At 49.0% G+C, this 112,431-nt stretch overlaps 4 protein-coding genes across 7 annotated transcripts; 2 read left to right on the plus strand and 2 right to left on the minus strand.

Annotated features, from left to right (window-relative positions):
- The first annotated feature begins 13,683 nt into the window (after positions 1-13,683).
- Positions 13,684-24,745, plus strand: ARMC12 (armadillo repeat containing 12). The gene is made up of 6 exons (XM_006115724.3): positions 13,684-13,938; positions 17,878-18,026; positions 19,441-19,575; positions 19,827-20,000; positions 23,637-23,708; positions 24,331-24,745. The coding sequence occupies exons 1-6, from the start codon at positions 13,800-13,802 to the stop codon at positions 24,664-24,666; spliced, it is 1,005 nt and encodes a 334-aa protein (XP_006115786.2). The 5' UTR covers positions 13,684-13,799; the 3' UTR covers positions 24,667-24,745.
- Positions 24,746-30,498: 5,753 nt separating this feature from the next.
- On the minus strand, positions 30,499-33,665 carry CLPS (colipase). Its single transcript, XM_006115672.4, has 3 exons — positions 33,127-33,665; positions 31,283-31,405; positions 30,499-30,703 (listed from the first exon to the last, which is right to left on the minus strand). Exons 1-3 carry the CDS (start codon positions 33,196-33,198, stop codon positions 30,572-30,574), a joined length of 327 nt encoding a protein of 108 aa, XP_006115734.1. The 5' UTR covers positions 33,199-33,665; the 3' UTR covers positions 30,499-30,571.
- Positions 33,666-38,880: 5,215 nt separating this feature from the next.
- Positions 38,881-57,296, plus strand: LHFPL5 (LHFPL tetraspan subfamily member 5). The gene is made up of 4 exons (XM_006115674.4): positions 38,881-39,650; positions 52,503-52,739; positions 56,885-56,918; positions 57,156-57,296. The coding sequence occupies exons 1-3, from the start codon at positions 39,239-39,241 to the stop codon at positions 56,899-56,901; spliced, it is 666 nt and encodes a 221-aa protein (XP_006115736.1). The 5' UTR covers positions 38,881-39,238; the 3' UTR covers positions 56,902-56,918; positions 57,156-57,296.
- A 1,451-nt stretch (positions 57,297-58,747) lies between these two features.
- SRPK1 (SRSF protein kinase 1) lies at positions 58,748-104,691 on the minus strand. 4 transcript variants are annotated; one of them, XM_075910476.1, is made up of 17 exons: positions 104,305-104,690; positions 104,006-104,066; positions 84,537-84,655; positions 79,871-79,979; positions 79,384-79,471; positions 78,686-78,773; positions 77,628-77,734; positions 76,786-76,951; positions 75,565-75,590; positions 74,563-74,776; positions 73,021-73,449; positions 71,229-71,329; positions 69,672-69,779; positions 67,281-67,350; positions 62,775-62,867; positions 62,309-62,401; positions 58,748-61,264 (listed from the first exon to the last, which is right to left on the minus strand). In XM_075910476.1, exons 1-17 carry the CDS (start codon positions 104,636-104,638, stop codon positions 61,080-61,082), a joined length of 2,391 nt encoding a protein of 796 aa, XP_075766591.1. In that variant the 5' UTR covers positions 104,639-104,690; the 3' UTR covers positions 58,748-61,079. The 4 variants fall into 4 exon arrangements, with proteins under 4 accessions (XP_075766591.1, XP_075766593.1, XP_075766592.1 ...); XM_075910478.1 differs by lacking the exon at positions 62,309-62,401; XM_075910477.1 differs by lacking the exon at positions 62,775-62,867 and having other exon boundaries at positions 104,305-104,689.
- Positions 104,692-112,431: the final 7,740 nt, after the last annotated feature.

Consider the following 112,431-nt stretch of genomic DNA (forward strand, 5'->3'; position numbering starts at 1 on the left):
AAGCCCTCGCACCCCCCACGCAGACAGCTGGCCTGTGCAGCCAGACCCTGCAGGGAGAGGACGAGGAAGGAGCGCAAGAGCTGCAAGTCAGGGAAGGAACGTGACCCAGATGCGCAACGTGTGTTAACCCCTGTTATTTTTGACGGACTAGGAGGGAGAACTTTTTCTGGGGAAAAGTCAGTCGGGGGCTGCACACAAGTGAGAAGCAAAAAAGAAGCGACCAAGACAAATCCTCGCTGATGTGGCTCTAACCGAGAAGGAGACAGACACTCCCCCCCGCCCCCCATTCCTCTTGCACACACCAGAGCCTAGTGAGGTCCAGGCTAGTAGATTTTAGGTGCTTCAGTCCCACAGGATGTGGAGGACTAAAACCAAGGGAACCTGGGTCCTTTGCTCTAACCACTGGGCTAGACAACACTGCCTGCCACAAAGTCACACTGAGGCACATAATGGGGACACAATCATCTCTGTCCCAATCCCCAAGCATCGTAAGGCCAGGGCCACTCAGAGGCCCACAGCGAGGCCGGAAACAGAGACACCTGGAGAACTCAGATCTTCATTTTGCAGAGAAATCCATTTTCTTGAGCAGCTCCATCTGACACCAGCTGCTCCACACACACACTCCCCCTCACCCCTCCTCCCGCTCAAGGCCGGCTGCTGTACTTGCTGTACTATCCCATGGCCCTGGCTAGGACTCGGTGTCCACAGGAATGTGCCAGCAATGGGGAATGAGCTTCCCCTGCAGAGCTGCAGGATGAGTGGCTGGCAGCTTCCACCCTGTAGATTTTCCTAGGGTGGGAAGGGGGGAGATGTTCACGGATGCCAGCAGCCTCTCCAGAGCCACGGTGCATGAGACCCCTGCTCTTGGCATGCACGGCCCAACTCGTGTCAAGGGAGTCTAGGCTCAGTAGGAACCAGTAGCCATGGCTAGGCTTTTGTAAGTTAATTAATGTGTTCTAGATCACATTAGCCTCCTGTGCTACCAACCCCATAATGGCTTCCAGATGCAGCAAGCAGGCCCTAGATGAGAAACCAATTGTTAATGGCCCCACGCCCTGGCTCACCTGGTCTATGACAGACCCTAGTCCAAGCATGGGCACCACTGCCCCTTCTCCCCTCCCCAAATGCCAATCCCAAAGAGGGTCTGGTGCTTTTTAGGAGGCCAAGATTCTGCAGCCCAGCCAGGCTTTGCACAGCACTTAAAGCCGAATGGCCATATTTTAGAGTGCGGTATCGTCTCAATAGCCAATTGCTTCTATTTGGGGAGCCTCTGAAAACCTCGTGACGGTTTCCACGAGAGCAGAATGCAGCTGGCCATTTACATGAGCTTCCTGTGCCCCCAGAGAGCGTCGATTGCAAACCCGCAGGGAAGCCTTGTGCACTTACCCCGTCAGCTGGGTCACACGCACCACCAGTCCCTAAGACTGCAGTGATGAGCTCTCCAGCTCCAGCCCCTGATCAGTTCTCCAGAGTGGCAGAGCAGTACTCATCAATGCAGCAGGGATCAATCCCAGGACAGTCAGCACCAAAAGCCTCCCACCCCGCCATGGCTGGCACCATTACTGTAGCCGTTAGTAAGCAGCAGGCTGTTCCACTCCCATACCCCAAGTGTGGCTAGGAGTCGGGACGCGAAGGTTCTAGTGGAAGAGCGGGGCAGGACCAGTCATTTGACCTTGGGCGACTCCTTATACCTCAGGTTCCCCATCAATTAACAGGACAGACACTGACTCCTCGTGCAAGGGGACTCACGGTTCTCAGATGGGGGATGCGCTGCAGGTGCAAAGGGTTACAGTTGTCATCGCAGGGAGCTGCCGTACGGCACATGGAGAGTGAGGGAGTTGGGAACAGTGGAGTTCTGCTACACACACACACACACACACACACACACACACACACACACACACACACACACACACACACACACACACACACACACACACACACACACACACACACACAAAAGCAGGCAAAGAAGGCGGACTAGGAGAGGCACGCTCGGAGCCAGTTGATAGCATGGGCTATAAATCTGGTTCCGAAGAGGTAGCACACAGCTCATCTCCCCCAGGCACTCTCTGGAAATAAGGCTTCTGGTCTCTGACTCCATCTCTGCTACAGATGCCCACGTAACCTCCTCAGGCAACTCACTTCACCCCCTGACCCTGTCCTGTCACGTTGCCTGTTTCTTATGGCTCATCTTGAGTACAGCCACATCCACATCCACACCCACACGTGGCTTGTTCCAGTTTTGCTTATCCCACTTGGATTTAGATCATCCACACATGGAGCTTCCCCAGAATAGCTGCTGCTCTTTAGATGCACACCCTACCTTCATCCAAATTAACTTTCCCGTGTAGGCAAGTGCTCATAAATGGGTTTGGGATTCTAGGACAGAGAAGCACAGAGAATTACTACTTTTTGGCTTTAAAGCCAGGTCTACTCTCAGAAATTAGGCTGACCCAGCTATGTTGCTCAGGTGCATGAATAATCTATAATCCTGAGCAACATAGTTAAATTAACCTAACCCTTGGTGTAGCTAGTGCTAGGTTAGTGGGGAAATTCTTCCTTCAGCATAACTACTGCCTCTCAGGGGGGTGAATTAACTACAGCCAAGGGAGAACCCGCACCAGGACGCTTAAAATGCCTCAAAGGCAGCCCTAGGGGACATTGCAGCGTGAGAGAGCCACACAAGTGAAGCCCTTTGAATATAGGGGAAAGGAGATAAGAGGGAGAGATCTGACCCACCCGTATCCTCCACCCCAGTATTCTGGTTTTGATCTGAAGTCCCAAAGGAGCCTACTTTCCCGACTAGACGGAGCCAAAAATCTCTTCCAAGCTATTAACCTGCAGTCAATGGAGGATTCCTTAAAAAACTTCACCAGATCTCTACCATATGTCCATGCCAGTCTCTCACAAAGCACGTGCAAGCTTTTGTGTCCTTGAACCAAGTGCTAGGAGACCAAATCCAAGGCAGCTGTGGACCAAAGAGCCATTCAACAGCTCCCCAATAGTCACCACAGAACTAGTCATGGTGGAAGGTGCTAAATAGCATTTATAGTGCAAGACTGAGCTGTTTTGTTATTTAGTTTCAATTGGTAGTTAAGTGGGGAGTGGGGGTGGCAGAAAGTGCTTTAATTAGCCATGGAGTTTGGTTTAAAAATGTCTAAATGTCCTTTAGCAGGCCCATTCTCATAGAAAATAGAATCCTAGGACTGAAAGAGACCTCAGGAGTCGTCAAGTCCAGCCCCCTGCCCGAAGCCGGACCAATCCCAACTCAATCAACCCGGCCAGGGCTTTGTCAAACCGAGACTTAAAAATCTCTAGGGATGGAGATTCCACCACCTCCCTAGGGAACCCATCCCAGTGCTTCCCCACCCTCCTAGGGAAATAGTTTTTCCTAATATCCAACCTGGACCTCTCCCACTGTAACTTGAGCCCATTGCTCCTTGTTCTGCATCTGTCACTACTGAGAATAGCCCCTTTCCATCCTCTTTGGAACCTCCCTTCAGGCAGTTGCAGGCTGCTATCAAATCCCCCCTCACTCTTCGCTTCTGCAGACTAAATAGACCCAAATCCCTCAGCCTCTCCGCGTAGGTCATGAGCTTCAACCCCCTAATCGTTTTGGTTGCCCTCCGCTGGACCCTGTCCAATGCGTCCACATCCTTTCTATAGTCGGGGGCCCAGAATGGGACATAATACTCCAGATGTGGCCTCACCAGAGCCGAATAAAGGGGAATAACAACTTCTCTAGATCTGCTGGCAATGTTCCTCCTAATGCATCTTAATATGCCATTTGCCTTCTTGGCTACAAGGGCACACTGTTGACTCCTATCCAGTTTCTCATCCACTGTAATCCCTAGGTCCTTTTCTGCAGAACTGCTACTTACTTCAGCAGAACCAGCCTGTAACTATGCTTGGGATTCTTCCGTCCCAAGTGCAGGACTCTGCACTTGTCCTTGTTGAACCTCATCAGATTTCTTTTGGCCCAATCCTCTAATTTGTCTAGCTCAGTTTGGACCCTATCTCTGCCCTCCAGCGTATCTACCTCTCCCCCTAGCTTAGTGTCATCCACAAACTTTCTGAGGGTGCAATCCATCCCCTCATCCAGGTCATTAATAAAGATGTTGAACAAAACTAGTCCTAGAACTGATCCTTGGGGCACTCCGCTTAAAACCGACCGCCAACCTGACATCGAGCCATTGATCACTACCCGTTGGGCCCGACAATCTGAACAGCTTTCTATCCACCTTACAGTCCATTTATCTAATCCATACTCCCTTAACTTATTGGCAAGAATACTGTGGGAGACCGTATCAAAAGCTTTGCTAAAATCAAGGTATATCACATCCACTGACTACCCCATGTTCACAGAGCCAGTTACCTCATCATAGAAGCTAATCAGGTTAGTCAGGTACAACTTGCCCTTGGTAAATCCATGCTGACTTTTCCTGATCACTTTCCCCTCTTCCAAGTGCTTCAAAATGGATTCCTTTCAATGGAATCCCCTCCATGATTTTTCTGGTGACTGAGTTGAGGCTGACTGGTCTGTAGTTCCCTGATTTGTCTTTCTTCCCTTTTTAGAAGATGGGCACTACGTTTGCCTTTTTCTAATCTGGGACCTCTCCCAATCTCCACAAGTTTTCATATAATGGCCAAAGGCTCCTCAATGACATTTGCCAACTCCCTCAGTACTCTCGGATGCATTAAATCCGGACCCATGGATTTGTGTATGTCTAGCTTTTCTAAATAGTTCTTAACGAGTTCTTTCTCCACCAAGGTCTTCCCTTCTCCTTCCCATACTGTGTTGCCTAGTGCAGCAGTCTGGGAGCTGACCTTGTCTGAGAAGACAGAGACAAAGAAAGCATTGAGTACTTCAGCTTTTCCCATATCATCTGTCACTAGTTTACCTCCCTCATCCAGTAAGGGCCCCACACCCTCTCTGATCACCCTCTTATTGCTAACATGCCTGTAGAAACCTTTCTTGTAACCCTTCACATTCCCTGCTAGCTGTAATTCCAAATGTGCTTTCACCTTCCTGATTACTCCCCTGCATTCTCAAGCAATAGATTTATACTCCTCCCTAGTCATCTGTCCAAGTTTCCACTTCTTATAAGCTTCCTTTTTGTGTTTAAGCTCACCAAGGATTTCACTACTAAGCCAGTCTGGTCACCTACCACATTTGCTTTTCTTACTGCGCATCGGGATGATTTATTTCTGTGCCTTCAATGAGACTTCTTTAAAATAGGGCCAGCTCTCCTGGACTCCTTTCCCCCTCATGTTAGCATCCCAGGGGATCCTGCCCATCAGTTCCCTGAGGGAGTCGGAGTCTGCTTTTCTGAAGTCCAGGGTGTGTATTTTGCTGCTCTTCTTTCTTTCTTTGGTCAGGATCCTGAAATCGACCATCTCATGATCAGTACTGCCCAGGTTCCCACGCACATCTACTTCCCCTACTAGTTCCTGCCTGTTTGTGAGCAGCACAATTCTAGATTCCTTTGTATCATCAATAAACATTTCCCAGGAATACACAATGATCACATTGCTTGCACGTCACCGTCTTCCCAGACAAATCACAGAATCGTAGCCGTGAAGGGCTGGAAAGGACCTCAAAAATATATTGGTTCCAGCCCCTTGTGCTGTGGCAGGACCAAGTAAACTAGACCATCCTGATGGGTGTTTGCCCAACTTATTTTTAAAAGCTTCCAATGATGGGGTTTCCCTGACCTGCCTTGGCAACCAATTCCAGGGCTTAACTACCCTTTTAGTTAGAAAACTTTTCCTAATAGCTAACCCAAGTCTAGTTTGCTGCAGATTACGCCAATTACTTCTTGTCTAACCTTCAGTGGACATGGAAAACGACTGATCACCATTCTCTTCATAACATATTGGAAGACTTATCAGGTTTCCTCTCCATCTTCACTTCTCCAGACTAAGCATGCCCAGTTTTTTAAACTTTTCCCCATAGGTCAGGTTTTCCAAATCTTCTAATCATGCTTGTTTCTCTCCTCTAGACTCTTTCTAATTTCCTCACATCTTTCCTAACTTGTGGTGCTCAGAACTGGACACAGTACTCCCACTGGGGCCTCACCTGGACTAAGTACATCAGGACAGTACAGGCAGTCCCCAGGTTACGTACAAGATGTGGACTGTAGGTTTGTTCTTAAGTTGAATTTGTACGTAAGTCGGAACTGGCGTCCAGATTCAGCCGCTGCTGAAACTGACCAGCGGCTGACTACAGGAAGCCCGAGGCAGAGTTGCTCTGCCCCGGGCTTCCTGGAATCAGCTGCTGATCAGTTTCAAAGGCGGCTGATTCTGGAGGCCTGGGACAGAGCAGCTGGGGTGCTGCTGGGTTGGTCCAGTAGCGCCGCATCTCGGCACTGTGGGACCAACCCGGCAGCGCCCCAGCTGCTCTACCCCAGGCGTCGGCGAGAAAAGCCTGGTCTGCTGGGGGAGGGGGGGCGTACTAGCTGCGCCCCCCCCTGCAGATCAGGGAGACGCGGGAAGTAGGACCGCCGAGATGCGCCGTGGTCCCGCCGCCTGTGTCCTCCGCGGCTTTGCTCCACGTCTCCCTGGTCTGCTGGGCCCCCCCCCCCAGCAGACCAGGGAGACGCGGAGTGGCTTTTCTCGCCGCGGAGAACGCGGGCAGCGGGACCGCGGTGCGTCTGGGCGGTCCCACCGCCCGTGTCCTCCACGGCGAGAATAGCCCCGTTCGTATGTAGGGATCCGACGTAAGTCGGATCCACATAACCCGGGGACTGCCTGTAATCTCATGGGCCTTACATACAACACTCCTGCTAATGTTCTCATATTAGCGTGCATCACATTGACAACTCATATGCAGCTTGTGCTCCACTATCGCCCACAGAGCCTTTTCAACCGTACTGTGCCCTCCTAGGCTATGTCTACACTGGCAGATTCTTGCGCAAGAACATCTTGCGCAAGGGTTCTTGTGCAAGAAGTCTTGCGCAAGAAAATGTCCACACTGCCATGTGCGAGCTGTGCTTTTGCACAAGAGCATCCATGGCCGTGTGGACGCTCTCTTGCGCAAGAAAGCTCTGGTGGCCATTTTAACCATCGGGCTTTCTTGCGCAAGAAACCCCTGCTGAGCATCCACACTGCCCTCTTGCGCAAGAGCCCCTACACAAGAGGGCTTACACCTGTTAAAAAAGAGCATCGCTCTTGCGCAAGGAGCCCCCTCTGACCACGCCGGACTGTAAATCTTCTTCCACAAGAGAGGGTGGGCAGTGTGGACGCTCTTCCGTTTTTGCGCAAGAACCCACCAATGTAGACATAGCCTGTGTCATTTATTCCCCATAGTGGAGTTGTGCATTTGAAGTTTCCTTCCTAAGGGACGTACTTTGCACTTGTCTTTATGGAATTTGATCTGATTTAATTCAGACCAATTCTCCTGTTTGTCAAGATTGTTTTGAATTCTACTCACGTCCTCAGAGAGCTTGCAGCCCTTCCTACTGTGGTGTCATCTAAGGATACTCGCCACTCCATTATTCAAGTCATGAATGAAAATATTGAATAGTCTCAGGACTTACCCCTGTGGGACCTTACAAGATATGCCCTCCCAGCTTGACAGCAAGCCATTGAGAACCATTCTTGACGTACCATCTTTCGATCCTTTGTGCACCCACATTATAGTAATTGGATGCTGTTCCTCAAAGATCTGCCCCTTGTTCACTGTTGGATGTGAAACAGGAATTAATACAGTGAAATGCCATGGTCTGCTATATGGGAGGTCAGACTAGATGTTCATCACGATGCCTTCCAGCCTGATAATCTACGAATCCATAAGGTACATTAGTCATTCTGGAAACGAGGGTGTATGTGGAGCAAGTGGAATTTAGTGGTACCCAGCTCACACATGTGCTGCGAAGTCAATGGGCCCAATTCTCCACTCATTCCTGTTTGTCTTAGCCCAGAGTAAACTATGGAGTATTAACTTCAGTGGAGCCATTCCTAATTTACATCAGGGGGAGCGAGGAGGGAATCCGTCCAGGTGGAGTTACTCCTGATTTACACCAAGTGAGTGAGGAGGGAATCAGACCCAATGGAATTACTCCTCCTAGAATCCTAGAACTGGAATGGACCTCGAGGGGTCATGGAACCTAGCCCCTGCCCTCGCTAGGTTGAGTGAGCAGGGAATCAGGTTCAATCTGCAGCATTTGGGAACACAGAAGAATTGTGACGAATACTGGGCAGTGAGGTGGGGACAACATGGGACTGAAGAACCAGGAGTCCTGGGTTCTAATCAACTCTGACCTTGACTCGCCCTGTGACCTTAGCTGGGTCACTTAGCCCAAAGTTTTTTCCAAAGCAGCTGTCTCAGTGTCTGGATGCTCCGCCTTGTTTTCAGAGAGACTAAGCTGCTCACAACCTCATCTGGTCACTGCTCTGGAGCCAGAGCCAGCTTGTGAGAGACCCTGTCTGAGGAAAAGGTGCAACCAGATCCACAGGGATTTTCCCAGCCTGAAATTAGCTCTCAATCATTGGTTCCTGTCTGCATCTAGCCAGGCCGTCCCCTCCCTTTGCTCTGCCCAGGCCTTGGAGGGAAGCAAGGGGCTGGGGGAGAGAAGGCCACAGCCACAGGCGCTGGGCAATAGGGAATTTCCACCACAGGAGAAGGGAAAAAAACACCCTCCTCCTCCTCCATCACCTAATAAACCCCATGCTGCTTACTGCTCAGCTCTCCCCCTCTCCCCTCCCCTCAAATAAAACAGAGCCCCTGGCTGGCAGCAGGCGTTTGCCGAGGGCGCCATCAGCCGTTCAAAGGGGGGAGGCGAGCACAGCCTTAAAGAGTTAAAAAAGGTGAAGGCCACAAGGCCAACAGGAAGGGGGGGGAGAGAGTGAGAGAGTGAGAACAGAACATCCTGTACCCTCTGCATTAAAAACAGCCCGCGAGGGGGAGGGGAAGGAAGACAGAGACAGAGTGAGAAGTCTTCAGGGAGCAGCTCAGCGGAAGGAGCGCGAGGCCTCGGCGTCTGTGTTTTCAGAAGCAAAAACAGCTAGGTGGCAAGGCAGCCTGCGGGAGGGCCGGCAGTGGGCACCCTGGCCCCTTCCGTGCCCGCTGGCTGCAGCCGTCCTTGGAGCCGGGTGTGTCGCTGCTCAAGGGTGTGCTGGCCAAGGCGGACGGGTGGGTGGGCAGGGGCAGGCCTAATCCTGTCAGAGTCACACCACGCCACTGGCTGGTCGCCTCCAGGCGTCATGTCTGCAACTCGGGACACCCGGGGCTGAAGTCATCACCCTGAGAAAGCTCCTGCCGGCACGGAACGTCCATCTGCCTAGAAACACAGGCCGGCGCGAGCATCCATCCTGACGCTCCGCTCCCTGCACGCCTCCCCCTCAGGCTCCTGCTCCTGCCATAGAGAAGGGGCCGTGCCCAGGACTAAATGCAAACCCCTTGGGCTTCACTTTCCTCAGGCAGCTCTTGTCCTGCCCCTCCCCTGGCGCACACAGGTGCCTGGCCCTCACCCCACAGCACTGTGCCCGGCCCTAGAGTGCTAGCATAACAGAGCTAAGAAAAGAGGCCCTCTGCATGGGACAGAACTCCCGCGCTACCCCTGCCTCCTCACCTGCTGCTTCCCACACCAAGCCTAGCACATCCCTTTTTGCACAAGCTCCGGCTGTGCCTAGGGCTGCCAGGTGTCAGGTATTCAGTCTGTTTTTTGCACCCTCTGTCTGGTAAAAAATTTCAGAAAATACCAGACATGTGCAACGTTCAGTATTTTCTGTTTTTCCGGCTGGGCACCGGACGCAAGCCTGGCTGGGAGGCGGGGCGCGATCGGCGCTGGGAGCCCTCAGCTGATTGTGTCCGAGGAGGAGTGATGCCCTGGGGAGGAGGAGAAGCCCTGTCCCTGCTCCTGAGCTCTGTTCCAGCGCATTGTGGTGCCGTAGTCCCGGAGAGACGCCCGCAGGTGCTTTGTGGTTGCGTTTAGGCGCCTTCCATGGGCGCTCAGCCAAAACTGACTGGGGTGGAATTTCTGCTTCTTCCCACTGGGATACACAAAGACCTGGCTATGGGGGAGTCACCTTCCTACCCTTGGTCGCTCCTGCCCCCGCCATTGTGTTACCCCGGGGTCTGCCTCTGGGTAGCAGGCGGCTGCTTTGCAGAGCAGGCTCTGCTGCTTCCCCCTTTGTGGAGCAGACACACAGGATGTGTGTTTGATGTGGGTTTTTTTTTTTTTTTTGCTGGACAAATTTTTAGCCCGCGTGTTCGATATTTTTGGCAAGCCTAGCCGTGCCCCTGTGGCAGACTGGACACTCAAGCCCCTGCAGGCTGAGTGTGACTCACTGAGGTCCCTGTCCCAGCACTGTGCTCTGCCAGGCTGTGTCCTCCCCACGGCCTGCATGTCTACCCTCCCTCCCCCCCCGGTACCTCCTGTTCCGAGAATTCCCCTGCACCTCACTCGCCATGGTCCGTCCTGCACTTGGTACGGCTCAGGCATCTGGTTTTCCATTTAAATCCGTATTTACCAGCAGCCTCACCAGTAAATATAGGTCCCAGCGGGAGAGTCCTGAATGTGTTTGGCACAGGGCCAGATCGCTCAGCCCCCCCCACCGGCCCATATTCCCACAGGCGAACGCCCCCATCAAGCGCACACAGGACACTCGCTCAGCGCTGCACAGCCGGACAGCAGTGTGGGAGTCCCCGCTGCCGCAGCTCCAGGATGATCCCCAGGAGAGGCTGCAGAGCAGGGCCTGTGTGGCACCCAGCTGGGCTGGTCACATTCCAGCTGGCCGCAAGGTGCAAGGATCAGCCCTAATGTGCCGGCTCTCTTCCCCCGCCACTGAAATGCAGCCACTTCTAGAGCCGGACGGAACGGCTGTTTGACAGGCCTCTACCATGTTACCTAAGAGTATGGGACAAGCAGTGTAGAATCCTGCACCCAGGTCTAAGCAGAGCTGGAGTTTGCTCAGGGCACAGAGCAGCCGGGGGTCAAGTCTGGCATGTGACCTGAAGGAGGGGAGCCCTGCAGCACAGAACCCTGGGCCATGAGTTCAGGGCAGGGCGGAGCGACATAGCACCTTGTGGGTGTGACGCTGGTTCTGTGCCTGGGAGGGGTGTGTTTGGAAACACTCAGAGTGCGGGCAGGAAGAGGTGGGTTGGTGGGAGAGCTGTGCATGCTGCAGCCAGGGGGCTTGGAGGGAGCACGAGAGGGGGTCTCCCTCCGGCCCACCTGCTTGGTCCAACATATGTGAAAAGGGTGATCCCTTGGAGGCTACATGCTGGGGAGGCGGGTGGAAACCCTTCAGCCATCTCTAGGACTTTACTGCCCTCTACTGGTGCATACTGGATCTACCTCAAGGCATCCAGCGGCAAGAGCCAGCTGGAGCCCTTGGCTGTGTCTAGACTGGCAAGTTTTTCCGCAAAAATCAGCTGCTTTTGCGGAAAAACTTGCCAGCTGTGTACACTGGCCGCTTGAATTTCCGCAAGAACACTGACTTCCTACTGTAAGAAATCAGTGCTTCTTGCAGAAATACTGTGCTGCTCCCGTTCGGGCAAAAGCCCTCTTGCGCAAATCATTTGCGCAAGAGGGCCAGTGTAGACAGCACAGTGCTGTTTTGCGCAAAAAAGCCCCGATGGCTAAAATGGCGATCGGGGCTTCTTTGCGCAAAAGCGCGTCTAGTCCGTGCCAATCTAGACGCTCTTTTCCGCAAATGCTTTTAACGGAAAACTTTTTCCACAAATGCTTTTAACGGAAATCATGCCAGTCTAGATGTAGCCCTTGGGTTCAAGGAATGTGTCCTGGATGCTCACAATCCTGCGCCCACTTCAGGGCGATGGAGATGGGGCAGTAGCACATTCACACTCTTATTATGCAGGTGCTGGCTGCTAGTGACTACATCACCCTTTGAACGATACTGATACCTTTCTCCAGCATGGTGTCAAGTGTTAAGAGGGGTTGCCGTGTTAGTCTGAAACTGCAGCAGCGCTGTTTTTGTGCTGTTGGTTATGTTTTATGTAGTGGATGTTAGCTGATTTTTTTTTCTTTTTCCTAGTATTTTTTTTCTTCTCTTTTTTCCCCCACCCCTCCCCCCGCTTTTGTTTTCTTCATGTCCCTTCTTCCCTTTTATCTTTACACCTGCTAGAGGCAGCGGCACCACAGAGATCTCCCTGGACTCATTTGCTTCACTTAAGTTGCTCGGGTTGTCACGATGGGCATGGCCTCTCTGGAGATGGGGGGACCCTGTGACAGAAAGGTTCTACTGTTTTGGGGAGTTCTTCTTTTAGTTATCTATTCATCAATCTCCCTGGACACACAATTGCAGATCTAAAGGGAGCCATCCTGCAGCAAAAAAACTTCAAGACCAGACTTCAAAGAGAAACTGCTGAGCTACAGTTCATCTTCAAGTTTGACACAATCAGCTCAGGATTAAATGAAGACTGTGAATGGCTAGCTAGCTACAAAAGCAGCTTCTCCTCTCTTGGAATTCACACCTCCAGATCAGCTGCTAGAAGTGGGCCTCATCCTCCTTGATTGGATCCACCTCATCATCTCTAGCCTGATTCTGGTCTGCCTATTTATACCTGCCTCTGGAAATTTCCACTACATGCATCTGACGAAGTGGGTCTTTGCCCACGAAAGCTTATGCTCCTACACTTCAGTTAGTCTATAAGGTGCCACAGGACTCCTCGCCGCTTTCTCCAGTGCGGTGCTGTTCATCCACCCACCGCAAAGGCGGGCAGTAGCACAATCCCATTTTACAGAGGCATGGTGTGCTGCAATGACTCACCCAAGGTCACTCGGCAGGCCAGCAACAGGAATAGACCCAGCTTCCCAGAGTGCTCTAGACAACACCTGCCCCCTTACATAGGTCATGGCTTGGCCTCACAAGGAGACAGTCCATAGAGCCTTACACTTCTGCCCCCAAGCACTTCTGGCATCCTGCCAGGGGGGCTAGGAAGTCACACATGGACCAGAGCACCAGGCACTTTAATAGACACCAGCACTTGCCTTCCACCCACAAAGCAAAACCCCTCGAACAACCCCCTACAGCAGCAAACCCAGCACACAGCACACCATTTCAATCGCATGCACCTGTGATGGAGGGGACGGCCACTCAGCAGTCTGCAGCTGGATTCTGGGCTCGGCTACACTCACAACAGAGTGTAACTGCAAAGTCTGGATCCCGACTCAGCTGCAGACCTGAACTTACCCAGAATCTAGGTGTTTGGGTCTGAGACAGCTGAGCAGAGAGCCCCTGCCTGCTACAAACAGCAGACAGGTTCAGACGCCAAGGAGAGGAGGAATAATTTAATCCCGGTAAAGGGAGGTATCGCGAAGAGCAATGGGACCAACTGGTCGGACATCAGAACACCTCCTGGGAGCGAGACCTGGCTGTGGAATAGCCTCTCAAAGGAAGAGGTGGGAGCTATGTTTAAAACTAGACTTGGCCAATTCCTAGTCATTGTACATTCCCAGCACTTGTGTGTGGATTTCAAAGCACTTTCCCAGGGAAGGGGAATATCACGGTTCCCATTTTACACATGGGGAGGGTGGGGGGGGGGGGAGTGATTTGCCTAAGCTGAGCCAGTTGGGAACAAACCCCAGGAGTTGTTCTTCCCATGGCTCCTCTAGCCAATAAAAGACACCCTCCCCTCCCGCTGCAGTGCCACAAATGCCACGATGGATCCGGTGACATCACAAACCATGTGATGAGCAGCTGAGTATTTCCAGCTGGGGGCCTGTCTGGAGTCACTGTTCTGGATTCCTGGGAGTTCCGGTTCTAGAGCATCACTTGCTCCCCCCTCAGCGGGTTCTCGGTGTCTCCCTCTGATACCGCCAGGCAGGAAGATGGAGTACTTAGAAATGTGCACCCGTAAAAACATGCTCAGCGTGGCCACAGGAGCCGGGGCCCTCTACCTGCTCTACAAGACCGTCCGAGCTGGAATGAATAGCCCCCCCTTCAGCCAGGAGCCTGTCAGCATAGCCAGTGAGTAGGGAGCAGTTCTCAAGTATCTAAAAGGGTGTCATAAGGAGGAGGGAGAAAAATTGTTCTGCTTGGCCTCTGAGGACAGAACAAGAAGCAATGGGCTTAAACTGCAGCAAAGGAGGTTTAGGTTGGACATTAGGAAAAACTTCCTGCCTGTCAGGGTGGTGAAACACTGGAATCAATTGCCTAGGGGAGTTGTGGAATCTCCATCACTGGAGATATTTAAGAGCAGGTTAGACAGACACCTGTCAGGGATGATCTAGAGGGTGCTTGGTCCTACCATGAGGGCAGGGGATGGACTCGATGACCTCTCGAGGTCTCTTCCAGTTCTAGTGTGCTAGGATCCTATGATTCTATGTCACTGCTCCACCCCCAGCACCTCACTCCCTGCAAACTGGGTGCTGGCAGCAGCTTCCCTCTGCCCCAGGTGGGGACTTATAGCCAGCCCCATGGGGAGCAGCCTGGGGCAGCCCATGCCCTACAGGTTACCCTGGGAGCAGCACTTCCGGGAGAGAAGGGGAGACAGATCTCACCTTCTCTCCACAAGGTGGAGGGTGCTGCCTGGGAGCAGCACTCAGGGTCCCAACAAGGGAAGGCTGGGCCAGGTCTCTGCATGGGGAGAGTCTCTGGTGGGTGCTACAGTGGCACTCATCCCATGACCTCAGTATTGGTGCACAAGACAAAACTCACTCTGCTCACAGAGGGAAAATCTTAGAGGGAACACTGGTCAAATTCACTGCCGTGAAAAACATGTCGCAGCGTGTGAAATCCAGTCTCTCTCCGTGGAAGCTGGTCTTTCTGTGCTTTTACCCTGCCCTATGCAGATATCCTGGTGGGCTGAGGTGGGTGGCCCAGTGTTTCTCAAATCGGGGGGGTTCTGCCCCAAAAGGGAGTGGCAGGGGTGTGACAAGAATATTTCTGGGGGGCACCCTTATATCCGTGCTGTCTTCAGAGGTGGGTGCCCAGAGAGTGACCAAGGGCCCAGCTCTGAAGGCAGTAGAGCTGAAGGAAGAGAGGGAATACCAGCCCATGCTTCCGGCCAGCAGCTGCCTCTCTCTAGCTGCCTAGCTCAGAGGGCAGCACCTCTGCCAGCAGCAGCACAGAAGTAAGGGTGACAGTCCCACAAACATCCCACAATAACCCTGCAACCCTCCCACAATCCCTTTTTGGATCAGGACCCTACAATTACAACTCTGTGATGTTTCTGAAACCATGAAATGTACCATTTTAAAATCCTAGGGGTGTGAAATTGACCACAATGAACCATGAATGTGGTAGGGCTCTCGTGATGGACAATCAGCATTGGTACTGAAGGCCAGTGCAGTGGGAGTGCTGGTTGGAGCAGTCTGGGCTACAGACTACAGTAATTCCTCGCTTAACATGTGCCCGCTTAACACGTTTTCGCGATAGCACGATTTTTTTTTAGGGAACGTTTTTCGAACAACACAACTGTCCCCGTAATAACACGATTTCCCCAACCACCCAGCCGGTCGCGAGGAGGGGTTTCCGGGGAATAGCGCAGCGAGTAGCAACCCTCCGCTGCTTTGCAAGGAGGCAGAGGAAGCCCCGTGCAGCTGCCGGCGACCAGCCAGCTGGGGAAACCCAGCCACCAGCTGCAAGCCCCCTCCCGTGTCCTCCTCTTTCCTTCCGCAGAGCTAAACACCTCCCCTCCCTGCTATAACCCAGTCCCCTTTCTCCCCCAACCTTATGTCCCAGTCCCAGCTGCTAACAAGTGCAGGCTGAAGCCGCGCGCGCAAACGCAACCCCCACCTTTTCCCTTATTTTCAATGAGAAAATTGACCCCGCATAACACGCTTTCACTTAGCACGATCATTTTCTGAAACATATCAACCGTGTTCAGTGAGGAATGACTGTATTTGCTGTCTCACCTCTCTGTGGCGATTGTCCTTGTTTGTATATATTGCCTAATTTGGAGTGAGGCCTCATTAAAGGTCAACGCCCAATTCTCTCTCTCTCTCTTCCCTGAAAGTGCCATTCCATTCCTGCCAGTAGCTCACTCTCTCCTTTGTGGATGCCCTGGGTGGCTGATCCAATATTGCTCGCCTAGGCGACTTGTGGCTTCACTCGGGAGGTGCGCCGTCCCCGTGCGCCCACCAACATCTTAATTGCTCATGCCCCCTCCCTGTTCCTTGAGGTGACCCTCCCTGCACCCCCCACCCCCATGGGTACCAGTCACCTCTGACTGCCCATCTACAGCAGCCTCACTGGAATATCTCCAGCAGGATTACGTAGCCCAAAGCCAACCTGCTCCTGTAGCGGTCAGGCCAGTCTGCAGAACTGGCAGCTATGTCCCCTTGCCGAGGGCAGAGCCAGTATCTGTCCAGGCTTTACCAGCTGCTGCTTTAGGTTCTCCCCACCCTACCCTAATGATAAAGCTCTGCAGTAGGCCACGCCGTGCCATTGCTCTCCATCTCCCTTTCACCTGTGCATGCTCCGCCCCCCTCCCGGCCGGGTACCCAGAGTGACACAGCCGCTTAGAACATCACCACTAGAGGAGAGGCAGTGGGCACAGGAACTCAGTCTGGGGAGTTGGGCACAAACCTGGGTCAGGGCCAGCTGCTGCGTCCCAGCCCTGGGTCAAACTCCCCTGTGGGACACATAGCTGAAGGGATGGATTGTTTGCCTTGAACTCATGGTGTAAAATCCCCCTTCCCCATGCCAGCAAGGTGCCCTGAGCCTGTGACTCTCTCCTGGAACCCTTCCTTTCCCCCATTAGATCAGACTGCGCCGGGGTTTGGTGGACACGGGATAAAATCAGTTCCCAAGGAAAGGGACGAGCGGCTTGGTGAACAGGGATGCCTGCTTGCCCTCTCCACCCACAGCGAGTAGGATGCTTCAGCTCATTTGGGGTAGTCAAAGCTTTGGTTTATGGGACCTGGGTCCTGTGGTCTTTGCACCCAGAGCCAGTCTGAAAATTCAGCACGAAACTCAGCCAGGAGCACAGCATATTGCAAGGTCTGGGACAGGTACGAAATCCTGGGAGTTCATGTGGAACTCAGCTGAGGTTACCTGACCTGTCCAGAACCCCAGCGGAGCCTCTGGCAAACCTACCCTAATCTGGAGTTTGGAACCAGGCATGTTGGCCTCAGCTGGGTTTGGGTTTTGTCACATCTGGCCCAAGAACGGAGCAAGGAACTGGCTGTCTGTTGCATCCCAAAAGCACCCTCTGCGGCAGAACTCTCAGTGCTTTACAAAGGAGAGCGGTTTCATTGGCCCCATTTTATAGATGTGGAAACTGAGGCACGAAACAGAAAAATGACATGCGCCAGGTCACCCAGCAGCAGAAACCAGAATAAAACCCAGCTGTCCTGGGACCCCCATCCAGTGCTTTTGCCACTAGGCAACATTGCTTTATAGGCTAAGGCCACAGTCAGGAAAGTAACCCTGCCACTTCCTTGGCAGACTGTATTTTCCAACAGACTGTCTCTCGGTCTGTCAGTAATTGGGGTAGGCTATCTCCACTCATTAGCATAGTGGATTTCCAGATATGAACTCCGTCAAACTTTCCATGAGTGATATACCCAACTATTTGCCCATTCATACCTCAACTATGCCACTAACCTGCACACCTAATTCTGGTGCAATGCTGAAGTGGGCCTTTGCCCACGAAAGCTTATGCTCCAATACAGCTGTTAGTCTACAAAGTGCTACAGGACTCCTTGTCGCTTTTGCTGATTACATGCTGTATGTACCACGGGACTTTAAGCACAACTTTGAATTGTAGATAATCCATGGCACCTCGATGTACAGATATTTTTACTTTCCCTGTCTGCCATGTCAAGCTTTATTTCAAACAGTCATTTCAATAAAAAAAAATTGAAGTAAAAGCCTCCACCAGCTGCTCTCCTCTTGGAGCGGGGCTTGCAGGCTGGGTGGCTTCACACCAGCAGCGTGACAGTGCCGGCTGATTGTTCCTAGGACTTGCCGTAGAGCAGGGGAGTTTCGCTGGGAAGGATTCTGGAGAGCTGAGAAGGATCCTGGCTTCCCTGAGCCAGAAGCAGGATGATTACGCCAAGAGCATGATGTTACACAGCATCACCCGCTGCGTTTACCTGCTAGAGTCAGAGGTGAGGGCAAAGCAAAGTTGGTCATTTCAAGCAGGATTCCTTCCAAACCTGCTGGGTGCGGGGCCCAGAGAGGTTCTGGGCCGGGGGCAAGGTGGAGGGCAGAAAGAAGTAATGGGGTGCAGTTTCTGAGCTACATTGTCGTGCATAGCTTGAAATAAGCTGCACAGGTAGAGCTATGCAAATTGCCTAGCTCATATCAAGAAAGCCTATTTCGAAATTGAGCGCTATTCCAGCATCTTCCTTATTCCTTATGCAACAAGGTTTACAGGAAGCGGGAATAAGACGCCCATTATTTTGAAATAACAGGCGTGCTATGATGTGGAGAACGCTATTTTGGGATAACGGATGTTATCCCGAAAAAGCACCGCTGTGTAAACACACCCAATGAGTTTTCAGGGGACTCTGCTTGTTGTCCCACGATCCCAAAGAGGGGGCTAAGAAGCAGCCAAAGGAGAGAAGAAACAAGCTGTAAAGCCGGTGCTGGACAGAGTGGATTTGAAAGAGCAGAGGATTTGGAGAGATCCCCGTTCTCATTTTTACAGGGCAAGGCTGATTTCTTAGAATGGCATTTCTCTGTCTCTGGGCAGCCCCTCTTGGATACCAGCATCAGCTGAGTCGAAGCTCAGGATTCCCTCTGCTGCAAAGATGACCTTGTGTCTGTGCATGTATCACGCCTCCTAGCTCTCCTCTGTGGTTGCACTGGCCCAGCTGCAGAGAAAAGCAGGGGACTCGCAGACATCTCACTCCCCACAGCAGGTCGAGGTGGCCTGGCAAATAGGATGGTTTGGGCCTCAGCAAAGCCAGGGAATGAGACAAGCTAGTGGGGGCTTGAGTAAGACCAGTGCTAGGTCTATGATCTGTACAAATTGAACACACCTAATGCTCCCAGGAGAGTGACAGACATGGGACCAATGTTCCCTCTAATCGGGTCCATCCGTGAGAGGATTTTTTCCATCCATGTGCAGAATAAATTTTTATGTGCACTGAGGCATGTGTGAATGTGCACCACCCATAGGCACACGTACCCTAGCTGTGGTGCTCTTATTCAGCGGGGCTGCACCGGAATCTCTCCTGAGTGGCCGCACAGGCACACAGCTGACAGGGAACACTGGGGTGGGGCCTCCAGGTCCTTGCCCATGTGCTTTGGAGGGACATAGTGGGCAAATGGAGCCCTCGCATGGCAGGCTGGTCCCTGGACTGGGACATGACCAGCTTTAAGAAACAGCAACAGGACTCCTGTCCTGGACTTGCTGGTGCTCTGCCTGGGCTTCACAGCATCGCCTGCCAATGCGGCTCCACTACTCCCCACCCCTTGCAGGTACTTATACGGCTCCTGGTCCCCCGGGCACATACATAATTATTCAGAGGGAGATGCTTCTGTGTGCACTTGAGTTCAACTCATCTTCCTCTCCAGGCTGCAGCCTGTACCTATGAAGACATCAGACAGGTGGCAGCAGCCTTGGATGACAAAGACAAAGGCATCAAAATCCAAGCGTTAAACGCCCTCAAGGCATTTGCTGGGATCCGGAAGTTTAGAATTAAAATCCAGGTAATTGCTCCCCTCTCTACCTCTATGTCTGGCCTCCTCTGGCTCTCACGCTACCTCCCAGCCCCTTGCAGCCACTGCATCCATCCCCTGACGGAGGTGATCTCCCTCTCTCAAGGGGAACATGTGGGGTCCTGCCTTAGGAGTCACGCGAAGTACAGTAGCCGTTACCCCATGAGGCCGTTGCTAGGGGCTGCACTTGCTCCAGGCCTGTGGGGTCAGGTGAACAGCTCTTGCTCTGTCTTCCCACGCAGGAGTTTGTGCCCAAGATCTTGGAGCTGATCAGCACGATCTGGGACACGGAGCTGCACATTGCTGGCCTGAGGCTGCTGAATGGCTTGCCCTTGCCGGATCACACCCACCCGCTCCTGAGACGGACGATACCTACCCTGATAGAGATCCTGCAGGCTGGGACCACTTTGGCCCAGGTATAGAAATGGGGGTGCGCCTCCTCCTTCTAGCCAGGAGCTCCGACACCATTATGGATGGGGTGTCCCTGTCTGGGTGCCTTCCCCACCCTGCCCTCCAGCTCTTCCCTAAGGGGGCACTGGGTGAATCTGCCACACTGCCAGCAGCACACAGCATTGGTCCTCCGTGTGCCTTACGAGCACTAATTAACCCCACTCGCCGCGCCCCTCACACCAGGAAACTGGGATCTGTCTAAACTCACAGGCTACGTCTACACTGGCATGAATTTCCGAAAATGCTTTTAACGGAAAAGTTTTCCGTTAAAATCATTTTCGGAAAAGCGCGTCTAGATTGGCAGGACGCTTTTCCGCAAAAGCACTTTTTACGGAAAAGTGTCCGTGGCCAATCTAGATGCGCTTTTCTGCAAAAAAGCCCCGATCGCCATTTTCGCAATCGGTGCTTTTTTTGCAGAAAACAAATCTCTGCTGCCTACACTGGCCCTTTTGCGCAAAAGTTTTTCGGAAAAAGACTTTTGCCCAAACGGGAGCAGCATAGCATTTCCGCAAAAGCACCGACAATCTTACACGAGATCGTCAGTGCTTTTGCGGAAATTCAAGCGGCCGGTGTAGACAGCTGGCAAGTTTTTCCGCAAAAGCAGATGATTTTGCGGAAAAACTTGCCTGTCTAGACACAGCCACAGGGTACGTCAACACCAGGGCTAACGTCGGAATGAGCCACGCAACTTCAGCTACGTTAATGGTGTAGCTTTCGCTGAAATAGCTTACCTCAGCTTATGGCTCAGTTTGCCCAGCAGGACGTCTGAGGAACAGCACTCTTCCTCCGACAGCCCTTATTCCTCATGAAACGAGCATTACCATAAGTCCGAGTAAGTCGTAAGTCGCCCTCCAGCTCAACATTATGTCGAAATAAAGCAGCGGTCACCAGCCAGTAGATGGGGATCTGCCAGTAGATCTTGGAACCCCGGACAGGTGATCCCACCTGCTGTCATGCTGCTCCTGCCCCCTGCCTTGAGTTGCCCCTTGGGAGCCGCCTGCTTACTGTGAGGGAGGACGAGGGGGGGGGGGGCTGATGTCAAGGTTTCTCTCTTCCCCCCACTCCTGTATCCAGGGGCGGCCTGTGAGCCTAGGCAAACTAGGCAGTTGCCTAGGGCGCTGCCAGCCCGGGCGCCCAATGATGACGTCACGGGGTGCCAGAGCACCCCACGATGACATCATGGCCATTGACGGCCGTGCAGGCGGGGGCGCCGATCATGCCTTCCACCTAGGGGCCAGCTGCGGAAGCCAGCCTCGGGCCGCTCCTGCCTGTACCCTGTCTCCACACAGAGAGAAGGGGATGGAGGGAGCTTGGTAATGCAAATCTCTGCCACACACACACACACACACACACACAGTGTGTGTGTCTCTGTCACTCACACACACACACACACAGCCCTTCCCTCTCAGTTCCCGACCCAACACATACATGGGGGTTGTTACTCCTTTTACTGCTTGCAAAGTGGGTTAGTTTTGGTGTTTGACGGGTCTGTGCATTTCCTCACTTTCATCTCTCTCATGCTACAATTTAATCCTTTGAGCAGTGCGTTCTAACATGCCTGACCTGTCATATCTGCAGTAATTATCCCTGTGGTCATTGAGCTCCTGGAGGTGGCTGGCATGTCCCTGCAGCCCCTGAGAGAGGCAGAATGGGCCGGGGGGGGGGGGGTTGCTACATGCTGCCCTGCCCTTTCCTTGCCTGCAGACACCGCCCCTGCAGCTCCCATTGATCAGTAATGGGGAACCGTGGCCAGCAGAAGCTGTGGGTGGGAGCCTGTAGATGAGGGGCAGCACGTGGTGCCATTGCTGTACATGCCAGCTGCTCTCAGGAGTGGTGCAGGGCCAGGGCAGGAGTAAGCCTGTCTTAACCCCACTGCTCCATCCCTGGCACAGCTGGTCAGCCACTCCCAGGGTGGGTGGGACTTAAACCCACAACCCTATCCAGGCCACTGCCCTATCCCCTACTCCACTCAAGAGCCCATCCACCCCTCCTCCAGCAGATCCCGTATCCTGCCTTCCTAATACAGGAACCAGGTCCATCTCTGGGGCAACTGGTGTTGGCTGCTACCCTGGTGGGTGGAGTGAGGGCAGGAGGAATGCGAGTCCACCCACCTGTGCTGCACACACTGATGCATGTAACACACTACTGCAGAACCCACCTCACCTTCCTGCCTGCCTTCAGAGGGTCCCTTATCCTGCCTTCCTAATATGGGAGTCAGCTGTGTTGGCTGCTCCCAGGGTGGGGGAGCAGGACTTAAGCGCTCTGTGCTCCCAGGCAACTGCCTTATATTCTAGTCCACTTAAGAACCCACCCCAGCCCCCTGCCTGCAGCAGCTCCCTTATCTTCCTTTCCTAATGCAGGAGCCTGGTGGATCCCTGGGGCATCCAGTGTTGGCTTCCCAGAGGCTACCTGGGTGGGTGGAGTGGGGGCTCCAGTCTACCACCCTGTGCTCCAAGCACTGATCCCCTGGGGTGCTCCAGAGCCCCCCTACCCTACCTTCAGAGGGTCCCTTTACCTGTGTTGGCTGTTAGGGCACTCCCAGGTTGGGTGCGGGGACGTGGGGGACATGACATGAGCTGCCAAGGTGGGGCAGAACTCCAACCCACCACTCCACACTCCCCGGGGGTGGGGGGGCCTAGCCCCTCGTCCACTCCAGAACCCACCCCACCTCCCTACCTTCAGCATGTCCTCTCCCACACTCCAAACCCCTTGGCCCAAGACCAGAGCCTGCACCCCAAACCCCTACCCCAGCTGGGTGAAAGTGAATGAGATTCGGGGAGGGAGGGGGATGGAGTGAGCAGGGTGAGGCCTTGGAGAACGGGTGGAGCAGGGGCGGGGCCTCAGAAAAGGAGGGGAAGGAAGCCGGGCAGGGGTATTTGGGTTTGAAGTAGATCTTTCATTGCATTGAAATTGTGGTTTAAAAAGGTTGGACACCATTGAAATAAAGTAGTGGGGTGCAGATGCGCTCTTTGTTATTTCGGAATCAAGTCAGTTATTCCAAAATCATGCTGCTGTGTAGACGTACCCACAGTGTCCCAGCTCAGCTTGGAAGGCAGGCAACCTGGGCGCCCAATCTGTGCTCAGAACAGTCTCCTACGGCACCCCCTGCTGGGAGAGGCTGCTGCATGTCCTACAGCACCCCCAGCAGGGGGCGCCTGCTACATGTCCTACAGCGCCCCCTGCTGGGAGAGGCTGCTGCATGTCCTACAGCGCCCCCTGCTGGGAGAGGCTGGCACTGGAGTATCCAGGGGCTTCTCAGAGCCAGTGTTCCCACCCCATTCCCTACAGTGCCCCCTGCTGGGATTCATTGGCATTGGAGTAGCTGGGAACCCCAAATAATCCCTTCTCCTGGCCCCATTCCCTGCAGCACCCCCTGCTGGGAGAGTCTGGGACTGGAGTAGCTGGGAGCTCCCCACAGTCAGTGCTCCTGGCCCCATTTCCAGCAGCACTCCCCTACTGGGAGAGGCTGGGGCTGGTGCAAGTAGCAACACTCTCCCACCTCATTCCCCCCCCCCCCCCGACTTTTGCTTCAGAAGTGGTGGGGCCTGGCGTGACATTCCCCTCCGAGTCCCCTGATGAGCCTCGCCGCCCTGTTTCCTTAGGTGCAGGTTCTCAAGCTGCTGAGCGACCTGGCCCAGAAAGAAGACCTTCTGTACGACATCATGAACTGCCAGGTAAGGGCCAGCCCACTACCAGGGCTGGGAGAGTCTTGAAGAGCCAGGCCTGAGGCACAGGGGAGCAGGGTGTACAAGGGGAGGCAATGCCGGGGTGCTTGGGATCCTCTCAGAGGTGGCCGCGGTAGGGACTGACATTTCCCATTATAAGATTGTTGTGAGCTGCCTGGGCTGACGTTCCCAGCTGGGCTGTGCCTCAGGCTCAGCACACTTGGAAGTTGTGGTTCTAATTAGCTGCTTTGTGTACCCTTGCGGAGGGGGACAAAAATCCAACCTGTCGAACCCAAATGCGCTCTCCCTGCACCTGCAAACACTGGCTGTTAATGTGGGGTGAGGCAGCAAAGCGCTTCCTTCTCCCCCCACTCTCGGCTCCAGGCCCTGAGTTCATAGACACCTCCTAAGCTCGGAGAAACGGCTGCTCTTGCTGCTCCTTTCGAGGCTGGGAAGGACAAGCAGAGAGAAAGGGTCTTGAAGGGTAGGTCATAATCCCCTCCAGACCCTGGGCACTGGCTTTGGGGCAGGTTCTCCCATGCCCCCTCTGTCCCCCATTCCCACCTGGCAGAGCTGGGAGCAGTGGCATGGAGGGGCAATGAACATAGCAGCACCTTCCTTGTGTCCCCAGGTGCACCCCGACTTCCTGAACCTCTTCCACTCCTCGTTGCCCGGCAACCTGCTCTACGAGATGCTGGTGTTCGTGGAGAAGCTGAGCGAGGGGCGCCTGACCCCGCAGTACCAGTCGGTGCACTGGGAGTACAACGAGCTGTCCCTCCACGCAGCGCTCTTTGGAGAGGACTCCCGTCTGGCCGACCGCCTGCTCTCCCTCATCATCCACCCTGAGGAGGAGGTGCAGATCCAGGCCTGCAAGGTTATCCTGAGCCTCCAGCTCTGCAAGGAGGAGGAGACCAAAGCCAGCAGCCATCGCATCGACTGCTCCTACTTCGACGAGGAGAACTCCTGAGCTGGCTGGCGCCGGGGCAGGGGTAACCAGAGGAGATCAGAAGTATCATCAGAGGCTAATAAAAGAGTTCAGGAGCGTGGGGTCATTGCCATGTGTCTCACTGGGAACCTCCAGGGAGCGTGGCTCCTGGCTCAGCACAGCGGCCCTTGGAGATATCCCCAGTGCCCCTCCTTGGTAACTAACTTCAGCCTCAGCTAGGCTGGGGATCTGCCCTGATTCCAGCCTCCCTGTGCAACCCCTCAATGCAGACAGGAAAGCTGCTGTTTGCACTGGGCCAGCGGCTCATGCTGCTTGAATCTGGGGCAAGCGTAAGCTGTGACTTTGCCCCATCTGTATTAGGAAGCCATGTTGGTGCAGCTACATGGGTGGCTGGAATGGGGGCAAGCCCTCAGGGCAGACAAGGCCTTACAGGGCATGTCCGCACTGTGCACAAAGGCCAGAGCAGTGGGATCTGAGCGTGGACATGATGTTCCCATCCACAGTTGAGTAAAGCTGGCCTGCGAGTTGCTGGGCCCGGGGCCGCTTCCATACTGCACTGTGCAGACCTTCTGCCACAGCTCTGCGGCTTGAGCTGCATCCACACTGCAGCAGGGGCTTGGCCCTGAGTCATGGTGAGACATGAGCTCTGAACCACCCCCTAGCCAGGCCCTAGGGCCTAAGGCTGTCTACACTACAGAGTTTTTCCTCTTCCGCGTCCAGGGATCAGTTTCCGAAAAAGTGGGTGCACTCTTTCGGAAGCCCTGTATTCCTCATTTTATGAGGCATAAGGGCTCTTCCGAAAAGGGGAGGTTTTTCCCCACATGTGGCCCTGTGTAGACAGTCCAAATGTTGGAAAAGCCTCTTCCGAAAAAAGAAGCGGAAAAAGGTACACAATTTGAGCTTTGCAATTTGCGTACCTTTTTCTGAAAATAATCTGCAGCATAGACATAGCCTGAGTGCTTAGTGCTGGCCAAGTCAGACCGACTGGGACAAGGAGGGAAGCAGGGTCTGAGCCCCAGTGCGGGCTTAGTTGGGGTGTAAACAGAGGTGAAAGGAAGCAGGTGCACCCAAGGAAGAGGTGCACCCAAGAGCCAGCAGGGAGCTCTATAAGGAGGTGGCAGGGCCTGGGTTTCAACAGGACAGAAGGAATGCTGAGCAGATGGATAAGGGAGACATTATGCCCACACTCCATGCCGCCGGCCCTACAGCTCCTGGGAGCAAATGCAAGAAAAGCCACCTGGGCCCCTTCTCCCCCTATTGCTGGGTGTCCTACAGAATTTGCTCCTATTTCAATATGCTGAGAGCCGGTCCTGGGCTGCACCCCTCTGTCCCACCTGCCGGGGATGGACCCAGATGCATTAGGAAGGGCAAAGATGAAGCACTGGAGTGAAAAAGAAAATGCTTCCTTCCAATATCCAGGAATTTTGGCATCCAGCTCAGGGTCTTTGAGGACAGCCATGTGGAGGGCTGGAAGTGGCAGTCTGGAGATGGACAGGACACATGCTGGCCAGGCCAGAATGCAGTATTCCCATAACCTCTCAAGGTAGAGGCGCCCTTGTACACTGACTGACCAATCACGCAGCAGGTGCAGTCAGGCAGGGGGAACTGTGGGGGATGATGAATAAAATCCACCTGCCATCAGAAACAGTGTTCCTGGAAATTGCACCTGGCACAAGCTGCCAACACCTCTGGGACACATGGCTAGGTCCAACCAGGCTTTGAATGGAAACAATCCACCAGAAAGGAACCCCCAGATTGCTAGAAAAAGGCAAATGCATGGCCCTGCAGATCCCTCTTCCAGCTCTGTCTCTCTGGGGTGCCAGGCATAGTCACCCCAGTCAATGCCCAACCCTGGTGCTCAGGTGATGAGTGAGGATAAGGTACTGACTAGTACTCCTCTTGCCAAAAGCATGAGATTTTGAAAGTGGCGGGTCAGTTCAAGGACACCTGGAAGGCACTTGGTCATACTAGAGCAAATACAGGCTGAGCAAGGCAAATACACATAGTAGGGCAAGGCAAATAAATAAGCCACAAAAGGCAGGATGGCTTAGTGGTTAACTGGAACAGGAGAGCAGGGCTCTAGATTCATGGCCCTGATACTGATCTGCTGGGTGTCCTTGAACAAGTCCTTTTTGGTGCCTTAGTTTCCCTTTCTTGTGTCTTGCTCTTTACACGGTAAATATGAAAGAACCACAGGGCATGGTGGGATCCACCTAATCCCATTGATTGATGCTGAGTAACAAAGGTTAACTGCACATGGACACCATTGCTGTGCTTGGAGCCCTCAAGGACACACTAATTAGAGTGAAACCACCCTATTCTCATACAACTGCACACTTTTTCAGAAAAGCAAAACAACACACCAGGCAACGAGGTTCATGGTCATCACTAGAGTGACACACAGAGGAGCCAGGGCAGAACAACGCCTGTCCTCACACCAGAGTAACAGCGGTTGTAAAGAGCTGGCACTAAGAAAGCTATTTGCAATGCACGGTGCGAACAAGTGTCGTTAGTCCTGCAAAACCCCAGAAATTATGACTGCACTTGCCACTTAGCTCCTGATTATTTACACAGAGTTACGGTTTATATGCACATTCATAGAGCTCTCTGGAAACCCTTTGTTGGGGGGTACGCCCCTGATGTGGGTGCATCTCCCTAAGGTCCTGTTGCCCCAATCCCGGCCCCTCTACCAGGGCATATATGGTACTAGCAGTCCCAATACAAAATCCAGGCCTCCCCCCTATCAGGGAATATACAGTACTAGCAGTCCCAATACAAAATCCAGTCCCCCTATCAGGGCATATACGGTACTAGCAGTCCCAATACAGAGTCCAGGCCCCCCCCTATCAGGGCATATACGGTACTAGCAGTCCCAATACAAAATCCAGTCCCCCTATCAGGGCATATACAGTACTAGCAGTCCCAATACAGAGTCCAGGCCCCCCCTATCAGGGCATATACGGTACTAGCAGTCCCAATACAAAGTCCAGGCCCCCCTATCAGGGCATATACGGTACTAGCAGTCCCAATACAACGTCCAGGCCCCCCATCATATAGGGTGCTTGAGGCCTAGCCCCAGGAAAAGCCTCTCCTGGCCAGGGGTGATTGCTCCGGGTGCAGAAAGGGGTGGTAGGGGGACCTGGGCCCTCCCCCGGGGCCCAGCCCAGGGCCCTGTAGGCAGGGACTCTTGGTCCTGCCTGCTCGGTGGGGAATCCAGCCAATACATACCAAGTGGTGCTAGCAATCCCTTGCCCTGGTCTACTTCCTGGCACCCTATAGTCTGTCTGCCTTGGCAGCAGTCCTTACCGGGGCCAGCAGTTTAGGTGACCTGGTTCCTCAGGCGGAGTTGACTGCTGGCTGCACTCCCGGCATCCGATGCTGGCCCTCGCTCTAGCCTCAGCTGCTGCAGGACCACTAGGGTTGTAGCCTGGGCCCTACTACCCTCCAGCTGCCTCCTCTTCTGCAGGGCTCCCTCTGCCTTTATATGCTGGCTCTGCTGGACACACGCCCACCAGGGCTGGAGGGGCGGGGCTCTTTCAGCCAGCTGGGCCTGGGCTACTCCCAGCCCTTCAGTGCTCCCCCCATCACACCTTCCTTCTGCTGTTGTGTGGACAGAGCTGGTCAAAAATGGGGGTTTTCCCTGCTAAAAATTTGACTTTTGGAAAGACCAAAAAACCCCCCAAAGTCTAAAATATTTTGGCTGAAAGCCAGAATAGTTCAAGTCTGAGAGGCTGCTGCTGCACCTCATGGGAACTGCAGTTTGGGTGCCTCCCATTCATCTCCATAGACCACACTCCCTGCCTGGACTAAGTCTTCCTCAATGCTGCCTGATTTCCATTCATGAGGGTGGGTGTGGACTGTATGGCCACAGTGCATCATGGGAGATGAGGTCTGTCTGGAGAGAAAAGAAAGCTGCTAGTACAGCGGGGGGCAAACTGCAGCCCTTTGGGGGTCTGTGTGTGGCCCACGAGACATTTGTTAACCATTGCCCACGTGCAGGGTTGCTGGAGTCCACTGGTTTCCATCTGCGTAGCTTTTCTCCTACGGGTGTTTCTAAAGTGACACGCACTTAAAGCCGGGACACGGGAAGTGGGGTGCAGGCTGGTTGCACACACCACTGACTGAGGGCCACGCGTTCCCTCTGCAGCCAATCACAGCGCTTCAGTTGGTCCCCCCGCAAATTCTCAGTACGCACAGTTAGCAAAACTGCCCCATTCTGGGAGACTGTCTTGATTAGGACAACCTTGTGGCCACGGAGATGCAGGAAGGCCACGTGTGGCTCACTCACTAGCCTGGGTTGCCCATCGCTGTGCTAGCTGCAAGTTTTCAGGGATTGGTTCAATCTGAGGAATTTGCAACCTGTCCCGGACACTCCTCAGGAAAGAGGAGTTGCTGAACTCGCCAGCCTCTGTACTGATGGCAGTTAAATGCACAGCACTAATATTGAGCAAGGATCGCTCTACAAGATTAATTCACCCCTGGACAAGGGCTTTTGCAGCATCTGAAGTAGCTACTGTGCAGGAGTGGATTTCACCCGGAGAGAGGAACTCCCTCTCCAACCTTGTTCTGCCCAAGGCACGAGCCTTCTCTGCGTGTTGTGAAGTCCTATCTACCCTACTTACCACCCAACCTCAGCCTTCCAGCCACTACTGCAGAAACTGGAGGAGGTGGGGACCAATGCCTGAGCTCACATTACCTCTGGAGAAGACATGTTTTATGGGAAAGTCCAAGACGAGATTTCCCCCCCAGGCTGGATCTGGTCAGGGTGACATGGATGAGCACAAGAATTCCTGCAGCTCCATGGAGCTGCCACTCAGTTATTGCAGGAAGCGAGACAATGCCATCGCCAGTGAGAAGTGGGGGAGCAAGGCTAGGTGAGGGCAGCACTGCTTACACCCGACAGGATTTCGGGGGGCACCAGGGAGGAGTCTGCTGCCCCGTTTGTAAGCGGCAGCTGACGAGCGAGCGTGGTAGAGGCAGGCAGGCGTGCGGCAGGCGTGCGGGTGGGAGAGAAAAGAACGGCTCTTGAAGAGTAGTGAGCAAATGCATTCGTGTTTCAGCCAGACAGAGCGGAAGGGCGGCTTGAATCGTTAGATCCAGCACAGAGGGACTCCTGCTGCTCACAGGCCGTGCCGTGTGACTCCGGCAGCGCAGAGCACAGGTGGTCTATGTGGAGGGACAGGTGCAGGTGTCAGTGACAGCACGAGGGATCAGTGGGGGTGGGTGGAAGGGGGATGTTTTGTATGGGAGATAAGGACGGAACTAGGCGAGTATCTATGAGGTGAGGGGAGAGGGGAAGGAACATGGAAGGAGTGCTTGGTGTGCCCAGTAGTTATGTTGAAAAAGAGGGTTATATTTGTGGGAAGGGATGACAGCTGTGGGGTGCATGTGTGGGAAGGGGTGATGGTTGTGTAGCGCGTGCAGGGGAAGGGGTGATGGCTGTGGGGTGCATGCTTGGGAAGGGGTGACGGCTATAGGGAGCTGTGTAGGAAGAGGTGACATCTGTGGGGTGCATGCGTGGGAAGGGGTGACGGCCGTGGGGAGGAGTATGGGAAGGGGTGACAGCCGTGGGGCGCGGTGTGGGAAGGGGTGACGGCTGTGGGGCACGGTGTGGGAAGGGGTGAAGCTGTGGGGCGCGGTGTGGGAAGGGGTGACGGCTGTGGGGCATGGTATGGGAAGAGGTGACGGCTGTGGGGCGCGGTGTGGGAAGGGATGACGGCTGTGGGGCACGGTGTGGGAAGAGGTGACGGCTGTGGGGCGCGGTGTGGGAAGGGGTGACAGCTGTGGGGCACGGTGTGGGAAGGGTTGACGGCTGTGGGGCACGGTGTGGGAAGGGGTGACGGCTGTGGGGCCTGGTATGGGAAGAGGTGACAGCTGTGGGGCATGGCGTGGGAAGGGGTACATTTCCCATGCTGCTGTTCCATTTTTACTTGGACGAGCGCCCAGGATCCTGGCAGATGCCGTAGTTGGTATTGGTGATGGATCCCACGATGCTCTTATCAGCCTCGCAGGTTAAGCCATTCTCACAGGGACACTTGTAGTAAACCCCATAGATGCTCTGCAGGGGACACAGAGGCCTGGGTAACACACGGCACATTGCATGGAGCTCTCTGCTGTGGGACCCCCACCCTGAGCAGATCCACAAAGCCACCACCTTCCCTTCCAATCCCATGTCCACCACCACGCCGGCAGGCACCCGCCAGCCAGTAACGGCACGGGGAGAGGCTGTTGGTGCCGGCCGTGTAGAGGCAATGCTCTAGCAGCTGGGCTGTGTTGTGGGGAATGGAGCTACCTTGGAGGGAGGTGTCTCCAGAGGGGGAGAGGATCATGAACCTGCCCTGGCTGGTCGGAAGGTGCTGGGTTACCCAAGATCTTTGGAGGGGTATCACAAGGAGGAAGAGCAGCACTATGGACTAGTGGCAGGTCACAGAATAGGGGCCCCAAAGGTTCAGCTGGGATCCCCTCCCCATTGCTATGAGCCAGACAGTTTGCACACATGGGTCTCTGCCACCGGCCTGCATTTCCACATCTCTGCTGCTTTACCCGCTGCCTAAGGGGGAAGGGATCGGAGAGGCAGATCTGCGGGAGCATGAGCCAGAGCTAACGTGCCAGGAGACCCGTGGGCACAGCCAGGTACCTTCGGGGAACACTCCTGATTCTCGGCTGCTTGGTTTGCACAACGAGCCAGGCTTAACCCGCTAGTCCTGTGGCAGCAGCTGCTTTTGCACTGAGCGCTCTGCAGGCACAGCTCCCCATTGTCCTGAAAGGAAAGCACAACGAGAGCAGATGCATGGATTCCAGGTCTGCACCTCTTCCTACCACGGGCTGGGAGTGCCGCACGCATGCCGGGCCCCGCCTGGGGGGAGCCTCGGCAGGTGGGAACGTGAGTCCCACTTGGAATTAAATGACTCTGGAAGAAATGGCTCTAGCGAGGTGGTTTCTTATGAGTGTATCTCAGTGTCGCACATTTATGGGCACGCACACCTGACGTGGAATTGTCAGGACATCCCCCCCCCTCCGGCCTAAGGGAAGTTTTATTTTCATCCCATTCGCTCTCTAGCCCAAATCCTGCAGTTTTGCGCCAAGCCTGGCTCCAGTAAGACTCCTAGGCTACGTCTACACTGCAGGCTTCTTGCACAAGAACTGTTTTGCACAAGAGTTTCTGTGCAAAAATTCTTGCACAAGAGCGCGTCCACACTGCCATGTGTTTTTGTGCAAGTACGTCCGTGGCAGTGTGGATGCTCTCTTGTGCAAGACAGCTCTGATGGCTAGTGGTTTCTTGCACAAGAGACTCCTATTGCCCGTCCACACTGCCCTCTCACGCAAAAACTTTTGTGCAAGAGGGCTTATTCCTTGTGGGGAGAGGAATAACCCTTGCTCAAGGAGCCCTCTTTTCCAACGCTTTACTGTAAATGTACTTGTGCAAGAACACGCGTGCAGTGTAGACGCTCCACAAGTTTTTGCACAAGAACAGCCGTTCTTGCACAAAAAGCCTGCAGTGTAGACATAGCCCCAGTGAGGTCAGTGAGTGTATGCCCTGAATAAATCACAAGCAGGGATAGCAGACTCACTTCCTATAAGTGAGGTCACTGTGCATGCTTGTGTAACACCAACAAGCAGAACCCAACCTGGGCCCTCTGGAGCTAAGGGCCCAAGCTGCTACTACTTGAGCTAACAGCCAGCGGGCTCTGACCTAAGGCTGAAGAGCAGAGTCACTATTCTCACTAGGAATTCCCTCTCTATGGGAAAGTGAACCACACCCAATAGGTGTGTAGTTGACACTTGCACGCACACACTCCAAGTCCGCCATTGCCAGCTAAGGGTAAAATGCCATTTCACAGCTGGGATGTGACTAGCCCACGCATGTCCCAGTCCAGCGTTCTAGTCTGAAAACCTGACATTTCCCACTGAATTCCACAAAGGGCTTCCCGTTCCGACTGGTGACATCACCTTTTGTCACAGTCCCAAAGAATTGGTTGTGGGTGAGACACGGTGTGGCAAGTCCTGGACTGGGACACCAGAAACTTTTGTTCTTGGCTCTGCCATAAGCTTCCCTGTTGGCCATGACACATACTAATTGCTTGATTTTCAGAGACGCTGAGATCCTGCCCCTCACCTTGGCTTCAAAGGGAGACAGCATTGCCTGACACCACTGCAAATCAGGTGGTCAACTGTGCCTCAGTTTTCCCATATGTAAAATGGGGAAAATGAGAACTCCTTGTCCTTTGGGAGGGCAGTGAGAATTAATCCATTGGGGTTGGGGGTCATTCCCATACGAGCATGGGGAGAGGTCACAGAAACCTCCATGAAATAATTTGAAATCAAGCACCAAGGTGCCTTTGAAACCCTCTCTCCTCTACCACAGGAAATTCCCGAAGAAGCTGACTGCACATCAAAAGGAAGTAGGGGGGATTTTGCACTACAGCCTGCAAGTCCACCGAGCAGCTACTTCCCTTCTGTGCCCTTCCCGCCTCTACTTACCAAATTGAAGATAAGGCCTCCCTGGGCTGAGGCAAGGATGAGCAAGAGCAGAAGGAGCAGGGGGCTCGCCATCTCGCCGTGGGGCAGCCAAGATCCCAGCTGGGGCTTTCAGGGCAGGAACAGACGCAGCAGTGTTTATAGCAGAGCTATAAAGCAGGTCTGCCATCACGTCACCAGCCCTCTCCCAATCACAGATGTACAACACTCTCTGTAGATAAGGCCGGACCAGACCAGGAATTCTGTCCGGGTCTGAAATATTGGAGGCAGAAGATAGAAGGGAAGAATGAAGAGTAACAAAGAAAGGCCCCAATCCTGTAGTTCTTCCACAGGTAGCTGCAATCCGAATTCACTCACCCCCATCTCCACATACGCCTCCTGGTACAATGGCTTTTTAGAGCCTGTTCCTGAAGTCCTTCCTTAGGCTCAAGACCCACTAATGGTTAATGGGAGTATTGCCCGAGGGAGGAGTGCAAGAATGATCAGAGCATTTCTCTGCTGGGCTCCGCCTCAAGGTCCCTGCACCGTTGAGAAGCACTCGACTTGTTCTGATCACTCAAGGGCAGTAGAGTGTATTTCCTGCACCTGCTTCTCCCTCCCAGGCTATGTCAGCAAGATCATGAAAAACCCAAAGTGGAGAATGATTTCACCCTGTTGGGCTCTGATGGAGTCAGCATGGCTCTGTCTGGGAGCTGTGCATGCAAAGAACCCTGGAAAATCATGGCCCTGAACCCCAGCTGTCAGTACAGACAACAAGCAGCCCCATGAAAGCCCATTTTGGCCTACGAACAAAGGGAATTAAGAGAAACATTTTGCTAGGGAATTAAATAGCCTTTTTCTAGCCTAAACTTGCCATTGCAATGATTTTTGTCTGAATTTGATCAAGGACCTTCTGCTGTAGCCATGATCCAAACAGCAGACTAGTTGAGGAAAACTTGGCAACACTTTCCTGTGACCGGGGCGGCCCGTGAGCCTAGGTGAGCTAGGCAGCTGTCTAGGGCACCTCTGGCCCGGGCGCTCGATGATGACATCACAGGATACCGGGGTGCCCCGTGATGACATCACAACCATGCAGGCAGGGGCGCCGATTGCACTGCCCCGCTTAGGGTGCCAGCTGCTGCAGCCGGCCTTGGGCTGCTCCTGCCTGTGACAGGGGAAATAGTTTGTGACCAGAATCAGAAGCTGCTCATATCTTCATCAAACAGATTTTACAGCTTTTTTTTTTTCAGAGAAGGTCCGATTTTCCAGGATTGACACCCAGGCCTACAAACTGCAGACTTTCTAGGGAGTCATGCGTTTGGTTCAGCTCTTGATCAATAGATGGAGTTTGCACCCAGAGCTCAGCTGAGTATCCACCTCCTCATATTTTCATTTTTAGGGTGTTCCAGAGGCAGCATTCCATTTTCCACTTTCATACTCACTGGCAAGAAAGAAGCCAAGTGAGCTAAGCAAATATGCACATGAGCGATTAAGCCATGCCTGCTGGACAGCATGAAGAAATAGGAAAAGGGCCCACATGAGCGAGAGGGATCTGGGACTCTCTGGTCCAGCAACATCTGTAATCCGGACCAGAAAGGAAGTGGGGGGGGGGGGGCTACTGGGATTCTGGGAGCTAGCAGTCGGGGCCAGGGCTGGTGGCCAGTGGATGGGCCAGACTAAGGAGCACAGTCAGTAGCTAGGGCTAGTGGCAGGGACTGGGGGCCAATGGCAGGTATGGGGAGTACAGCTTGCAGCTGGGTCCAGGGCCGGCAGCAGGGTTGGGAGCGCCCTTGGGAGGGGAGTCCAGTGGCGGGGAGGCTGGCAGCCCCCCGACAGCACGGGGCCAGGACTGACCTCCCCATGTCTTGCAAACTCCCTTGTTCAGGACCCGAGGGTGCTGGATCTGGGAGGTCCAGCCTGTAGCACAAATAGAACCCAAAGGGCTTATCAAAAAAGAGACAATTTAACATCACAGAATGGTTCCCAGGTGTTACCGTTGCTACCCACTGAGTCCTCTTCGGCGAGGCAGGAGTGGTGTCTAGGGCAGGGGTAGGCCATAAGCAGCTTACGAGCCAGATAAGGGTTGCATAGAGCTGTGTCCTGGCTGCACTACTTCCCGCAGCTCCCATTGGCTGAGAGTGGCAAACCGTGGCCAATGGGCGAGCAGCCATATCTGTGGACATGCAGGTAAATAAAGTGCCTGGTGGTCCTCCAGCATCTAGCCTTGGGGAACCACGTCTGGCCTGCAGGCCGTTTATTGCCCACCCGTGGACGGTCTAATGGGTGGATACACTGGAAGTCATTGCTTGAGGGTTGTACTCCTGGACCGCTCTTCCAAGGACCTTCGTGCACTTGGCCTGAATTCGCTCCTGGAGGTAAAGGACTTAGGGACCCAGTGTCACCCCATTTTACAGGAGGAGAACCCGAGTCACAAAGAGGTAAAGCGACGACAAGGTGACTTAGTTGGCTGAGCCACGACAATCCTCTTGCCCTTATTTCCTGGCTTGAAAGAGTTCACGAATAAAATGAAACAGGATTCCGCTGCTCTGCAAACCCGTATCAGTAAATCGAATCCGCTTAACCCCTTCAGTGCCAAATACAAGGTGGTCGGAAGCTTATTTTCCCAGTACAGCCAGATGTATGTAAAAGCGTGGGTGTTCCACGGGAGTGAGCAACTGGCCTCATTAGAACTATTTCAAAGCATCTAAATATCAATGAAGCAGGGTGCAGTGACAAAACCCTGTACAATCCAGCCCACCCTCTCTCCTCAGTCAGGCCAGTTGCACTCCAGAAAAGTGTCTGCTGCTGCTCCGTAGCGTTACCGATAATCACTTGGCAGCACTGAGCCTCCAGAAGGATCCAGCCAGCAGCACCTGTTGTGAGAGATGTTTGCTTTCAAAATATTTCAGGACTTCGGGTTGACTAGATGATAAAAGGAAACCAGCCGGGAATGGCACAGGAGTCATAACAGTTACAATTTGTCCACTTTTAACAATGATTAACTCGTTTGCTACCCTCTCCACGTGCAGGCTTTGTTTTAGCTGGGTGATAACAGATGGCCAGCAGCAACTGCATTTCTACAGCCAGATCTATAACAGCCTATGGCTGTTACCAGTACTGTTACCAGTACCTGTGAAAATTCAGATACGGTCTGCTCAATGCCCAGCAGCTTACAATACGTCTTCTTAATAAGCCTCAGTTTCCCAAGCATAAACATGCTGGCCCTCCACAACTCCCTGATAGGCAAGCAAAGGAGGTACAGTTTCCAGTTCCAGGAAGATCTCAAGTACGTGATCTGTCAAATGTCCCCTGTAGCAGGGTGTTGGTTACTCTTAGAGCCCCTGTCCTATAGTGTCAGACTTCTTCAGATATTAATTGGGGAACCGGACCTGCCCCTAGGATAATCCTAGTACTTCTCCCCCTTGCTCTCGAAGGATTTACATGGCTTTGAAACAGGTCCTGTGGGCATTTCATTACTTGTTTTTCTAATCAATCATTCACCTGAGCTCTCAATATGGTGCCAACCTAAAGGGTCAGCTTGACCTGAGCCAGTTAATACCAGCTCGTCGTTCATGTGTTTTTTGTGCATTTACTTAGCGAGCTGGCCCATGATCAAAGTTTCAGTTAAAATACACACACCACCACCTCTGGTTAACTATTCATAATCCATAGTTCTATCAGCATTCAAGGGCAATTTCAGCATTCTAGCCGATACTAAGAAGTCCAGGATCCTTTAGCAAATTCAGATGTAACAAACCTTATTGGACTCATATCAACCATAGCAATTCAGAATCATTCAGCACCATCCCAACACGCACCTTGCCCATCATCCTGCTTCCCATTTGGAAACCCAAAAGGTGATCCCATGGGGTCAAAAGCATTTCTAATACAAGCCTCTCCCTTGTCCGCTGAAAAACCTCCAGATCAATACAATCTCATCAGATAACAGTGAAATTACCCTTCCTAAATGAGCTGGGCACCCAAATATTTCCTCCCAGCTCATACTGGGAGTTCTTCCTTTTTAAAGGAGTTCAGACAATATCGAAAGCTAACAAGGTATCGATTAAATCCCTCCTCCCAGGAAAGCAACAACATAGTTGGGCAATCTTTCTGTTGCCCTGTACTTTGATTGGAGGCTCTTTGGGGCATGTATTCGGTTTGCACTGCACCTGGTACAAGACAGCAATGGACAACCAAGGCCAGCGAGTGGGCTGTATGAGTGGCCTCCTTCATCACAGTGGGTCACAAGATTGTTGTAATCCAGCCACTGTTTCAGGATAGGGCAGCTTTGCTCCCTATGCTTGTGGGGGTGCAATTGAACTGTTACTGCGCTGTGATTGGCTGCAGAGGGAACACCTGGCTCTCACAGTCAGTGCTGTGTGCAACCAGCCTGCCCCTCACTTCTCGTGCCCTGGCTTTCTGTGCCTGTCACTTTAGTAACACCAGAAGGAAACAATTGCATGGACAGAAACCAGCAGAAACTGGCAACCCTATGTCTGGGCATGGTAAACGGATGCCTCATGGCCATGCAGAGCACCCAATGGGGCCACACGCAGTCCATAGCTGCAAGTTGCCCGCCGCTGGTCTAAGATGATGGCTCCCATGTATGGCAATGCAAAGAAACAACAACAGCTCCACCTGGAGCAGCCACACAGATGAGGCTAAGGCTGCTTTGCTATGTCAGAGCAGGATTAGATGAGCCAGGCATGTCCTGTCTCCACACTAAGCCTCCCATCATCCCAGTGGCCATGTAATGCTACCGCTATTGAAGCCAAAATTGCCAGTGTAGATACAGCCATGTAAGAAGCCCCAGGGTTGCCTAAGAAGGGGAAAACTGGCTGGAGTTGCCTGAATTGTATTGGATCTGTGAATCAATAGGATCCCCTCCCCATCCAGTACTTACATCAAGATAAAAACGGGTGCTGGAGCTGCACCACCCTGCCTTGAAGCGGATCCTGTTAGACCCAGGGTTCCCAGTGTGCTTCGATGGCTCTCAGACCCAGCTACACAAAGGGTCCCTGTGCCCCTGCATACAAATGGGGCAGTACATCCGGTCACTTCTCTGACTCTAGGGCCAGACCCCCAGCTGGGCCAAATGAACCATTAACTTCAAGGGAGCTGCAGTGATTTCTCCCAGCAGAAGATCTGGCCCTATAACCACATTGTCCGCCCCCCACAAGCCCTGTAGCCTGGTTGGCTGGGTCCTCACCTTTCCTGTCCTTTGCTTTAGGGCCAGCCTCCTGCCTCCATGAAGGGGCTAGTCTCGTAGACGTTGCTCAGCCTGGGCAGAGATGACAGATGGAGGAAGAGCTCGCCTGGGAGGTGGGGGCTTGGCTGGGGCGGGGGTGGCGCAGGGAGCGGGGGACAGACGGGGGCAGGGAAGTGTGTGTCCGCTTGTTCTCACCCTACATCTCTCCACCGCCGCCCCCGGGTAATGCTCGGGGGGCAGTAAGGAGGGGGGGGGCAGACATGGCGGGTTCACGAAGGTCCCCTCCAGCGTAGCCTCTCCCCCCCTCGGGCAGCGTCCTGCCCCCACCCAAGGCGAGGAGCCGCCGGCTGCGCCTTTCCCCGGGCTGGGTGGCTCCCAGCGGGCGCTCTCCGCGGTGCTGAACCGCGCTCCCCAGCCAGCCGGAGCGCAGCGCAGCGCAGCGCAGCTCCGGGCCAGGGGCGCAGGGTGCGCAGGGGTCGAGCCCGGGGCCAGGCCGGAGGCTGGGCTAGGTAAGGAAGGGGCCGGCGGGGGCGGGCGCGGCGGACGCGGGGGAGGAGGCAGCGGGCGCCGGGAGCCGCGGGGCTGGGAGGGGCCGGAGAAGCGGCTGGCCCCCCGGGAGCGCGGCTGGGAGCCGGGCACCTCACCCCGGCCCGGACACGGAGCCGGGGGGCAGACGAGTGGGGCTGGCGCCCAGGAGCTGGACACGGAGCCTGATCGCCAGAGCCGGACCCTGGCCACGGGGCTTTGGGCTGGGTCGCAGGGAGGCCCTGGGGGTGGTGTGTGTGGGGCCGGGCGCCCTCCAGCCCCACTGACTTCCCTGGGCGCAGCCCGCTGCCCCCGGGCCTGGGGCCCACAAGGAGGCAGCCCCAGCACGGGAGTCCCTGACCCAGCCCCAGGCGAGCCGAAAGCCGCTCACCCAGCCGCACCATGGGGAAGATGCTGCCCGCGCAAGAAGCAGCCCGGATCTACCACACCAACTACGTGCGCAACGCGCGGGCCATGGGGGTGCTGTGGGCCCTCTTCACCCTCTGCTTCGCCATCATCATGGTGGTGAGCTTCATCCAGCCCTACTGGATCGGGGACAGCATCGACACCCCGCAAGCCGGCTACTTCGGCCTCTTCTCCTACTGCATTGGCAACGCCCTGACCGGCGAGCTCATCTGCAAGGGCAGCCCCCTGGACTTCGGCACCATCCCCTCCAGCGCCTTCAAAACAGCCATGTTCTTCGTGGGCATCTCCACCTTCCTCATCATCGGCTGCATCCTCTGCTTCAGCATGTTCTTCTTCTGCAACTCGGCCACTGTCTACAAAGTCTGTGCCTGGATGCAGCTGGCAGCAGGTGAGTAGCTCCTGGAGTCCCAGGGGGTATATCCAGTCCAGGGCAGAAATGCAACCAGGGTGTAGAAGCAGTTCATTCCTTTTTGTCTCATAGGGGTATCCATGTTAATCTGGGTCTGCAAAAACCAGGAATCCTGGGGCACCTCAAAGACGAGCATTTATTTGGGCATACGCTTTCATGGGTAAAACCCTCTTCATCAGATGCATTGGAGTGGAATTCCAGAGGCAGGGAGCTAAATGCACACAACTATATCAAAAGCGTAGGACCAAGGTTAATGAGGCCAATGCAGCCAGAATGGATGTGGCTCACTCCCAGCAGCCCATAATAGGCATCATGGAAACTTGGTGGAATGTGGACAATCAATGGGACACAGTCACACCAGGGTACAAAATATATCAGAAGGACAGAACGGGTCGTGCTGGTGGAGGAGTGGCACTATACATGAAAGAAAATGTAGAATCAAATGAAGTAAAAATCTGAAATCAGCCAAAATGTTCCATAGAATCTCTATGGATAGAAATTCCATGCGCCAATAATAAGAATATAGCAGAAGGGATCTATTATCAACCACCTGATCAGGGCAGTGATAGTGACTATGAAATGCTAAGGGAGATTAGAGAGGCTATCAAAATAAAAAACTCAGTAGTAGTGGGGGATTTCAGCTATCCCCATAGTGAATATAATCAGTGTAATGGCATTGAGCAAGAGGGTTTTTCTTGCGCAAGAAGGGGCATTGTAGATGCTCCTTCTAGCACAAGCCTCTTCCGCAAAAATGGCAGCTCATTAGGTATGCAAATGAGGCTCGGCGATATTCCATGCTTAGCCTCATTTGCATACTTCTGGTGCAACAACCCACCAGTGTAGACATAGCCCTAGAAACCCAGTTGGAGGCGCAATTCTGTGCTTGAGGGAAAAATTCCCTCCCAGCTCCTATGGCAGTCACCTGGTGCTCTGAGGTACGGGGTTGGATTACCATGCAGTAATGCAGCATTTTTGGGCATGAGATTATCCACCGAGTGAACCCGGGGGGAGTGACCACAGGCCAAGCAATGCCAGGGCTGATAGCAGGTAACTGTGAGCAGGCTAACATGGAGAAGCAATTTACGGCCTCTGTTGGGTGTTGCTTGCTTTGTTTACGCAGCACCTCACAAAGTAGGGCAGGTATCTTGTTGGTGCACTCAGGCCAGAGATGGATAATGACTTTCCAGGCTACCCGACCCATTCAGCTTAGCCTGAGTCTTACCGGGTGGAATTACAGCTGCCAGCACAGCTAGTTCTCCGAGCAAGGTGAAGGCTGTGTGCTTTCCCTGTCGCCGCGAGAAGCTGCTGAAATCCAATCCAATCCTCAGCCTCCTGAAATATTGATGTCAAAGAGGAAGGTAGCCTCCTGTTACACTCCCTCCTGGCTCAGCGGGCCTTGCTGGTGGTGAAAATGCCATGGCAACAGAGAGCGTTACTGGTGGAAAGGCCGGGCAGGCAATGGAAACTGCAGCAGGGCTGAGATTATCAGCTAATTCTCACTGGCCTTCAGGAAACCAACTCAAAGATTAAGATAAGAGGCTTGGAAGCAGGTCGAAAGTCCAAGGAACCGGAACAACCAAAAGTGCGTTGCCCCAGAGGGCTGGTGTAGCAATTGCGAGATGGGAAGCTGTTGTTCAAAGAGAATGAGCACAATGGGAAGGCACTAGTCTTACCCCCTCTCCCCACCTTCACAGGCTGGCGGACGTCTCCCGTGAAAATGGTGACGTTCCTGTGTCCATGTGGGCACACAACATGCTCCCTCCTGCTAAGAGCCAGCAGCACAGGCAGCCTCTATCTCAGGGGCCAAACTCACAGCCTGGGGGCTTTCTATAACCTGAGCAGTTCCACAGACCAGCCCTTGTGTGGCTACCGGCACGAGTCCCTGTGGCCGTGGGGTGGAGGTGTCTGCACCTTCCCCCCAACCAGCCTTTGCTCTGCCCTCTCCTGGCAGTGCACCCCTTCGCTTGAGGCCCCTTCCCCTGGCATGCAGCATCAGGGTTGCTGGGGGGCCTGATGCAGGATGGCAGCAGGACTTGGGCTCCCCCGTGCTCACTGCGGCAGCAGGAGCTGCAGGGAAGCAGGGCGACGCAGCAGCCTTTGCTCTGCTCCACTGCCCTCTCCCAGCTGGGTCACTGCTTTGCTAAACTCTGCTAAATTGACGGGGCGGCAGGCAGGGCCGGGCACACCTGGGAGGGGGAGCAGGTGAGGCCGGGAGACACGTGGGGATACCCCATTGGAAGGTGCCCACTGGCTCAGGGGGAGGATTTGAGGATTGGCCCTGGCCCTAAGGTACATCGAGTGGGAGTCCCCGGGAGACTCACTGTGACAACAGCAGAGTGGCTGGTCCCTAGGGCATGAGGGGAATTAGCAGAAACATGTGCGGAGTCTGCACGCGTGCACAGCTCCCTAGCCCTCGGAGGCCAGGCTCAGGCCAAGGCTGCTAGGCTTGCACTGAGGCCAGAATTCAGGCTAGCGGCTGTTTGGTGGGGAGGGATCAGATGCTGAAGGGACAAGCAGCCCCATCAGCAAATGGAAATCCATCAGCAAATGAGCAACTCTCCTTCAGGAGACGTCTGAGTGCAAAAGTTAGGGGCAGGTGGGGCTCTGCGTGTTTCCAGCCCCTGCCCTGACAGGCATGATGTGCTGGTGTGAAACCCCTCGCACGCTGGAAACAGAAAAGTAGTGCGAGGGCTGGGGGTGCTGGGTGCTGCTGCAGGAGCCCCGGAGGCAGCGCCAGGTCTGAGATCCTTCCGCACCGTGACAGAGTCACTCAGTCTCTGGGAGAAACGGCTGCATCTTGCACTGGGGGCATGAGCAAGCCCTGCCTCAGAAGGCATCCGGGAGGAACAATGTGGCACACAGCAAGGAGCCTGCTTTTCTAAAGGAAGCAGCAAAGTCTTGGCCCCCTCTCACCATCTCTTGCCCCTGGAGGCAAACAGATTGGAGAGGGAGGGTGAAGAGCTCTGCTGCGTTCCGATGACACTTGGTTTTTAGAGGGAAACGTGGCAGGGATGCTCAATCTGCTTAGGAAAATAAAGCATTCACCCGATCAGGGTGCAGGAGGTCTGGGTTTGACTAACAGCCAGCCTCCTTCCTCCTACACGCCATGGAAGAGGAAATGTGGAGGCCCAACGCTGTTACCTTCCCCTCCCAGTGAATGTCCACCCATTAGACAGAGGACAGTCAGCTGGGAGGCCTTTGCTTTCAGCTCCCTGCAAGAGGGGCCGGCACACTCGTGCACTGGAGCTGGTGGCTTTGATGGATCATTTGGGGATGGACGTTGGACATCCCATGGTGAAGAAAGGGTTTTAGGCTGGGACTGAGCGGCTGCTAGCGAATGAGCAACACAGCCTGCCCCAGAGAGGTCCTGCCACCACAGGGAGTCTGGCTCAAACCCACCAACAGATTTCCTGCCGCGGGGATCTCTAGCCAGATGCACACCAAACTCATACATGTGCAAGAGGAGCGAAGCTTCAAGGAAGCCATAATAATTGTCCAATCCAACTCTCACCACCACCCTCTGGCCTGGGTAGAACTGGTCTTGAGAGTCTGTACCTTTAGGGCTTTGCCAAGTCTAGTTTTAAATATAGCAAACCATGCAGCTTCCTCCAATCCCATGGCAAACTAGTCTACAGCCTCAAAGACTCACATATCCCTTGGTTCCTTGCAACCAGACAACGAGACAATCCCCCTGATGAGATTGCAGCTGAAGCAGGCAAGGGAGCATGACTATGCCCATTTTACAGGTAGCAAACTGAGGCCCACAGAGAAAAGGATTTTCAAAAGAGGTGAGTGGCACTGGGTGCCCAACATGAGACACTTCTAAGGGGTTGGGTTGCTAGAGGACGGGTGGCTTCACGCTTACTGAAAACCAGGGTTCTTCCCGCTGTCTCAGGTTAGGCACACACAAGCACATAGCACTTCTGAAAATCTTTGCCTCAGTGATTTGCCCAGGGCAAGCAGGCAGGCTGTGGCAGTTTGGGAAAGGAATCAATATTGTCTAAGTGATTTAACCACACAGCCATCCTTCCACTCCTAACAGCTCGTGCTGTCAGCTCTCCTGAGACATACGCCTGCCTCCAAACCACCTCAGTCTTGCCCCAGCCTCTGCTTTCTCTGCCACCTAAGTCACAAGCAGGTCTGACGTGCAGCTCCAGCAGTAGCTGGCCTGATCCGCTCCGGAGGCATTGCTGGCCCATCTTATGTCAGGTGCTCTCCAGCCCTGTAGCAGACAAAGGCAGATGGTGTTAGCACCATGGACAGAGCCTGGCGCTTCTCAGATTTCCCTGTCCCATGGCAAAGCTGGGAGGGAGGGAAAGCAAGGGCTCCAGTGGCAGCTGGTGGGCTGGGAGGAAGGGTTGCCTAGTGGTGAAAGCAAAGACTCAGGTGATCTGGGCTCCATTCTGGGATTGTCACAAACTCTACGTGATTTGTTGTGACCCTTGGGGTTCAATCCTGGCTAGTAAGGGCTTGTGTCACCACCTGCCATGCAACTTTGGGTGCCTTAAGTGGTATCGCTGTGGCTCTCTGCCCTGACAACAGCCAGCCAGCGAGCATGGTCACAGCCTGGCTTTTCCGGGTGACTCCCAAATCTCCGCAAACCATCTGCCCTGCAGTGCACCACCCTCTCCTGGAACATTCCCAGAAGTGAAGTTTAAAGAGACAGTACACAGCAGCTCGTTAAGCTAGTGGGTTTGACAGTGGCTCATTGGAGTCACAGCTCTGTGCTGTTATTACGAAACGTCAAATCCACCAGGCGTGGAATGAGGCGAGGTATCAGGAATAAAGACACAAATGGCAATGAGCAAACAAAAGTAAACAAGTGCTTCTGACACAAACTGGATTTCAGCAAGTTACAGTCTTTGCCCAAACACATTCCTCGCCTGTACTGTCCTCACAGACATCAGCTCTGTGGCGGAAGGGTCCACCGTTCTGTGATTTCAAGAGCTCTGGACCGGTGTTCCCTGTAAGCTAAGCACTTGGGAAGCCACTCAGGAGAGATTCAGATCTGCCCAGCTGATTAGCAAAGTGCTGGCAGCGGGCAGCATGGGTTTCTACTGGTGGTGCACATCAAAACATGCCTTGGTGCACATAAAACATATTCTGCAGGGACTGACTCTGGTGAACTGTGACTGGACTACAAGCTGCTTATTGCCTGGACTAGACCATCATGATGGTACCTTCTGGCCTTAAAGTCTCGAAGGGTAAGTCTATACAGCAGCATTATTTCCAAATAACTTAGTCCACGTCTACACAGCAGGCAGTTATTTCAAAATAGTGTCAAAATACTGTCATAAGAACATAAGAACGGCAGTACTGGGTCAGACCAAAGGTCCATCTAGCCCAGTATCCTGTCTACCGACAGTGGCCAGCACCAGGTGCCCCAGAGAGGGTGGACCGAAGACAATGATCAAGCGATTTGTCTCCTGCCATCTCTCTCCAGCCTCTGACAAACAGAGGCCAAGGACACCATTTTATCCCCTGGCTAATAGCCTTTTATGGACCTAACCTCCATGAAATTATCTAGCTTCTCTTTAAACTCTATTATAGTCCTAGCCTTCACAGCCTCCTCTGGCAAGGAGTTCCACAGGTTGACTACACGCTGTGTGAAGAAGAACTTTCTTTTATTAGTTTTAAACTTGCTACCCATTAATTTCATTTGGTGTCCTCTAGTTCTTCTATTTAGGGAACTAATAAATAACTTTTCTTTATCGGCCCTCTCCACACTACTCATGATTTTATAGACCTCTATCATATCCCCCCTCAGTCTCCTGTCGAGCTGGAGGACTTCTTACTCAGACTCCTGCAACCCTCATTGCATGAGGAGTAAGGGAAGTTGGAGGAAGAGGGCTCCATTTCGAAATAAGTGCTGTGCAGATGCTCCCAATTTCGAAATAAACGACACAATTGACGTCGCTCAAATTGCGTCGCTTAGTTTGAGTTCAGCCTTGCTGGGTAGATGTACCCTAAGAGCTGTGGCTGTTGGCCCAATAACAGCCTTTGACATGGGAACCAGCTGGGTCATGTAACGGCACACATAATAGCTACTGCATGCAGCACTCTCAGCAGCCTCTGTTAGCATCCATGGTGCCTTACTCATTTAATTTCCTTCCTTTCTCCAACCTCTCTTCTGTGCACAGATGCTAGTTAAATGTGGTCAGAACAGCATAAAAGGCAAGTGGTTGAACCACAATTAGATCACCCCATCAAAATTAACAAGACCTTAGGGTGGAATAAACTATTTCCAGGAAGCGAATCAAGCGACGAGTTGGTGGACTTGCCTGGAGCTGCATAAGGCCAAATTGTGGGGCCTTTTTTCACAGCGGTGAGCAGCAGCTGCAACTTTAACGTGACTTTTTGCATAACTCGGTAATGTCGCCCTTTGTGAGAGGCACAAACGCCCCTTTGCGTGCACATTGCTCTTTGAGATCAAGGATAGCGTCATGTGTATGAAGAGTAGAACAAATTCCACTGATTTTGGAGCAGCTGTTCCTGTTTGAAAGTGACTGCTCTCTGCTACCCAGCGTGGCAGATGCATTAGAAATGCAGATGGTTTCCTGCACTAGACTGCTTTGCAGAAGTTCATGCTGGAGCCATTCTTTTTTGAAGACAAATCTGAGGTGTTTGTTGATAAAAGAATAAACAAACTGGAACAAATTGATACATTTAACAGTAATAATTGGACCAGGGTGTATTCACCCTAGAGTTCCGAAGGCACTCACATATGAAATTGCAGAATTACTAGCTGAGGTATGTCACCCATCACTCAAATCAGCCTTTGACCCAGATGACTGGGAATGTGGATTTTTAAAAACAAAACAAAAAAACAAAAACAACTCCAGTTGTGACCCTGGCCATTACAGGCCAGAAAATCCAACTTCGAATTGGTTGAAATATTAATAAAGAAGAGAATAATTAAATAGATGATCCCAATATATCGAGGGAGAATGAAGACACCTTTGGTAACGGGAAAACATGCCTCAGCAATTACTAGAATTCTTTGAGGGAGTTTAACAAACGTGGACAAGGATGACCCAGGGGGCATAGTGCATTTGGACTTTTGGAGAGCTTCACCAAAGACTCTTAAGCAAATTGAGCAGCTGTGGGACCAGAGAAATGGTCCTCTTGTGGATCAGAAACTGGTTAAAAGACAAAAAACAAAAGGTAGGAATAAATGGTCGGTTTCCACAGCAGAGAGAGGAAAATAGCAGGGACCCCCAGGGCTCAGCACTGGGACCAGTGCTGCTCAACATATTCATAAATAATCTGGACGAACAGGTACGGAATGAGGTGGCAAAGGTTGCAGATGTTTCCAAATTGCTTAAACTCATTGGCTGCGTCTAGACTGGCATGATTTTCCGCAAATGCTTTTAACGAAGAAGTTTTTCCGTTAAAAGCATTTGCGGAAAAGAGCGTCTAGATTGGCACGGACGCTTTTGCGCAAAAGCACTTTTTACGGAAAAGCGTCCGTGCCAATCTAGACGCGATTTTGTGCAAGAAAGCCCCGATCGCCATTTTCGCCATCGGGGCTTTTTTGTGCAAAACAGTTTTTACCTGTCTACACTGGCCCTCTTGTGCAAAAGCATTTGCGCAAGAGGGCTTATCCCTGAGCGGGAGCATCATAGTATTTCCGCAAGAACACTGACAATCTTACATGAGATCGTCAGTGTTCTTGCGCAAATTCAAGCGGCCAGTGTAGACAGCTGGCAAGTTTTTCCGCAAAAGCATGTGCTTTTGCGGAAAAACTTGCCAGTCTAGACGCAGCCATTAAGTCCAAAGCTGACTACAGAGTTACAAAGGGGTCTCACAGAAGACTACTAGGCAACAAAATGGAAGATGAAATTCAGCCTTGATAAAGGCAAAGTAATGAATGTTGTAAAGTATAATCCTAACGACACATACAAAATGATGGGCTTAAATTATGTTACCACTCAAGAGAGAGATCTTGGAGTCATCAAGGCGACTCCTCTGAACACATCAGCTCAGTGAACAGTGGCAGTCAAAAACACAAATAGAATGCTAGGAACTACAAGGAAAGAGCTCAATAATGTCAGTAAATATCATACCCTCACTATGTACATCACTAGCAAGCCCACACTTGAATACAGCCTGCAGTTCAGGTTTCCCACTCTCAAAAAAGATACATTAGAATTGGAAAAGGTACAGAGGAGGGCAACAAAAGCGATTACGAGCTCAGAAGAACGTCCGTATAACAAGATAGTAAAAAGACTGGGAGGCTATGTCTAGACTGTCAGGTCCGTGGAACCTGGGGGTCATGGAACCCAATGACCCCAGGTTGACTGTGGAGCTCCATGCACCAGGGTGGTGGAGCTCAAGTGGCCCAGGGCTTGCCCAGCATACTTGGGGCAATGGAGACCAGCAGCCATCAGGTTGGCCACAGAGCCTGGCAGAACCCAGTGGCAGCCTGGGACTGGCCATGGGGCAGGGGATCCCAGTGGCTGGGAGGGGAGCCGGGTCAGGTCTGCTGATGGACCCCAGCAGAGCCTGGTGTTGGTCAGAAGAAAGGCCAGCATTGAGTTCTCCTGGCCCAGCAAACTCCCTCCAATGGTCAGGTCCCGAGGGTGCTGGACCAGGGAAGTCCAGCCTGTGGAACTCCTTGCTAGGGGATATTGTGATGACCAAAAGTATAATTGGGTTCAAAAGTGATTTAGATAAAAGTGTATGGAGGGATAGGTCCATCAATGGCTTTTAGCCATGATAGTTAGGGGTGCCAGTCCATCCTCTGGGTGTCCCTAAGCCTCTGACGGCCAGAAGCTGGGACTGAACAACAGAGAATGGATCACGCATTAATTGTCTTGTTCTGCTCAGTTTCTCTGAAGCATCTGGCACTGGCCACTATCAGAGACAGGATGCTGGGCCAGATGGACAACTGGGCTAATCCAGTGTGGTCGCTGTGTTCTGCTTGAGCTGGCTAATTATTTTAAAGGCATAAGTGTTGTGTGTGTGGGGGGGAGGGGGGAGTTGGAAAAAGCCAGGTGCCCCTGTTTTATTTGTATCAGGATCACACCTCAGTCCAAGATGTAGGTATTCCTTTGAAGCATTCCACCTACCTCCCTCATCCACCGTGGTGAGCTGCAGAGGAAGGTCATTAAGTGTACGGGAAGGCGTAGCTTCCAAATGAAGAAAGATGGTTATGGAACGCCAGTAAGACACACAGCGCCCTTGCTGCTGTCCTTCCCATGAGCCTTCGAAAAACCCTGTTGCCAGGCAGCAGCTATTGACAGGCCTGAAAGCCGTCTCTGGCCTACGGCATCCTAGGGACAGAGAGAAAAGCTGGCTGCAAGGAAAGTGTGGTGTATGTGTGTGCGTGAGTGTGGTTAGAAATGTGGCAACGGCAGCATCATTACACCTCTGCATAGCAAGAGGGACAGAGCGTGTTGCTGCTAATCTGCTGTTACCTGATGCATCCAACTCATAGAACACTGGGACCCCTGCTCTCATGGTAGGACCAAGCACAGTCTAGACCATCCCTGAGAGCTGTCTCTGTAAAACAGTGTTTCAAAGAGCAACTAACCATGAGCATTCAGCTGCTTCAGCATGCCAGTTGCCGGGTGCCGGAGGAGAGAAGACGTGCATGGTGGAGATCAATAGTCTCTCGCTCCAGAACTCTAGGTGCGGTCACATTTTTGTGGCGTAGGAGGGAAGAGCATGTTTCCGGCTGAAGGACCTGCATGTACGTTAGAGAGGGTGTGGATTTATGATGGAGCTTACAATTGCACTGTAGGCTGCACAGTTCTCTGTGCCAGAGATTGTGCGAACATAACATTGGCCCCAACCCAGAGAGCTTGGGGGGGGGGGGGGGGGGTGAAGAGCAGGGAAGTCAAAGCTGCTCAGGAAGTTGCTCTTTAAAACGTTTGCTAGGCGCCTTCCGTGGACTTTCTGAAGAATTCATTGGCTGAGGCTAGCCTGCGCGCGCCAACTCCATCGCTCTGCTAGGCCCCACGCACACTACAGCTGGAAAGAGAATCCCTGCTCTGAATCTGAAGTGCATTGACTAATTTATCCATAGCAAGGGCCTTGTTGCATACTTATTCTCGCCAGCCTCTGAGGACAGGACAAGAAGCAATGGGCTTAAACTGCAGCAAGGGAGGTTTAGGTTGGACATTAGGAAAAGCTTCCTGCCTGTCAGGCTGGTTAAACACTGGAATAAGTTGACCAGGGAGGTTGTGGAATCTCCATCAATGAGGATTTAAAAAAGCTGATTAGACACCTATCAAGGATGGTCTAGATGGGGGTGGGCAATAACACAGCAGTGGTTCACCGGGTTAGCTCCTGGCAGGCCCTCCCACTGCTACATGTATTGCCTCAGGTACCGGCGATTGTGGCTCCCGTTGGCTGTGGATCCCAGTTAAAGGGAGCAGCAGGAAGTGGCGCGGACTGGTATACTGCTTCCTGCAGCTCCCATTGGCTGCAATGACTGGTACCTGTGGCCCTACAGGTAAATACAATGGTGGAGGCCTGCCAGCAGCCATTTGTGGACCAGTATTTGCCTACCCCGGTCTAGATGGTGCTTGGTCCTGCTGTCAGTACAGGGGACTGGACCTGGTGACCTCTTGATGTTCCTTCCAGTATCTCGTGCCCTCCCCCCGCAACCATTACTTTACAACCAGTGAGTGGCAAACTGGGACTAGCCGTTAGGCACCTTAGTCGTAGGACTAGCACCCACGAATCACCCATAATGACTCTTCAGAAAGTATAGAAAGTATTGTATTTAGCAGCCCAAATACTTTTGAGACTGGAAGACAAGCTACCTGGCTGAAAACTGCATTTGCTCTAACAGCAGCAGGAAAGGCATCGCATGGTACAGGTACGGCACGTGAGTGAAAGCAGCTTGGAGCCAGGTACGGATCAGACGAGGTTGTGTACACTCCTGGAGGTAGGCTATCTAAATGTTTACAAAAGGAGTTGACCTTGTGTGGGATTCCAGCTGACACTACACTAGAATTAACCTGGGTGTCAACTGCTTAGGATGCAATAAAATACACTTAAGTAGAAGTTGGCCCAACCCTGGTTAAATAAATAGCCGTACAAGTTTCCCCAGCTCAAACACGTCCACTGACAATCTGCTTCTTCCATTGGGAGGAGACCGTTCCTAGCAAGTGAGGGCGCCTTTCACAGGATGCTGTTGCATACTCAGGCAGGAATGGAAGGGTGTTGCCACGGTGACCAAGTTAAAGGGAGATTTTGCAGCAGCATTTCCTTCTGCCATGAGCATTGTGCTCCTGGAGGCACAGCCGCTGTCCCCGAGAGATAGCTAGAAGGCACGGCCATGTGGGTTACAAATCTCTCCCTGATCACTCTCAGCAGCTGAGAGAAGTGAGCGAGATGCGCACGTGGATAATCCTCAGGTTACATGAAAACGTTAGGCTAGGCTGTGCCAAGAGCCCTTTGCTGGCATAGCTGTACCAGAAGACCTAGCCTGCTTATCCCAGCAAAGCCATGCTTTTGGTACTACCACTTATTCGGGCCTCCACGAGCGAAACCAGACTATCTAGCCAGGCTCTTCTGCTGGCTGCCTGCAAGGCCAGTCTCAGATCCCAGTGTGCTGCACCCCTCTGCTCAGTGTAGCTATGCTGGCAGCGTGCAACCTGGCCTGTTTGTGTACTGGTAGGACTGAGTTATTGAAGGGTGCAGTATTAACCAAAAGAGTTAGACTGGTACAACCCCAAATGTGGAGTTACACTGCTCTGAAGATAGCTTCCTTCCCTCCCCCCATGGAAATAAACTACTCTGGTAGAAAGGCATTTTTCTCTTGCCCTTACTTCATCCTCACCAGGGAGACATGGGGTGGATATTGTACCACGTTAATTCCACTATTTTAGCTCGGCTTGGATAACTTTGCTCTTTAGATCTGCCCTTGCTCACACATAACTAGGCTCCAGGGCAGTGAGACTGCATCAAACACTGCTCACTAGATGCCAAACTAGTTACTGTGGGTTACCCGATTGCACCTCACACACACAAATCTTAGTTCTAGCTAGAGCTTGGATTCTTACTCGTTCCAGCACAGTGCCTCAATTTTCCATCTGTAAGACAGGGAGGATAAATACCCACCTGAGTTGAAGCCCTTTGAAATTGACAATAGAAAAGTGCAATGCGATTATTAATGGAAGAGTCTGAACTACCTGATTCTAACTGAGCGAGACGGAGACCAGAGCTAAACCATTTAAACAAGCACGTTATTTGGCACAACTCGGTCTTTGATTATGTTTCTGATACTGATGTGAGGATGTAGAAATAGCTTTGTAGGGCATTTATCAGCCAAGAAACAAGAACTTTACAGAAGCAACTTCCCTCTTTGTTTCACCAGCCTGCGGAGAAGCGAGGCACAGAGCAGTTTAAATGGATTTCTGACATTTATTCATTAGTCAGTGACACATTTTGCAATTTTCATTTAGTCCACAGCTTGCTCTTTGAGCTGGTGGTTTGTAGTCATAGGCACATGACAGTGCTGGTTCTATTCCAAGCATGGTCAGATCCATGGTCATGGTCTATAGCACTAGCTGTGCTGTTCTCTTCCTGATACAATCTCAGGTGCTGGATGATGCTGATGTCCCAGATTCTGGGACAAGATGCTCACAGAAAATGCACCTAGTGCTGTGAAAGGCTACGCTTTATTTTGCACAATCAGCTGCTGAGCCATTGTGGAAAGGAGCGGGGGACACACATAATGACTTCTTTAAAAAAAAAAAAAAGGCTAATTAGCATTCAAGGACTTTTCTGTTCCCTGCTTTTCACCCCATCCACTCAAGACAGCAGTGCAGTATCACTGTGCCACTTGTTAACACCTCAAGTTTTTCCCCCCTACAGCAGCTGGCCTAATGATAGGCTGCCTGATCTACCCTGATGGCTGGGATTCCAATGAAGTGAAGCGCATGTGTGGGGACAAGACAGACAAATACACACTAGGAGCATGCACCGTGCGTTGGGCCTTCATCCTCTGCATCATCGGGATCCTGGATGCACTCCTCCTCTCCTTCCTGGCCTTTGTTCTAGGGAACCGGCAAGACAACCTACTCCCCGACGATTTCAAAGTAGAAAATAAAGGTAACTGTCTAGGGCAAAGACCCACTTTGTTCTCTCTCCTGGCAACTATTGCTCATCTCTTACAGGAACATCAAAACCCTTGACAGGTCACTGCCATTGATAAAGCAAGTTCCAGTTGGGGCCTAGGTGTACAGAGACCGGGACAGTGCTGGGGAAGAGATATTAACAAGATGAGGTTCCAGCAGTATTGGCCAGAGCAGTCTTCTGTCTACTCATTGTGGCTAGCCAGCTAATTGCTTTCTAAAAACTAGTACTTCCCCAGCACTAAAGGTCTCTAAGCCACTCCGGTGGGGGATGACAGACGTCACTCAGTGAGCTACCCTGGGTAGACATTGATGCAGACATGGCAATCGACAGAAGAGAAGATCGTGTACTTAGATTTCCAGAAAGCCTTTGATAAGGGTAGGAATAAATGGTCAGTTCTCAAAAATGGTGTCCCAGAGGGGTCCGTACTGCGGTCAATCCTATTTAATATATTCATAAATGATCCAGAGAAAAGGATAAACTGTGAGGTGGCAAAAATTGCAGATCTCAAAGTGTTCAAGATAGTTACGTCCAAAGCAGACTGCAAAAACTTTAAAAGGATCTCACAAAACTAGGTGATTGGGCAACACAATGGCAGATGCATTTTACTGATGATAAATGCAAAGTAATGCATATGGGAAACTATAATGCCAACTATACATACAAAATGATGGGGACGAAAATTAGTTCTTTCCACTTGAGAGAGAGATCTTGGAGTCACTGTGGATAGTTCTCTGAAAACAACCGCTTGATGTTCTGCAGCAGTCAAAAAAGCAAACAGACTGTTAGGAATATTTTTAAAAGGTATAAAAAAAAAGAGAGACTATTTTATTGCCTCTACATAAATCCATGGTATGCCCACATCTGTGTAAAGATGTGGTTGCCTCTTCTTGACATTGGAAAAAGTTCAGAAAAGGGCAACAAAAATGATTACGGGTATGAACGGGAAGTCAGTAATGGAGGCAAAGGAAGGCACAGCTTTCCCAAAACCGCCAACATGACCAACTGCCTAAGGCTGGGGCTACCGCCGGGGAAGGCTAGAACGGCGGCATGGTAGCCCTGATCCCCCCAGGCTCTGGGCAAGGCAGTCCAGCTCAGCAGCTTGGTGGGGGGAAACGGGGCCATGGTAGGGCAGCACAGCCTTCCCCTGCCGTTGGGGAGGGTTGGGCTGGGGGCATCATGATAGCCCCAGCTCTCCACATGTCCAGGCAGGATGCAGCTGGGGGGTGGGCGGGGCTTGGCTCTAGGGGCAGGGCTGAATCTTGCCCTCCCCAGCTGGGCTTTCACCCAATGCCCATGGGGCTATGGAACTGCTGCCATTTGAGAAGCAATTAGTGAGACTGGGACTTTTCAGCTTAGAAAAGAGGAAACGAAAGAGAGATATGATAGCGGTCTATGAAACCATGGCTCATGCAAAGAAAATAAATAAGGAAAAGTTATTTACTTGTTCCCATAACACAAGAACTAGGGGTCACCAAATGAAAATAGGCAGGCTTAAAACAAACAAAAGGAAATACTTCTTCATACAATGTACAGTCAACCTGTGGAACTCCTTGCCAGAGGATGTTGTGAAGACCAGGACTTTAACAGGATTCAAACAAGAACTAGATAAATTCTTGGAGGTTAGGTCCATCAATGGCATCTGAACCCTGTGTTTGTCAGAAGGTGGGAATGAGGAAGAGCAGGTGGATCACTTAATTATGTATCCTGTTCATTCCCTTTGGGGTACCTGGCCTTGGCCACTGTCAGAAGAGACCTTTGGTCTGACCCACTCTGTTATGTAACATCAGGGATGGCAGAGAATAATTTCATTTTGTCAAGGGAAGAATTAGTTGGGGGGGGGAAGAGTTGTAGCACACTCATCCCTAATGAGATGAAATATCTGACTTGACACACCATTTGGTGTGTTAAAAGCATTTAGTAATGGTTTTTACTATCCCTCCTATGAGCAGCATTTGGTTTCTGAAGCCCACAAGCGTTGTGTATGATGCATACACTGACCATAATGTCCGGATTCTTCCAGGACAGCCCTGAATCTAAACACTCTGTCCCAGTGCCCTGGCAAGTAGTGAAATGTCCCAGAAAGTCCCACCGGACATTTTACTACTTGATGGGGACACTGGCTTATGGGAAGAAACAAAAAATGGCACGGTGCCATTGCTCCTCACACAGTGCAGCAGCCTCCTCCCCCTCTGCCCCAGCAGGGTGCGTAGGGTAGCCGTGCTGGCTTCTGGTGGCATGTGGCCCATCCCAATCCTCGTGGGACTGCTTCTGCTGCACGGGGTCCTGGTCCTCCCAGGCTTCTTCCTCCAGGCCGCCTTGGAGCCCCAGCAGTAGCTGCATAGAGCCTGGCTGGGGCACTGTGGGGCAGGGCATGCTCGGACTCAGCAGGTGCCAGGACTGTAGCAGAAGCAGCTCATGGTGCTATTTTTAGTACTGTGGGCCAGGTCCCCACAGGCGGCTCCAGCTGGAGTTAAGGGGCAGCCACAGAAGGCATATTCCAGCTGGAGCAGCCTCACCAGAACAGGCCTCATGCGGCTGCCCCTTGACTCCAGCTGGAGCCAGTACTAAAAATAGCAGTGGGCAGCCTCTGCTCCAGTCCCAGCACATGGACCTGCCCCGGCAGCAGCTAGGGCTGGACCGTGGTAATAAAAATAGCATCGCAGGTCCAGCCCTGCAAACTGCTTCCCATGTCGAAGGCAGGTGGTGAGGGAAGGGGCAGGAGGAGAACTAAGTGGGAGGTGGGGGGAGGAGAGGAAGGGGCTTGTGCTGTGGGGGGGGGGGGGGCAGGGCAGGGCAGGAGAAGAAAGGGGAAGGCACCAAGGAGCAGGGTGGAAGGAGAGACAAATGCCAGGTGGACAAGAGGAGACAATGAAGAAAAGAGCAGCAGGAGGGAGGGGAGGAACGATATCAGTGTGGGTGGGAAGGGAGGGGACAGGATGATGCTGGGAGAGGAAAGGGGAGGGACAATGAGGCAAGACGGAGGAAGAGGAGACGGGAGCAGTGGGTGCAGGGAGAAGAAAGGTTGAAAAGAGGGGTGGGCATGAGGAAGGCAGGGGATGGAGCAAGTCATGCTGGAGTGCGCGCAGAGGGGCATGAGGAGAACTGGGGCAGAGTGGTGAGGGGATGGGCACCAGGGAGAAAGAGGCAAGGAGGGCAGGGGCAGTGAGGCGCAGGGGTAAGGTGCCAGGGAATTGGGGGGGGGTGAAGCAGAAGGGCAGACACGTGGAGAAGGATGGGTACCAGAGAGAGGCAGGTCAAGTGGATAGGAGGTGTTAGGAGAGGGGATGGGTAGCTACAGATGATCAGAGTGGGGCTAGAGGAGTGGACACAGCGGGAAGAGAAGGGCAGCAGGTCCCAGGAGAGCTGTGGCAAGAAGGGCAGGAGTCAGGACAGCAGAGGAGGGTGAGGGATAGCAGGAACCAGGGGAGCAGATGGGAAAAGGGAGAAGTTTATAAGATATTTATTAATAATTTGGGTGCCACAGTGGCACCCATCTGAACAAGTGCATGTGAATTAAATACTGGTGCATAAGACAAAACTCACTCCACTCATGGGAGGAAAATCTTAAACGGAACACTTCCCCCAGCCTCTCCCCCGAGTTAATGATATGCAAATTGGGTTAATGCAATTGCAGGATAGTTGCATGGGGGAGGGGTCCTGTGGGGGCCAAACCCATCCTTATTGGTAGGACAGTGGGAGGAGTTCTTAGAGGGGTCACATGACACCCTTTAACTTGTGGTCATGTGTCCATCTTGATGCCAGGGGCACTACCTCCAGGGGTGGGACTTCTTGTGGCAGGGGGTGTGGCTAACATATCCCTAATTTTGGTTCAGAAAAATATGGTCACCATAATTATGCAAAGGTTAAGGCAACCCTCAAGCAAGTGCTAGTCCACTTGCATACCTCTGAACTGAAAGGAGACTGCATTAGTGAACAGATACAGTCTGAGGTCCATGATCAGCATGCAGCAGGGGACGAGACAGTGCCTTCTCACTCAGCTGCCCTCTCACTGAGGACACTTTTTCCCTTAACATATGAAACTAGGGCTACTGTTGTAGATGGCTGCTCTTGTGCTTTACTCCCACTCACCTTAATATAAAGGTAATTTGTTTTTACAGAGGAGGACCATGCCTGAAGAACCTGAACATCCCTGTAAGTAACCCTAATTTGATGCTACTTCTAAACTTGTTTCCAAGTGAAAGATCAGTGGTAATATTTGGATTTCAGTACCCTTTATTCCCATTTCTTTTATATATTTAATGTAAAACTACCAAACTCTACTTTTACCTAATGGCACACGGCACACAAGGGAATTAAAGAGAAAACTTGCATTGATTTATTTTCAATTACAATTTTGTCACATTCCCATTCTCTTCTCACCCCCTCCAGGTAATCACCTGAAACTTGATGCTTTTCTTGGAGAAATCATGTTGAAGGACCTCTATTCTCACTACAAACTGTCTTGAAAAGATTCCATGCGAAGGGAATCCCCATAGAGTTTATTTGGACAGGACACAATCAGTTATGGAGTGGGACAGCTCAACATTTGATGAAGCTACCACCTTAGGCAGTGGTGAGCCAGGGGCATTGTGTGCTTTATTTACAGAGTCACATTTTGTACTGGCCTGTTTCAGGAAAAAAATAGCTGAATAAAACACAAAATGGCAGTGTTTTGATTTTGTGCTACTGTCCTTGGAAAGCGTACTCACCTAGCTTCTCCTACATGAGCAATCCTGAGCATTGTTTTACAGGAAAAGCCATTCAACACCCACATTCCAACAAGGTGCACAATGGGCACATTTTTTTTTTTTTAAATAATGCTGGCTCTTGAAATTACCCATGGGGACAAAGATCAAACAAAGCCATAGTCCAGTTAGTATAAAGAATCCAGCTACTTGCTGAATTAATGGGGCAGTGAAAAAAGTCAGCCTTAGAACTCACCAGGCTACACAACTCCTCTTTCACCGTACTGAGCAACATTCAAGGCAAAGCATGATGAAGCCTCTTTTCTGGCACTCATCTGCTGGGCTCCAGCATGACATAGCAGGGAACTGAGATTCTGTTCAATGGAGCAGATAGTGTCACTCAAGTCAGCTCAATTCACACTATCACTGGCTGCATTGTTTAGTTACCAGTTCCCCATAGACTAAGGCTACATTTAGACTGCAAGCCTCTTTCGAAAAAGAGCATCTAGACTACAATCAGTGCTTTTTTGAAAGAGCACCCAGGCAGTCTGGATGCTCTTTTCCAAATATCACAGTTTGCATTACATGGCATCTTTTTTCGAAAGAGCACTTTAAAAATAGGCATTCTTCCTCGTAAAACGACATTTTCCATAGTCGAAAAAACTGCCACATTCTTTTGATTTACTTTAGAAAGAACGCAGCAGCAGGCTAGATGCAGGGGAATTTTTTTCAAAAAAAGGCTACTTTTTTCGGAAAAAAACCCTGTAGTCTAGACACACCCTATGAACGCCCACCTACAGCAGTCTTCTGTGGAACGTAAGAATGCAGATTGCACAGGAATGCAACCACTTCTGATTTGGGGAACTTAAAGGTAGCACTACCAGCTCTCAATCCAACAATCTACATAGCAAAGTAGAACTTAGTGTTTATGGCCTAATAGTTGCTAGAAAGCAGGTCAGTTCCAGCCAGGCTGCACCCTGAACATCCACTTTACAATTAAGGATGGCTCCCTATTAGGGAAGGCAGAAGAGACAGATAAAGGAAGGGACTATTAAGTGGCAAAGTTTGGCACATAGCTATTTAAAGAGGACAACTTTATAGCAAAGTTGTATCTTCTTAGTTTCTATTTTAGTAGCAAGCAAAATAAAGATTTTGCTAATATTTGGGATTTTATCTACCTAGATTACACAATACTACATGTGAATGGGGTCTCAAGACTATATGCGTTAACCCTGTCCCCTACTCTATCAGAATAACAAACAAGTTAGAGGGAACATATCAGGAATAGAATAAGTGTGGGTTATTAAATAATCTGTTTTATTGTACTGCATTTACAAAGAAAAGAATGCACTCAAGTAGAAAGAATAAAAATGTATTTTCCTTCAGGTTTTAGACGAACATAGCAAGTACAAATCCTTTAGTGAGCACTTTATGGCAATTTGGAAGTTTAACGAACCCCAAATGAGCGAGCACAAGGGACAAGACTGAATGCCGACAGCTGCCTCTGTGTGTTAACCCACAAGCTGGCTCTTTTACTGAGATAGAGGATAAGCCCTCGTCTGGTCTGGCTGTGATGGGGGAATGGATACCTCAGAACCTGATGTGCAGACCCCATTATGGGTATCTCATTCCTTCAGGTCAGCCATGTTGCAGAAGTGCACAGGCTGAGGTGAGCTTGAGTGATGCCACCAGAAGTTCCAATCACCCTGCCAAAAAGTCTTCACAGTATTTAAACAGAAGGTTAATAATACAGTCCAGTCTTGTCTGTAACCCCTTTACAACAGAAACAAAATTATTCTTGGAGAAGGAATTCCAGATTCCAGGAAAATTGCTCAGCAGTTTTAAACTGTTTTGGTATATTTATTTCCTTTAATCTTAAGATTATGCATAGAGAACCTGGCTTAAGAACCCCTAAATGAACATGCAGCATGAATTTCATTAACAGCCCAGTCGGTGTTCGATTGGACAAGCAAGAAAATATAGGGCAAGATGGTTATATCTTCAAAATGGATTAAATAAGGACACCATCTTTTGTGGATGGATGTTATGAACTGAGATTTCAAACACACAGAGAAGACTGACATGTATCTCACTGATAGCTTTGGTGTTACCATCTCTAATAGTGCCTCCTTGGCCTTCTGGGAATTCGAATCCTGTGGCCAGTTTGTTCTCTGAGTTTGTCCTTTTGATCCCAAAGGCCTGTTTGGTCCACGGTGAGAAAGGGCTGCTAATAACTACCCTGCCAAAACCTTGCTTTAGAGTAGGATGCAATGAATCTGTAATAGCTTAGGCAAGCCTAGGAGAGACCCACTGTAAAACTACCAAACCCTACAATGCTTTAACTCTGAATTAAAATCACTGCCCCCGCAAACCTTTCTGAGAAGTTTAAAAGCTTATATAATATTCTACTGGGCAACCATATTTGGGGTGATTCTTGGAAACAGAAGCTGACTCTGTCTACAGGAAAAAGACACCAAACCACCTAGTTCAGTTCTCCTCAGGCTCATCCCCAGGTACTCAATTGCCTCTGAAAATGAAAGGCAATCCCTTTGGGAAAGTTACTTCTAAAGGCCAGCACCTACAGCAAGCTAACAGTAGCAACCTTTACATTAACCTTTGGAAATGTGGTATTTTAAAGTCAAGGAACGTGGCGTGGCCGTGACACAGATGCCACCACCCTCTCATTGTAACTCAATGGTCAAAGTACATTCCCTCTTTCTAGACTGAATGCCAACTGCTCACTGGTGCAATTACAACTTCAGGAAAGGCAATGGAAGTGCCAGTACGAGCAACACACACTGACAGCTCACTCAAATGTCTAGGAAGAGTCACCAGCAGCCCCCAACTGCCTCTCCGCTCTCCAAGCATGCACACGTCTATTCTGAAGATTGTGCGTTTAACCAGTTCCAACTTTCCCCCCATTTTTAATTCCCATGTGAAGTTTTAGTCCTAGGCTCAGGTGTTTGAGTGTATAGCAGGTTTCACTGAATTCAGAAACTAACCTCAACACTAAGGGAAAATAATAGGACTAAAAATAGTTTTTAAATACAGCTTTTCATAGGATTCAGTGGCTAAAACTAAAGAAAAATTATTTGACTGATAAGAACATGACAAGTCACCCAAGAAACAACAGACACCAAGGGGTGGGTGAAGGATTTTGAGTTATCACCCAGGTACCAATCTGTCATTTCTCATCCTCCTGCTAGCTACTGGACGTGCAGTGGAAAATTGACTTGAGTCAGGGAGCTAAGAATGGATTCACAGATCTTCATATCCCCCTTCCTTGGTGTAATTTAGTTAAAGGAGCACATATGAATGCAGATCAGCTCATGCCTACATTAACAGGTAAGAGACTCAGAGGCAACTTTGTATTCCAGTCAGTCAATCTTTGGCAAAGCCCAGACAAGGCAAAGCTCACAGGATGCCCACTGGCTGAGAAGAGTCTCGGCTTAATCAAATAAGCAAACTCAGGTGAACAGGTTAAATTTATCTAAAATCTCAGAAGCCCTGAAGGAAGAGCTTCATGCTGAAAAGAAATAAGGGAAAAAAATGGATCTGGGGAGGGGCAGTTGGAACAACTGGGTATGTTGTAAACCAGACCGTAGAACTGTGGTGTAGGGTTGAAGACCTAGGAGTTAAGCCAGGGGTGCCTGAGACACTCAGCTGCCGTAGCCCGTTTCTCTGGAATCAGCTCCAACATAGGTAATAAGAAGTCTGTGAATGCAGCTGCCTCATCTTGGGACCACTCATATTTCTCCACCAGAACTTCAAAAAGGCCCCAGGGCTTCAGTTTGGTGATGTGTTTCAGATCACCTGAAAACCAAATCAGACACGTCAACAGCAAGTCACAAACAGTACCAGAGTGGCTTACCAAGTTACTTAGGGGTGGCATCAGGACTCAAGTGTTGCTTTGGTAAATGATGTCTGGGGGCATAAAGGGTTGAATTTTAACAACTCAAGCTTCACTTTTTATAAAGCTGCCTTTGCAAGTCAACCAGTTATAGAAGAGATACTTGCAAGACTGATTTCTCTCTCCTTCTGCTTCAGTCTTAATACAAGATTAGTCACTATAACTGAAAAATATAGACATTAACACAAGAGCACCTGCTACCTGTCCTGACTTGCAGATACACAGAACCAGTCTGAGAGGAGAGGTTCTGCACATAGACAGGTGTTTCCTATTCAGACTTCTAAATCTGAAGATTACTGGACATCAGAACACAAAACACTTCAGTCCTCATGCTCTGCCCAAAGGAGAGAAGACAGATGCATTTTAACTAGGAGCTAGTGTTAAGAAGCCCTCATGACAGAAAAGTATTACCCTCATTAAGAGATTCTTGGCCTGGCTAATACAATTCTGCCAGCTTCCTACAGCTCAGCAGAATATTGCTTCCTCAAATAGAGTTGAATTATTTCAGGACTCTACAGAAGAACAAACTTGCAATTTGAAACAGCACCTCTCAATATTCACTTCCATAGGGTACCGCTGCTCTGATAGAATTAAATTAGTAGGCCAGGAGATGAGCACGGTTGCCTAGATAAAGGAACTCAACAGCACATTAAAGCCATTAGTTGATAAAAACTGACTGCATGCCAAATCAGCCCACAAAGCCGACATACTGATCACAGCAGTGTTCGCCATCTGCTTGTGGTTGGTATGTGCTGAGATGGGAGCACTGGTATGCACTCAGTAGCCAGGTAAGAACCCATGTACAGAGCAGCACCTTGATCCTCAGCAACCGGTGGTACAGCAGCCAGAAAACTTAAGATCATGGCTTTGATGTGGTTTATAGTTACCTGGTAGGCTTCAGCAACAGGCATTAGGGCTCTCCTAGAAAAATTGTGGTTTACTTTTACCTTTTTTGGTGAAAAACTCCTTGGAATATTTTCCTGCCACAATGAGCTTGCGAGGTATTTTCCCCAGAAGTTCTATGATCAATGCAATGTGATCTGCATGTTCCAAAACATTTCAGAAAGAAGAGAGACATACATAGCAGATATCAATACAAGGCACTCCACACAGAGCAACAGCTCTGGACACCGACAGAGAGAGCAGCATGCACACCTCCATTTGGAAAACTTTTCATTCTTGTTTTCTTCACTAACTGGGAAGAAATGGATCAAGTCCAGACTTCAAATCCCCTACTAGGAGAATCCTTGGATTGTAGTTCCTAGTACTCTAGGAACTCTGGGACCTAGGGAAGCCTATACTCCATTGGTAGGTGGGCTGACGTGGAACAAAAAACTGGTGTGGATGCTCCGTCTCCTGATTGTCTGCATCCCTGGTGCCTGGAGGAGGAAAGGGTGGGGGAAAAAATACTACCTCTGTGATCGAAGAACTCCTGTGAATATTTCCCACAGAGGGCAAAGTGCCTTGGAATTCTGCCTAGCAGCTCTACAATATGCGCAATGTGGTCTAAAACAGAAGGGGAAGAAGAATAAAACAAAAGGGACAGAAAGATGGGAGAATGGAAAAGTGGCTGTAAAAGGCTTATTTCAACAACAAACTTGTGGGACAGAGTAGCTGTTTAAAGGTGATCTGCTGAAGGGGGAAGCAATTTCAGGTTTATTATGTATACAGGGCAAATGCTTTACACTTGAGAAATATTAGGAATATCCTGTTTGGTCTGTCTTAGTTATGCTGGAGTCCAAAGAATTATATTCCAGGGGTGGGTGGAAAATAGACTGCTTTTCTTCAAAGTTTTAAATTTGAACTAAAACCAATTTTTAAACAGGAACTGAAATACTTTCAGTTCACACTGCTCAGATTTCAGTCCTGTAATTCTTCCTTAGCTTTAGGATTTTCCATACCATTCTTGAACTCTTGCACTTACAAATTCAGCTGAAGGGGGAACTAGATGTCACTGTAAAAGACATGTAATTACTGAAATGCCCCAAGTAGATATACAAGATGCACAAATTCTCAAGGTTGCCAATACACCAGGATTACAAATCTATATATAAGACTGGAGATCTCTGAAACATGCTACAATCAAAGGCTACCCCAGGAGAGGACTCCAAAGCTCTCTTACTGAGATGTCACTTTGACCTGTGTTGCATGGATTGTACATCTACACCTATCTTGTAGCTTTCTGTTCCATTTGATGTGTGTTTCAAATTAGACAATAAGTAATCTAACTTCCTATAGGACACGGCAGTGCTGGTGGGGATTCATTAGCTGTGGTTGCACACGCTATCTAAATGCAGAGATTCTAATTTCTGAAGATCACCAGCTTAAGATAGATACAACTGCATACACTGTGGTGTCTGTATTCTTCAATTTGAATCAAGCAAACTCTCCTGCCTGGAAAATTGTTTTTAGTGCTTTGAAATGTCTGGAAGAGGTTCCCTGTCATTGAAGCAGATATGGCATTTTTCCAAAGCCTACTAAGGCTGTTCAGAGACTCCTAACCCAGAGGAATTTACTAGGGCTGTCAATTGATACACGTTAACGCCTGCGATTAACGCAGTCAAGAATTAACGTGTTTAAAAAATTAACACATTAATCACAGGCATTAATGCTGCACTGCCCCTCTGAAGTGTTGCTGTGGCACTTCAAAGGGGCAGCACAATGCAGAGCCTGGGATCAGCTGGGGACTCCCCATCTGACTCTGGGCTCCACTGCCACTTTGAAACACACAAAGGTGATGTTTCAAAGGGCCAGCGCCTCACAGCTAAGTCAGGAAACCCGAGATCAGCTGGGGAGTCCTATGGAACCCGGAGTCAGCTAGGGACTCCCCAGCTGACCCCAGGTTCTGGGGAAATGCCACACGGAGCCCAGGATCAGCTGGGGAGTTCCCAGCTGACCCCTAGCTCTACTGCCCCTTTGAAACACGTGGAGGTGGCATTTTAAAGGGGCAGCCTGGAGCCTGGGGTCAGCTGGGGAGTCCCCAGTTGATCCCAGGCTCTGTGCAGAATTTCCCCAGAGCCCAGGGTCAGTTGGGCAGTCCCCAGCTGACCTTGGGCTCCACGGCAGCTGCCCCTTTGAAAAGCCAGAGGCAGCATTTTAAAGGGGCAGCCGTGGAGTCTGGGATCAGCTAGGCACTCCAGCTGATCCTGGGCTCTGTGTTGTGCTGCCCCTTTGATGCATCACCACGGCGCTTCAAAAGGGCAGTGCTGCATGGAGCCAAGGGTCAGCTGGGGTCTCTAGCTAACCCCAGGCTCCATGCAGCACTGCCCCGTTAAAATGCTGTGGCGGTGTTTCAAAGGGGAGGCACACGTGATTAATTGCGCAATTAATCCCACAATTACATTTTTTAAATCGCTTGAAAGCCCTAGAATTTTCATATATTTCACACATCAGCTGTGTAATGTGACTGTGCTTTTTAATATATGAAATGCTGTGTAAAGCCTCCACCCGAGCTTTTAAATTGGAGTTACTTGATTTACACACAAATTTTCTGGAAATACAACTAACTGTAAGGTCCTACCAACACATGACTTAGAGAATGACAAAACCTGCTGCTAACTGCATTGCTGAGAACACTGTTTGAGGCAGGGCAGTTCCTTTCTAAGTCACTTTTTAATTTCTGAAGCTTCAGGGGGTAGCCGAGTTAGTCTGATACAGAAAAAAAACAACAAATGGTCTGGTGGAACTTTACAGACTAACAAAACATGGAGATGGGATCATGAGCTTTCGTGGGCACAGCCCACTTCTTCAGATGACTGGAGTTTTTAATTTCTGTAACTTACTCTAAGCCACATTCCATTCTGTGATAAGAGTGTGTGTGAATGGAGACTGGAGCGTGTTTGGGGTGAGGAAAACAGCAAGGTTAAGAATGTGGAGCCAGATGATGACTAATTAAAGCAATCATGGAGACACCGCTGTGCTAAGCAAATGAAGGACCCTGATCAAGAGAGATGTGGCACACTCCTTGGTGACAAACGTGGAGGAAGGACCCTGAGTGAGACACAGGAGCCACTCAATTCCAATAAAAAGGAGAGAACATGTGGCAGAAGCCTTCTTTTTATGATTAGCTTGCTGGGATCCATGACTGCAGGCAGACGCTCCGGACATACTATGCCTTGATTTTCTCTCTCTCTGCAACCTCTTTGCCCGTGTAAGTGTGCCTGAGGGCATGAGAGACAGTGTGAGTGTGTGTGTTCGTTCTCCTTGAGTTTAACTCTATAGTGAATTGTTAATTCCTCATTTAATAAATACAGATGAGTGGGGAGGTCTCCAGTGAAATTTGGAGTAACACAAACTGCACCAATTATGAGTATCAAGGGAATTAACTGGTGCAATTAGACACCTCTGGAACAATTCAGAGACATTAGGATTTTCAAGAAAACCATGGATTTTCAAGAAATTACTACTCATATAGAATAGTCTAATATGTAAGAAAGTGACAGAAATAGGAACTACACCAGTGGTGTAGAATTCTTGACAAGTCCCTTGTGAGAAAAAAAAGTGACCAAGTTACATAAATTGAATTATTTCTTTAGCATGTGCAGTACAGACCAAATGGCTACAGAGATACAAAAAGATCCTAGTGAGTTGGAAGCAACTCCCCCTTCAGCTACATTATCTACTAACGTACATCTTCAAATTAAAACCTGCCTTTTGAGAACAAAAGCCTGAGGAATACCACTTCTCTACTACTGATTTGATTTTCTAGACATGTACAATAACTGTAGGCGGGCCAAGTGGTTGAGGCCTAGAAACATTCTCTATGATTAAGCTACTGGAAAATGGAATAAATGTTAGCTAATTTCACTGCTCACGTAAGGTCTGTTTAAAGTGTGAGCCAACGGCTCCGTCAATGAAAAGAGCCATGATTAATGCTATAGGTGTGTTGCTAAGCAACATACTAGGTAAAACTGCATTTACAAAACATTTGTATTTCTTCTGAATAATGCCTTTATATTGTCTGCTCAGAATTCAGATCTTTGAAATGGGCACTGTTATAAGCTTGCTACTCCAACAAATCAATCATCTGTATTCTAAAATGGGCAGGAGGTAGTTAAGACAACACTAGGAAAGGCTACACTCCGATTAGCTATTAGCGAAAGTGTTCGTTACACTGCATATTTATAGGGAAATTTTTCACTTGTTGCTATAGAATGTTTCTAGCGTATTGAGACTGTCACTATCTTTTTGAGACAACTTGGTTCTGTGGTGAGAACACCTGCCTGGAGCTCAGACAACAAATATTCTATTCCTTGCTCTGCTGTATGATATTGGGAAACTCATGCAACTTTCTCAATTTTCCATCAATAATTGAGGATAAAGTTGTTTACACACGGAGATCCACAGACCAAAGCTCTACTTAAGAGGTGTATATATTATAAATAGTATGGTGTCATTGTGTTTGTGGAGGTACTACTAGGTCTTTCGCCCTATGCCTAATGCAGACTCAGAGGGATGGCATTTTCAGTATTACATACCCTGGCTTAATTACGCACATTTGGAATATGGAATCTTAAATTTGAGATTATGTATATATTCTACAAGACTTAAGATTCAAATCAGGAACAGAGGGAAATGATTAAAGAGATATCGATTTGTATTCATTTTGAGCATGAAGAAGAATCACATTAACACTAATATGGAAAAGATAGCAGTAAGAGACAAGGGAATGTTTGTTAGGTATTAAGCAACAAAAACTGAGCCTTTACTGCTTAGTAACGGAAAATGCAGCCTCAGGAGCACATAAGTCCCCCTCCAATACTACTAACCTGGGCTTCTTTACTCAAGCACGCAGATACGTATCCAAACAAGGAACCTCTACTTCAGTGACTCATAACAGAAAGCTCCCCTGGCCCCCCATTCAGCTAACCCCTTTGCTAATATCCCATTTTAGAAGAGTAAACACAGACACACACTCACCTTCATCCCGCGAGTAGTCTTCTCCAGAGTGGGGCTCAAACAAGTAGTCTCCTGTGGCTAGTTCAAAGGCCTATACAAGAAAAATTAATGTGCTCAATTGTTTTTAAGTTGTCACTATTAGAAATATTAGCATCGAAGAGCAGATGTAGCAGTTTGGATATGAGGAGGAAAATTACTTGTAAACAAACCTCAAAAGACATACAGATCTATTCTAATAAGTTGTGATGAAGGCCCATGGCCATTACGGCAGATCTATTAATGTATTTCAAAAGATCATCTCACTGAGAAAATTTGGATCATGGAAAAATGAGTGTAACTGAGATGAAGTTCAACTATTAAAACATTGTACAAAAGCAAGGATTCACCAGCTTGACCCCCAAACTAGACTTTGTTTTGGTTAGCGATCAACACCATGCAGCACACCTTGGCTTAAAAGCAGTATCCATGAAGCTTCCTCCAAAAAGGCCATTTTTCACAAGTTCAACCACCTTCCAAGCATATTTTCTCCAATTCTTCACTTCTAGATTTGGAGACACAGAATTACGTAGCCCTGTATCTTCTAAATCTTCCCTATACAGCCCACAACGTGAGCCACTGAAATAGTGTTTCTTGGGTGTCCTGATGACAAATTCTGTTTATTTTATGCTGCTTCCATACTTAGATTTTTGATATGTTGAAGACTTTTGCTGATTTAGAACAAAGCTGCATTTTCTACAGAGCTTGTTTACAGTATTTAGGAAACAGAACCGAGGGTCATCTATACTCTGATTGTGAAACATCCACCTCTTGCCCACAGACTGTTCTCTGCCACTTTAGCTTTTATTTACAAGTAATGTTACACTATAGTTCTGATGGCTGCAAAGATGTCTCAAAACAAAGTGTAAACTAACCATCTTCCTCCTGAGTCTGCAGAAAATCTGCAATAGACTTACTGAATTAAAAACTTGGGTATTAAATCTGGAATATTACAACAATTTTTTAAATCATCACCATCAATTGCTTTAAAAAGGGCATTCGCATATAGTGAGCTCATCCTACTATCTCAAATCGCCAACACTCCGAGGTCCCACTTGGCAAGCTACCACAGCCTCCGGCTACTTTTCGATTGTGTGTGTCATGTATCAAGCCTCAGTACAAGAATTTACAGTATATTGAAAGGCTAAAGTCCTGAGGCAGTATAAAATAGGAATTCAAAACAAATAGACACACTACTGAAACAGCTCAGGTTGTGGGCTGCAGAGGGAAAATTTAGAAGGGTACTTCTGAAAATTCTGAAGTTCCTGCCAAATTTAAGTCTAATGTGCTGCAAAGGACATGGTGACTTGGCTATAGCCCCTTAAACAATGTTGGATATACAACAAGGGAGTTCTCTATAGATCAGTGTTCTCATGAGGAATGAAATCAGATGCCAACTCAAATCATGTAGTGCCTGGTCACTGTAAGATAGGCAAATAAAAAAGCAGACCCTGAGGAAGAGGGGAAAAATGAATATTCTTTAAAATGCCATTATAGCTAGAAACTATCTAACTAAAGTTCCTAAGTCACATCTGTGTTGTTTTATTGATCACAAGCGCTGCACAGGGAACAATGACATTGCATTCTATTTTGTTTCATTTATCAGTAGCACAGCTTGACTTCTCCATGGCAGGAATGAAGCCATGCAATCATATTTGCTAAGCTTGCCAATACAAAATGAGCTCTGAATAAAATTAAATACTGAAGGGAGCCAAAAAGAAACCAAGATCAAGGAGATATAATGTAATTTGTAATCAATGGCTAGATCTCAAACGCACTTGTTTAGACAGAAAAAAAAAAACTATATTCAACATTTGCCAGTCATCCTAAGAACAGCCCTTTTTCACTTCAACCTTATTCACAGAATGTGGGATGATTCCTAACAAGGCTTGGGATGTGTGAGTGCCTCATCTATACAAAATATTGATTGCTAAAGCCAGAGGCATTAGAGAAACCCGGAGGCCAAGAAAGGCAGATGTAAAAGCAGCAGAAGAGAGAAAATGTTAGGTTGTCTTCTCGAATTGTATTTCTACGTCATGCAATACAATCACAAATCAGAGACAGGATACGCATCATAACTTTAGTCTATCCAGCAATAGGATGATGAATTCCAAAGAGCAGTAACTACGCTGTGCAGAACAGAAACAATCACATATCTGCACCACTCCTAGGTGTTTTAAGAGTGTTTGCCTGAGGAATGAGCTCATGGGATTTACCAAACCTAGAAACTGCCTGGTTGCTTTCCTTTAAACCCTGGCTCTTTTGTTGGAGCCGGAAATGATTCTGTGGTCCACAGAGTACACTCTGTGCTGAAATTTCCCAGAATTCTCTGCAGCCACTGACTACTGAAGATACACACTGCATGACCAAACTCACCATACAGGCTGTGCTCCAAATATCAGCAGGAGTGTTATACCCGGACCCTATCAGCACCTCCAGGGACCGGTATTGCCTTGTCTGAATGTCCTCAGTGAAGTGCTTGTGCTAAAGAAAGAAAAGGGATGCTGTTGAGTTCTCAAAAGGAAGAGAATTAGTACCAGAGATATGCTATTTTCCGAGAGATCTTGAAGATGAAACATGACACATTTTAATTAAACAGTTTCTTAACTTTCAAATGATTAAAATGCCCTTACTAGAGGCACTTTTCATAGACAAAATAGCCTAACAATTCAGATGACAGCAAAGAGTAGAAACAACAGGTGAGAATACCAGTTTCAAAGCTGAACAACAATTTGACGAATGTTATCAAGTGACTGTGACAGGTAACCTATTTTACATCTGCCAGATGCCAAAGGCTTAGGTCAAACATGAAGACGTGCAGTCTACACATTAGGAACCATGCTTATTAGATGTATTTCATAGCTATTAGTTTGTGTGCTAATGCTCGTGAATTCCGAGAACGCGGATCACTAAATCATACCACCACAAAATTAAGTGAACAACAAAGCTTTTGCATACACATTTTAAATAAAGGTTAACCTATACTAAAATACCCAGAAAGATACATTTCTATTTTAATCACTACCAAGAAGCAAAAAACAAGTCTGGCGGCACCTTAGTCCAACCTTCTCCTTTACTAGAAGGGATGTGGCAAAACCACCTAAGGCAGAGAAAGAAAGCCCTTATAGCAGAGGTTCTCAAACTTTGAAACCGCAACCCCCATCTAAGTTGCTTGTGACCCCACCTCCCCGGGGGGGGGAGGGGGGTAGGGAGAAGAGGGTGTGTCGGGACCCACAGTTTGAGAAACACGGCCTTATAGGACATTGTCTCATCAATAGTTGCAATTCAAACAGAGAATCCTGAATTTAAGATTTTTCAAGGGACTAAGACCGTTCCAAACCATTTTGCTATTTGAAATAATGTAAATAGATGTTCTTTGCTGCACAATAAAGCCTTTAAAAGCCAAAATTATTTCCAGTTTATCTTGCATGCTCAGGAGTCACAAATGAAATGGTCCGTCAGAGTGCATGATCTGATAGGCTGCAATAAGGCACATCAGTAAAACATCAGGAGGACTCTCTGAAAACTTAAATATTAAGGATTAAGAAGCTTCAGGTGGTAGCCGAGTTAGTCTGTAAAGGAAAAAACAACAAATGGTCTGGTCGCACTTTATAGACTAACAAAACATGTAGATTGGATCATGAGCTTTCGTGGGCACAGCCCAATTCTTCAGAGATCAACTCTGTTCATCTGAAGAAGTGGGCTGTGCCCACGAAAGCTCATGATGCCATCTCCATGTTTTGTTAGTCTATAAAGTGCGACCAGACCATTTGTTGTTTTATTAAGGATTAAGTTATCCCTCAGGACACTGAAGGTGAACCACAAATGTTTTACACCTTTTATTTTTAAGTAAATACAGTCCCCATCCAAGCCCAGTCAATTGGGAACAATTAGCAACTTTGGTAACACAACACTGAAAGGTTTTACACTTACCACCCAGCAGGCATTTCCTAGATCAGCTATCTTCACTTTGAGCTTATCTGCATTCTTGGGCTCAAGGGGATTAAGGAGAAAATTCCCAGCAGTGGATTTCCCTAAATGCAATATGCACAACAGCTGATTAAATCTGCAGGGACAGGACCACCATCTGCCACCCAAACCCCACAGGAAAGATATAGGTCAATTACCACAACTCCCCTCCTCCCGCAAACTAGCTACTAACCACCAACCTCCAGTCCATATCTTTTTAATACCACAAGCAAGGGGGATTTTGATTGTAAAATTGACCCAACTAGCACTTTCTGCTCAGTACACATGTATGCAAGAGCTCCTCCCCCCTGTGCTGCACAATGAAGACACTGAAATACTAGCAGAACAGAGCATGTGCAAGGGAAGGAAGATGGCTGTGTTTGAGCTCTGCTAGCTTGGCCTTTTAAAAATTAATTTGTTTACATGCAAACCGGCTCTTTGACAGGGCCGACACCAGCAGAATTTTAAAACACTTTCTGCAGCACTGTTAAGGCCTACAAGAGCCTGAACCCTAAGGAAGCCTTCTTTAAAGTTACAAGGGTTAAATTCCAAAGATGACAGCACCACTACCCATAGCAACAATGCAGATGGCTGCAAGGTCTAAAGTGTACAGTTAGAACAGGGATGGATATGCTGGAAACAAAGAGTGGGGGAAGTCATTAAACTGCATCTAGTAAGGATTCCTAAGTGCAGTGGGAAAGCAGTTCTGACAAATGAGGTGTGTCTAGTACTCTAGCAGAGTCATCAACAGACTCAATACAAGCGGAGTTTGGATACTTTGTTAAATTTCTTTTTAGCTCTTACATTCCCTTAAGTTTCCTTGATAGCATTTTAAGGAGTTAATCCTACAATACAATTTAGTTGACAAAGTGCAGGGATTGTTCTCAGTTTGTTATTTTGAAACTCGATTTGTCTGACTCAAATGAACAGTAGTTTAATCGAGTTTAAATGATACCAAGTACACCTTTGGGTATGTCTCAAAAGAGTTTTGTTTCTCCATCATACAGATTTTGACATCAAATGAGTTTTGTAGTTTGTTATCTCTTGTTACAACCAACCCTATAAACCAACTTGAAGTCTTTTCTCTTTACGAGTTCAGCAAAAAAAAAAAAAAACTTCCTTTGCCCATTTACACTTCTTGTTGAAATGCATTTTTCATTCTGTAATGGAATATCGCTTAAGGAAATCAGGATAGAAAAGTAAAGCCCGGCTACTTTTAATACTTTGTGAGAAAAGTTACTTTTGGGTCCTGCCACCGTAAAAATTGGGATGTCAGTACAAGCCTTCCTATATTCCCCTATATTCTGCCAGTCCTCTTCTCCCTCACTCTAGTCCAGGCATCTCTCGCACGCCAAGGTTAAAAAGCAGTTGTGTCTTTGCGTTCACGAACTCCACTGTGCTACCCTATACTTCCACCCAGTTCTTGATTTTAAAAAGCAAGGATGTCTGAACTAGAGTCAGAAAACTGAGGAAATGTTCCCATTTGAGGCATAATCCTGATCATAAACAAACATACTTGGAAAAGAATGTTACTGGTGCTTTTTAAAGATGGGAAGGGCAGAATGAATTATATGAGTGTGCATTATAGCATTTTACACACACTGGAATCCATCATAAAGGCACAACTGCTTATCAATCCAAGGCTGTAACCCCACAGACAGATCCTCAGAGTGGATATGGCTTCAGGTAGAGTCAAGTCAGCCCACATAAAGCCTCCACAGGACAGATCCCCTAATAGGGAGGGTTTCTCTGGTACCTTTATTCTCAGATGTGCCATTATTTTCATTCTCATCCTCTGAGGGTATTTCTGCCCGTATACTCTCTTGCAACTGGCTTATCTCCTGCTCATTGAACGACTGCTCTTCACTTGAAGTGGGCTGATATACCATGGAATCGAGAACCTCAGAAATTAAGGGCACACGTGAGTCCGACATTTCTTCTTGTGACCGGTTCTCTGCATCTCCATTATGCTGGATGTAATTACAAGTGTGGAAACCATCCTTTGCTAGGGCGTGCTCATCACAGTTATTGGCATTATGAAGGTCCTCCTCAAGCGTCTCAGACCCTTGGTTGGAGTCTGAGAAGGCAGTCATTTGTACCATCCCATTGCAGTTGATTTCTGGCATGCACTTTTCCATGCTGCCTTCCATTAGGATAATTTGCTCTTGCACATGGGCATCTTCATCTAAAAGAAAAAAAAGCATCAGAAAACTCAAAAGGGACAGGGAAACTTAAACATGGAGTAATACCTACAGCAAGACGCTGAAAGAGCCCCAAAAGCTACAGATTGGACCTCCCTAGCCCAGCACTGAACAGTCCCAGATGAAGGAATTTGCCAGACTAGGAAAGGAGCCCTGCTACCAGCCCTCTCACCCTGCCACCCCTTCCTGTCACTGGCTCCTTCAGCCCCGCTGCCAGCTGGGCGGCAGGGCTGCTCCAGCCGCACTGCCAGCACAGCAGCCTTGGCCCTGCTGCCACAGCACCAGCCCTGGCTGAGCTGCCCTGTTCCCAGCTGGGGCCGTGACAGCACCAGTTCCACTGCTGGCTGGCATGCACCCCTGATCAGGCTGCCTCAGGCCCAGCTGAGTTGTCATGGTCCCGGCTCTGCTACCGCAACTCCCGACTGGCTTCCCCTGATGGGCTGCCACGACCCTGCCTTACTGCCAGCCAGGCTGCTGCAGCTCTGCCCCTTGCTGCCAGGCCAGCACACAGCCCCAATCGGCCTCTGTGGCACCAGTCCCGCTGCTGGGCCAGCACACACAGACTGCTCTGCCTCTGGCTGGGTTGCGGGCTGCCTCTGCCCCACTACCACCACCGGGATGCTGAGGCCCTGGCCCTGCTACTACAAGCCTCACCAGGACTGCATCTGAAAACTTAGGTCACCCTTGCTATACTGCTCAAGCCTGTGAAAAATGTCATGCATTGTGTGGTGTAGTTAGGTTGACCTAAACCCACTATAGGGCACAGGTAAGACAGTGGAAGAATTCCTCTGTTGATCTTACTACAGTCTCTTGAGGGGGTGGATTTACTACGGGACAGAAAAATGCCTTTTGTCATGGTAGGTGTCACTCTACAGGGGCACAACTATCCACAGCATAGCTACAGCATGAGTGGAATATGGTAGCAATTAAATTAAAGTTCAGCAGCCAGCACTCAAGGCTCTTGGACAGCATTCGAGGCCTGTTCACCACATGCTGCAGAGAGGTACAATACAGCTCTACCAGTGTGGCTGACGGAATGTTACTGTGCTTGTTTAAACACCCTTGTGTGCAACCCACGTGACATTCTAGATGCATACCCAGCTTTTCTGGTACCCCTTCATCAGGTGGGCTCTCTTTTAAGAGCATCTCGAGAGAGTTCTGAGTTTCTTCCTGCTCTTCAGGCTGTTTGTGTACAGGGCTTGCCTCCTTCTCCATCTCCTCGATCTCCTGCATTCGCTTCTCCAGAAGCTCCGCCTGTCGTTTCTGCTTTTTCTTTAATTTTTTTTTCTTATTCTTTGACATTTTGTCAGCCTGCATGGAAATGGCAGACACTCTCACAGCTGACTTGGTATTTATTCCAATAAAACCCCTACTTAATCAGGTTTTAGTTTTTAGTGAATTTTTCAGACAACCCGGAAGACTGAAAAGTCCTCTCCCATACACAGAACAAATGCAGCAGTTAGGAAGGCCTACACCTACTGCCAAGCCAACGGGCTTCAGCCCTGATAGGAGGGAACAGAGTTCACACTTCAAGCACCATAACCTATGTCACTGGGAATGCCATGACAAGCGTCAATTCTGGTGGTATTTTTGAGATATACACTCTGATAATGCAGCCTCTCTTTCACAGGCCAGACCCCCATTAGATAGGAACAGCTTTGTTGCAGTACATGAAACAGATTCAAATCTGCAAAAGAACTGACATTACCAAAGATCACTTTGGCTTTTCAAAGCTCCTCTCCGCCCCCCGCATTTTGGGCCACTGCAATGGCACACAGCTGAGCTCTGGAAAATGCTAGTGATCTTGGGAAGCTGATCTTGCACAACTACTGTTACTGGACATCATTCGGTGACTAGCTGTACCTATAACAGGACTAGCTGTACCTATAGCTGTACTTATAACATGCTCACCTAAGTGTTGGCCAAAAAGCCACGCACTGAACACTTCAAGCTCCTTTTGCTAGGTTTTCAAAGTAGGCTTCCACTTACCGCATTATAGAACAAAACCACAGAACAATTCTAAACAAGCTGTACACCTGAATGTATGTAGACAGCACACATTTACACTTACAGGCAGACAAAAAAGTTACTACACTTACTGGTTTGGGCTGTGGTGCAGTACTCACTGGAAGAGAGAGAAATAAGTTAGTATACTTGTATTATAGATTGCAATCACATTACAGGAAAAAAATATAACAAGCAAAAAGTAGATTTAACTACTGTAAATCAGGAACATTTTTCAGAGCCCCACTGTGTTTCCCTGTACTCTTGAAATGTAAGCTGCACTGAAAGAAAAAAAAGGGATTGCTTCCTTATCCCAAAGAACTCAAGTGCATCCTCCAATTATGAAAGCTTCAAACCTCAAAAGAGGGACAGAAGCCATCTGCCAGAAAGAAATGATCTGCAGCATATTCTATTAGACGAGTCAAGCTCTAATTAGCCAGACTCACTTCACTGGTGACCAGGAAACAGGGACTTAAATTGTGTAACAGCATGGTAGGATACTTGCTTCATGTGTTGTACATTTTGCTTAAGCCAAGCTGTCAACTGGGATCCTGGCACCAGAACACACAAACTCTGAGGGAGCCTATTAGCTTAGCTGGCCCAAGCTGTGCAGAACTGGCCTCAGCCAAAACCTGCACTTTACATATTGTATAGACTGGCAGTGACCAACAGGTCCTGGGGACTGTGCACTGGCACATATGGAGATGTTAAGGAAGAGTGTTGAGAGTATAGGTGTAGACTTCAAATAATGAAGCCTGGCCTTTGCCATAGAAATCAGATATTGCGTTCACACAACAGGGAAACAGCTTGTGTTGGTTTAATCCCCTTTCAGGCTGGCCCTGCAAGAAGCCAAATGTGTAGTACTGATGTCATTTCATCAAAAGTTTGCCAAAATACGTCCACAGAATTGCACAAGGAAAGGAATTTTCCGCTTTCTGGAGGTTACAAGGAGGTAAGTTTTTATAGAACACATTCACACGCACTCAAAACAGTGCTTAAGAAAATACCAATTTGACATTTATATAGTGCTTTCTGTAGGAGTCTTTCAGAATGCTTTACAAATGATTATTTTACCACCTAGTCTATGTCAGAGTAATACTAAAAGCAAATGTCAATGACCATGTACGCTGTTTTTAGACTGACTAGTTTCTTGTGGGGACACATAACTAGTACTGCAGTTTATGACTGGCTTTATAGAAATGGTTTGAAATGTTATTCCTTTACTTGGCAATGCCAAGACAAGAACTAGAGAATTTTTCCTTGTCAAATCAGTTACAATCTTTTTGGACTCTGCCAGTTTTCCGTAGTAAAGGCACCTGCAGAGCCAGACGGAGGGGGTGCCCCAGATCTCTGCCATTCTGTTGCTTCTGCGGCCAGCCTGCGGATGTATTGCTCATTAACGCACAGGAGAATGTTCTCAGGTTTAATATCTGTATGGATGATTCGACACTTGGTGTGTAAGTAATCCAGACCCTGCAGAACCTGTGCATAGTAGAGAAGAAAACAAACATTCATGAGATGCACACATTGAGTATATCAGATGTGAAAGGATGAGAAAATAATCAAAGTTCAATAGTTATCTAGGTAATGAACAGGTATTTTCAAGTTAAACACCAGGGCTACCGTGGGGTAGTTACTACAAGTTAAAAGGAACTTTGTATACTATTTTAACTAGGTAATAAGAATATAATGCTATCTTCACCTCTATTCCTCAACCTACCAGTATTTTTGCCTTTTAGTGATGTACGAGAGAAGAGTATAAGGCCCCTAATCACCCATAAACAGGTACTGTACTCAACAAAAGAGTGAGCTTATAAAAACCTGTAAAGGAAACTAGTCATTGAGGGAAAGAGGAGGGGACTTCCTTCCCTTCAGGAGTAACAACATTTGGTGGGGACCAGGGGATGAAAAGTCTAGGCAGCCTGTTTTTGCTGTTAGCATACAGGGATTTATATTATGCACAGTCACTATTCAAAGCAGCTAAACAGACGGCAGAGACCGACTGCTGAAGCCACTTATCTGTAGTTATTTTACGTGAATATATTATTATAAATGTCTTCAACTTTCATTTCATTCATTTGATGGAAGAGCAATTAGAGTCCCAAAACACAGTTCTCACTGGGGTCTGGGTATTACTACAGTGAAAGTTGGAACATGCCTGTTGGATGATTCTTTTCACACAGGGGAGTGGAAGGCCCTGATAATTTGACTTGATGATCCACTTCAGGAGATGATGCCCTAGAACTTCAAACACCATACAGATGTCTGCAGCAGAGTCAAGGAGAAAGAGGGACACACTGAACCAAAGAGAGCCCGGAAGTCTTACACAACACTGAAAATAAAGCAGCGCTGCTACTTTGAAGTACCACTTTCTGGTAGAGGCAGAAAAGGGGGGGGGGGGGGGGAGAGAGACGGACTAGTCAATTACCATGTTGACTATCTGATAAGCATTTGCTTATCATCGACTAGTCCTTCACATCCCTAAATGGAAGTCACTCATTCTGCAACAGAGGGAGATATGGTGCAAAGACAGTTCTGGGAACAAAATTTCTAGACCACAAGTTACAAAGAACCCAGTAAAGTACTTCATGTCAAGCAGAACGCTTATCAGAGTCTGCCTTTGTTCTTGATATTACAAAGATACACAGGACCTTTTTGATCCAGTATTAAAGAGTTTCTAAGCAGGTCATAAGGTTGTGCTTTAGAAACGATACTGGGCCTGTAAGGCTGCCAAAACAGACATCCTTACTTAGAAACCTATCTGTGCTGCTAAATTATAAGCCTCTAATTTAGACTCAGCACTATCAGATTAATCTCTGATATTGCACAATACCTTTTTTTTTTTTTTAAACAGGTTTTTAATGAAATACTGCAGATGGCTTGTTCAAGGTTAAAAGAGGAAAACCCCAAGATACTGGGCTATTTATTTCTAATCAAGTTCAGTCATGCTACCTTAAAGATTACAGCACGACTCAGCAGGACTGTCCTTTTCACCCTATGTATATGGTCACAGAGTTGCGGATAGATTATTCTAGGCCTATGCTCTGCATGCAACTATAAGGCCCACTAGGAGGGGACTGTTTTATTGGAGATTTGGTTTGGACAGTAAAACAGCTGAAAGAGACATTGGTCACCCCCCGCTGGCAAGAGAGCTGCATAGGAAACTCCCACACAAACTCAATTCTGTGCCTTGTCATATAGTCTATAAAAGGATACGGGAGCCATTGACTCCTGAGATCTTGAAGTCGTCTAGTAACTGAACCACCATCTCTCTATTTGGATCGTTGGGGTCAGTGTTACGGACCTGCATGGAGGAAGACAAGTAACATGAGATAAATCATTGAACAGAACTCCTAGACTAGACATCAGTGGGGTGTAACAGGAAAGGGGGAAAGCAGGAGCTGTGCTAAGCAGTGCTAGTAGTACCTAGAATGGTGTATACCTCCTTCAACCTTCCCAACAATCCATTAAACAGCATGTAACATGAACATTTTATCATCAGACCAATAAAACTTGCACGAAAAACAAAAACACTAGCTCTACGTGACGTAAAGTAGAGATTAGGGGGCAAGGAGTCTCAATTATTGTATGATGATCAGAAGCTACCATCCATATTGGTTATGAGCAGTTCCCATGGATGAGATAAGTGCCACCTTGGAAAAGAGATTAAAACGTGTTGAATGGTGTTCTATAAGTCAGTTTGTCAGCTTTACTTATTCTTATCCATTTTTAGATCAAAGATAGAACCCATCCAAAGACTCAACTGGTTGCTTGGGTCTGTAACTTACCCCTCTCATGTACTGTGGAACCCAGAGGTGACCCCTAAGTACAAGAATCTATCTTCCAAATGGAATGGGGTATTAACTCTGAAAATGGAGAAAGCTGAAAACAGCTTTCTGCCTTCAGACACTCACTGATTTCAGCAGTTTGATTTCATCCAGTGCTGTTTCTGTGTAATGCTCAGCACTCTTCACTACTTTCATAGCGACAAACCTTTTCCCCCTAAAACAGACATAACAAGTTAGTGATAAGTTGACCTATTCAAAGAGGTAGTCTCTAGAATTCGCTTGTTTCACTTGCATCCAAGACCTGGTTATTAAAGGATTGCTTTCTTAATAACATGGAAGATAAGTGCTAATTTACTCATGAGAAAACTGTCTCTAGAGTGCCTATAAAACCCAATTAGTTTCCTTTGCCCTACATATTTAGGACAAACTATAGCTTGAGTGGCCATTCTGTCCACTAACATGCATGCAATATAAATATGAATACTTGTGCCCATACTACTGCAATAATCTTTTATGACGTATGCACAGTCCATGAAAGATAGTAAGAATCTGTGCACAGGCCATCTATTCTAGATTCTTGGCAAAAATGCCAGCAAAAGAACAAAAACCTTACTGAATGTCCCAAGATAGCCAAACCGTGGAAAAGTGTCCCCATCCAAGCTTCCGAATCACATGGTATCGCCCATTGAATAGATCTCCTATTTTCACAAGATGATAACCACCTGGAAAAAGCAAATGGGAAGTTGTCAGTTCAAACCATCACATGGAAGTCAAAGAACAGACAGGTGGAACAAGAACTCAAGCTTAGGAAAAATTCACTCACACAATACATTTTGATAGGCTGGTTAAACATAATAGGCACATGAGTGTTTTCTCCATGTGAATAGTCTCACTGCTTCTTCCTTGGTATTTTGTAAAAAACCTAAGTTTATATGAAAATAAATATGTCCCAATTAAAGCTGAACTTCAATGATTATATATGAAGGTACTTTTTTTTTTAAAGCAAAGAAAGGGAGTGGTCATGCTGGTATAAGAGATGAATGTCTTTCTATCTCAGTTGGAAAAAAATTTCTGAACTGGACCAAAAGATAAGCCTCTGAAAACTGTTTTGTCAACGCTCAGCAGAAGTTTAAGAACTTATCAGCTAACGTTTCTGAAGCTTTCAGATGCACTGAGCATGCTCTAGCCACACACAGCTCCTGGGTAGGTTGGACAGCACGTGTACCATGCTTATCAGTAAAATGAGGAGGATTCATTCCAGGTGTAGATAGGTCCCTGAAATTGCTCCTCTTGATTGCTAGAGGGAGCTGTAGCATCAGACACCAGAACTGAAAGCAAGGACGTTGTCTTTTCCTGTATTCCAGATGTCCTCCCTCCTGATGTTTAGGCAGTGCAGTATGGGAGAATAAAGTAGCATCACTGAAATATGCAGATAAATGAAAAGCTATGGATTGGGGAACTAAGGAAGGCTGGAGGGGAGAGGGGCAGAAGGATCTCTGTAACCATTACAACATACTATTACAACTTTGAGACACCACCAACTTCCTGAGGAAACTACAGAACATCAGTAATCTTTCTGAAAACACCATCCTGGTCACCATGAATGTAGAAGCTGTTTACACCAACATTCCACACAATGGTGGAAAAAAGAAGTGAAAAAGCAAATTGAGAGAGCCAGACAAGTACCCGGGCATCAGCTTCTTCAAGATTGGCTCAACAAACAAAACAACAGAACACCACTGGTGATCACCTACAGCCCCCAACTTAAACCTCTCCAGGGCATCATTAACAATCTACAGCCTGTCCTGGAAAATGACCCCTCACTCACGGGCTTGGGGAACAGGCCAATCCTTGCTTACAGACAACCCCCTAACCTGAAACTAATTCTTTCCAGAAACCATGCAGCACACCTCCATCATACTCACTCAAGAAGCTACCCCTGCAATAAACCCCAGTGCCAATTCTGTCCACACATCTACACAAGTGACATCACAGGACCTAACCTCTTAAGCCACCACCTCACCTCATAAGCTTCCATCAGAGGCTCATACAACTGCACATCCACTAATGTGATATATGCCCTCAAGTGCCAGAAATGCCCCCCTGGACAGTCTCTATGACAAAGGATTAATGGACACAAATCAGATAAGGCAGTCCCCGGGTTACGTACAAGATAGGGACTGTAGGTTTGTTCTTAAGTTGAATCTGTATGTAAGTCGGAACTGGCGTCCAGATTCAGCCGCTGCTGAAACTGACCGCCAGTTCTGACTTACATACAGATTCAACTTAAGAACCTCAAGTCAGCTGCTGCTGAAACTGATCAGCAGCTGATTCCAGGAAGCCCTTGGCAGAGCAACTGTGCCTCCGGCTTCCTGTAGTTAGCGCTGGTCAGTTTCAGCAACGGCTGACTTGGGGACGTCTGGGGCAGAGCAGCTGGGGTGCTGCTGGGTTGCTCCAGTAGCACCGCTCCTCGGCGCTACTGGACCAACCCAGAAGCACCCCAGCTGCTCTGCCCCAGGAGTCCTGATTCAGCTGCTGCTGAAACTGACCAGCAGCGGCTGAATCAGGACGCCTGGGGCAGAGCAGTTGGGGTGCTGCCGAGTTGGTCCAGTAGTGCCCAGAGCGGCGCTGCGGGACCAACCGGCAGCGCCCCAGCTGCTCTGCCCCAGGGTCCACAACAAAAGCCTGGTCTGCTGGGGGGGGCACACTAGCTGCACCCCCCCAGCAGACCAGGGACACAAGGAGCAAAGCGGCAGCGGGGGGGGGGGTGCCTCGCCTCTGAGGCTTTGCTCTGGCGCCGGACCGCTTTGCTCCCGGTGCCCCTGGTTTGCTGGAGACGGTCCCCAGCAGACCAGGGGCACCGGGAGCAAACCCGCGCTTCTGAGGCTTTGCCAGATCATAGTCTGAAAGTGAATTGGCATAACCATATATAACAAAGGAATACAATGAAGAAAGTAAACAGATTATAAACTAACAAATCAGCTACTAGAACAGAAGGTGAGGGAGGAAGGGGCAAGGAAGAGACAAGGAAAGAGAAAATAGCTTATTGTAAGTCAGTAAGTGGCTAATCTGGAGTTACTACGAATATCAAAAGGTGGGGAGGCTGTCTTTGTAATGTGTAACGTAATTAGCATCTTTATTAAGGTCCAATTGCAACCTGTGGAATTTAAGCATAAATACAATTTCTGAAGTCTCCCTCTGTAATCAGGTGTTAAAGTTTCTTTGAAGTAAGAAGCATGTTTTCAGGTCTTTAAGGAAATGGCCAGTTAGATTAAAAATGTTGACTAACAGTTTTTTCTTTGTGGAGATGCCTGATTTGTGGGCATTAATTCTTCGGTGAAATGACTGAGCAGTTTATCCAATATACATCGCAGAGGGACATTGCTGGCACATGATAGCATATATCACACTGCTGGATGTACAGGAATATGAGCCCTTAATCATATAACTGACATGGTTAGGTCCAGTGATGGTGTCTCCAGAGTAAATATGTGGACAAAGTTGGCAACAGGGTTTGTTGCAAGGGAAAGTTCCAGAGTTAGTTTTAATGTGGTATGTATGCCCTGTGGTTGTTAGTAAATCTTCCTGAGGTTAGGTGGTTGTCTATAGGAGAGCATAGGTCCGTCACCCAGAGCCTCTCGGAGTGTAGTATCCTGTTCCAGTATAGGTTGTAGGTTATTGATAATGCTTTGGAGGGGTTTAAGTTGGGGGCTATAGTTGATGACAAGTGGTGTTCTATTGTTGGTTTTCTTGGGCCTATCTAGAAGTAGATGGTTTCTGGGTATTCATCTGGCCCTTTCAATTTGTTTTTTTTTTATTTCCCCTGCTGGGTAATTGAGTTTTACAAATACTTGGTAGAGATCTTGAAGTTTATGGTCTCTGTCACTGGGATTGGAGCAGATGTGGTTGTATCTAAGGGTATGTCTACACTAGCCCCCTAGTTCGAACTAGGGAGGCTAATGTAGGCATTCGAACTTGCAAATGAAGCCCGGGATTTAAATATCCCAGGCTTCATTTGCATGTTCCCGGGCGGGCGTCATTTTAAATCCCCTTAGTTTGAACTGACTGCTACACGCGTGGCAGTCAGAAATTAATCCGAACTAAGTCCTTAACTAAGGTTAAGTCACAGAATCGGAGACATTTTCTGTTTCAGCCATGGAGCAGGAGCCTCCGGGGTACTCCTGGAGTCGCAGGAGCCCTGGGTGCTGGGACAACTCTCTCCATTTTATCCCAGTTACTTTTAGCAAACTATCTGTGCCTTTTACTAAAAATAACAGTGGCAAAATCTTAAACCTTAGATCATAAAGGCTGTTATAGAATACCCCAAGCAAAGAATGTTTTTGCCACCTCCCTTCCCCCTCCTGCCCCCCCCCCCAGAGGCATGAGTGGAGTGGGACTGGGGGCAGGAGGGAGCAGCACTCCACACTCACTCTTGTTCTCAGGTCCCAGTGGGCGGAAGAAACTGGCTGTAGAGGCTATCCACATTTCCCAGCGCTGCCCCCTCCCGTTGGCATGTGTTTGCCCCCAGGGAGGTGCGCTGCTCGCGTGGCCCTAGTGGTGGGGTGGGAGTAGGTGGAGGGAGCCGTGGCAGGGAGCTGAGGCACTGGCAGAGCCCGGCCTGGGGCACTGTTCCACTGTGCATTCCGGCCTGCAGGAGGAGCAGGCAGGCAGGGAGCCCTGCGCCCTACTGCTCGGAGCCTGTGCCTGGCTCCGGGGTGCTGGGAGCTCTGCACGGGCAGCCCCGAGGCGTGGCCTGGCCGGGTGATTCGTGGCTCCGGGCAGTGTCAGCTGCTCCCAGGGTCCGCCTCGGGCTCAGCTGGCCATGAGTTCCCCAGGGATCTGCCCCCCGGGGAGTGGCGGAGGCAACACGCGACCCGCTGCCGGGTCCCCGGAGCATAGAACCGGGGTGGTGGCTGCAGTTGGAGGGGCAAAGGGAGGGTGGTGCTTGGGGTGCCCTAGGGCACTGCCGCCAGCCCGGCCTTGCGGAGCTTCCTGCCCTCCTGGGAGGAGATACCGCTTGCCCAGCGCCTGAGACCCCGGCACAGTCCGCTCCCCCGCCCGCCCAGCTGAGGATTAATCCCCACCTGGGGATTAGTCTGCTGCAACTATGTCACTGACTGGATGTGGATTTTAACACCCTGGAGTCACAGTTATACCAACACAGGTCTATAGTTGTAGAGCTGACCAGATTAGACACTACAGTCTTAATGCCCACAGCGTGAAGGGGGAGAAAAGGACACCAAACTATACTGGCACAATGTAAAGAGGCAAGCTCTCACCTTTACAATAATCATTTGGATCCTCCTGTTCATCATCATCTGACCCCAGGATCTCCTCCTCTTGTTCAGGAAGATCGTTCTCTGAATGAGTAGTAGGGCCTCGATTTTGAGTTTCAGGCCTGAGAAAGAGCATGAACATAAAAGGTGAAGACACATTAGGTTTTAATTCAACAGCTTTCACTTTCTTTCAGGTCAGACTGGGAGGGGAAAGGAGAGAAGAATGATAGTAAGTGGCCTTCAGAAAACCTACTCACATTTAAAAGCCTTTATCCCCAGGTTAAAAATGCCAAGTGACATGTACATAGCAGCCCTTCATACCTGAGAAATGCAACTGATTATTTTCTAGAGGCATTTTTCATAATCAGAACAAGAAGTGTGCATAATTTTTACAGTGAATTAAAAGACTCAGTTGATCCCCTTGAGATAAGTTACTGCCCTCAGGAGTTCTTCCAGTTTCTTTTTATACTAAAGATTTCAAGTTAGTGAGATGTAGCAATTTATATGTTGGCGCTCTACTTATCTTGAAATTGAACATTAACTAACATTTTTCACTCATTTGAGACTGATGTCATGCCTATTATATGAAACTGTCCCCGAGTAAGAGGATTCAGTGACATTTATTGGACACTTCAGCCCTTTCCCCATCTGCTTGGAGAAAGGGTTGGTGTAAAACATATCTTAGGAGCTGAAAGGATCCCTTATAAGGAAAAAGGAGTTAAAACTTGATCTTTTAAAAAAAATAAGGGGCTGCCATTTTAAAACCTGTACCTTTTATAGTCCAATACAGAAGATGAAAGACATTTAATAAATCCTTCCTTTCGCTAAAAACTGCTATGTCTACAGATGAAAATGTCACAACCTTTTAATTATATATGCTGTACTAGGTTGATTGCAGGAACACAGTTAAGTTGGTCAGTGTTATCTCGTTCACATGCATCAGCAAAACATTTTGGCTTCCACTGCGATAAGGGGATGTTTAAATCCCCCAAATAGTAAAGTTAAAAATTGAGTGTATGACAGTTTCAAAGCCACACAATAAAACTAGCTGTTTCAAAGCAAATCAAACCTTTATTAGACATAAAACCCTACAGAGCTAATCAATCTCCTTCAGAGTTATCCTAGCAATCTTTTTGTAGGAAATTCACATCTTGTATATTAATGCATAAGAAAACATGCAGTCTCTACATCAATTATGTTGCTTTTGGTAGTACTAAAAGACTAACCAAGAATGGCCACCCGTTGTGCTAAGTACTGTACACAGTAGAAACAGATCATCCCTACGGTAGGTGCTATATAAACACTGAAGAAAAAGGTGGGTCCTGCCCCAAGACAAGACAGGGATGGATACAGAGATAGGGGGGAGTACAAGGAAACAATATTGGTCAGTAGAACTAGCAGTCTAGCTTGTCCTCAAATATTTTTGTAGCTATAGCAAAGTGGAGATTTAAGGAGGGATTAAGAACACTGAAGGGCTTTTAAGGATGTTGCTTCTCTGAAGGGTGTCTCTGAAAACTTCACAAGTGGCTGGGATGGAGGCTGGCATCCTGAGCTAGTTAAAGGGGAAGCGAATTTCTCGATACAGAATGATACATGACAAGTGGAATAGGGATAGGCTGTGAAGAGAAGTTGCTTACGTTTCATGTGCTAGAGAAGGGGGAGCCAGTGGAAGGATACAAAGACGGATAAGATGACCATACCAACAGGCTAGGAAAATTGTCTCTGCCGCAGCCTTGCAAATGGGGCAAGACTGCACAGTCAAGGCCAGAGAAAAAGATGTTTCAGTAGTCCAGATGTGCTATGAGGAGAGCTTTGTGAGCTTGAAGCAATTAAAAAAGGGGGTGCTAATAAATATCCTCTATACACCTACGGAGGGGAAAAAGAGCAGACAAGGGAATTTAAATCCAACAGTCACACCCACCTCATTCAGAGTTAATTTTCATTCAGTGTCCTCAATGCCGCCAAGATTTTTCTTCTTCCTGTAACCAAGTACTAAATAGCTGCTTCAGAGAAGGTGTGGAATGAGATGAGAAAGTGGGGCCACAAAAAGAGCCATCTTAAAAGGTCTACATCAAAATGCTTGAAACCTCTGAGGTACTTTGCAATGTTCTTCCTGCATCAAGGATGTTATCAGAAACCACTCAGGCCATGCTGGAAATTTACGACCTCCGCCCTCCTAACTGGAGCCACTAAGTCATGCTATTGACTATCTGGTGATTGATGCACCCTACAGTTTTGCATCTCACTATCCCACAGCTCTCAGATTCAGTCTCACAAGACATCACAGTTTCACACTACAGTTAGTTTTTTCCCCCCTATTAGTCTCTCTCAGAAAAATCTTCATAGTACCATTAAAAATTAAGCTCTCCTCCAAATCACCTTTGCTCTACTATTCAAATTCATTTGAAGGCAGACTCCCTGTAATAGTCTGACTTGTAAAATGCCAACTGCAGAGCCAGATCAAAAGGGTATACTAATATGGTTCAAGTACTTAAGATTAAACTCTCCACTAAATAGGGAACAAGAATTGAGTCAAACCAAACCCCCAAATATTCACACACAAAAACCTCATAACATCCACCCTGTCTGCATCATTCACTCGAACAGTATAGCCTACAAAGAGGCAGAGAGGGGTTGCTGGAGACAACAACTACTCCATTGCCTATATAACATGCTGGCGTAAGAAGCAGATAGCTGTCAGTATTGCAAAAATGCTAACAGATGCTTCAAAAGAAGCAACATCTGGGTGATTTATAGCTACTCAGCAGAATTTATAGATTGCAATTTTTATAACTACCATGTTCACTGCTACAATAAAATGCATTCAGATGAAAAATTTTATATCTGTTCCTTCTACCTCCTAATTAATCAGAAGATTTAACTAGATTTGCATCATTCCTCTGCAATCACATGATCAGGTAATATTTTAAGGAAGAAGAAAAGATGACGTCAAGTTGCAGTATTCTAAAGCAAACGTGAGACAGCTTTCATCTACCAAAGTCTTCATCTAGGAACCCAAAAGTCCTTTCTTCTAAGGAAGACCCTTAAGAAAAGCAGCAGTTCGCTGGAGACAAAGGAAAGCCTACCTGCACGAAGCACGGACTCCCATTGATAAAGATACCCCTGAAGATGGACAAACAGTTTTCGAAAGAGCCATTAAAAAAACAACTACCAGCAGCAGCAGCGTGTGCACCTCTGCTGCCTGAACAGTGTTGGCTTTTGAAAGCAGCCAAGCTGTGTGTGACAGGGAGGGAGAAAAAGGATTTGTCTCCACCACCTAGCTGCAGATGCATAGCACTGCATTGCAGGTAAAGGGCCTTGCAGCAACACTGACAGGGCTGCTCTCAGCTAACCTTTCTGCAGATTTAATCATTCCCTAGGTTAAAACAGATTCACCACACCTCTTTTATATTTACTTGCTTCTACAGTCTTCCCCTGAGGAAATGCTGAATTCAGTCAGATTTTCAGTTTTATCTTTCTGAACTGAATTTATCTATCTCCCCATTCAACAGCCTTTTCATCAACCAACTTCTGTTAGAGAGAGAGAGAAAGAAAAGCTTTTGAGCTTATACAGAGATGAAGAATAACTCTGTGGAAGCTTGAAAGTTTGTCTCTTTCACCAACAAAAGTTGTTGGCTCAATCACATATATTACCTCACCCACCCTGTCTATCATCCTGGGATAGACATGGCTATAGTACTGCATATTCAACAATACGCTAGATTCACAGCTTCCATAGTCTAAACCTTTTGAAATAAAAACCCCAGGATAATAAAGTGGGAAATGGAGGGTGTTAACTTCTAGAAATGTTTCTTACTTTTATTTTAAACACCAAGTGCTGTGGTGACAAAAAGAACTTCTCATTCTTTGTTAAATCACAAAAAGATGTAAGCATATTAATTAAATTGTTTCACTAATGCAAGGTGTTCAGCATCTTTCTTGGATGCCAAAAAAGGTATTTCTAGATACTAGCTGGAATTACCCGGCATTGCTCGGGGCAGGCAGGAGGGGGCGAGCAAGGGACCTAGAGTGGGCAAGCATACGCCCAGGACTGCAGGGAGCAACGACCCCACCGCCCACGCCAAAACTTTCGCCCCATTACCTGCTGCACCACGGGGCCGCGCCAGGGACTCCCCTCTCCCACGGGCTGCGCTGTGCAGGTGCCAGGCTCCCTGCCATGTGACCAGGAAGCTGTGCCGGACCCCGGGCCGCTCCCAGTGCTGCCGTCGCCTCCCCGCTGTGCCTGCAACCGTCCCCTAGTGGCAGCCGCGCGCTCCAGCTTGCCACTCGGCAACCCTTGGCTGCTGCCGGAGGGAAGGGGCCTGGGCCGAATGACATCACGGGCGGGAGGGAGAAGGGGGCTCTCCCGCCCCAGAGGCGCTTGCGCAGTAGAACGGCCTGGGAGAGGCGAGTCGGGCAGCTGCCACTCAGAACGCTGCCCCTCCCCTCGTGCCTCCACTTCCCCCGGGAAGCCACTTCTCCCCGTACTGCCAAAAGTACTTTAAAATCATCTCCTGGAGGAAAGGTTACCCCATGCACAGTTTGTTTGCGGTAGCTCTTATAGTGCCTAAGTTATTAGCGCACAAACATACAAACATTCTCCTTTATATATTAGATTTTTGGCACATCTTTATCTTCCCAGAACTCAAGGGAAAACAGATCAGCAGCAGTGTGACAATGTACACTTTCAGAGATTTTGGGCAATTAATATTTCAATAGACAATGATAAACTATGGTATTGTCTAGTTCTTACTGAGGCAAATCTCAAATTAATGGAAGATTTTCACACAGTAAGGACAGAATGATTGGGCATTTATCAATATTCAATTTATATTCAACACTGGAAACACAAAAGTTCTGTCTCCTTAGCTTTTGATGGAAATCTACTAGAATGGGAATTCAGGCTTGGTCTTCTGGTGAGAGAAGGCCAAGAGATATCCCTTCACTTGCTCTCCAACTGCTTAAACTAACCAAAACAGAGATTTAAAGAGAAGATAAAGGCAACTAGAATATCCGACACCCTGCCTGTATGGAGCCCTTTCTTAGGCCTTATCTACATTGGCACATTTTGTCACCAAAAACTGGCTTTTGGTGACAGAGAGAAAGCTTCAGAGGGGTAGCCAACATAGTCTGTAACTGGAAAAACAACAAACAGTCTTGCAGCACCTTAGAGACTAACAGAACATGTAGCTTTCGTGGGCACAACCCACTTCTTCATGAAATGTCACTTTTGTAGGGAAAAAGTTTTGGCAACAAAAAACTTCTACCCCTATAAGAAACTTTTCTCTTTTCCCTTCCCTTTATTATTGACCAAAAGCCAGTGTGTTTGTTCAGAGAACTGGCTTCTGCCAGTATCCCACAATGTCTGCCCTGATGTGCTCCATGTTTTGTGATCCCCGCTGCCTTCCAGGCATGTGCCCCCTCCCTTTTCAAAGCTCCCTGAAGTATCTGACAGCTGAGTGAGCTGCTCCATTTGGGGACCGAAGAACAAATCACTGGAATGTTCCTGTTCTGCCCTGCTTGGAACATAGCAGCAGGAAAACTGCTGCTGCAGTGGGAGGGCTGGAGGGACAGCTGAGCTGCTTTGACATTCCTTAGCATGGAGAGCTCACAGAGCTACAAGGGAATTCCAAGATGTGCAGGGATCAGCTCTGCCTTTTCACAACACTGCACTGTGCGATCCTTGCCCACGTTGCAAGCACCCTGTAGACAGATGTAGCAAAGCAATGTGGCCGACAATGAGAGAACAAAAAACCAGCGTGACTGGTTTCCACTTTTGGCAACTTTTACATGTTGATAGCACTTGTCGCGCCAAACCTTCCCAGTATAGACATAGCCTTATTCTGCTCTTGCTGCTACTCCGTTGATGCAAGCAACAGTAGAAGCACTAGAATTGATTGGCCACTGGCTAGAGATGTGAAAGCCCTCCTCCCTCCCCCCGGCCCATGCTTCCTCAAAAGAAAGAGGCAGCAAGGGAGGGGAAGAGGAGGGGATTCTGGTCAAGGGGCTTGTGGGGGGGGGGGGGGATTTTGGCCAGGGAGGCAGGGGCTGTCTGGCCAGGTGGAGTGAGTGAGGGGGTGGGGATCTGGGCATGAAAGGGTCAGGGGGTCACTTGGTGCTTGCCATGCAGCGTAAAAACATGTAACACCTGCTACTCCCATTTCCCAGAAACCTCTAAGAATTCATAGGGGAAGCTTCCAGGAAAATGTTTCCAAGAGGGATGAAAATGGACAATGAGCATGGAGCCATTTTGGCTGCTTGTTTCCCTCATGTGGAGGGAAAGAAAAGAGCAGCGCACCCTGACATTTTTTTTTGTTCTGCTTCCCCATGACACTCCCCATCTAGGAAGCTGATGCTCCAGTCTTGCAGGGAGCCGTATGCAAAGTTGTAGCACAGGCAGATGGTTACTGCATTTAAAATGCACAGGTGCAGTGTTCGCGTGAGCCATGACTGCTTGGTCCTGGCTTCGCTAAGTCCAGCGGCCTCTGTTTGCAGCAAACATCCCTGGCTGCTGTGAACAGAGGATGGTGCCGGAGGAGCCGCCCCGTGCGCAGGGGAACTCTGCTTTTAAGCCGGCTCCCCCCAGCACAGGCTCGTTGAGGCAGTGGGAGGGGGGGGGGGGGACACCACAGGGAGCATGGGGCGACCAGGGACCTTTCAAAAGCAGAAGCACCTGCAGTGGAACCTGTGCCTCTGTTTCCTCTGCCCCCCACGGAGATGGTACTGGGGGGAAACCAGCTCTTAAGATGGCTCTTTTTGTTACAATTGAGTGTTATTCCCCTTTTAGCTCTGTAGGGTTTTATGTCTAATAAAGGTAGCTAAGGAAATCATCTGCAAACACTGGGAAAGGCAGTAAGGTGATAGGCAACAGCCAGCATAGATTTGTAAAGAACAAATCCTGTCAAACCAATCTGATAGCTTTCTTTGATCGGATAACGAGTCTTGTGGATAAAGGAGAAGCGGTGGATGAGGTATACCTAAACTTTAGTAAGGCATTTGATACGGTTTCACGTGATATTCTTATCAATAAACTAGGCAAATACAACTTAGATGGGGCTACTATAAGGTGGGTGCATAACTGGCTGGATAACTGGGCGCCAGAGGCAGCCCTGGAGTGACCCAATATTAACTGGTTAACTGATGAATGGGAACTTACATCCCTAAGGAGATGGACTGCAACTGCATTTTTTGAAGTTACGGCAAAATTATCAAGTGTCCTCCATTTCCACAAGCCAGAATGACAACAGTGAACTAACCATGACAACTACAGGGTGGAGAAAACCACGTCACTAATCCTCACCACCACTGCTTACATTGCCCATAGATGCCAATGGGGCTGGGCTCTTTTATATGTAAAGCTACTGAGAAATGTATATGTCAATACCATGATGGCAATGCATATATTATGTAAATACCAAATAATTGCCAAGTGAGACCACTTCCCAAACTGCTTACAAAGGGCCTGATCCAATTTAAATTTTAAGCTAGGATTGAGCCCAAAGCAATCTGTTGATATGACCCAAAAAGATCCAGATAACATTTAGTCACTCTTATATAAGGGACCAATTAGTAAAAGCCCCACTGCCTGGTAGAAGCGATCTCTGAAGAAAATTGGAGAGACTTTGAATTTACTTCTGACAGCAGCACTTTCTCTCACTGAATGTGGGGTCTTCAGCACAGGTTCACTGTGTGTCAGAATACCTCAGAAATGTGTCGTCACAGTTAACTCCATTCAGGTCAAAGCAACGTGCAGCCCAAAGACAAAAGAACAAATCCCTCGAAACAGGAAATCAAAACATCTCACCTCTTCAGAAAGCTCAAAGGTCTTATTCGCCCAGAGACACAAATCATGACAACTCTCTCTGGAGAGATACCATACATTCTGCCTCTCTGTGGATGCACCAAGTGTTTTCATGTGGCATCTTTCTTACCATGCTGTTTAAATCGACTGTTTGAATGAGGAAGACTCAAAGAGTCTGTCCATCATCCACACTGGAGCAACATGGTGATTTCACCACCGTGGTAACAGACCTGATCTCCCGGTGGGCTCTTGTGAAGCAGCAGGTAGCCTACAGCGGCCTCTTGGGGGGAGAGGCTGAAGGTGCCTCTATTTCAGTGGTTCTCAAACTTTTTGTCCCATGGACCCCGTATAAACCTTTTTGCGGACAACCAGTCGCTAATGGAAACTCACCTTGAATTACACAATTGTGCCCAAGCCATTTTGCTAGTTCTGCAGCTAGGGAAAATGCTTTAATTTCAATTATTAAACAGATTAAATGTTTTAACTTTCTCATGTTACTTTATCAAACTTCATTTTAAATAAAGTAAAATATTAATTTATGTCCAATACAAAAGGCTTCAATGTTTTCTTTATTTATGGCAGGGGTACGCAACCTTTTTTGGGTCAGGGATCCCTTAACCACAGAAAAATCAGATGGGGACCGCACACAGTAGAAACAAAAACTCCTCCCAAAACCCCAACCCTCACTGAGTGGCTCCCAGCTGAGACATCACTCCTCTGGCACTCCACAGGATGAGGGAAAAGGACAGGGAGGACTGAGGTTCAGGGCTTCCCACAGGCTAGATTTGCTTTTCTGAGGAATATTATGGACCCCCTTAGGTTCTAAGGTGGGGACAAAAATAAGGGGTTCAGTGTGTGTGAGAAGGCTGCCAATGAGTGGGATAGGAATGGGATGCAGGATGTGGGAGGGAGGTGGAGGTCAGACGGGAGGGAGGTTGCTAAGTTTGGGCGGGAGTAGGGTGTCTGGCCAGGGGGAGGGAGCAGAAGTGGATGGGGGTAGGGTGTCTGGCTAGGAGGGAGGGTGCAAGGAGGGGACTTGGGTAAGGGTTGGACCTCCCTGGTCTGGCACCCTCTGGACTTGACTGGTCCCAAATGAAGGATTTTTTTGGACCAGGGGAGGTCATTTCAGGCCTCCTGCTGCCGTCCCCTCCCCTCTAGACATCTTTGTACCTCCCTCCCCTGAAATCCAGCTGAGCTGCCCACCCCCTCTGGTTCCCTGCACCTTCCCCAAAGGCCACTCCTGCACAACCCAGCAGAGACCAGCACCAGTTCCCTGCATCCCTGCTCTAGCCCAGATGAGCAGCCCCTGTCCGTGGCAGGCACCGGGGCTGGAGCACTGGCAGGAGGAGAGCATTCCTCATTTAGGATGATGCTTATCAGTTAAGCTTTTACACCCCATTTTATATATCCTAGTCGAAAAGTTAAAAAGCAAGCCCTGGGGGAAAAGGTAGTTAAAAAGATTCAAATTATTTGTAAAAAGCAAGAAATGGCCACCTTGTGGACAGTTACAATTTAAATGGCTTGTACAAGTTACCTCCTGTTTCACCCTAACTATGTACAGAAAACTTCCGATAATCCGGCACCTTTAGGACCCAGGGGGTGCTGGATTATCAGATATGCCGGACTATCGGAAGGGGGGGCTATGAGGGGTCTAGGGTGCGGTGAGGGGATGCCACCCCAGACCCCTCATAGCCCCCCATTCCGATAGTCCGTTTCTACCCCAGGCATCCCCGATTCAGCAGCTGCTGGTCAGTTTCAGTAGTGGCTGAATCAGGGACGCCTGCGGCAGAACAGCTGGGGTGCTGCCGGGTTGGTCCTGTAGCACTGCCCCTCGGCGCTGCGGGACCAACCCGGCAGCACCCCAGCTGCTCTGCCCCCCGGCTTCCTCGATTCAGCTGCTGGTCAGTTTCAGCAGCGGCTGAATTGGGGAAGAGCAGCTCCAATTGTCCGGCTGCCTGGAGCACTTCCGGGTTCCCGATGGTGCTGGACCATCAGGAGTGCCAGAGCATTGGATGCCAGACCAATGGAGTTTTACTGTATAGCACCACCATTGGACTGCACCCTCCTATGCCCTTTTGCTCCTCTTAAACACGCAGGAAATACACAATAGAAATTATTTCCGCTTCATGATTACTTGGAGCAACAGGTAAAAGTTACAGAGGATACTGTGAATTCTATAATATGGCTTGTTGCCATATACCTCACAAATTGTTCTGCTAAATAGAATCCACATTCCACCATTTAAGACATTACACCAACAATATATTTACTGCTATTTCATTAACATGAGTGACAAACCAAATCATTAGCCATGTCATCCACTCTTTTTAACTAGGGAACAAGTATAACATGGCATGTTAATCAACTGTATAGGAAAATGCTTTTAGAGTTAAAGCTGCTTAGCCAGAAGATCAAAAGCTGCTAATCAGACAAGAGCCATAATCCTTCCAGAGTAAGGAGAGGAACATGTACCCCACCAAATTACAGTGTTTTTGGATGAATCCCAATTTGTCCTTCCACTTCTGGGAGTAGCTGTGTTCCCTCTAAAGTATAAACATTTGTTTCCATAGGCCTTTCGTCTCTCCTCCTTACTAATTACCTGACCTTACTGGATAGGCAAGGATAGAAAACCAAGAACAAATGTAAGTAACAGTTACTGTATTTATACAAAGCAGGCTGTTGAATGTGGATGCTGAACTGTTATTGAAAGTGATACTACAGTCATTCAGTGGTAACATTTAACCTCCGAACAGCCTTTACTGTTGCAAGCCTCAATTCTTCTGAGAGGCGATTAGCAAATTATCTATAAACTGGCAACCATAATAATCCCTCCAAGATAATTTTTCCTTTCCACATATCCTCATTTTCGTATCCTGCAAGGTTTGGTAGTTAATGAGTTACATCCATCAATATCACTCACGTAGGAGCATTATCTGGAGTAATGAATTCTTTCATGCCAGTTTATTGCAAATGTTCCAAATCTTATGTGATGTCCACTAGGGCATGTAAGTTCCCAAACTTTTTTGATACCAGGGACAGGCAAACCCCTTCACAAACTCTTGCAGACTGGTAACATACGCATATTTGTATATTCATTATTTGGATAATTAATATGTAAATACTCAAATAAAATGCTACCCGTCTGCCAATAGCCCCAGCTTCGAGTCCTCCAGTGCCAGCCCTCCCTAACCCCTAGCACCCCCCACTCCTCCACTACCCCCAGCACCAGCCACTGACCCGAGTCCTCTGCACCAAATGCCCCCCTAGAGCCAGCCCCGGTCCCAGAGCCCCCCAGCACAACACCCCCCCGTCCCTCCACCTAGCCCTGTGTTGCCTCCCAGCCACCTGCTGAGTGCTGCTGCCCAGGTAGCAGCTGCTCTAAGGCTGACATGTTGAGCTCCTCAGCATGGCCTTCCCAACATGCAGCAAAGCACTCTTCTGCGGCTGGGAAGAGACTCCACCCCTGCCCTGCCAGGCCTGGTGACAGCCCAGCCTGCGACACACGCACGGGATTGGTGGCATCTGCAGCACAGGCGACAGGGAGAGGCACACATTTCTGGTGGCTCGAGAGTTCCTCCCTCCTTCAGGGCCTAGAAGTGCAGGGTCACTCAGTCCATGCATATCTTGGGCTCGTAGCACCCATGTGACAGCCAGGGTGGTAGTAGCCCCCCTGTCCTCCGCTGGTTTGAGTCAGGGAGCCCGACTCCTCCCTGCATAACTCTGACCAGGAACAGGCAGGGGAGACCCCGCGGGGGAAACTGGGCCCTGCCACAGGAGGGGTGGAAAATGCAGCTAGCCAGCACGGCTCTCCGGGGCCTCTAACCTCATACTCCTTGGGACACTCATGGCTGTGAAGGTTCTACTCCCTAGTCCCAAACACACGGCCCACAACAGAAAGGACACAGGGCAGCCAGCCACTATGCAGCCCTACCAGCAGGCCAGAAATGTTCCCTTCTATGTTCCCTTCACCAATAAGCAGGACAAGTCCAAGCAGAAAATCCTTTTTCATGTGATGTTATGCCAAATAAAACAGTCAGGGGGAAAAACACTTTAGAGGACCTCATATTTTACTAGTGCCTCTTCAGGCATTTTATTTAAATCACTACATCTGTTAAAAATGTAGAACTTTATACAACAGATCCAAAGACCATGCCTCGGCATTCAATTAAATTCAGTAAACAAGCCACGTGCCATGGCAGAATATGTACTCAATATCTGCATAAAACATTTTAGAATCCAGAGTAGTGAGCTCGCAAGAGGCTTGGGTATTATTAATAACTATCACTTATTTACTCTGCAAATTTTTAAAAGCAATACTTTGCACTTAATTTTTCCCTAAGCATTTTATAAAAGTAGGTACTCGTTACCACTTGCCCCACTGTCTAAGGCAAGGATACGACTAGAAATTGGGTCTAGTGACTTAAGCCTGAGCTCCTCCTTTCCTTGGTCTCTAAAGCAGTGTTTCCCAAATGGTGTTCCGCAGAACCCTGGGGTTCCGCAAAGTGAAAATAAGGGTTCTGCGAAAAAAATTCCATTACAATTACATTTTATGATTTAAAAGAATAATATTTAAGCATTTATGAATTTTATTGAAAACAATTTTCATTTGTGTTTGACACGATACGTGTCCCTGCGTAATGCCAGCTTAGCCCGAGAGTGGGGACGATGATGTCACTACTCAGCGCTGTGCGCAGAGTCAGTAGCGAGATTGCCTGTTATATACCACCGTCAATCCCTGTACTCACTCTCAGGGATCATGGATCATGTGGTTGACTGAATACGAATATACTAGTGCCACGTCAGACAAAGTCGAAGCTTCAGCTGTCAAACCAGTTGCTTTATTTTTTGTACACCATTAAATGTGATATTTGTTTTTAAATATGTGTAATTAAACTAGGTGTTGATTTCATGACCTTGTTTAGCATTTGTTTATTATTCTTATTTGTGGTCTACTTTTTCAGCTCCATATATAAGACTGTTATTAGGGGTTCTGCAAAATTCTCTCTCGTTTAAAAGGGTTCCATGGCCAAATAAACTTGGAAAAACTGCTCTAAGGTATGGTCATGACTTAAACAAGCACAAGTTACTGAAAATCCCACCTCCTCCAAGAAAGGAAAAAAAGTATCCATATTAGTGGGCAAAAAAACCCAAGTGGCTGATCATCTGTTTCAAAATCATGACAAATACAGGACTAAGCAATGTCCTGGGGGGGGCGAGGGCTTTCTGCATTTAACCCTTAAATTTCTATTTGCAAGTCAAACTGGTATTTACTTTAACTTTTATCTAAAAGTTCTTAAACCCTAACAATCTATTACCATGCAATTTACAGATCTGATTAAGTACTTGTTGAATTGAAGTCAATGCTTGAGAAAGAAAACATGCCCATAACTGAAAATAGTCTATGTAGATCCCTGATTCCGCCGACCCCACCTCCTCAGCACAGGGAGCAAGACATAATGACCTCTTGAGGTTCCTTCTAGCCTTGATACAATGTTTGCTTTCTAATGGTGGGCTCCAGATGGTTTAGTAATCCTTTTAAACAAGCAAGCTGCTGTCTGCTCCATTTCTGACAACCAGACCCAAAAAAATCCATTTGAAGATACTGCATAATGAGCTAAGTCCAGCTGAAAAGATGGTCACATCCTGAAAATTCTTTCTATAGTATCTCAAACTTATTATAAATGTGTACAAATAAAAAATTAGTTATTTGATGCGCAGGTTTTCCCAGTCAGACAATAGTTTTGTTTAATTTCTTCTCTGAAAACATTAAGTAACGAAAGCGAGATACAGACTCAAGAGCTCTGCAAATCAACTCAGAAGTATAATGAAAGTGATATAGCTATTTTGTAGACATTTAGTGATCACAGTCTTTGTAGATACAATAGACAAGTAGTTCTCAAAATTTTTGGCCCCCAGCCCAACCAGCTCAAAGCAAACCTTACCGTGGACCACCAGCTGTTAATGGAAACTTGCCATTTTGCTGCAGCTAGGGAGAATGGTTTAATTTAACTAGTAAGAAAGAAAATATTAATCAAAATTATTAAACAGATTAAGTGCTTTAACTTTCTTATGCTAGTTTACCAAACTTCATTTTAAATAAAGTAAAATATTAGTTTATGTCAAACACAAAAGCTTTCAACATTGTCTCTATTTATGGGAGGAGTTGGGAACCTTTTTTGGGTTGGGGGCCACACAAGAGGCAAAAAACCCTCCAATCTCCCCCCCCCCCCCCCACTGATGTGGCCCCAACTGAGTCACCTCATTCCCTCGGCACTCCAGCCCCATGGGGCTGGGGGAGGGACAGGGAGGACTGAGGTACAGGGCTTCCCATAGGCCAGATAAACTCTTGTGAGGTTCCAGGGTTAGTGGATTTTGTAGACCCCCCCCCTCCCGGCTCAAGGGTGAGATTAAAAAATGAGGGGTTCAGTGTGTAGGACAGGGCTGCCAATATGCCAGTAAGTATGCAGAATCTGGGTGGGAGATGCAGTGCAGGAGGGGGTGAGGTCTATGTGGGAGATAGGGTGCAGGAACAGGCTGGGAGTAGGAGGATGTCTGCCAGGAAGAATGGGGTGTGGTATCTTGGCCGGGGCGGGGGGGGGGGGGGGGGGAGAGAAAGAGGATATGAGAGGTGTGGACATGCAGGATCTAGCATGAGGAGGCATGTACTTGCTTTCGCACCCTGGACTGCTCCCAGGCACTGTGTCCCAGATATGGCCTCCCACTGCTCCCATTGGCCAGATTCTGGCCAATGGGTGCAGTGGGGAAGACCTCCAGGCAGCATGTCTATGCACGGCTGTTTCTCCACTTGGGGGAGCAGGAGTTGTTACTGGCTCCACTTCTTCACCACAAAGCAGATCCAGCAGGGAGGTTCAGGACTTTCTCCTCCCACCCCAGCAGGAAGCCATACTAGCGTGCCAACTTTGGCAGATGGGGGTGCTCTGAAGCTAGAGCGCCAGTGGGGGGGGCTCCCTGTTGTGGGGCGAGCTGAGCAAGGTTTGTGCAGATCCCAGTTTGAGAGCCACTGCAACAGACAGACCTCTGTGGACACCACATTATATTCTGTCTAAAAGATGGATGTCAGAGTTTTTACAGAACTGAAAGCAAGAACCTATAATGACTAATGGATAATGGCTCAAGAATCAGATGTCAGTGAGTCCCCATTTCTTTCTTGTACCATTCACAAAAGCATTACTTTGAATTTCTCCCAATTTGCATTAAAAAACCCTCTGTATAGTTTCAGCTCAATGTCTTTGTTTTAAATCAGCAGTTCCCAACTGCCAGGCCACGAACCACTGGCTGCGGCTCTGGGGCAGTGTCAGCCCCCTTCCTCTTATGGCCCCCCCCACCTCACGAGTCCCCAGCACTATCCCCGTGCCTGCCCCACTTCCCTCACCTAATCCAGCGCCTCCCCTCCTGCCCGCCTCTCAGCCAACCAGCTCTGGACAGGGGCAGGGTCTCCTCCCAGACATAGAAGAGCGATTCGCTATGCAGCAGGAGAGCAGCACAGAGCCCGGCATGGCAGCGTTAGAGCAGCCGTGATCCACGCAGCAGCACTCAGCTGGTGGCTGGGAGGCAGCGCAGGGCTAGGTGAGGGTGGCGGGGCAGGAACGGGGCTAGTGCTGCGTTGCTCTAGGGGTGGGAAGCTATAAGAGGCAGGTGGCTGACACTGGGGAGCACTGGAGCACCTGGGGTGGGGAGTTGGCACTGCTGGGCTCTGGGGGCATAGCTAATATTTGGGACTGGGGGTTGGCAATAGGGCAATTCTGGGGGTTTGGGTGCAGTGGGGCTCTGGAAACAGGAAGCTGGCACTGGGGGTCTGCTGGTGGTGGGCTCTAAGGAGCAAGGGCCTGGCACTAGGGGGGCTAGGTGCAGGGGATTCTAGGGTCAATGACTGGCGCTGTGGGGTAGTAGAGGGCTCTAGGGATTAGGGCTGGCACTGGGATGCTCTGGCAGCCGGGACTTTTGGCCGACTGGTAACATTTTATTTCAGTATGCAGATGACAAATACACATATATGCAAATAAAATGTTACTGTTTCGCCAAAAGTTTGTGAATGGGTTTGCCAGTCCGCAGTATAAAAACGGCTGGGAACCACACTGTTTTCAACTATACAGCAGATGCAGGGGATGCATAACATATGCACAACTACCTTTTAAAGTTGTATCTGACAGATTGATACATTCCAAAATGTCATTTCTGATTATAAACTCTAAAACAGCACTGGACCATTTTCCTAATAGCAGCAGATACCCCAAGATGTTTTAGGAAGATGAATAAAAAGGGAAAATGCTCATTATCCGACACGCCACATCATCCATACTCACCTCCATTAAAAACCGATAAGATATTTTCAGTTCCACAAATAACCCCCTTGAAGTAGTTCATGATTCCAAATACAAGACAATTACAGTTTAGAATTTTTAATTTCTAAGGTAGCTATTAATACATGATTGAATGAATTCACCTTAACAGTAGCTGTTATCAAAATATATTTCTATGTAACAATTATAAGAACTACTTCCATATTTTAAAGTTAGCAGAATTCCTAGAGCTACTTAAAATTTAGCCTTTTGTAGAAACAAACAAGATTTGTAGATCCCTCTCCCCTGAATCCACACTGAGTGTATGGAATATATTTTGAACACTTTAGAGAAACATCTTTTTGATGAGTTCAGTAAATTTAATGAAAAGCATTATTAATCTGCAAATCCATCAGAATACTTATTTGCAGGGCTTGACGAACGGCGGCGAAAACTGCTCATCAGCCCCGTACTGCGCATGCGCAAGAGCCACAATGCGCATGCGCGCGCCATGAATGAATGGGGCGCGCAACTGAAATCTACTTGCCATGGGCAAGTAGATTGTATTGTTTGCCAAACCCTGATTATTTGCATACTTCATCTAATAGGCTGATAGTGTCCCAGTCCTGAATACCATTCATTTATAAGATATCAGAAATTTATTGCATCACATGACTGTGTTCAGCTAGCCAAGATCCAAAATTACCTTTTGGCAGCAATGTCCTCTGAAGTAGTTATAACACTATTATATACATGAAAAGGAAAGGGCAAGCTATTTAAGAATCTGGACCATGCAAATAGAAAAGCACTGACGCCATACAACTAAAAACTAAATTTTTAATTTCAGTGTATCTTCACAAAAAGGAATGAAATGCTCATTTTGAGCAGGAAATCAGAAAAGCAGAAGAAAAAGTGATTATAGAAAATGCCAAGATAAATTTCTATCAGGTAACATTTTCTTACTTAATTTCATTACAATTCTTAAGCACTAACAAAGCCAGAACTTCATGGAACACTGAAAGAGAGCCCAAATACAGATGATGTATTTCAACAGACTCTTAGGAACAGAGTTTTGTGCTCACCAGCAGCTCTCCAGACTAAGGATGTTAAAATAAGGTTAACTAACTAGTCAACTAGTTGATTAAATTTCCATTGACTAGTCGATAGGCACTTCCGCATTCTTCCTCTGAAACGTGCAAGAGCCCCTCCTGGTGCTCTTGTATATTTCAAGAGGAGGAATGCAGAACCACAGGCCAGGGCCAGAGGGAAGTCCTGTTAACTCTGGCTGCAGGCGGGTGCCTGCTTTGAAATGCACAAGAATCCCCAGTGGGGGGCTCTTGTGCTTTTCAAAGCCATGAAGCCCAGGGTCAGCAGGGGACTCTCAGTCCCCCGTTGACCCTGGGCTCCATGCTATACTACATGCCACTAGGAGCCCAGGGTCAGCTGGGGACTCCCCAGCTGATCCCAGGTTCTGGAGAAATGCCGCAGGGAGCCCGGGCTCCATGGCTGCCCCTTTGAATCACTGCAGATGCAGCATTTTAAAGTGGCAGCCTGCCATGCAACTGATCTTTAAAGTACTCCTTCCTCCCCCCTCCTTTGCTGCCTCTAATATGCTTATCAGATAGTTGACTAGTCTTTTACATCCTTACTCCAAACAAGGGATGGTCATTCCAGCTAACACTACAAGGACAGACCATCGTCAACAAAAATGAAATTAACCACAATGCATTAATGTCACTACACGACTTAACACACTGGATTGAAATAGAAAGTTTAGCATATGAATCATTAAGAGCTGTGGTATCCAACACACTAGCTACTAACCACATGTGACTATTTAGCTAATTGAGTGTCACTAGTTCGCTATAGCAGTAGCCACTATAATAGCTACTGCTTCAGAACTAGCTGGACACCACAGATTTAGAGAGTCTTTACACCCATCCAAAAGTTTATCATGAAGGCAATTTATTTATGAAATTCCTGACATGGGTACAGAAACCACAGAAAGATGTCAAAGCTACAGAGTAAGGTAAACACACTGTAACGTAATCATAAAAATAAAAGGTAAACTACAGAAAGAGATGGTGAAAGGGAAAACTTAAGTAATCAAACTGTTTAGAAGAACCTTCTGTTCCTTGACTCAGTGAAAGAGGTTCCATGGCAACCTTACCACCTCCAAATACACAAGTCATGTGACTGACTGAGGGATGAAGGTGCTGGTGCTAGTGCTAAGGAGAGGCTGTTACACCTGGAAGAAACTGGGTAGTAGGGTGGCAAAGACTCCTACCATCAAATGTCGTAAGATGCAAGGTGCTCATTACATACTAATGATGAAGTTCTATTCCTACGATGGAATCCATTTTCTGTAAGAGGCCCACCACATCTCCCTCTGATAGCCAGAGAGAGAATCAGAGCCTAGCTATGTAAGAGACCTTCAAAGAAGTCCACTTGGGGAGACAGAGTGACTAGAGCTCGGTGTGGGCCAGGAACACCTGCAAAGGGTGCAAACATAGACCAATTCAAAGGCCTCATCTGTACCAGAAAAGTACTCTAATAGCTGAAAACACATTGAAAAAACCTATCTGTCATCTTAAGTGCATCTACATTAGGGGCTTCAGAAAAAACAACAACTAATGGTCTGGTATCACTTTATAGACTAACAAAACATGTAGGTGGTACCATGAGCTTTCATGGGTACAGCCCACTTCTTGAGAGAATCGGAGTTATGAGTTGGGGATATAAAAACTTGAAATAAATAGGAGGGGAAAGGGAGGGGGGAGAGAAAGAACAAGGGAGGGGGGTGGGAGACAGAGCATCAAGTATCTGGAGAATGGGTACTTAAACCTAAGCAAATAAAAATCAAAGTCAACAGATAGTTTCCTAAGACAAGAACAGTGATTGAAATGTAGCCATGTTAGTCTGGTGTAGCTGAAACAAAACACAGGACTAAGCTCATCATCTAATAAACCATCTCGTTAGTCTTTAAAGGGCTACATAGTCCTGTCTTTTGTTTTTTCTAAGACAGGAAGACTGCTTTAACCACATCAGTTTTAAAAATGCACTTGAGTTAAACTGAGGCGCAGCCTAGCGATGCCTAGGAAAGGGATCGAGGCAGAAAGATCAAGGGGTGTTATTTCAACCACCTTATGCAGGGGTCAGGGAAGGCAGCGGCGAGGTTAGCAGATGAAGCTGCGAGGATGCTCCAGAGCCATAGCCCGAGGGCATGTCACGCACCCACAGTCCCAAGGGGAGCCCATCACCGCATGGATCCATCCAGGCCTCGCCTAAACTCAGCGGTCCAGGCTGGGGGGGCGCCCCCCGCGCCCCACATCGACCCCCCCCCCCGCGACTGTCCAAGGGGTCTGACTCACTTTTTCTGGGCCTTGTCCTTCTTGGCTTTGGTCCGCTTCTTGCGGGCCTGCAAGGCCAGAACTGGGGAGAGAAACGCAGGCGGATGAGCGGGGGCGGAAGGGGGGGCGCGCGGCCGGCGGGGGGGGCAGGCGACACCCCCTCAGGGGCAAGGCTGGGGGGGGGGGGGCGCCAGGCAGGCCAGGGGGCGGAGGGCGCTGCTCTGAGGGAGATAGGGGCGGTCGCGCGCGCATGTATCGGCGGGAGGGGGGAGGGAGGAGGAGGCGGCCCGCCGGGCCGGGAGAGAGCGCCCGCCACTCACCTTTCCGCTCCATGGCGGCGAGAGCCGGTAGCCCCCACGGCTCTCCGCGCGTGCGCTCTACACCATCCGCCTGCTTTTGCGCCTGCGCAGAGCTAGGCCGCGCCGGGCGAAGCGTGCGCACTTTGGGCACCTTCGCGCGCCGCTGCGCGCGCCACCAGATCTCCGCCTCCTCCTCGCTCCCGCTGCTGCCGCTCGAGCTCGAGCTCGTCAGCAAGGCCACGCCCCCTGGCTCTGCCGAGCGCGTCCGGCAACGCCCCCTCCGGCGGAGAAGGAGGAGCGGGGACCGCCGGGTAGGCTCCTCCCCTGAGCCCGGCCCCGCCTCCAACCGCTCCATGGCCCTGAGCGCACGCGCAACCTCGCGGTGGGGAGGAGTCCGGCCGACTGAGGGGGGAGTGAAGGGGGAGGGTAGACGGCGCATGCGTGCGCCTGTCTGTGAGCGAAGCGCTGAGTGTGACGCAAAGCCGGGAGTGGACCGCCCCCTGCCTCCCCGCCGCGCAACTTGAACTGCAGGCACGGGATGGGACAGCCCCCCGCCCACAATGCACTGCGTGCACCCCACTGACTCCTGCGTCCGCCCCAGAGCGCACATAGCCCACAAGGCAATGCACACACCCCAGCGAGTACAATGCACCCTGCACCCCCTAGCCCTGAAGGCACTGTGCACACCCCAAACCCTGCACCCCATAGCCCTCAATGCACTGTGCACACCCCAAACCCTGCACCCCATAGCCCTCAATGCACTGTGCACACCCCAAACCCTGCACCCCCTAGCCCTGAAGGCACCGTGCACACCCCAAACCCTGCACCCCCAGCCCTCAAGGCACCGTGCACACCCCAAACCCTGCACCCCCTAACCCTCAAGGCACCGTGCACACCCCAAACCCTGCACCCCCTAACCCTCAAGGCACCGTGCACACCCCAAACCCTGCACCCCCTAACCCTCAAGGCACCGTGCACACCCCAAACCCTGCACCCCCTAGCCCTCAAGGCACCGTGCACACCCCAAACCCTGCACCCCCTAGCCCTCAAGGCACCGTGCACACCCCAAACCCTGCACCCCCTAACCCTCAAGGCACTGTGCACACCCCAAACCCTGCACCCCCTAACCCTCAAGGCACCGTGCACACCCCAAACCCTGCACCCCCAGCCCTCAAGGCACTGTGCACACCCCAAACCCTGCACCCCCTAGCCCTCAAGGCACCGTGCACACCCCAAACCCTGCACCCCCAGCCCTCAAGGCACTGTGCACACCCCAAACCCTGCACCCCCAGCCCACAAGGCACTGTGCACACCCCAAACCCTGCACCCCCTAACCCTCAAGGCACTGTGCACACCCCAAACCCTGCACCCCCTAACCCTCAAGGCACTGTGCACACCCCAAACCCTGCACCCCCTAGCCCTCAAGGCACTGTGCACACCCCAAACCCTGCACCCCCAGCCCACAAGGCACTGTGCACACCCCAAACCCTGCACCCCCTAACCCTCAAGGCACTGTGCACACCCCAAACCCTGCACACCCTAGACCTCAAGGCTAGTTCGAACCCTCGTGGAATGTGGAGTACAGCTAGTTCGGATTAGGAAGCCTAATTCGAACTAGCTACTCCGTGCCGCGTGTAGCCGCGCGGCACAGGGTTCGAACTAGCTGGCATTTAAAAATGGCGCCGACCGGCTTCATGCAAATGAAGCCTGGGAAATTCAAATCCCGGGCTTCATTTGCAATTGCGGATGACTACATTACCCCCGCTAGTTCGAACTAGCGGGGTAGTGTAGACATACCCTTCCAGGGGCAAATGAAATATGGAGGGGGAAAGACAGCTTGGTGGGAGAGCTGCTAGTGGATTAGATTGTTGGAACAAGTTATAAATCCAGTGTCTCTACTCAGCCCATCATTGTAGAATCTTGTTTTAAAACTATGATGCATTCTCATCCTTGTCTCTGACAAAATGAAGACTGTAGTTTGGGCTTTTCCTCCTGTTTATACACTGATGCCATCACCACAGCTCCAGCAAGGTAGAGAACTACTTTCAGCTACTGGACCAGCAGAGGGAGTTCAAACATTAGTTTGATCAAATCTGCATAAAAAGCAACATGCATTTTGTTTTTGTTTCTAGGCAACAAAATTTTAAAAGCAACCCAAACCTACAAACCATTGTAGGAGCAGAGCATTAGATTAGATTTTACAAATTTTCACGGTAAGGCAAATTTAGAGTCCATGGTTATGTAGTGATGTAGCTTTAAGACCACAGTTAAAATACTTTTCACTGTTTAAATTATGTTGCTGCTCATTACAAGCTCATGAGATCCCAGATCTATTTCCTTACAAAAATTTAGCTCCCGGGCCATTAAATAAACATATATCTTGCTCTCTTTAATCTCTATAGCACGCTGTATATCTGATGGCACACTGAGGACCTGCTTCAGCAATGGGGTTTGCTGTTCCTTAATTTGTAGCCAGTGACTGGCTCACTTGGTTCTAAACGTGTGCTCATACACAACTGGATCAGTACTCCATTAGCAACCATAGTAGCCATCTTTATTTCACATTTCCAGAAGCCTAGTTGAAGACATGGGGTTTTTTCTGCATCCAGTTTGGCAGTGATTTTTATAAACAGTGTAGAAGCCCCTCTAGCTATGTCTATGTGTATCTGGTTTAATTGCTCCTCTTTCCTCCCAGCTCCCTCTGCAGTATGACATACTAGCTCGCATTTTTCCATTTTACAGCTGTCACTCTCTGTGCATGTCCCCTTAACACTGTGTGGCTTCTGTGTTGCCTATTTACTTGTGTAGTCATTCATTCCATTTATTCTGCTCTGCCGGCATTTGACACCCTCTTTGCATTGGACTATGTGTACAAGGCAACGGAAAATTAGGACCTGAATCTCCTATTTAAGTGCCATGAGATAACTGCCCAGACTTCCCCAGCATGGTAGCACATATCCAATTCATGGCGATGGTGTGAAAATATTACTGTGTCGACGAAACATGACCTTGTTTATTGTAACTGGGTTGGATGATGAGACTGTCACAACCTGGTTACAAACACATAATTGTGTAGACAGATCTTTGGACCCTGACTTTCATTGTCCTGCCTTTTAAGTGGTCTAGGTGGAGTCTTTTGGTGCAAGGTACATCTTTCTCACACCACAGAACTCTGCACCAAGGGCTCTGTGCCTTGGTTAAATAAAGGTACCTTGTGCGCAGTTTTGGTATTGGTGTTATGGCTTTGCAATGACTAGACAGGAAAATGATCAGGCAATAACAAGGTGCCTGCACCTACTGACTGAGAAGTACTTGTCACAATTAATACTCATATTTTAGAACAGTTTTAAAATCATATTGGTGTTTGAAATTCATACATCTGTTGTGGAGTGGGAAGGGCATAGTTGCACTTTGCTGCTGGTATTGTTTATTCTTTGTAAGGCCATGATACTCCTCCCAAAGTTGCAATGGGGAAGGCTCTTTGCATTGCAAAGGGTAAATAGCATCATTTTCATCGTAACTCCGGGATGCCACAATACAGCATATTTCTCTCTCTATATAAAAAAGTTTTGCCTGCCACGCAACAGAATGATGTCATCAACCTACTTGAAAGTGGAGTCTCAGCATCTCGCTAACTTGCACTTCAACCAGAACCAACTATGAAATTGAAATCTTTTTGTTGACCGTCTGTAACATATAGTACATGAGCAATTAACAGTTTTTTTTCTATTGAGCTTCGTTTGTTCACTTTTCTATATAATCAGTGCAAGATTAACAGGCTCTCTGGCTGCGAAAGCAGCTGGGGAGGGGGGGGTTTGGCGAGCATAGTGAGCATGGGGTGCAGCCCCCTAGTAGGCTCTGAACATTAAGGCTGTGTTTGTTGTAATTTTGCTTAGCTCTGTTGTGATAGGAACTGCCACTCAGGAAGGAAGTTGGCTTGAAGCCATCAGACAGAAACACCACAAGCGGTGACTGTGTAGTGGGAGAGGGTTACTCAACACTGATAGAAAGACAGGAAGAACTGGAAGCTCCATTTGCAAGTGCCAGAGTTGGGACATTCAAGGCTTCTTCCACTGTAACAATGCACATGGTGCACATGTATTCTTTTAAAACCTTTTCTCGGTTTGCCTCACACATCTTTCCTCCAGAAACTCCCAGGGCACAGTAAGAATTTAAATTTTAAAAGTCTTGAGGATTTACAAGTGAAATTACAAATAATTAAATTGTAACATCTCTGTTCATCCACGTAGAGTTAAAACAGAACTGCCAGGAACAGCTCAGCAACAGAGGTGTCCTATTTAGTCTCCCTCCTACTGCTCCACATGGGGAAACCACATCATGCACACAGCAGAGGCTGGAGATACTCACACAGAGTGAAACTCATGCTGGGGCACAGGGCCAGTAGTGGGATTATAAAAATTATGCTCTCACAAAAGGGCTTAAATGGTATATGGATCTTATGCTGATGACTTTCACTCTCAGTCCTCACTCTTACGGTATGTCTAGACTACATGGCTCCGTTGATGGGGCCATGTAGATTTGTTTATTGGGCAAAGGGAAATGAAGCGGCGATTTAAATAATTGCCGCTTCATTTAAATTTAAATGGCTGCCACGCTGAGCCGACAAACAGCTGATCAGCTGTTTGTTGGCTCAACGCGCTAGTCTAGACACTCCGTGGTTGACATCAAAGCCCTTTGTCGACCGCCCTGGTAAACCTCATCCCACGAGGAATAACGGGGCGGTCGACGAAGGGTTTTGATGTCAACCGCTGAGCGTCCAGACTAGCGCGCTGAGCCGACAAACAGCTGATCAGCTGTTTATCGGCTCAGCGTGGCAGCCATTTAAATTTAAATGAAGCGGCGATTATTTAAATCGCCGCTTCATTTCCCTTTGCCTACAACCCTAATCTACATGGCTCCGTCGATGGAGCCATGTAGTCTAGACACAGCCTTAGTATCGAGACCTGGGAAGAACTTCCTGAATGGGTACACAATAGGTTTTTGGGATGTGCACAGTTTTATCAAAATCTATTAAGTATGAGGCTGACACAGACTGAACGGCTCTAATTCAGTACTCTCTGGTCCGGCAACATCTGGTCCATGATGTTAGTTAGCCAGATGTCCATGTATCATGGGTGTGGTGAAGTTTCCTTGGGTCCCATAAAGTTTGTTTACAGCCACCAGCCCTGGCTCTCAGTGTTCTGTGCTGTGATTTTAGCCCTACATATCTTCTAAGGGCTCAATAAGCAGTGTAAGTATTGGTCATGCTGCTAGATAATTTACTAATGCAATTTACTAATGCATCTCCCATGGCTTGGCAAATTCTCTGGTCAGGTCCTGAGGGTGCTGGACAAGAGAGGTTCAACTTGTACTGAGATTACACAAATGCAAAGTTTTGTTTTTTTCCATTTGCCACCTATATCTTATTCTAAAGCAGCCATTTTCTCAGCTCTTAATAATGCAGCTGAATGAAATGTCTCCATTTGTTGCTGTTTCCATTAATGTCTACCAAAAAGAGAAGCAAATATCATAATTCACTGGCAGGAGGTTATAGCAGGGCGAAAGGGACTGGAAAAGTCAAAGCATTGAGTTTGTACTGAACACATTAGGCAATTTTAGCAAAGTACGAGTGATGAAATGCTTTCTTCTAGAGCAGCCATGGCCAACCTGCGGCTCACGCCCCTCAAAAGTGCAGCTCGCGAAGCTGCTCCTGCCCTCTCCCAAATGGCCCCCCCTGGCCTCCCCTTCCCCGGCCTCCCTGTGCTTACCAGGTCGGAGCTGTGGGGTTTTAAAAATGGCTTAAAGGAGCAGCCTCCTTTTTAAAACAAAAATGATTTTTTTTTGTTTTTGCTCAACAATTCTGTTTTGGGGGGGGGGTTCTTTTTTTGCTTAACAATTCTGGTGCGGCTCTTCGCATTTTTTCCACCGCTGTTTTGGCTCTCCTTGTTAAATGGGTTGGCCACCCCTGTTCTAGGGCAAGGTTTCTCAGTGACAATGTCCATGGACTAGCAACAGGTGGGAGAGCTACAGCAGGTGGGAGAACTACAGCGGGTGGGAGAGCTACAGGAGGAAGTGGCTACAGCAGCAACGGGTGGGAGAGCTACAGCGGGTAGGAGAGCTACAGGAGGAGGTGGCTACAGCAGCAACGGGTGGGAGAGCTACAGCGGGTAGGAGAGCTACAGGAGGAGGTGGCTACAGCAGCAACAGGTGGGAGAGCTACAGCGGGTAGGAGAGCTACAGGAGGAGGTGGCTACAGCAGCAACGAATGGGAGAGCTACAGTGGGTGGGAGAGCTACAGGAGGAGGTGGCTACAGCAGCAACGGGTGGGAGAGCTACAGCGGGTGGGAGAGCTACAGGAGGAGGTGGCTACAGCAGCAACGGGTGGGAGAGCTACAGGAGGAGGTGGCTACAGCAGCAACGGGTGGGAGAGCTACAGCGGGTGGGAGAGCTACAGGAGGAGGTGGCTACAGCAGCAACGGGTGGGAGAGCTACAGGAGGAGGTGGCTACAGCAGCAACGGGTGGGAGAGCTACAGGAGGAGGTGGCTACTGCAGCAACGGGTGGGAGAGCTACAGGAGGAGGTGGCTAGGTTGAGAAGCATCCGAATCCACGAGCGATTCCTGAAGAGTGTTCATGAGAAGACAGCTGAGGTAGCTGTCCCAGTACACAGGACTGAGGACACACCACTCATAGAGGAGGAGGCGGCTCAGAGTGGACACTGGCAGCTGGTTACTTCTGGCAGCAGGCAGCCCTCCACCCCTGCTCCGAACCCTCCTGCCGTGGTACTAGGAAACCATTATGCTCTTCTTGATACAGGAGATAAGGAATCACCCCCTACAACGGGGGAGGAGAAGCCTCATACCCCTAAGGCTGGGAAGTCTGCTGCCACCACTTCTGAGGGGGACGGAGGTGCCCACCTGTTGCCCTGACATTTAATCTCGGGAGGTATGCTGCCTGCTGGGGGCCCGTATCTGAGATGTTACGGAGGCATTGTCGAGGATTATCCGGCCCTCTGACTACTACCCCATGCTACTCATCCACGTGGGCACAAATGATACCGTGAGATGTGACACTGAGCGGATCAAGAGTGACTACAGGGCCCTGGGAGTACAGGTAAAGGAGTTTGGAGCGCAGGTGGTATTCTCTTCAATCCTTCCTGTCGAAGGTAGGGGCCCGGGCAGAGACAGGTGCATCCTGGAGGTGAATGCCTCGCTGTGAAGATGGTGTCGCCAGGAGGGCTTTGGCTTCCTCAAACACGGGATGCTATTCCAGGAAGGACTGCTAGGCAGGGATGGCGTTCACCTTTCCAGGAGGGGGAAGACCCTATTTGGACAGAGACTGGCTAACCTAGTGGGGAGGGCTTTAAACTAGGTGCGACGGGGACAGGTGAGCAAAGCCCACAGGTAAGTGGAGAACATGGTGACTTGGGAGATGGGTCAGAAATGGGAGGGAGCGTGGGCTATAATGGCAGAGAGAAAGGAGGGTCAGGGCAAAACTGGGAGGCAAGATCAAATCAGTATCTTAGATGCCTATATACAAATGCAAGACGTATGGGTAATAAGCAGGAAGAACTGGAAGTGCTAATAAATAAATACAACTATGACATTGTTGGCATCACAGAAACTTGGTGGGATAAAACATATGATTGGAATGTTGGTATGGAAGGGTACAGCTTGCTCAGGAAGGAGAGACAGGGAAAAAGGGAGGAGGTGTTGCCTTATATATTAAAAATGTACACACTTGGATGCAGGTGGAGATGGACATAGGAGACGGAAGTGTTGAGAGTCTCTGGGTTAGGCTAAAAGGGGTAAAAAACAAGGGTGATGTCATGCTAGGAGTCTACTACAGGCCACCTACCCAGGTGGAAGAGGTGGATGAGGCTTTTTTTAAACAACTAACAAAATCATTCAAAGCCCGAGATTTGATGGTGATGGGGGAATTCAACTATCCAGATATATGCTGGGAAAATAACACAGCAGGGCACAGACTATCCAATAAGTTCTTGGACTGCATTGGAGACAACTTTTTATTTCAGAAGGTTGAAAAAGCTACCAGGGGGGAAGCTGTTCTAGATTTGATTTTAACACATAGGGAGGAACTGCTTGAAAATTTGAAAGTGGAAGGCAGGTTGGGTGAAAGTGATCATGAA

This window comes from Pelodiscus sinensis, chromosome 27 (genome assembly GCF_049634645.1).
Source record: "Pelodiscus sinensis isolate JC-2024 chromosome 27, ASM4963464v1, whole genome shotgun sequence".
In the NCBI taxonomy this organism is placed as follows: Eukaryota; Metazoa; Chordata; order Testudines; family Trionychidae; genus Pelodiscus; species Pelodiscus sinensis.

What these genes read in the sequence shown, in the direction of transcription:
- ARMC12 (XM_006115724.3), top strand. Translation starts at nt 13,800, where the DNA reads ATGGAGTACTTAGAAATGTGCACCCGTAAAAACATGCTCAGCGTGGCC. An exon ending in TTTACCTGCTAGAGTCAGAG is followed by an intron (nt 18,027 to 19,440) that starts GTGAGGGCAAAG and finishes CTTCCTCTCCAG; the next exon opens with GCTGCAGCCTGTACCTATGA. An exon ending in CTGGGACCACTTTGGCCCAG is followed by an intron (nt 20,001 to 23,636) that starts GTATAGAAATGG and finishes CTGTTTCCTTAG; the next exon opens with GTGCAGGTTCTCAAGCTGCT.
- CLPS (XM_006115672.4), bottom strand. Translation starts at nt 33,198, where the DNA reads ATGGCGAGCCCCCTGCTCCTTCTGCTCTTGCTCATCCTTGCCTCAGCC. An exon ending in GAGGCCTTATCTTCAATTTG is followed by an intron (nt 31,406 to 33,126) that starts GTAAGTAGAGGC and finishes CTTTCCTTTCAG; the next exon opens with GACAATGGGGAGCTGTGCCT. An exon ending in ATCAGGAGTGTTCCCCGAAG is followed by an intron (nt 30,704 to 31,282) that starts GTACCTGGCTGT and finishes TGTCCCCTGCAG; the next exon opens with AGCATCTATGGGGTTTACTA.
- LHFPL5 (XM_006115674.4), top strand. Translation starts at nt 39,239, where the DNA reads ATGGGGAAGATGCTGCCCGCGCAAGAAGCAGCCCGGATCTACCACACC. An exon ending in CTGGATGCAGCTGGCAGCAG is followed by an intron (nt 39,651 to 52,502) that starts GTGAGTAGCTCC and finishes TCCCCCCTACAG; the next exon opens with CAGCTGGCCTAATGATAGGC.
- SRPK1 (XM_075910476.1), bottom strand. Translation starts at nt 104,638, where the DNA reads ATGGAGCGGTTGGAGGCGGGGCCGGGCTCAGGGGAGGAGCCTACCCGG. An exon ending in TTTGGAGCACAGCCTGTATG is followed by an intron (nt 67,351 to 69,671) that starts GTGAGTTTGGTC and finishes TTTCTTGTATAG; the next exon opens with GCCTTTGAACTAGCCACAGG. An exon ending in GGAGTTCTTCGATCACAGAG is followed by an intron (nt 62,402 to 62,774) that starts GTAGTATTTTTT and finishes TGGAACATGCAG; the next exon opens with ATCACATTGCATTGATCATA.